At 44.5% G+C, this 144179-nt stretch overlaps 1 protein-coding gene across 2 annotated transcripts; it reads left to right on the top strand.

The window, feature by feature from the left end:
* Positions 1-38463: 38463 nt before the first annotated feature.
* Positions 38464-107133, top strand: LOC147698900 (uncharacterized). 2 transcript variants are annotated; one of them, XM_086935520.1, is made up of 4 exons: positions 38464-38600; positions 48568-48664; positions 84970-85129; positions 106665-107133. In XM_086935520.1, the coding sequence occupies exons 2-4, from the start codon at positions 48607-48609 to the stop codon at positions 106810-106812; spliced, it is 366 nt and encodes a 121-aa protein (XP_086791646.1). In that variant the 5' UTR covers positions 38464-38600; positions 48568-48606; the 3' UTR covers positions 106813-107133. The 2 variants fall into 2 exon arrangements, with proteins under 2 accessions (XP_086791646.1, XP_086791647.1); XM_086935521.1 differs by having other exon boundaries at positions 38506-38607.
* Positions 107134-144179: the final 37046 nt, after the last annotated feature.

Raw genomic sequence — 144179 nt, 5'->3', positions numbered from 1 at the left:
CATCCTTTTTCAGCATTTCTTTTTCCAGATCTAAGTTTCCCGCTCTGACTTCTTTTAAGGATTTAACCCAGCTAGATAGCTGGTAGTACTTGAATTTACCTACAGAGGAATTCGTTGTTAAAGATAGGGTCTCCCAATCCAGTAGGTTATTCTGAGACATAAGATGTCCCCACTTTGTTATTCCTGCTGATTTTATCGGGAGTGCTAGTTTGTCTTTAAGACACTCCGGAGTGCCAGGCGAGTCCCATATAGGGGCCAAGTCACTATAGTAGGGAATGTTTAACGTACATCTAATGCCAAACCAAGATTTGGCCGCAGACTTCAACATCTTAAGTTTAATTTATTTTTTTTAATTTGGGGTGTCCAAATTTGTATAGGAAATGGCTGGTTTTATTAGTCATTGTTTGGAGATACTGCGGATAGTTTTCGAATGTATTTAACAGCTTCCTGCTTTATTTAAATTGGAATGCTCTACAATACTCAAAGAGGTCGGGACTAGCGATTCCCCCCTGGTCTTTTTTCCTTCTTAGCTTGCTCCAGGCGATTCTAGGGTTTTTTGAAGACCAGATAAAACTTGAGATTTCACCCTGGATTTTTCTTATTGTTTCTCTTTTAGATTCCAGAGGAATGGCACCAAAGGCAAAAGTAAATTTCGGTATAATTGACATTTTTATTATGTTGGATTTGCCTAGTAGAGTCAGAGGTAGTCCTCCCCACACTTTCAGTAACTTCTTAACTTCCTTTTCAATTCTTTGAATATTGATATGTGTTACTTTATCCAATTCTTTGACTAGGTCTATACCAAGATATCTGATTTTATCCTTATTATAGGGACTGATAGAATTGTCCTTCCAGCTCATTGTTTCTGTCTTGTCTTGATTAATTTGGTAGCCAGAGAAACCTCCGAAACTGGTCAGGGTCTCTTCTATTGTTGTTAGAGATCTGCTTAAGTTGTCTGTGAAGATCATCAGATCGTCTGCATAAAGGGATATCTTCTTCGACCAGTCTTGGAAGGAGAAGGGGGATATTAATGGATCTATTCTAAGACGCTCTGCCATTGGTTCAATATAGAAATTGAAAAGCAAGGGGGAGAGGGGACATCCTTGCCTTGTTCCTCTCTTTATCTGTATATTTGTAGTGAGGTTAACGTTAATTAGGATTTGTGCTCTAGGGGAAGTATACATTTTTGCCACCATATTCAAGATATTTGTCCCCAGGTCGAATTTTTTCAGGACTTTACTCAGATATACCCAGTTAACTCTATCGAACGCTTTAGCAGCGTCAATCATAATTATTGATAGTGGAAGTTTCTCGTTGGTGGCTATGTCTATGGCGGCAAACAGTTCTTGTGTTAGAGCTTGTAATTGTCTTCCAGGAATAAAGCCCTTCTGGTTATTATTTATTAGTAGCCCTGCTATTTTCCCCAATCTCTTAGCCATAATCTGTGTGAAGATCTTATAGTCACAGTTCAGGATAGAGATTGGGCAGTATGATTCACATTTTGTTGGGCTTTTACCTTGTTTTAGAAGGATGGAGATTGTGGCTTCGTTCCAGGAATCTGGGAGGTCACATTTTTCTAAGAAGATTTTATTCAGCAGAGTTGTTAAGGGGGAAAGCAATGACTCTCTTAGTTTTGTATAAAATTCGTTTGGCAGAGCACCCGGACCAGCTGCTTTGCCTTTCTTGAGGTTTTTTAATACTTCTTCTACTTCCTGAGTTGAAATTTCTGCGTTTAGTTCCTCTCTCAATTCTGGTGTTAAGGTTGCAAGACTTAGGGGATCTAAGAAATGTTTTATTTCTCCAATTTCGGATTTACAATCTTCCTTATACAGATCTGAGAAAAAAGCGAGAAATTCTTGTTTTATTATAGCTTCTTCTGATCCATTCTCGGCTGGATTTCGAGGGTCAATACAAGCAACTTTATTCCTGGCTTGATCTGTCTTGACTTTCCAAGCAAGCATCTTGCCACAGCCCTCTCCATATTCGTAATGGGCGAGTTTGCTAGCTTCCCATTTTTCTCTAACTTTGTTTTCCAAGATTTCTACTATACTTTCTTTTTGACATAATATATCCACCTCCATTTGGTCTTTATGAGAAGGAGATGTTGCTGCAGCTATTTGTAGGTCCAGATTTTTGATCTTGTCTTCCAATGTTTGGATCGATTGTTTTATTCCCTTTGATCTGTGAGCCGCTAGGCTAAGGATATTTCCCCTGATCACCGCTTTTTGGGATGGTTGTTTGTCTTCTGCTGGGGAGGCGGTCCGTTTTTGGATCGAGTATGATATTAAAGTCACCTCCGAGAATGATGGGTGACGAGACTGAGAGTAATTGCGAATACAGTGTTTGCAACGGAACCGGGTCGTCCATGTTTGGACCATAATAGCCTGCCACAGTTAGGACATTATTACATATCCTCACTTTGGCCAGTGCCCATCTCCCCTTTGGACCGGTTTCTATAGCTTCCACTTTCGCGTTTAGAGACTTTTTGAAAAGAATGGCAACGCCCTTAACAACACACTCCTGGTCAGTGCAGATATACGAGTCTACCCAATGTAATTTTTTCACGATGTCTTCCCACTCTTTTTTTAGCAGATGTGATTCCTGGAAGATTATAATCTCACTGTCTGCTGTTTTAAAAGTATTCTAATATTCTCCTTCTCTTACTCATGATTCTTAAACCATTAACGTTCCAGGAGATTATTTTCACATGTGTTTTGTCTTTTTTCATTTTTTTCTATATATTTTCTTTTTGTTTTTGCGGGCCCCCGAGTACCCCTTCTCTTTTTTCTGATTGTTGTGAGGAAATTTTTTCTGCTTTTTTCCCTAACTTGCTCCCAACTCCTGTGCATGATTTTTTCTGTTTTTTGTTTTTGTTTTTATTTCGAAGTGTACATGTTAAGAAGGAAAAATTTAAAAGTCCCCCCCTCCCTGGAGAAACCTCCCTTTTTCTTCTTTGGGCTTTGTTAATAGCCCGCTTTGAGCTCCGTGCCTTAATTTCTTTTAAACTAAGAATACTCTGGTGCAATTTTCCTACAATTATACCGTGTGAATTATTTCCGCGTCTGGTCACGTAACTGTTCTAGAAAAGATTCGACTTCCTTAGGGTCTCTGATATTGTGCATTTTATTTCTCCACATAATCCGGAGGGAGGCCGGGAATTTCATCTGGACTGTAGCGCCAAGTGCTTTCAGCTCAGGAATCATCTGACCCAACTCCCACTGCCTGTCTTGTGTAGCTTTTGATATATCAGAGCGGATCCTGAAGGACCAGTCGTCTTTGTTGTATGATCCAGTTTTCAAAGCTTCACTCAGGAGTCTTTCCTTGAGAGAGTATGTTCGAAAATTCACCAAGATTTTCCTTGGATTTTTCCTTTCTTTACTTTTTCCGAATGGGTCCATGTGTACCCTCTGTATGTCATCTTCTAGTCCGAGGTCTTTGCTCCATGGGAAGAATTCCTCTAAAAGAGAGACAATGAATTTCTTAATGTCTGTGCCTTCCCTACCTTCCGGTACATTTAGGACCCTCAGATTACTTCGTCTGGAATGGTTTTCCAACGTTTCCAGCTTGTCGGTGATAATTTTGTCTGTTTCTCTCAACGTTCTAATTTCTCTCTGATCAGACTCCACTCTTCTACTTAGTAAGACTACTTCTGCCTCTACAGCTGTTACTCTTTCCCCTAAGGCATTTAGTTTTGTATCTAGAAGTTCGCATGCCTCCTGGATCTTGCTTTAGTTACCTTCTGATATCTCAAATCTCGACTTGATTTCTTCCATCATTTTCTCTAGGAGTATGTCGTTGGAGGTTCTCGTCTGACTTGGGGTTTGAACTACAAAAGGGGTTGGAGTCTTGGTTTGGTTTAGGCAATGGGCTTGAGAGGTTAATTCTGCTTCCCCTGTTACTGACATAGCCAAGCCAGTTGTGGATCTGGGTGGAGTATGTGATGAGATAAGGGGGTCACGTGACCTCTTCTGCTCAGGACCAGGTAATTCTGGTTTTGATTGTAAGTCTTGCACTCGTTTCTTTTCCTGGCCTTGCTCTTGTAATTTAAAGAAGGATCTTAACGAGGGAGTTATTTTAATCCTCGCACTGTCTGCCCCCTCCCGCACATCTACTATGCCCCCCGTTTTTTTTAGTGATTTTCCTACCTTCGCTTGAACTTTAGGGGGTTTCTTAGATTTTCTTTTAGTGCTTAGGGGTGGAACAGGATGTTTGGTGACTGGAGGCTGGTTTGTCTTAAAGAACTGTCTATTTCTTAAACAGTATGTGGATCTCCCCTTGGACTCTGGGGTCTGACCTGACTCCTCCATTTTTTTGGGCTCCCCAGCTGCTGTCTCCCCCTCCTTTTCGCAGGGATCAGTTCTAAAGTGGCTGTTTTGTTGTTGTTGCCTTTGTTGTTGCCCTTTAACCTTCTCCCCCACGACTTCAGCCCTTACTCCACCCTCCACCTCCTCCACCTCCAGGCTTTGTCCCGGCTTACCCGATTCATGTACCGATCTTTAGGACCTCCAGAGTTTTTCTTTTTCGTGACCGTTGTTTGGGAAATTTGGATGGGCTCCTTCACTGTCCACAAGCTTTCAATCCGACCCCTCTAGTCAGCTTTGCCCTTCTTCGAACCCACACAGGGTTCTGATCCCGGTATACACTCTCCTCTCATTCCGCCGTCAGTGCTGTGTATGCTGTCACCACCTCCTTTGCCCCGGAAGAAGACGGAGATTCTTTGTGCGACCCTCCGGCAGTTCCTGTTTGCCTGAGAAGCCGCCTCCCACCGGCCAGCAAGCGCCCGATACACGGGACCCAGCGCCTGATGTTCCCGATGAAAAACGGGGACTTCAGGTAAATCCAAAGTTCTTTTTGGCATTCCCTTTGCTTTCCCTTTGAGCGTGATTCTCCGGGCGATGCGTGTTATTAGGAAATGGAGACGGAGGGTCCAAGTGGTTTACTGCACTCCGGGTTAGTTTTCTCCTGAATTCCGGCAGTCAGTCATTCGCTGTAGGGAGGAAGAGAAATCAATAGGTTTCTGTCAAGCTTCGTGACTCCTGCTGCTTGTAGTCACTTGAGAAAGTCTTCCTGCATGCTTTCGTGCTGTTCTTGCTGTTCTCTCGCAGAGTATTAGGTCATTTTTAACATAGACGGCAAGGAGCTCCCGACCGGGCTCACTGACCGGCCGCCATCTTTTCTACCCTCACCTACCTTCTGGAGTAGTTGCTTTACTAGCGTTGTGAGGCCACCTATCATTATTCTCATAATCTCTACTTCAGCCCTAAGATCATTAATGAGCTGATAAGTGCTCAAGTTCTGGAGATCTGTGTTGGGTGCAGGTGTCGTTTCTCCTAGGGGCCTATTAGGATGACGGGCGGACTTTGTCCGCCCGTCATCCTAGCAGGGAATGGGACCGCCCGCCATAAGGGCGGGGGTCCCGGGGGTGGCATTAGGATGTGCCCGCCACTGTGGCGGGCACATCCTGCATTTCTAGCATTGTGGCGGGCGGAGCGATCAGCACCGCCCGCCACAATGCTAGAAATGCTTGTCAGGTTCTGAGCTGGGATGGTGCATTGAGATAAATAACGGTGATGGATCAAGCCGTGATCTTTGGACTGGATAAGAGTGGTCTGCTTAATTCAGACACTCTGTTCATCACCACCCTCTTTTCTGAATCGTTTTTGGCCACTATAGGTGTGGCAGGGTATACTCAGACATGAGTCCCTTTCTCACTGCACCATCAGGATTCAAGCAAGCCGGGCCGAAGAAGGCTGAAATGCCAGAAACCGGTCCCCGGTAGCTTGTCTCCTTTCTGGTGAAGAATTGGCTTGGTAGTTTAGTCTGCCCTGTTCCCATGATGCACTGGGCCAGGGACAGACTGATTTGCATATAGCCAGGTTCTGAGCTGGGATGCTGCAGTGAGATAAATAACGGTGATGGATAAAGCCCTGATCTTTGGACTGGGTAAGAGTGGTCTGCTTAATTCAGACACTCTGTTCATCACCACCCCCTTTTCTGAATCGTTTTTGGCCACTATAGGTGTGGCAGGGTATACTCAGACATGAGTCCCTTTCTCACTGCACCATCAGGATTCAAGCAAGCCGGGCCGAAGAAGGCTGAAATGCCAGAAACCGGTCCCCGGTAGCTTGTCTCCTTTCTGGTGAAGAATTGGCTTGGTAGTTTAGTCTGCCCTGTTCCCATGATGCACTGGGCCAGGGACAGACTGATTTGCATATAGCCAGGTTCTGAGCTGGGATGGTGCAGTGAGATAAATAACGGTGATGGATCAAGCCCTGATCTTTGGACTGGGTAAGAGTGGTCTGCTTAATTCAGACACTCTGTTCATCACCACCCCCTTTTCTGAATCGTTTTTGGCCACTATAGGTGTGGCAGGGTATACTCAGACATGAGTCCCTTTCTCACTGCACCATCAGGATTCAAGCAAGCCGGGCCGAAGAAGGCTGAAATGCCAGAAACCGGTCCCCGGTAGCTTGTCTCCTTTCTGGTGAAGAATTGGCTTGGTAGCTTAGTCTGCCCTGTTCCCATGATGCACTGGGCCAGGGACAGACTGATTTGCATATAGCCAGGTTCTGAGCTGGGATGGTGCAGTGAGATAAATAACGGTGATGGATCAAGCCCTGATCTTTGGACTGGGTAAGAGTGGTCTGCTTAATTCAGACACTCTGTTCATCACCACCCCCTTTTCTGAATCAGAAATGCTTGTCAGCATTTGCATATACAAAGCGGCAGGCACCGCGCGGTGCCTGCCGCTTTGTATATGCAAATGAAGGGGGTACCATAGGTACCCCCCATGTGCACCCCCCACCTGTACTTCACTCTGTGGGCCCACATGGGGCCCCCAGAGTGAACACCGCATGCCTTTCCGTGGCGGCATTGCCGCCACGGAAAGGCATTGAGACCAGACCATTGCAATATGGCGCGCGGTGTCTAACAGACACCGCCACCATGTTACTGGTTTTCCGCCCCGGCCGCGAGGCGACCGGGGCGGAAAACATGCGGGCGGTGTTTGTCACCGCTGCGGTCCCCTCCGCCATCGCAATATGGCGGGGGGGAATGCAGGGAAGGATGGCGGGCGGATTGCCTCCGCCAGGGTGGCGGTGGCCACCGCTACCCTGGCGGAGGCAATCCGCCCCCCATCCTAATGGGACCCCTAGTGTTTTAGGGGACTGAAGGATAGTATCGTCCCTGGCATCATTAGTCAAATTCAGAAGCGCGTAAACCTGTTAGCACATTGGAGGGCGTGTTCTAGCTGTGTTGTCGGGCTGCAGGGGATGTTAGAAGGAGGCGGGAGGACCCTCACAATATGGGATGCAACCCCCAGTTTGCTTGGGGGGGCTTTTGGAAAGTGATCTCTTAAACATATCTGGGATAGCTGGTGAGCCTCTAGGGCTGATGGTACTAGCAGACGTGCATGGGGCGGTAACTGGCTCAGCATCTAGAATGCCTTTGCATCCTTTTCACAGGTAGTCAATGTGATCTAAGACGAAATTGCTGCCTGAATGTTTGGATGATTTCCTAACCTTTTTCCCCTTCCTGGCTGGCCCACTTCCTGAATCCTCCGCAGCTTTTCTCTTCCCTATCTCTCAACCCTCAGGGGGCAAAACCCAAGGCAAATTCAAAACAACAAAGGTCTAGGGGGCATATTAACAACAAGTAGCGATATTTATCGCTAAATAGGCTTAGCAATGATTTTTTTATCGCTGCCTATCGTTGGATATGTTAGCAGAGAAAACATGCTATTAGCAACGTTTTTCTCCATTGTGCTAAAATATCCATCGATAGTGGGAAAATGCGTGAATATCGCTTAGAATACAGCGATATTCACGCATTAGCGACAAACTGCTCTTAGCTCTGTATCCACCTTCCATTGGATAACATGGCTAAGAACTGGTCTGGGCAGGTGTTAGTATTTGGAGATATTCGCGCTAAGCGCGAATATCTCCAACGCTACGCCTGCCTTGCTAATAGGCCATAGCGACGTTAGCGACTGCTTTCAGTCACTAACTGGCGGAGCAGTCTGGGTGCTGTGGTTTCCTTCTGCCCGGCCCTGCTTGTGAATTATGCGTGTCCCGTGCCACGGGTAAAAGCGGCTTCCTTTATGCGCCTTCTCGTGCAGTATCATGATCTTGCGATACTGAAGAGTAGAGGTGCAGTCTTGGGGAATGTGGTTTTCTTCTGACCGGGCTGTGAATTTTGTATGGCCCGTGCCGTGGGCAATAGTGGCTTAAATGCTATATGTATTGTTGTGTCTTGTATGTTGTAAAAAACAGAGGGCAGCACAAATCACATGTATTCTTTTACACGATATCGTGCATGAAGTGAAAAATATTTCACGAAAATATATATCACAATTCTTTCCTCACACGATTACGGTAAAAATATGTAATGAGAACAATCGTAGTACGTCAAGACTACTAATTCTTTTTCCTCTATCCTTCCAAGTTTTCAATTAAGAAATTGCTTATTCGTTCTGTTAAGAATATTACCAAGTAGGTATCAAACAAATGTTTTGCACAGACGTCTATTAATTCAAAACACCTAACAGGCTAACAGCACTGGGCACCAGTCAGAGTGGTAACAGGGATCATTGTATTCGGTCCTGAAGAAGAAGCTTAGGGGTAGGCTTTGAAACATGTCGACCAGTGAGGGAGATGCTCACTAAAGCTATTTCCCTCCTCTTTCCCCACTTAAAAAAAAATACCAGCTATAGGGACCATTAAAGTTTAGTTTTTCCATAAAGCCCCTTAGAAGTCTGTGCGCTTGCTTGATTAAGGCATTATTTAGCATTTTTACACTGATATTCTGCTTCTTGTTTTATTGTATATACACTTTTTTTAATTGTATTTATTACTCTGTACTTTGGTTGTATGTATAATAGTAACTGGGCATAATATCGACTTCAAAATATCGAATGGACTAAATATCGAGTCAAAAATATCGATGGTAGAGAAATATCGAATGAAATTATATCGAGGTAAAAAATATCGTTATAGTTTTCATTAAGTAAATATCAAAGTAAAAATATTGAATCAAAAATATTGTGTAGTGTTAATATCGAATTGTCAGTGTATAAAAATATCAAAATAATATATATAGAATATAAATAATATCGAAAAAAATATATAGACAGTAAAAAATATCAAAAAATGTATATATGTTAATATTATTTAAAAAAAACTGCTAATATTGTAGAATGTGTAACATATGTATAATATGTTAAAAGTAATTATTATTTTAGTTGTGTATTTTATGTTTATTTTTAGTGACGGGATGTTGGGTTAATAGGGGATAAGGGTGGGGAGTGTTTTAAAATAATAATAATATTTAAAAAAAAATAGAATTCTTTTTATAAAATTAAAGAATTCAATTTTTTATTTTATTTTTAAATTTCTAAAAGTATTTTACATTTTAGGAGCGGGATGTTGGGTTATTAGGGGATAAGGGTGGGGAGTGTTTTAAAAAAAGTTTATTAAAAAATATGAAAAAATTAGTATTTTTACAAATTTAGAATGTTATTTTAGGAGCGGGATGTTGGGTTATTAGGGGATAAGGGTGGGGAGTGTTTTAAAAAAAGTTTTTTAAAAACATTCTATAAAATATAATATTTTATTATGTTATTTTAAGAGCAAGATGTTGGGTTAATAAGGGATAAGGGTGGGGATCATTTCAAACTATGTATATAATTTTTGAATATTATGTACAAAATATATTTTTTAATTATATGCAAAACAAAATTTTTTAATTTACATTTTGAAAAATTAAAAAAAATATATTTTTATTATGTTATTTTAGGAGCAAGATGTTGGGTTAATAAGGAATAAGGTTGGGGATCATTTCAAACTATGTATATAATTTTGGAATATTATGTACAAAATATATTTTTTAATTATATGCAAAACAAAAATTTTAAATTTACATTTTGAAAAATTAAAAAATATATATATATATATGGGGTTAATTGTGTTTAATGGTGATTATTCACCTTCAAAATATATATTTTATAGTGAAATCATTGAAATTTATTGAGAATTTAATAAAATTAAAAATTTGACAAAAATATTTAAAATTTTATAAATAATTATTTTTTTAAATAATCTAAAAAAAATGTTGAAACAAAATTTAGAAATTATTTTAGGAATTTTAAAACGTTATTACAAATTTCAAATAAAAATACAAAAAAATATTTTTAATAATTTATAATAATATAGAAAATATTTAGGAAGGTTAAACATTTTTATAACATTTTATAATACAGTTATATAATATATCATTGGGAGGTTTGTTTATTATGTGTTATGAGATATAGAGTGAGACGTAAATACTTTATTTTTAATTTAAAAATATGGTATTAGGATTATTAAAGTTCATATGATTATTATCCAGCACCTTCTCGGAATGTATTCTTACTGGAGTTGGAATAGTAAATTGTATATGGTCAGTGTCCACTACCTTCCCTGTTTTTCATCTGACTTGAGTTGGAATAGTAAATTGGATATGGTTAATGTCCAGCACCTTCCCTTTTTTTCACCTGACTGGAGTTGGAATAGTAAATTATATTAGGTCACTGTCCAACACCTTCCCTGAGTTTCATCTGACTGGAGTTGGAAAAGTAAATTGTATATGGTCAGTGTCCACCACAATCCCTATTTTTCACCTGACTTGAGTTGGAATAGTAAATTATACTGGGTCACTGTCCAGCTTCTTCCCTGAGTTTCATCTGACTGGAGTTGGAATAGTAAATTGTATATGGTCACTGTCCAGCATCTTCCCTGAGTTTCTTCTGACTGGAGTTGGAATAGTAAATTGTATGTGGTCAGTGTCCACCACCTTCCCTGTTTTTCACCTGACTGGAGTTGGAATAGTAAATTATATTGGGTCGCTGGCCAGCACCTTCCCTGTTTTTCATCTGACTGGAGTTGGAATAGTAAATTGTATATGGTTAGTGTCCACCACCTCCCCTATTTTTCACCTGACTGGATTAGTAGTAGTACATTATATTGGGTCACTGTCCAGCACCTTCCCTGAGTTTCATCTGACTGGAGTTGGAATAGTAAATTGTAAATGGTCAGTGTCCACCACCTTCCCTGTTTTTCATCTGACTGGAGTTGGAATAGTAAATTTTATAGGGTCAGTGTCCAGCACCTTCCCTGAGTTTCATCTGACTGGAGTTGGAATAGTAAATTGTATATGGTCAGTGTCCACCACCTTCCTTGTTTTTCACCTGATTGGAGTTGGAATAGTAAATTATATTGGGTCACTGTCCAGCATCTTCCCTGACTTTAATCTGACTGGAGTTGGAATAGTAAATTGTATATGGTCAGTGTCCAGCACCTTCCCTGTTTTTCACCTGACTGGAGTTTGAATAGTAAATTATATTGGGTCAATGTCCAGCACCTTCCCTGAGTTTCTTCTGACTGGAGTTGGAATAGTAAATTGTATATGGTCAGTGTCCACCACCTTCCCTGTTTTTCACCTGACTGGAGTTGGAATAGTAAATTATATTGCGTCGCTGTCCAGCACCTTCCCTGAGTTTCATCTGACTGGAGTTGGAATTGTAAATTGTATATGGTTAGTGTCCACCACCTCCCCTGTTTTTCACCTGACTGGAGTTGGAATAGTAAATTTTATAGGGTCAGTGTCCAGCACCTTCCCTGAGTTTCATCTGACTGGAGTTGGAATAGTAAATTGTATATGGTCAGTGTCCAGCACCTTCCCTGTTTTTCACCTGACTGGAGTTGGAATAGTAAATTTTATATGGTTAGTGTCCAGCGCCTTCCCTGTTTTTCACCTGACTGGAGTTGGAATAGTAATTTATATTGGGTCACTGTCCAGCACTTTTTCTAAGTTTAATATTATTGGAGTTGGAATAGTAAATTAAATTGGGCTAGTGTCCAGCAACTTTCCAGACTTTTATCTGACTGGAGTGGTAATAGTAAATTAAATAGGATCATTGTCCAGCACCTTCCCAGACTTGTATCTGACTGGATTTGGAATAGTAAATTATATTAGGTCAGTGTACAGAACCTTACTTCACTGTTATTTGAATGGAGTGGGAATAGTAAGTTATATATGTTAGAAAATTAAATCAGAAAAGTAATGTAAAAAATATCTGATGTAGTATTATAATTGTAGAATAAATATTACTAACAGAAAAAGGTAGATGTAAGTATATAAATAATATTATAATAATCACAATTTAAATATAACATTTTAATCTTATTTGTAAAATAAGTAGATATGCAGCCTTTCAAATTTTTTATTGACAGATTGTATTTATAATATGTACAGTACAGTATAAACATTAAGTACTCTTTTTTTATAAACAATTAGGTAAATTGAATGTATTACATTACATTTATTTATATTCATAAATGTTTTACATTTCTAAATAAAATTCTTTGTAGCAGTTTTATTGAAAAATTATATTCAGTGTTGTTTCAGATTTGTTATAAAGTTTATCAACAGTTTTAAACTTTTTATTCTTTTTTAATAAACATTTTTCTTACATTTTCATTAAATATTTAATTAATAATGTTAATATATAATATATTAAATGTATTAATTAAATATTTCGAATATTTACATGAACAGAAAATAATAAACAGGTAAGTATATATTTGCTACATTTACATGCTAAATATATTTTGTATATTATTTATACATATTATATACAATGTTGTTAATAATAATTAATAGTTGTAATTAATTATTATTAAGTATATACTAAGCTTTTAAATAAAAAAATGTTAATACAATATAACATAGTAAATTATTTATACAGTTGAATACAATGTTTGATATGTATTTTTTTAAATATTTACATACATATATACAATTATTATTAATAATAATTAATATATTATAATAATTATTATTATTAATTTACAAATGTTGTGCGTTTTAGGGAGTCAATTGAGGGGAGTTGGCCAGAAGCATGTTGAGGAACTTTTAAGAGTTCCTCTTTTAGTATTTGGGTTGTTGGTTTGTCAGTCCCTGTACTTGCTTCTTTTATGCTTTCAAGGGCATCCCTGACCTCAATTCCAGTTATATCAGGGGGTGATTGTGTTCTTTGGTAGATAGTCCATTAGCTTCTTCTGTTGTAGCCCTACCATAACATTTATTCGAGTAATATTTGCTACACTTCCAAAATACTTTGCGTCCTGAATGTTTTTCTTGGGTATAAACATACCCCATATAACATAGTAAAAGCTTGTTTTTCTGCGACATAACAAACTCTGCACCTTCAGTCAAGTTTTTATTTTTAGTGCTAGGAAAGGTTAGAAAGAAATATATTTTAAGTTTAAATACTACTATACATGTTTTATATGCATTCATATTTCAATGATTATACTTACATTTGTTCTTTGTTGTAATTCGAAATGTTGAGAAGGTGTTTTCAAGCTTTTTCTTGTATTTCCTTGTTATATTTGTTGGTAGAAAATGAAAATAATTAGTTAATCTATTATTTTATTACATTTTGAGCGGTTTCTAGGGGGAAGCTGTCTTGTAGTTAGCATTTTAGGGTTTTTAACTAATTAACAAAATATACTTACTCTTTTATTTTGTGGAGTCTTTAGCTTTATTGGAGTAATTTTTTGGATGTCTTCGAAAATTCTGTTAAGAAGATAGAATAAAGATAAAATGTGTATTAGAAATTTGGGTTCAATTAATGCAGTTGGTGTGTTACCGAACATTTTAAAATACTTACAATAAGGATTTAGTAGTTTATAATCAGTTCAACTTTTATTGCTGTGTTTTGGAGATGTCTGTAGCAGAAATGTAAAAGGAAAAAAAAAATTATTTAAACTTTTCAGAGAAATAGTAACACTTTTAGCCTACTACTTTACTTTTATTTAAAAATTAGTTTAACTTACTTTAATTATTTCTGTAGGAGTCTTGTCTGGAAAAGTAGTTTTCTCGGGAAACAGTTGGTCAGAGTGTCACCTTCTTCTTTCTTTAGAGTTAGAAGCTGGAAATAGCAGTAGCAAAGTAATCTTTTTATAGTGTGTATTTGATTAGTTACTTCATTTGATTGGATGATTTAAGAATGGGAGCTTTTCATTGGTTGTTTTGAATATTTTTAGGTCTCGCGGCCTATCGATGTGCGCAAGTGATGGAGAGGTAATTTCTTCTGGTAATTTCTCAATGCAAAACCCTCATGCTACCTCTAATTTACCGCTCAAAAGGTGTTGGGCCCTTCACACCATGTAATACCTTCAGGAGACTTTAAATAAAGATGAACAGTCAAAAATGCAATTATTAATTTAAGCCAATAAAGAGAGTTGTTGAGTGTTTAAAGGGTTTTATTTTCTAGTAAAAAGTTAATTTTCTCTGACCCTTTATTCATTAATAAAATATCAATCAGGTTACAGAATTTGAAAACCAGGAAAAATAGCATTAATACAGAACACATTACAGTCTGCATATAGGCATAACATGTAGGAATGTGGCGCAAAATGTCATTCAAGACTCAAAGAGTTTCTAAGAAAAATATAGTCTTGCAAGGCTAATCAAAAATCAAATAGTTTGCAAAAATCTCCCATTAAGAAAAATAAATGCATAAGTCAAATAAATCTTTTCAGACCTAATTAATTTGTCTAAGCATAACTTGAAGTTTAGCATCTAATTCTATTTAATCAGCTGTTCTTCTGCATCTGTCTGTGTCTAAAGAGCAAGCAGGGAGGGAGACAGCCCGCCCTTCACGAGACCTCAAAGGAATGTGGCCAAGATATGACGTGGAAGCAAGAAACCTCCCCCTGATACTCCTCGGACGCAAATCCTCAGCAATCTCCCGGGACGTTTCTCGTACCTAACCCATAGAAGCCTAAGCCAAAATGAGCAAGAAGCCAGCTGAGCTGAGAAAGCCCGCCCCTGTCAGTTTTTATACACAAAATTTTGGCAGACTACACAAAATGTTGCATTTCAGGAAAACCTGTATGTTGATTGGTTAGTCATTGTGGCGTGAGTTCTCATCACCCTGACGCATTCTAAAAACCTGACCATGCCAGTTTTTAACAAATGAAGTATACATAATAAATACATTTTATAAGTTTGCAACAATTGCTAGGGAAAATTTTCAATAGTCTTCCTTCCTTTTCTCAGCGCAGTAGGACGGATACTTTAGTTAGCTGGCACATTGGCACAATCAGAAGAATGTACAGTTCAAGCTGTCCTTCACTTCTTGGCATGAGGAAAGCTGCCACAGTCTGCGCATGCTCCCTTCTCATTCAAAGCAAGCCATAGCTTTTGATGGTTTCACAGGCATCCATTTAATGGTAGGCCCGAAAATAAAACAAACAAAAAGATAATATTAATGTCATGTGAATCAGCACATTATGTTTCCAAACTCCATTATTTATGTACAACATGTAAAATAAATGTGCAATGTGCAACAAAGTAAAAGAGGTGTTATTAACTGAAAATATTTATCAAAATATGCAACAAGTCAAAGTCTGTTAAGACAGGAATAGTGGATTTAGATTACATGGGATGCGCTGGGAAGAGAGAAACACATTCTATTAATCTTCAAAGCTAAAAAGGCCACTTTTCTCTACATTGCAAAAACACATGTTAATTCAGCAAAAGCATGTCAGACTGAATTGGCCTTACTTTCATATTTTTTTTTTTTTTTTTTTGTGCCATATTTTTAACTTGCACCAAAATGTGCGTGGCAATTTAAATGCAGTCTGTCTGAAGCACAAAAAATAAAACAATGCCTGACTGCAGAGGAAATCTGCTCCATCAATCCACCCTTCTGATAATTCAAATCATAATAAAATGATTTATAATTAATCACACATTTCATTTTCAAAAGTGACATTTTTTTTTTTTATTGCAAAAGCTGAGCATATAACAATTTCACTTTTATTTCTAAGGCAAACACAAGTCTATCTGTAATCAGATCATATATAGCCAAGCTCAAATGTTTTAGTGCAGAGTTCTGTAAGTAGCTTCTTGGAACAGTTAGTCTTCTTTAAAATAAATAACTAAAATAATAAAAAAAAGAATTCAACAGGACAGTTTCAGCATTCCTTTTCTCTTTGTCATCAGCTTGCCATCAGAATGGTCCATTGGCATTCTGTACCTTTTTCAATGCAAATTAGACTACTTAGGTGCTGAGAAACTCGGACAGAGCACCATCAATCCTTGGCACTTTTTCAACCAATGCCTTTCACTCTTATTTTCACTTTGATCAGATTCAGATGATTCACCACTTCATCTCTCAGACCAAAGCCGTTGCACCATCCATTATGCAGATCTTGTGTAGCAGCTGCAATCTGGTGAGAAACTGCACACTGTACATCAACCTGACCTACACAGCAATGGCTAGTGTTCTCCTCAGTGTTTTCCACAAGTGCATTTGCATATGCATTTTCAAGCCACTTTGGTGTTGGTGAGACACCGTCTTTGGCAAAAGGTAACTCAGTGCTGCCATTGTGTTGCTTTATTATGCTTGGCATTTCAGGCAGATGGCTACAATCCATTCCTTGTCCAATCTGTTGTTCTGCACTCATTATCTTTGTGACCACATTATAATCTGATTTCAGAGAAACTGGCAATCTATACCTGTGCATCAGTCTTTGCAATAACACTTTTGCCACTATGCAGTTGTCACTTTTCTCAAAAACAGTTCTGATACAACCCTGTTGTGCTGCTTCAAAAACATTTTCTTGAGCCTCTTTTAATTCACCTGTGAAGATTCCATAGAATGTACATGCTAACAGAACACAAATGTGTGCAACTGAATTAGCATTTCTCTCTCCCATGAAAACAGTGACTCTCATTTGAGCAGATATACTGCATGTTATGGTAAGGGCAATCAATTTCGAATTTTGGGCTGGGGTCATTACTAAAAGCCATGAAGCTTTGACAACATCATGTATAAGGAGCACAGCATGTGCTGCTTTTGATGTGCCACCTTTCAAACATGGGCCATCTACAAAATGGACATTGTTGGGCTGACTCAGACATTCATCATTAAAGTCTGATTTTGGCTTTATGCATATCTTCATGATATTTAGACACTCATTTTCAGTTTCATCACAAACCAAATCATTTGCTGACATTTCTGTGAAGCTAGGGTCAAAGGTCATTGGGCAATACATCACAGACCCTTGAACACAGTCATCTTTTTGAATAGGCAATGAGAGAGTGCAGCCCTCCCTCTCACTGCAAATTGGTATATTTTCTTTTAAATAAACTTTCATTCCTAGTGCTGGGGCGCAACATTCTTTCTCTTTCAACTCTAGGAATGCTTTTGTGCAATTGGTGTCCAATTGGAAGCGGATCAGACACACCTTTGTGTGTCAGCCTCAGTAAAGGCTTAGCCACTAGGGAAAGGTTTAGTAACCACTCTCTACAGCAGCTAACCATTCCCAAAAATGTCCTGACTTCTTTCTGAATTTGAAGTGGATTTTTCTTGGAAAACATTTCCACCCTTTCTGGTGACACCTTTCTACCTCCCTTTCCAATTTTGTGTCCCAGGTATTCATCTTCTTTTTGACAGTACTCCTGACTATTCTCATGCATTGGCACTGTGACATGGACTTTGCAAAAATCAATAAAAGTAAGCCATTCTTCAGCACATGGAATGTGAAAAAATATATTGGCTGGATTCGGTACCACGGGACAACATGGAAAAAATATGCTTTTAATCTCCTGCACTATTCTGTTCTTTTCATTTATCTTCTGTGAACCTGTGATCAGAAAGTTACACAAACTTCCAATCAATTCCATCAAAAATCCTTTTATTGGTAAAATTTCTGCAACTGATGGTGTACCTGAATACATGTCATCTGGTTCTAATTTTAATAAGACATGTTCTGCACATTTTATTAATCTGGCATCCTTCTCCGTGAACTCTCTAATTTCTGTTTTTTCCAAAGCAGAAGGTAATTTTTCAACTGTCTTTTCTAAAAATAATGCTACAGCTGTTTCTTGTTGGGCCATTTTAAAATGTACATCCTCATCAGGAATCTGAAAAATAACATTATCTGATGTACAGTATTCTGTGCTGTTTAATTTGCAAAACAATTGTTTTTCTAATAGGTCAGAGTCACAGACAACAGTTTTGCAGTTTTCCTCAAATGGGCCTAATTTTGGTTCAAATTCTTCTAAAACTGGGTTTGTAATTTCTTTGTTTAAAACTCCTGCATTTAAATCTGGACTTTCCACTGCCTTCACAAAGCACTTGGTAAATTCTGAATTGTGAGGGTTAAAACTCTCATTTTCAAACACAGCAACCTGTTGGACTGGGTTCTGATTTTGTCTCTGGAAATAATTCACATTTGCTCTGGACATCTTATTTAAATTAATTTTAGCATTTTCCATATTTTGTGGGACCATCTTTGCTTGGAAAATTCCTGCCATAGGTACCTGTCTCTGAACTGACATTTGCATTTGCTTAGCTGGTATATTTTGCATCTGCATTTCTCCATGTTTTTGTGCATCATGTTTAAATTTATTTTTCTTCTTCCAATGCTCAAATCTGCTATAAAGATGGCAAAAGGACACATTTTCCAGCAGTACAACATCCATACCTGAATTTGCACAAACCAAAACACCTTTATTTCCATTCTGTGTTCTTTTAATCTGTACCCAATCAACACCCTTTGCTGGCACTCCACCCTTCATGAAAATAATCACTGCTTTATTTTCCTCCATAACAACAGAAAATGATGGTGCATTCATGCAAACCCTTTTCATTGTCTCTTCACCTGGCCTCTGCAAAACTTTAGATTCAAACCACAATTCAGTCTGCATGACAATGTAAAAGAACATTTCCAAATTAATGCACAACTCTTTTAAAATTTCAACAAATCCCTCAACATTTGGGTACCACAGCATAATTCTGTCTCTCAATTGTGGGATTGTGTTCAGAAATGCTGCAAGTTCACTTTTATTCTGTGGCATATGAAAATGCACTTCTCCCACTATTTCTCTCAATGAGTAAGCAAAAGCTTCTCCCTCATTCTGATTATTATTTTTCTCAACTATATCTGGTGGCTTCTTTTCCTTATCCAGTTTCCTAGCTAGGTCTGGTGGTTTCTTTTTCTTCTCATGTTTTCGTGCCCATTTGTCTCCTAATTTCTCAAACCCATTGCATTTAAAAACATACTTTATTTCTGCAATGTGCAATTTCATTTCTGAAGAACATATTTTCTCATTTGCTTCATCATCCATATGTACCCTAAAACTTTTCTGAGATGTAAAACTTCCTGAAACATCAATTTCATATTTTTGAGACAAATCTGTCAGGTCATTATGGGTAGTTAATGCACATGCAACTGTTTCCTTACTCAGGGAAATTAATTCTTTTTCCTGACACTTGTTCACATTTTCATTATTTACACAGCATGGACTGTTATTTTTTCCATGTTCTAGTGCTGAATTTAAAACACTAAGCTGTCTCTCTTTTTCGGTGCCTGTGTTAATATGTTCTCCCATGTTTTCAATATTTTTAATCACTGCTGCTTCCTCTAAGCAGGTTTGAAAAATAACATTTTCAATTACATTTATTTTATTTGGGGCTGCAGATGTTGTAAATACCATGTTTCCCTCACCTTTCAGTGCTTGGGGTAATTTCTGTTCAATAATCTGTGTATTCTGAGTTTCTGAAATAAACTCTGCCATAATCACTCCTTCTGCAGCTCTTTTAACCTTTTCAGTAGGGGCCATATTAATTGGGACAGTCATAATTTTTCTATGCATTATCTGTGCATCTGCAGTCAGCAATTCTTGGACTGAATCAGGCACATTTGAAGCAGTAACACCTGGAGGTATCACTGTCAGTGCTGAATCAACAGGTAATGGGTCAATATAAAATGTTTGCACAGTTTTCTCAATCTGTGTTTTTCTCTGCTCAACAGAAGCAGTAGCCACTGTAGTGCTTACTAGTACACTATTTTCAGTATTTTTAATAGGAACCACATAAAGTGGTGGACACTCAGTTAACAATGCATCCATTATTTTATCCCCTGAATCATTATTTATTTGAAGCACTTTATCATCATTAATTCTCTTCTCCTGCATTTGGTGCTTTACCTTTTTATCCTCACTTGCTTTCTCTCTTGCTACCTTTTCCCACAGGCTTAAGGCCTCAAATTGTGCAGCTTTAGATGGTTTCTTTATTTCACATAAGACTTCCCTCAATTTGTCAATAATTTGCAATTCAAAAGTACCATCTTTTGGAAACCTCAAAACACCCTCTTTTTCAGTAATCTTGCACCATTGTTGAACCCACATACATGTATTTTGTCCCAAATTGGTAGACATAAAATGCACAGGTGTTCCTTCAGGAGCATCACCAATAAAAAACGAATTTTTCACTTTACCTCCTAACAGCTTCTTTAAGCCTTCAAACAATTTCATTTTTGCAATAGTTCAATGCAATTTCTTTTTCCCAAAGCTGTCAGTCTCAATTTTAGTCAGTTTCACTCCTACCACTGACCCTCCACAAAACCTTACTGCAATATTTTCTTAATCAATAACTCTATTAGTAACAACATAAATACATTCGCTACTCTGTCTGTTGTGCTAAATAAAGGATAGATTTATATTCATTGCGAGTAACACATTCCGCTTACCCTTCACAAAGTAAGACTTTCCGTTTACTCTTCAAACACTACAGGTAAATCCCTTCTGCTTACCTTTCACACAAGCTCAGAAGAACCTGCTACTACTTTGGCCTTATCCTTCAGGATATATCTTAGGCCAAAGTTTCACCAGCGAACCCTTTTGCTGTCAATCAAGCTCAGAAGAACCTGCTACTCCTTTAGTGTGACCCTTCCTAGGTGATATCAGACCAAAGTTTCACCAGCGAACTCTTTGCTATAAATCACTCACACAGAAAATAGTCCCTAATTTAACACTGCCAGCCCTACCTAGCTTCTCAGTGCTATTCCAACAGACGAGTAACCTCAGTGCAGAGTGGCTTCCATTTACCACCCGCTATTCCTTCCCGGGATTCCACAGGTGTGCATACCTGTGTGTTCCAGACAACATAGAACAAGGCACTTACTTAACATAAAGAGTTAAAACATGTAATCAATAACCCAAAAAATTATATCCTATGAAATTACCAATATAATCAATAACACCATCAATTCAAAATGAGCAAAATGTCACCAACAGTAAAAAAAAATCCTTACTATTTTCAACACTTCAAAAATACATACATGCTAGCATATTAACAACATTTCACAACCCTGTTCATACTCACACCACTTCTTGCATCACCTGCCAGTACTGCTTTGCCAATCTTCAGGTTCCGAGCATTGGAGTCAGGAATCAGGACTTGGACATTTATCTAACTTGGGCAATTATTTTATTTCCCTTCTAAGGTCAATGATCCATTAGTTGAGTAGTTGATGGTGAAATCAATAATCATTAATCACCAAACTAATCAATAATGACCATCCTCTGCCTACCAAAAACTGATGGAGCGGTAATTTCTTCTGGTAATTTCTCAATGCAAAACCCTCATGCTACCTCTAATTTACCGCTCAAAAGGTGTTGGGCCCTTCACACCATGTAATACCTTCAGGAGACTTTAAATAAAGATGAACAGTCAAAAATGCAATTATTAATTTAAGCCAATAAAGAGAGTTGTTGAGTGTTTAAAGGGTTTTATTTTCTAGTAAAAAGTTAATTTTCTCTGACCCTTTATTCATTAATAAAATATCAATCAGGTTACAGAATTTGAAAACCAGGAAAAATAGCATTAATACAGAACACATTACAGTCTGCATATAGGCATAACATGTAGGAATGTGGCGCAAAATGTCATTCAAGACTCAAATAGTTTCTAAGAAAAATATAGTCTTGCAAGGCTAATCAAAAATCAAATAGTTTGCAAAAATCTCCCATTAAGAAAAATAAATGCATAAGTCAAATAAATCTTTTCAGACCTAATTAATTTGTCTAAGCATAACTTGAAGTTTAGCATCTAATTCTATTTAATCAGCTGTTCTTCTGCATCTGTCTGTGTCTAAAGAGCAAGCAGGGAGGGAGACAGCCCGCCCTTCACGAGACCTCAAAGGAATGTGGCCAAGATATGACGTGGAAGCAAGAAACCTCCCCCTGATACTCCTCGGACGCAAATCCTCAGCAATCTCCCGGGACGTTTCTCGTACCTAACCCATAGAAGCCTAAGCCAAAATGAGCAAGAAGCCAGCTGAGCTGAGAAAGCCCGCCCCTGTCAGTTTTTATACACAAAATTTTGGCAGACTACACAAAATGTTGCATTTCAGGAAAACCTGTATGTTGATTGGTTAGTCATTGTGGCGTGAGTTCTCATCACCCTGACGCATTCTAAAAACCTGACCATGCCAGTTTTTAACAAATGAAGCATACATAATAAATACATTTTATAAGTTTGCAACAATTGCTAGGGAAAATTTTCAATAGTCTTCCTTCCTTTTCTCAGCGCAGTAGGACGGATACTTTAGTTAGCTGGCACATTGGCACAATCAGAAGAATGTACAGTTCAAGCTGTCCTTCACTTCTTGGCATGAGGAAAGCTGCCACAGTCTGCGCATGCTCCCTTCTCATTCAAAGCAAGCCATAGCTTTTGATGGTTTCACAGGCAGCCATTTAATGGTAGGCCCGAAAATAAAACAAACAAAAAGATAATATTAATGTCATGTGAATAAGCACATTATGTTTCCAAACTCCATTATTTATGTACAACATGTAAAATAAATGTGCAATGTGCAACAAAGTAAAAGAGGTGTTATTAACTGAAAATATTTATCAAAATATGCAACAAGTCAAAGTCTTTTAAGACAGGAATAGTGGATTTAGATTACATGGGATGCGCTGGGAAGAGAGAAACACATTCTATTAATCTTCAAAGCTAAAAAGGCCACTTTTCTCTACATTGCAAAAACACATGTTAATTCAGCAAAAGCATGTCAGACTGAATTGGCCTCACTTTCATATTTTTTTTTTTTTTTTTTGTGCCATATTTTTAACTTGCACCAAAATGTGCGTGGCAATTTAAATGCAGTCTGTCTGAAGCACAAAAAATAAAACAATGCCTGACTGCAGAGGAAATCTGCTCCATCACAAGCACATCGAGCGGAGCGAGAATTCAAGTGGCGAAAACATCGTCAAACCAAAGGGCTTTCAGCCCCGCGGTTTTCATGCAGTTCACGTGAACCACGTGATTAAACATGCACGCGCATCGGCAACATTTCTCAATCACCCTCCCACAGGCACGCCCCCCCACCAGGCTCTCCCGCCCCCATCGGCAACATTTCTCAATCACCCTCCCACAGGCACGCCCCCCACCAGGCTCTCCCGCCCCCATTGGCAACATTTCTCAATCACCCTCCCACAGGCATGCCCCCCCCACCAGGCTCTCCCGCCCCCATCAGCAACATTTCTCAATCACCCTCCCACAGGCACGCCCCCCCACCAGGCTCTCCCGCCCCCATCAGGCTTCCCTCCTAATCCGCCTGCCTCCCCTCACGCATTCACGCCCCCCCACCAGGCTCTCCCGCCCCCATCCGGCTTCCCTCCTAATCCGTCTCCCCTCGCTCGCATTCCCGCCCCAGGCTCTCCCGCCCCCATCCGGCTTCCCTCCGCGCATCTGACTGCCACACTAGAGCTGCGGACGCATACAATAAAAGATAACTAGCCGTCATTCCGAACCAGGGTCAACCTCGCTACACCTCGCCCTCTAAATAACTTACTATAGCTGTCCCTCTCGCCTATATAGAACCACTAGCCAGACTGTGCAGGAGCGCTATCAATGCGCTATAATCAAAGGATATAATTGTATTTTCACGCGCCCAGTTTGTGCTTTTTTGTCGGAAGACAAGGGCAGCGCGTTCATCTTCATTACAGTGTTTCACGCCTGTGTTCCAGTGTTTGGTTAAGGTTATGTTGAGAAAAGCACACAAATCCCCTCTGGAGCCCTCGTTTTTGTCCCTACGCCACCACCATAAACAAACAGTAAAACACATAATGGCAAATCGATGGGCCCTGCCTGGGGGATGCGTTTTACCCAGCGATGTTCATTTACACTCACCCACTCAATAGAATAATCTCTCTGAAATCAGACGTTGCGTAGACAGCAGCGTTCACAACCCACTTTCGAAAATGAAGAAAACCATATCATTTGTTATTTTCAGCTCCCCCGAAAGTGTGAAAATGTCCCGGAAGTGTCAGCGCTGGCGCATCAGAAAATAACAGAAAATAACGAGGGCTGGGAAAATCCAGCTCTCCGAGGGCCCACATTTCCATGTGTCCTGTCGAGAAGCCTTCATGGTGGAGTCCAGATTTCTATACTGCAAAGCTAGATGTATCCAACGTGTAACAAGCCTTGGTACAGCCAAGAGGTCTGGCTTGTTATATTTCATTAGCAGCAGCACCATTTCTCCTCCGCCACGCCACATCAAAGGCTCTGTGCCACTTTCACCCACACAGCAACACTTACAGACACGCAACGCCACTCACACCCACGCAAGCCCACTATCACCCAAGCAACACCACACTCACCCACGCAACGCCACTCACCCAAGCAACACCACTCACACACGCAACGCAACTCATCCACGCAACCCCACTCATCTACGCAACCCCACTCATCTATGCAACCCCACTCATCTACGCAACCCCACTCATCCACGGAACCCCACTCATCCACGTAACCCCACTCATCCACGCAACGCCACTCACACATGCAACGCCACTCACACATGCAACGCCACTCACACACGCAACGCCACTCACACACGCAACGCCACTCACCCACACAACGCCACTCACCCACGCAACGCCATTCACCCACGCAACGCCACTCACCCACGCAGCTTCACTCACCCACGCAGCGTCACTCACCCACACAGCTCCACTCACCCACGCAGCTCCACTCACCCACGCAGCTCCACTCACCCACGCAGCGCCACTCACCCCCACGCAACGCCACTCACCCCCACGCAACGCCACTCACACCCACGCAACGCCACTCACATATGCAACGCCACTCACCCACGCAACGCCACTCACAGCCACTCACACCCACGCAGTGCCACTTTCACCCACACTGTAATGTGCACAATAGGTCTTGCAGTAGGAACGTTGGAGCCATTACAATTGCAAATAACAATGCCTTTTATTTTTGTTTTCATTTAAAAAACATAAAGGGCTTTGTCATTTACAAAACCAATAGCTCCAACTTTCCTACTGCGAGACCTATTGGCAACGCCAGTGCTTGTTAAATTTAATTGATATGTTTGGTGTTGTGGAAATGCTATTTACTTAATACTTTTGCAGTAAACCAGGTTTGTTTTTCTTATTTATTAAATGTATGTGATAATAATTTTCAAATATTTGTTATAAGTATCCTGTTTATTTATAAATTCACTGAAATGTTAGGATGATAAATGTAAAAATTTTATAATTTTTTTGTATGTGTTGTAAAAAATATTTATTCTTTGTGTTATATCTATTGTGGAGTGTATTATATATTTAAAATATATAGTTGGATTGTATTTAACTCCAGGCGCGCTAGCGGAATTCCGCTCGCACGCTGAGATTTGCGAAAACGCATGTTACGTGACGAGCTGGGCTCGTCATCAGCGTGCGAGGAGGCTACGCCATGACGAGCCCAGCTCGTCATCAGCGTCGAAGGGGTTAAAACGTTTTAGCTATTTTTTATTGAGTCGATATTCCATTATTTTCGTTATTAGTGTTATCTATATATTTTGTGTCGATATTTTTGTTGTCTACTGTTTAATTTTATAATACACAATATTTGTTTATTCTATATTTTGTCTTTCGATATTATTGTTGTCGATAATTATTATATTCGATAATTAGTAGTCTATATTTTTGTAGGTTCTTCAAAAAGTATTGGATGTCGATATAATGGTAGTCGATATTATATCGCCGATATTTTAGCAACTCGATATTGTGCTCGACGATATTATGTCAGTGATCCATATATAATGGATTGTTGGACCTTTTCTTTTTAATGTATAAAGATGTACATATTTTTATGGTAAATCTCCTATCGAATAAAGTACATAACAACAACATAAAGCTCATTACTGACCCTTCCACTCTCACACCAATACACATACCTTCACTTCACTTCAAAGCACTCCCACATACCCATCAATCATAGCACGCCCATCCCGACAGCGGTTTTATTTATTTTATGCAATTTATTGAGCGCACGATTACCCAAGGGCGTCTTGGCGCTTTGATAGACAGAAATCGAGGTTGGGCCCGGGAGTCAGGGAGATTAATAATTGAACAACCATGTCTTCAGTTGCTTCATGAAAGATAGTAATGTAAGAGCATTTTTTAGGTGTCTTGGCATGGAGTTCCATAATTTAGCTGTAGCTACTGCAAAAGATCTATCTCCCCAAGTTGCTTTCCTAGTTTTAATTACTTCCAGGAGATTAGCATCAGCAGATCTAAGATTGCGTGAAGGTCGGTAGGGATGGAGAGCGTCTTTAAGAAAGGCAGGGGATTTTTCATGAATGCTCTTGAAGGCAATGCAGAGGGCTTTGATTTTAATACGTTGTCTGATTGGCAACCAGTGGAGATTACGGATGGTATTGGAAATTGGCTTAAATTTTGGTATACCTGTGACAAGTCGAGCGGCTGCATTTTGAACTAGTTGAAGTTTGTTGACTACTTGTTCTTGGGCGTTAAGCATGAGTGCATTGCAGTAGTCAACTCGGGACATTAGTAAGGTAGAGATCAAGGTATTTATGGTGTTTAATGGAAGATAGGGCTGAATTTTTTTAATCATTTTAAGTATGAAAAATGAAGCCGAAACTATAGAGTTGGCATGTTGATTAAATGAGAGTTTGTTATCAAAGATAACACCAAGATTTCTAACCTTAGTAACCGGATTGGGCGGGGGGCCAAGATCTTGTGGCCACCATATAGAAGACCATGCAGGAGTGAGTTTCCCAAACACCATCACCTCGGTTTTGTCCGAGTTGAGTTTCAGACAATTCGAGTTCATCCAACTACATATGGCACTCATTCCTTTTTGGAAGTTATTGGCAACCTCCATTCCATTGTTATTGATGGCCAGGACAAGTTGTGTATCGTCTGCGTACGATGTAACTGCTAGACGATGAGCTTTGATGATCCTCGCTAAGTCCGTCACATAAATGTTAAAAAGCGTTGGGCTTAGCGAGGATTCCTGGGGGACTCCACAAGGTAGTGTAAAGGAGTCAGAAGAGAATGAGCCCATAGAGACTGATTGCTCTCGGTCTGTCAGGAAGGATGCCAGGATCGAGAGAGCATCAGATGATATTCCAGCTTTTCCGACACGGTCGATCAGAATAGCCTGATCGACCGTGTCGAAAGCCGCGGACAGATCTAGTAGTATGAGCACCGCGGCGCCTCCTTTGTCAAGGATCATTCGTATCTCGTCTGAGGCTTTTATTAATGCTGTCTTGGTGCCATGTCCCCTCCTGAAGCCTAATTGGGAGGCATCCAGACAGTTGTTGGAGTCTATATATTCGGATAGTTGAATGTTCATGATTTTCTCAATGATCTTGGATGGATAGGGAATACATGCTATCGGTCTGTAACTGGTTACTTTGGAAGGATCCAGCGTAGTTTTCTTGAGAAGAGGCTTAGTAACGTTTTTTTTCCATATAGTAGGATAGATGCAAGATGAAATCATAGCTTTAAAGATGTTTGCGAGAGCAATAGAAATCTTCTCTGGAGCTATTTGAAAGACTTAAGGTGGGCAAGGATCATCAGGTGAGCCAGAATTGATCGACATCATTAGTTTGTGGATCATCTCAGGCGAAATGTGACTAAATGAAAAATTGGAATGATTGGGAGTTGCAGAGGGATTAAGGGGAGTAGAATTGAACGTGATGTGGGAATTGGTCTGGTGTGCATGGTTAGTGGACTTGTTAAAATTGGAATAGATATCGCACACTTTTTCTTGAAAGTAGGTAGAGAGTGAGTTGCACATAGATTGGGAGGCTTCTGCAGTGGAAGGTTTATCATGGCCAGAAAGATGAGAAACGACCTGAAAAAGTTGTTTAGTTGAATCTTGAGCTGATTCGATTTGATTATTAAAGAAGATCCTTTTCTGACTAATGATTGATAATTTGTAATTTTTTAGTTTCTCTTTATAACAGCTTTTCTCATGAGGGTCGTAATTAGAACGCCACTTGCGTTCCTGGCGTCTACAGCTTTGCTTTTCTAACCTAAGCGCTTCAGTGAACCATGGGGCAGAATTTGACAGCCTGTTAGAAGAACGTTTTTTAATGGGAACAGAGGAGTCAATTGCGGTCTTAATACACCTGGTATAGTAAATAGCTGCGGCTTCTGTATCAGCAGTGTCAATTTCTTTCAAGGCGTCTAAGTTGTTGGTGTATTCAGGAACATTGATATTTTTCCAGGATTTAAAAATGCCTGGTTTACAGGATTTTGTGAGAATCGGTGTCGGAGGAAGAATATTAAAACAGACAGCAGAATGGTCTGTCCATGTGAGAGGTAATATATGCTCTATGGTTAAGGAGTCAAGGTTGGGAAAGACTCCGTCCAATGTATGTCTCGCTAAATGTGTAGGTGAGTGAACCAGTTGCGTAAGACCTGCTGCATTAATTTCCGTAAGGAGGGAATGAGTATCAGGATCTTCCTTCTTCTCCAAGTGGAAATTAAAATCACCCAGAATTGTAAAATTGTTTTCTCCAGCAATTGGTTCTAAAATGTGGCTCAAGGAGGACAGAAAAGCGGAACGGAGGCCAGGGGGATGATAAAGCAAAATACCTCGAAAGGAGGTAGAATAAGGAGTAACAAAGGTGAAGTTCAAAGCTTCACATGTATTAATTTTTAGGGGTTCCGTACGTAGACGAAAAGTGTCGCGATAAATAATCGCCACTCCCCCACATTTTTTATTTAGTGACCTATCAAGCCTGATATTGGAAAATCCTTCTGGAGTAGCTGAAGTGAAGTCAGGGTCCGAGGCTTGGTCTCCCCAAGTTTCAGTGAGTAATAAAATGTCTAACTGCCAACTGCCAATGAATTGAGCGATTTCATACCTGTGTTTAGGGAGTGATCGAGCGTTTAAAAGGGCTAGTTTGATAATAGGAGAGGATTTGTTGTGAGAGGTGACAACAGGATTTTGTAAGTGAGGATGTTCCATAATGTGAAGAGAGCAAAAAGGACAGGTATAGGGAGCATAGTCTAAAGTAGGTAAGTTAATCAGGGAACAGGGAGCTTTATTGATATTAAACGATGTTAAATAATTGCTATCGTAGCGGATCCTTGAGTGTGGAGAGTCAGAGGTATTTAGTCCAGGGGGGGTGGCCCTAGGCTCGGAACAGGCTCGGACCGGCACAGACAGGCTTGCTTTTGGCGAGCCTTCGGCGCGCCGCCGGCGCGCCCGCTGCGCCCGTCCGCTGCGCCTCCGAGGAAAGGGTCCCATTTTATATTGGTCAGGGTGGGAGGGTGGGAGGGCCGAGCAAGTAGTCTGCTCGCCCTATGACTGACCTAAGATGGCGGCCGAGTTTCCAATGCAGCGTTTTTCCTGCTGCTATGGTCCCAGCTTGAAGCGCGATGACAGTATGCGTGCGCCAGTCAGTTAAATAAGGTGACAAATGCCCTGGGAGTATTATAGCATCAACAGCACATAAATGAATTTTTAAAATAATGCGTTTAAATTCGCAATTTCGCTAAAACACTGTTCCCGGCTCAAGCCTCAGGAACCTCACAAAAGGTCTATCGATGGTGAAACTGCCCGGTAATGGTCTTTTTATATTGGTCAGGGTGGGAGGGTGGGAGGGCCAAGCAAGTAGTCTGCTCGCCCTGTGACTGACCTAAGATGGCGGCCGAGTTTCCAATGCAGCGTTTTTCCTGCTGCTATGGTCCCAGCTTGAAGCGCGATGACAGTATGCGTGTGCCAGTCAGTTAAATAAGGTGACAAATGGTGGGAAGAACCCGATGACGGAGCATGCCACCAAGGGACCTTTTGGTGGGTGAAGGTTATTTTAAGATTGTACTCCTGAGGCACAGCCGGGAGCATTGTTTTTAACAAATTGCGCTGTATGTTAACCTTGTGTGTGATATCTTGCCACTGAAAAAACCTTTCTTTTCACCCCGACTGCTTCAGACAGGGGGCTTAATTTCCCACCGTCACCGCCAAGCAGCAGAGCTAAACCTTGCAGAGGGAAACACCATAATTATCGCTGCCATCAGCGAGTGAGCTGGTCCTGTGGCCATGCCCACTCGCTCGAGGCCACGCCCACTCCGCCTATAAAAACCAAGCTGATTGAAAGCTCTGGTCAGATTGTACTCCTGAGGCACAGCCGGGAGCATTGTTTTTAACAAATTGCGCTGTATTTTAACCTTGTGTGTGATATTTTGCCACTGAAAAAACCTTTCTTTTCACCCCGACTGCTTCAGACAGGGGGCTTAATTTCCCACCGTCACCGCCAAGCAGCAGAGCTAAACGCTGCAGCGGGAAACGCCCTAATTATCGCTGCCATCAGCGAGTGAGCCGGTCCTGTGGCCACGCCCACTCGCTCGAGGCCACGCCCACTCCGCCTATAAAAACCAAGCTGATTGAAAGCTCTGGTCAGATTGTACTCCTGAGGCACAGCCGGGAGCATTGTTTTTAACAAATTGCGCTGTATTTTAACCTTGTGTGTGATATTTTGCCACTGAAAAAACCTTTCTTTTCACCCCGACTGCTTCAGACAGGGGGCTTAATTTCCCACCGTCACCGCCAAGCAGCAGAGCTAAACGCTGCAGCGGGAAACGCCCTAATTATCGCTGCCATCAGAAAGTGAGCCGGTCCTGTGGCCACGCCCACTCGCTCGAGGCCACGCCCACTCCGCCTATAAAAACATGTGCACCTCACGTACGCGTAGCGGACGGGCACGCCGTCAGCGCGCCGAAGGCGCGCCTAAGGCAAGCCTGTCTGCGCCCGTCCGGGCCCAGCCGGACCCAGGCCCAGGAACTCTTCCAGTTTTGCAGCATGATCGACTGGTGTACACAAGTGACATGCTTCGGGCCCTTCACCAGGAAAAACATCAGGAGTGCCGTTATATTCACGCTGAAGGTAAACCCTTTGCCAACTGCGCACTCTGTAACCCAGTCTAACAGATCTCGGGAAAGCCGGGACTGCAGATTAGCCTCCTTAACTGCCGCTCCCTCCCTAAGCACGCGCATGAAATCAACCTGCTGATACAGGATCATGGCCTGGACGCTCTGTTTCTCACAGAAACCTGGCTCTCTGCTAGCACGGACTCTGATATTGTCAATGCCCTACCCCCAGGTTATCTTATTCAAACCCTGCATAGACCTAAAGGGAGAGGAGGGGGGCTGGCAATAATCCACAGAGAACACCTTGCCTGTAGGACCAGTAGTGCCAACATTGAAGATTGTCCCCGGCACACTCCCTCTCAGGACTGTTGATCTACCGCCCTCCGGGTGCACCAGGGAAATTCCTTAACGCCCTCAGTGAGACGGTATCACAATTAGCTTCCTCCACCCCGAACTTTCTCCTTATGGGCGACCTCAATCTTCACCTTACTGACCCCAAAGATTCCACAGCATCGGATCTCCTTCAGGACCTTAGGTCATTTAACATCCTGCTGGTCAATAACGAACCCACCCACGACAAGGGACACCTTTTGGATCCCGTCCTGACCAACATCATGGATATCACCTCGGGCCCCCCCCCCCTCCCTCTCCCCTGGACAGATCACTTCCTAATCCCCATCTCCTGGCACCTATCCATAGCACCCCCCAACCCTCCAAAATCCGGGTGACAGACCGACGTTGGCACAAGCTTGTACCGGCGGAATGGGCCAGTATGCTCTCAGATTCTACACCCTCCCTCTCCACTGACCCTGTCACTGCCGATGAACAATTCAATTCATGGCTCACATCCTCACTGGATAAACTCCTCCCTAGGACCACCACTCTCAAACAAACTAAAAGAGTGAACCCCGCTCCCTGGTACACCCCGGTGCTCAAATCTCTGCGACAAGAATGCAAGAGAACAGAACGCTCTTGGAGGAATGATAAATCTGATGAAAAGAAGGACACCTACCATACCGCATTACAAACCTATAAAACCGCCCTTCGCAACACCAAAAGCTTATTCTTCCAAGAAAGAATAGAAAATTCCGCCTGCTCCAGTAAGGAATCTTTTACTATTTTTAAAAGAACTCCTCAAAGTCCCAGACCCCGGACCTAGAAACCCACCAGACCCCAAGGCAGATGAGGAAAAATGCCACAATTTAGCTAATTTCTTCAAGGAGAAAATCCAGAAAATCCTCGACTCTATTCCACCCACAAACTCGAGCGAGGAAAAAGAAACCAACAACTCTCCTACCCCCCCCGTCTCACCTCTTGGGGACAAGTGACTGCCGAAGAGGTCGAAAGCATGCTGAACATCATCAAAAGCGGATCTCCCAGGGACCCGGCCCCCGCTACGCATTCTCAAAAGAGTAGCACCCACGATCCTTCCCCCCCTTACCCACCTCATCAACGCCTCTCTTCAACAGGGAGTCGTCCCTTCTAGCTGGAAGGCGGCAGTCGTCAAGGCACTACTAAAAAAACCTTCCCTTCACCCTGCTGACCTGGCAAACTACAGGCCAATCTCTCTCCTCCCGGGAACTAGCAAGATCGCCGAAAAACTTGTGAACAGAAAACTTTCACAATTTTTGGAGAGCAATAATCGTCTTAAAAGCTCGCAGACAGGATTCCGCCCCGGGCAGGGCACCAACATCGCCCTCCTTGTGGCGGTGGAGGAGGCCAGAGCACTGTTAGACGAGGGAGGATCGGTGGCAGTGATCCTCCTTGACCTCAGTGCGGCCTTCGACACCGTCAACCACCAGCTCCTTATCCATCGACTCAGGAGTGTCGGTGTTGAAGGGACCGCACTGTCCTGGCTATCGTCCTTTCTGAGTCAACGCTCCTTCCAGATCTAGGAGAACAACACCCGCTCCTCCAAAACACCCCTCCAATGTGGTGTGCTTCAGGGCTCCTCCCTGAGCCCCACATTATTTAATATCTACATGTCCCCATTGGAGGAGGTTGTCACTCCGTTCGGAGTGAGTATCGTCAGCTACGCTGATGATACACAATTAGTGGTGTCCCTTTCTCACCCAAGCCAACAACCTGCGGACCTTTACAACTGTCTGACGCAGATACAAGGTTGGATGAACAGCTCATCTTTGAAACTCAACGGTTCAAAGACTGACATTCTCCTCCTTGGTCAGAAGGGTCTCTCTTTTTCTCAGAACATCTGGCCACCTTGTCTAGGCTCGCCCCCAGACCCGAAACCAGAGGTGAAAAGCCTGGGTGTATGGCTCGAAAAGGATCTATCATTCACAACTCAAGCAAAAAAAGTAGCCGGGACATGCTTTGGGCTCCTCAGGTCGATTTGAAAGATCCTACCCCTACTCCCCCCCAACTCTCAAAAACTGTTGATCCAAGGCCTGATACTATCTAGGCTCGATTATAGTAATTCCATCTACTTAGGCGGTCCTGAGGCAACCTTGAACAAACTGCAAAGGATCCAAAATGCAGCCGCCCGGATCCTCACCAACACTCCCGCCAGAGCCTCAGCCAAACCAGCCTTGAAGCTTCTCCATTGGCTCCCGGTAAGAGAACGTATGAAGTTCAAGGCCCTTTGCTTGGCCCACAGACTGCTTCAAAACAAAGGCCCCACAATTTTAAGAAAATTCATCAAACCATATAAAGCCATAAGATCCCTCCGATCCGATCAGGAACATCTCATCATCATTCCCAGAGTCAAGAAGGCCCGAACAGGTGGAAGGCGCTTCTCGGTCCACACTGCACGCCTTTGGAACGCCTTACCCCGCGACCTGTGAACTGAACCCAACTATCTACGGTTCAGAAAGCTATTGAAAACCCACCTCTTTCCTTAAATCCTGCCCCCCTCCCTGCCCTCGCTGACCCGCAGTTGTACTGATCTTAGCGCTGGGATACTTACGGGTGACTACGCGCTTTTTAAATTTTTTTAATAATAATAATAATAATAAGATGCTCTATTGTTTTCCCATGCTAGTAACCAAACGGTTCGCTTGGGTTTAGTCACTTTTTGGCAGGATAGCACTTAAGTTTGCAACTCAGAGTGGACACTTTTTGTTTTTTCAAAGCTTACAGAGGAGATTGAATCCTTGACTGATATATCTCTTCACTCCCTTCTTTGTTTCTTGACGCACCGCCAGCCCTGCATTACTATTGTAATCCGGCGGGTGGGAGACCGCAGGCTTGTCTGTCTTCCTTGGACCACTGCTGCTGGAATGGGAAGAATAACAAACTCATAATTGGGCCCTATGTGTGCCTCTAGCCAGTGGTAGATTTAAAAATGCTCCCACCTGCTGGTAGCAGACTTCTGTTCTGTTTCCATGCCCACACTGATGCGGGCAGGTGAAACAGAACTCATTTTGCTCTCATCGGGAGGGAGCATACAAAAGCAGCTGCTCTCTCTGGGCAGGAGCAATGCCAGCTTCTGCACCATGCCACAGGTCAGATCTGTGCCCAATGCACAACCAAAGGCTAAAGACAGAGCGCTATGCAAGGCAGGGGTGTGGCCACCAGTGGGAGGGTATTTATCATAAAAATATCTTACTTTATACTGAAAAAAATGAAATTCTCTTGTATAACCAAAGGCTAAAGTAACATTATAATTAGATATGGTAAAATCTTACTTTTTACTTTTTTTAAAACCTCAGAAATTCACAGAAAAATACAAAGATTTTAGTGACGTTATAGTTTGGTAAAAATATCAGGTAAACCATAACATTTCCACCTAAAAAAACACTGAAATTCACTAGTTATAGTCAACAAAAGTATTTATAACTTGACCCTTCCACCATGCACTGCTTAGGGCCTTACATATTACATCACTCATGACAGATTCAATTACATTCTTTCTCTCAAGGTAAGTCAACAATAAGAACACATCTATGCTGTCTGATAACATAACAACATGGGTACAGGCTCCCCATCCGTTCCGAAGTGCCACAAACATCCGAAAGCCCTGTGCCACCCAGGCACAGAGGATCGGTCATTTACCATCTTAAAGCTCAGCGGCAGCAAAGGAGCACCATCTAATGAGACCGGACCCGGCAGGCCTCCCGAGGCTGATTGAGAAGGCCAGGGACATTGTGGTTTTTGGCACTCTGGTGATCTAGTCAACAGTGGGCAACAGAATGTGTTAAAAAGATATATGGGAACTGCAATTCTGGGTGCAATGGGGCAGGGGCAGTGAGTAATGGTGTGGAGGGGGGGTCAAAAACGTGACAAAAAAAAATATTCTGTTACTATTTTGTTGGTTTTCACCTTCAGGTAACTGTACAAAGAGAAAGTGTGAAAGAAAAGGCACAGCTGAGAGCTCTGGAGCTGACCTTGAAGATAGTGAGAGTTTCTCACAGTGTCTGTCACGAGTGATAGGAATGCTCATAAAGGTGCTCATATCATGTTCATCCATTCCTTAGCCTCTCAGCAGGGAAGACTAAGGATTTGTCAGAGAAATTACCATTTTATGGACGTGTGTGAAAGAGATGTATAGCTATTGAATTATTGACAGTGTCAAATAAAAAGAAAATGGTTTGTTTATAGGAGAGGGGAGAGAAAGTGGGTGGGTTCTTGGTGAAGTGGGGGGCAAAAAGAAAGTACATGCTGAAGGACATAGTGAAACAAGTATCTGCAATGCAATAGGTCTCGCATTTATGCGAGTCTGTACGATTGCCATAGTAAATGACAAAGCCTTTTATTTATGTTTTGGTTTTTAAAACATAAAAAAAGGAATTGTCATTTACAATGCCATTAGCTTAAACTCTCGCGAAAGTGATACCTATTGCATTCCAAATGCTTGACCCTCCTGCCCTCCTGCAGTTAGAGAAACTCATTAAAGAAAATACTGCTTACAGATGTACCGTGTAACAACCGAAGTAAAAGGGCCAGTCCTCATGGGAGGTTACAAATGAAGACAAGGAGATACTAAGGAGGGACTAACAAGCCTAATAACGAATCAGAAGCCTGGATGGACTAAGGACAATGGCACAAGCCAATGACAATTATGGGCGGAGAGTGGGCGGGGCTTCAAGTACATGCTTCAATACAGCATGGCTCACAGAGCAGCGCGTGCTCTTCCCAGACTTAACCTAAAAAGGAAGGTGACTGTGTATGAGACATGCAGATGGAAGATTTCAGAAAGATGTAGGAGCGAAAGGGGCGTAAGTGCAACAGTGAGGGGCTGCAAAGGTATAAAATGGTATGAAGGGGAGAACGTGAGTGATTGAGACTCTCCGAAGATCAGTAGTGCTCCTTCCATAGACCTTAGCAACTCACAGCGTGGTACCCAAATACTGGTGGTTGATTTGTGTTTTTTAGGAAGACAATGCAACTTGAAGTGTCATACATTTGTCAGTAGATTGCTATTCATACGCACGCTGAATATATAAAAATGTCACCATCTGAAAATTTGGCAGCTGTGGTCATGGGGACACTTAATAGAAGCCTGTAATGTTTGTGGTCCGGCCCAGCCAGATAATGCTCGTGTTCATCTCTGAAAAATTATTTTTTATTTTATTTTCCCTTAACTGTTTCATCCATGTAAAGGAAGATGTGGGTTCATTTGGAAGATTTTGTCTGCATGTATATAAAGCTAGAACTGTTATGTCCCCCTAAATGTTGAACCAGAAAATGTTTTTTCTGTCATTTGTTTCTTTAGCATTACAAATGGGAACAGTACAGAAGCGTCATAAAATGAGTTTCTAAGTTCTTTTTAATGAACACTCCCTAGTACATGTAAAGCATACTTGCTTTCATTCATCAGTTTTCTTCCATATTTAACAAGAAGGGAGAGAGGGGCATATTATCAACAAATAGTGATATTTATCGCTAAGTAGGGTTAGCGGCAATTTTTTTATCGCCGCGCATCACCGGATTTTATCGCTGAGATAACGTGCTATTAGCAACGTTTATCTCAAAAGCGATAAAATTTCCGGCGACCCGTGAATATCGCTGAGAATACAGCGATATCACGCATTATCGCTAACAGCGTCATAGCCATTATATCCACCTCCCATTGGATATAATGGCTAAGAACTGGTCTGAGCAGGCGTTAGTTTTTGGGGATATCCGCGCTTAGCGCAAATATTTCCATCGCTACGCCTGTATTGGTAATAGGCGATAGAGATGTTAGCGACTGCTTTCAGTCGCTAACAGGTTGGGTACGCCCACTTTGCATGTCATTAGCGATAAATATCGCTGACAAGCAAAGCGGGCCCCAAACCGCTCGCTATTTTGAGTTATGTTTGCTTTACAAAAGTGATGCAAACTGATGCAAAATGGTTATTTGGGATTTACTTTCAAGGATAACCCTTGATTTGCCATAAACGTTGACTCAAAGTAATGCATAGCAACTCTATGTACTCCAGCCCCCCCCTCCGCAAGTCGTTGTTCCGACTTGCGGAGTAATGGTATGCTGAATCACAACGCGGTCGTTGTAACGACCGCGTTGTGATTCCCTGTGGGGGGAAAAGGCTGCGGAATAACGTCATAGATTCCTAAGAAACGGTGCTAAATTCCTCTTCTCTCGTGCTGTCACATTTTAAGCTGCTATGCACCAGCACAGACCCTTGCACCATAGTGTGTTCTTTGTAGCCTACATTTTGTACTGATAAAGGATCGTTCCAGTACAAAAGCTATGTTTTAATACTTTCCCAACTTCTCCATGTGCTGTACAACGCAGCACATATGCAACGTTTGGAGTACATGGAGAAAGTAAATCATTTCTCCTCCATTACGCCTACCTTGAGGTGGTGTAAGGTTTTTGAGCAAATTCCTGGTCACAGTTGTTAGTATCTAGGGATTTACATCAAATCCCATGGGTGGGTGCATGATAACGCATGTGTGTCATTGGTGTCTGAGCATAGAACAGTAGGTTCCCTTGAAAACAAGCATTAGCAAAGCTCCCCTGAGGTGGCTGCAGAAATCCTCTTTGCACTTCGCTGGCTTGTCTACAACATCCCAATAGAATCATCCAACCTATCGACTTTGCCAATGCTTGTTACTGTTGTTTGCCTGTACTTCGTCTTAAATTGTGCAGGCAAGTAACTGAGCATTTAAGTAACATATTTTCTTATATGGTTCTACATACAGAGAGATAACTTGGCATTTTAGTAACATTACCTTAAATAACAATTGCAATCACTTGAATTAACATAGAAAGATAAATGACTTAGTCAATCCACCAAGATTTTTATACACTGATCACTGCTGCAAGATAATTACCCGACTGAGCTATCTTGCATGCTACCGAATCTTATCTTAAAGGCCCATTATATTGTGTCTAGTACTCGACTTTGAAATTAGCATGGATTGGTTTGGACAAACACAACCTTCAGACGTGCTGCATGTTGAGTTTGGACACTGCCCACTTGCTGTGCTGTCAGTGAATTGCAACATAGATTAGTTTCACTAGAACAGGCTGAGTTGGACAATATTTCACAATGTTCAATTGGCTCCTCAAACACGACCTATGCCCCTGGATGTCTATTTATGCCTTCTCTGGTGAGCCCTTTGCAAGTGTGCAGCAACCAGACTCCAGAGCTGAGGTAAGGGGTAAATAGTGCTTATTATACTATATTTATTTGGAAAGGATATGCACAGGAAAGCGTCTAGGCGCTGTAGAACATAACAGATGACCCTTACCAAATAAAAAGAAGAAAGGGTAAAGGTAAAATGGGAGGGACGTCATCTAGGGTAGAGTGAAGGGCTATTTCTTAAATCTCTAGCCCTTGCAGAATTTTTCCAGCCTAGCTTCTGTATGGTGTTCCACAGAAGGTCATACCAAGGTCTTGGTTCAGCCACCAAAAAAGCTGTGCTACTGTATGCCACCATTTTTTTTGTTTTGGGCTTATCTGAGGGAACTGACTTGTAAGAACATAGTAGGATTCTTACTTTGGGCCATTTCAGCTTGGGAGCCCAAGATTTGAGCGTAGATTAGTATAAGGTTCAGTGGGAAAGCAACATTTCCTTGAACAAAACTGTGCTCCATACAGACAGCAACTGTCTGTATAGTATAAAGGGAATGATTGAGTCTCTCCAAGACAACCCTGATGAAAGGCAAAAAGCTGCATTCTGGTCAAACAGAAGCCAATAGAGTACTTTGATGAGTAGTTCCTTAATTGGTATTACCATATTCTAGACTTGACCCCATGAGGGCATTGTGCCCTTTGAAAACCTGGAGGTACTGTTTTCAATGTTTTACTTGTGAGAAACATGTTACTAAGACTCTGGTCATGTTGGGCTCCAGAGACAGGTTGATGTCAATAATGATGCCTATATTTCGAACTTTTTTGAATGAGCCTGGAAAGGGGGGGGGGGGCTGTACTCCTATGCTAGATGGACGGGTCCTGGGTGCCCTTTTGCCCTTGGTAACAATAAGTTTTATTAAGGACAGACTACGGTTAAGGACGTTCGTTGACATCCATAATTGGATGTAAGGAAGGAAATTTGAGAGGGATGGCAAGGTCGGTGGCTTTTTCGGTGGGTGAGACAGGCAAACGTGGAAATATCAACTGTGTGTCATCAACATAGATTAGAAATTGGACCCCAGCCATGTGGATCACTTTAGCCAATACTTTCATGGATACATATTATGGAAAACGGAGATAGTATGGTGCCCTGGGGGACCACCTACTTAACTTTTCTAGATCTTACTAAGTATGGTGGTAGAGCTACCTTTCCAATCTTTCACTTAAAAGGATTTTAGCCATATTAGCACAGTGCCTTAGAAGCTGCCATCTAGCATTCTGGATCCTAAGATCGTGTGCTCAATGGTATCAAAGAAGGGTGACAGATCTAACAGTATTCAGAACAACCGGTAGGATGATCACACTAATAGGGATCAATGCTCCAATGCCAGCATTTATTGCCAAACTACTGAGGTCATTCATTACTACTGATAGAATTTTATTGCTACTAGCCCCCTATGGCATCTTGGGCAGAAGCTAGTTTGGAAAACATCTAGAAAAGTACTTTCTGTTATGATGATATTTAGTTGGAAATAGGGTATTTGGACAAAATACTGAGTAAAAAGTATCTAGATGCAGAAATATCGAGTATGTAATATTATGATCCACAAATATTGTGATGCAGGAAGATCGTTGACAAGAATATCGATTTTCTAAGGTGTGTAATATTGATGTCAAAAATGTCTATGTTGGTAATATTGCTTACAAAAATATCTGTCTTTAATATCGATGTTAAAATGTCTATGTCAATAATACGGTTATATAATTACTTTTATGTATTTTAGTATACGTTTTAATTGTATATGTTATACATTGATTGTTGGTAATGTTTTTTAACATAGTTCGGAAATGTTTAGTTGGTTTTTAATTTAATTTAGTTGTTTATTTCTAATTTTAGTGTCATACCAGGTTGTGGGTTTTGTAGCTGTATAGAGTGGGTAGTGCTTTAATTATAATTAATTGACAATTAATTTAAAATTCTTAATAAATAATTATGTAACTTGAGTAATTAATTTATTTTTGGAGTTATGTTTTAGGTGTGGTTTTTGAGTTTTGTAGGTGTACAGGGTGGGAATTAAATTAATTGTAATTAATAACACATGTTTAATTATTAATTATTTCATGCTACTTAATTAGGGATGTGTGGGTTGTGTTTACATGGGTACAGGGTGGGAAGTATTATAGTTAATTATTAATTATTTAAATTATTATTCATTATGTAATTGATAATTAATTATGTAAATTGTGTAATTAAGAGTTTTTTTATGTGTCAGGTGTGGGTTGTGTTTTTTGGGTTACCGGGTGGGAAGTTACTTAAGAAATAATTTATTGATAATTAATTATTATTTTATTAATAATTATTTAATTGATAATTACGTTCATTGTGAATGTATTATATTTGTTACGTTTGTCGAGAAATTTGGTGGAAGCTATTAAGCAATCATAAATTTCAAAATATTCATTTATTTAAAAAACAAATATATTAATATTTAATATGTTAATTGTGTTATACTTTGTTTATTTACGTTACATTTTAATTGCTTGTGGGAATATAGGGGCCTGATTAGGATGTCGGGTGAACCGACAGGCCGTCAGTGGTAGTCGGCTCGACATCCATGCCATCGGTCCCACCACTGCATTTCAATGCAGGCTGTTGGGCCGCAGAGGTCGGGGAGAAAGACCACTTACTCCACCTGGATCCAGGATCCCGTTGATGCGGTGGTCAGAATTGTATCCCTACCATAGGGCGAGGCCTGCGCAGGCACTGTGGTAAGGATTACCTTTTCATGGCAGTCCAACCATCATGAAAAAGCAGCCGGAAAGGGACTTTGGGGGCCCCAAACAGGGCCTCTATCACCTAGGGGCCCTGAAGGCACATGTAGTGTCCCCCCACATCCATGAATTGTGTGCCACAAAGAGCATGGATATGTACAAAGTGGTTTTTCCACTGCCGCTTGTGCTGCACCCCTTATCCTGGGCTACAGCACAAACCCCAGTGGAAAAAAGAACTTTCCGACTGCCACCCCATTGGTCATATTGTATTAGGGTGGTCAGACCACCAACAACTTGTTTGGTGGTCTCCTGACCGCTGCAACAACGGTCAGCGTTCTGACTGCCCGTTATAGGAATAGGAGTTCAGGTGTTAATTATATCAATAATATTTGTGTTAATTGATTGGTAATAATTATTACAAATTGTAATATTTATGGTTTTTTAATTTTTTTGTTAAAGTTAAGACATTTAATATTGATATATTGAATTTGAGATTTTTGATATTTAATAGAGTTGTTTAAATACGTTATTTGTTTGAAGTGAAGTACTCTCTATGTACTGCACCAGTGAATGCAGTGGGAATAGTAAATTTTACCCCCACGTTTATTTATTTTTATTCATTTGAAAGATTTCTAATGTGCACAGCTACCCCAGACAATAGAATAACCAGATCTTCAGGTTCTTACGGAAAGCAAGTAAGGAGTTGCTAATTTACAGTGTGGTTTGTGTCCGAGGGCTGCACCAGTAGGGGCGGGGTCAGTAGGAGAGGGGCGGCCCAAGAGCTACAAAAAAACTGTGACCATGAGGTTGAACACAAGTCCCTGCAGCGGACACCTTCGTTCACTGAGCCACCAGACCCGGTATACACACCTCTCTCTCTCTCTCTCTCTCTCTCTCTCTCTCTCTCTCGCTCTCTCTCTCTCTCCCTCTATCTCCTTCTCTATCCCTCTCTCAACCTCTCTCTCCCTCTCTCCCTCCCTCTCCCCATCTCTTCCTATTTTTCCCTCCGTCTCACTCAGACCGTCTCACTCCCTCTCACTCCCTCTCACTCCCTCTCTCTCCCGCTCTCTCTCCCTGACTCCCTCTGTCTCAGTCACTCTGACTATCTCACTCTCTCTCTCTCTCTGTCTCCCTCTTTCTCTCTCTCTCTCTCTCTCTCTCTCTCTGTCTGTCTCCCTCTCTCTCTCTCTCTCTTTGTCTCCCTCTCTCTCTGTCTCCCTCTCGCTCTCTGTCTCCCTCTCTCTCCTTCTCTCTCCCTCTCTGTCTCCCTCACTTTGTCTGTCTCCCTTACTCAGTCTGACTCCGTCTGTCTGCCTCCCTCAGTCTGTTTCCGTCTGTCTCCCTCCCTCTCCCTTTGTCTGTCTCCCTTTCTCTGTCTCCCTCTCTCTGTTTCCCTCTCTCTGTCTCCCTTTCCCTCCCTCCCTCCCTCGCTCTCCCTCTGTCTGCCTACCTTTCTCCTTTCCCTCCCTCCCTCACTCTCCCTCTGTCTGCCTCCCTCTCCCTCCCTCCCTCGCTCCTCTCTGTCTGCCTCCCTTTCCCTCCCTCCCTCGTTCTCCCTCTGTCTGCCTCCCTTTCCCTCCCTCCTTTCATTCCCTCCCTCGCTCTCCCTCTGTCCGCCTCCCTTTCCCTCCCTCCTTTCCCTCACTCCCTCGCTCTCCCTCTGTATACCTCCCTTTTCCTCCCTCCCTCTCGCTCCCTTTCCCCCCTCGCTCTCTCTCCCCTTCCCTCCCTCCCTCGCTCCCCCTCTGTCTGCCTCCCTTTTCCTCCCTCGCTGTCTCTCCTGTTCCCTCCCTTGCTCTCCCTCCCTTTCCATCCCTTGCTCTCCCTCCCCCTCCCTTTACCTCCTTCCTTGTCTCCCTCCTTCCAGCTCCCTCCCTCCCTCCCTCGCTCTCCCTCGCTCTCCTTCCCTTTCCCTCCCTCCCTTGCTCTCCCTCTCTCTGCCTCCCTTTCCCTCCCTCCCTGGCTCTCCCTCTCCCTGCCTCCCTTTCCCTCCCACCCTCTCCCTCCCTTTCCTCTGTCCCTCACTCTCCCTCTGTCTGTGTCTGCCTCCCTTTTCCTCCCTCCCTCGCTCTCCCTCTGTCTGCCTCCCTTTCCCCTCCCTCGCTCTCCCTTGCTCTCCCTCCCTTTCCCTCCCTCCCTCGCTCTCCTTCTGTCTGCCTTCTTTTCCCTCCCTCCCTCGCTCTCCCTCTCTGCCTCCCTTTCCCTCCCTTCCTCGCTCTCCCTCCCTTTCCCCTCCCTCCCTCGCTCTCCCTCTGTCTCCCTCTGTCTCCCTCCCTTTCCCTCCCCCCATCTGTCTCCCTCCCTCTACCTCCCTCTGTCACCCTCTTCATCGCACCCTGCCTGTGTGTGCCTGGGCTGAGACAGCTTACGGGCACACACACATAGAGCCGAGAGAACTTCACAGGTCTTTAAAAGACCATTTGTATGTTAATGAGGCTTTCGTATTTCACCTCTTAGCGCCCCTGCAGCTTCACTCTGACTATCACTGGAATGCCCGGGCCCCTACAGAGCAGTAGAGTCTCGGCGCGCAGTGTTTGCGGACACACTTTAATAATTTTTTTTTAAACACGGGTAAATTGTCTGAAAGGTACGCGGGCAGCCAGGGAAGGCTTGCTGGGCCGCTGGCGGCCCGCAAGTCGTACTATGAGTACTCGTGCTCCACACCTACACAGTGTTCCTTCACAGACCAGCACCTCGAACGCCCACAAGGTCTGCAGCACTCAGGAACAGTTGCAGTGGTCCCCTCAATGCCTGCAGTGCCATCTAGTGGCCAGTATAAGTTGCCACGTCTAAAAAAATATACATATATCTAAACGCTTTTGCAAAAGACTGTCCAGCAGCACTGATAAGGCTGCAGCGGCCCAGAGTGACAGCCAACTCAACACTGAAAAACCAAAGGGGATGATGGACGGAGCATTGACAATACAAACACTCACCCCAGTCAACTGATCTGGGTTTAATCCATCACTGTTCTTTAGCTCACTCCGCCACCCCAGGTCAGACATGGCCATATGCAAATCCGTCTGACCCTGTGCCTCATGGGAACAGTCCAGCCCAAACTGCCAAGCCATGTTTTCCCTAGACCGGAATCAAGCTTCCCAGGACCACTTTCTGGCATTACAGCCGTCTTCAAACGGGCTTGCTTGAATCCAGTGGCAAAGTGAGCAAGGGACTCACGTCTGAGCATACCGTGCCAACTTAGGGCGAACAAAGAAAAACCAAAGAGGATGATGGCCGGAGCGTTGACAATACAAACACTCACCCCCAGTCAACCGATCTAGGTTTAATCCCTCACCGTTCTTTAGCTCACTCCGCCACCCCAGTTCAGACATGGGCATATGCAAATCAGTCTGACCCTGTGCCTCATGGGAACAGTCCAGCCCGAACTGCCAAGCCATGCCTTCCCTGGACCGGAAACAAGCTACCGAGGGCCGGTTTCTGGCATTTCAGCCGTCTTCAGACCGACTTGCTTGAATCCAGTGGCAAAGTGAGCAAGGGACTCACGTATGAGCATACCCTGCCAACTTATGGCGAACAAAGAAAAACCAAAGGAAATGATGGACGGAGCGTTGACAATACAAGCACTCACCCCCAGTCAACTGATCTGGGTTTACTCCATCACCGTTCTTTAGCCCACTCTGCCACCCCAGTTCAGACATGGCCATATGCAAATCAGTCTGACCCTGTGCCTCATGGGAACAGTCCAGTCCAAACTGCCAAGCCATGCCTTCCCTGGACTGGAAACAAGCTACCGAGGACCGGTAGATCCCATACATCTCCACAACAGCAACGGAGCACAAAGGGGACAAAGGCACCACAGTGTCCTCCCTCACACTGCCTGAAGAAGGAGTTGTCAGTGACCCAAGGCTGACAAGAGGAGAGTCGCACACCACAAGTGGCCCGCCGCCATTTCAGCTCTCTACTACTCGTGGAAGCCAGTCCCTGAAGAGGGCACACACAGAGTAGGAGCTTCAAGAAGCTGCCTGAAGAAGGAGCACCCAAAGTGAATGGCTGCTCACCACGCAGCCAAGAAGAGTGACAGCCTGCATGGTCCAGAGACCATTGAAATTAAAAGGACCTGTTGGCCTTGTTGGAACTTGGTGCCTGTCACTGCACCCGGAGAAGAAGCAAAAAGAAAAGTGACAATCCTGTCACCTGGAAGAGCTGGACATACACAGGCGCGCCCAGGAAACAAGAGGAGAAGCATGAGGACTTGTAGCGCCACCAGTCAATAGCATTCTCCAAAGACACCAGACAGCCACCAAGGCAGACCAATGGCCCTGGAGACAGCACCAAGGGAGAACCAAGTGTAATCCGTAGCAAGCGCAAACCGCGTTGCTCCCATTGTTTCACAGTGCGACCGTCCAGCCCTGAGCGTCGGCAGTCAGAGTCGAACAGCATCCCTGCTCCTGACCGCAAATGCCAGAGGTGAAAGAACAGATTCAGAAGAGGCAAAGTCACACTGCTACGATGTCCCTCCAGACACCTCCTCTCCTAGCTGATCATCGCCACCTGTTGTCCAGGTCCAATGGCAGCTACGTCATCAGTGTCATGTGCATGACACCGCACTCAGCAAGAAATGTTGAAGTGTGACCGGAAGGTCTACACCAAGAATCGGACAACCAACTGAGTTCAGAAGGGGAAGTTGTGAGTGGCATGGCCGGACAGTGAAGAGAACCTGAGCTACAAAAGGAGTGGGTCCTGACCCAGCGACAGCAAGGGAAGAGGGTGATAACCTGAGAAGGAACTGGCAACCGCACTGCAGAGTCTGAGAGTAAGATGCACAGCCTGCACAAACCATTTCTCAGCGTGTCTATCACTCCCCTGTCATCAACGTCTCAACAGCCCAAGAAGTTCAAGTGATCGGATGCAAGTGCCTCCTCTAAAGGACATTGAGGTACCTGGCCACTCCCTGCCTCAGGTGACTGACTCCAGAATGAATGTCTTCAGCCATTAAGACAAGTCATCACCCACCATCGTCCAGATTCACCACAATGCTGGCAATGCCACCATTCCAGACCTCATCAAGTGTGTCCACCGACACCATCTCGAATAAAAATGGATTGGAGCTCTACACTGTTGCCAAACCTGCTGATAAGCAAAACCCTGCGGCAGCGAGAGCATGTCCTGACCAAGACCCATACACCCTTGAGGTTTGTGCAAGAGACTGGCTCCTCAGCGGTTTTGCAGCCCCCTCCCCAGTCGGCACACATGCAGCCCCAGCGCACCCTACCAGCAGTCCTGTGGTAGGCCTGACCCAATGGCCTCCCCAGGCAGGAGAAGTGGTAGAGACAATGCCCACCGACAGGTCACCAGACCCAGCAAGACAGTCTAACAAAGCCTTCAGTCGACCCTGCAACGATTCAGTGAACTTTCACCAACGGACTCCAATCATAATCTTGACGCACCCAGCCAATGAACTGTTGTTATCCACCACATACCATCCTCCATGTCAGCGAAAGGAAGATACTTGGGACTAAAGGACATGCTAACACCGGCACGTTAATAGTGCGTAGCTGACATCTCCAAGCAAGCGTTCGTGTCCTGAACTGCTCAGGTTAAATAATGAGTACCTGCTGAGATTGTCCCACAACAGTCTAACTCACCAGTTCTTGTCTGGTGCCTTTCCTGATGCCGGACCCGAGGAAATGATGGACCCTGTGGTGTATATTTCATTGTTTCTCCCTACAAGTTGGACTAAGGAGCCATTGTTTTTATTAAAATTTGGAAGGAATGTTGTGTCCTGCGAGACACGTTCTAGTAACAGATTTAGTAGCCACTCACTTGCACCCCCACATGCATCCCTCACAGGTGTCACGAGTGACGTAAACCTCTCAATAAAAGGGCACGTGCTCGTGGCCAGTTCCAGTACCTAACCACTGTGTGTCCATGTACCATTATTCCTCAGCATGTGGGCCTAGGGCCCACGCCAACACAACACCAAGAAATATGACCACACACTATGTGAGTATCATATTTACTAAGAGACTGCTGTCATTTGCAGTTTCCGTAGTCCAAAAAAGCCCCAAACAAAATAATCCAAAATATATAAAAGAGAAGTTACAACTCTTAGAGGATGAGCAAAGATGAATTTTACCTGGTAATTTGACTAATTACAAAGAAATATGGAATTCCACCCGATTCCTTGCCTTCTAAGTCATCGTGCTAGAAATTAGGAATAGTTTAACAGCTAAATTTGAAAGGAATCAACATTTCACTCGTTCAAAAAGAATCTGAAAGATATTCTAGTAATGAATACATATAAAGAATATTTATGTATCAATACCACAGAGGTGGCGATAGCAACTCAGCATATTTCGATAATTCCAAATTTGTATTGAATTTTTTTTTTCTTACTATCTTTGGCACTGTTCGACGAATGTGCATGAAACATCCATTACGTTTCTTCATCAAGCATGGCCTAAAAATAAAGGGCAGGAGTTCCACGAGTGATATTTGTCATTTTAACTCACGTAAAATTATTTTTCTCCTTATAGAAAGAACAGCTCAGTGGAATTTCACCAGACTTGACATGTAACTAATACTTTACTCAAGGAAGTGAAGAGAAATTATTGTTTAAAAAATGTTCAGGCTTGGACATGAATGGTTACATTTGAGAGATATTTTGTCTTATTATCATGCCGATCCCATGTGAATGCGTGAAACCACGGCGACGCCACTGCAACAAGTGAAAGCACAACATTGGATTTGGGAGCTTTTCTCCCGTCGTCCATCGCAAATTCAAGAATTAAGCTGTGGGTGCAAATCCATTGTGCTCTAATTAGTAGGCCATCAGAGAAAATGTTCTGTTGCAGCTGACATTACCCAACAAAGTGCATTGCTGAAGGCCATGAAGGGGTTGGCCACCCCGTTGACTGCAGGATGGGGCCCTGTGTCAAACCAAAGGGGATGATGGACGGAGTGTTGAACATGGCAAGCACTCACCCCCAGTCAACTGAACTGGGTTAAATCCATCATCATTCTTTAGCTCACTCACTCCGCCACCCCAGTTCAGACATGGCCATATGCAAATTAGACTGACTCTGTGCCTCATGGGAACACTCCAGCCCGAACTGCCAAGCCATGTCTTCCCTGGACCGGAAACCCCTGCAACTTAAATCTCTCTTTCTTTGTTGTATATTACAGACTTGCTGTCCGCAGAGCTCCGACAACACTTAACTCACTCTCTCTTTGTTTTACGTTACTGTCATAATTGCTAAAGTCACCTATACGAGCGACCCTAACTTGCACTCTCTTTTGTTTTAAATTACAGTATAGTCGTGAGCGCTCTCTACCGGCCAGTGACTGAACTATGTATTCCCGGGCTTTGGCTGTGGCTCTAGTCCTGATTCTTGGGACAACGCTCTCAGGTGAGTTCCGATGTTCTAAATGACTGAACTGATGGAGGCGCAGAAGCCTGGAATTGGCCAAACACTACCAATTCGGAGACGACCCAATAAATAAGTACTAATGTCCTGGTTTGCAAAAGTTTTTTTTCTGGCTTAATGTGCTAAACCAGGAAAAAATGTCAGTCATTAGTCTTAAGACCCTCTGATATCTGAACAGGGAGGCCTGTGTGGTGAAGAGGTTTGCCCTGCCTTCAAATGGTCTTAAGACTGCTCCTCCAAGCCTAAAACAGTCTTAATCTGACATTTGAGGCAAAAGAAGGTTTGAAGATTGTCTTAATTTAGGAAGTCGTTTTGGTGCATTAATCCCTAATAGCTGTATGATGTATTATCAATAACAAAATATTTTGGTACAACTATGTCTTTGTAAAAATAGGGGGCAAGGTTTTGGCGCTGCCCCATGTTTATGTGATATTTTAAATCTGGGGCTGCACCAAAGTCCATGGGTGTTGTGGGGAAACTCCCACCGCCATGGCCATTTAACCCCTCTTTGAGGCAGATTAAGGGAAGGCATTGACTTGCGCTGCTTTGCTTACTCCATATCGACAAAGCCACGAAAAGTGATGCAAAGTGACTTTTCGTGGCCTCGTAGATATGGGTAAGCCCAGTGTGCTGCCTGAACGTCAAGTAAAGTGACGTTCCGGCAGTCCTAAATAAGCCCCAGAGTGTCCAGATTTTCTAAAGATGTTAGGGTAGAAAGACAGTTGCATATCTTTATTTTAAACTACAAGAAGTGACCAGGGGCCCCATGAACAAAGGGTTTTAGACGTTCGCAAACCCTTTAATTTGGTAAATTAGAGGGTTTGTGAACCCTAAATTCCTTTTTTAAATGTACTAAACCCATTTAGCAATTTGGAACAGGTTTACTGAATTGCTAAATGGGTTTACGAATCCATACTGAATAAGGCGTGTCTAGGACGTCCCTTCAGAAGACCGATTTCCTATGCTCGCAAAACATTTAAGGGCCTAATTTATGAGGAATTGGAGTAGGGCAGAGCAACAAGACTTCTTGCTGAGCTGCACTATGCCAATTTGAAAGGGTAGGAATTCACCCTATTTCTGAAATACAGTGCATTCCTGTCCTTTCTGCCTGTGCTGGTGCACAATTCGCTGCCTAGCACAAACGTAGGCAGCCTTGCGCCATGGTGCAAGGGTGCCTCTTTTGCAGGCAGGATTGTATTGTGCAGAAAGGGGCATTTTCCTCTTGCTATGTGGGCTGTAGAATGCAGCACACATGGAAAGAGGAAAAAACTAGCAGAAATAAAAATATGTCCTCTCATTACGCCTGCTCTGCGGAGGTGTAAGGTTTTGGCGCTACCCCAGGTTTACGTGATGAAGTAAATCTGGGGCAGTGTGTGAAAACCTGGTGCAACGCCCACGGAATGCCTCTCAGATGCAGAGTATATGGACAGTTTTTTATTTCAGTTTCAGAATTTGAAAAGTTGTTTTAGTAAGTTAAATATTGTTTCATTTCAAGAGTGTATGTTTGTAATTAACCCCTTCCATGCTGATGACGAATCCCAGCCGTCATGCACTACGGTGCTCGTGTGCTGATGATGGCTGTGGTTCGTCACGGCCCGCCCCTGTTCGTGTTGTTTACAGCACACCAGGGGAATCGCGGCCGCATGGAAAGGGTTAAATCAGAAAAGGATTATTTATCAACAGAAGTGTTAATTGCGAAACTTCACTAAAAACTTCATACGGTTGGTATTTCACCCTTAATATAATAGGAAAACATAACAGTAATACGTGTTTATTAATAATGCTGGATTACTTAATTGTACTCTTCACTAACCTTATTTCTAGGCCTCCCATCCAATTAGCAATGAGGTGAATCTTCACTCAGTTGTATCTGCTGTTTTTGCCTGTACATATCTTCGCATGTGTTTGTGAAAAATTACAGAGGCTCCATTTTTTTATCAGAAAGGGATTTGAGAACTTCCTGTTTCTCCCCTCTTAAGTTCCTGATAGATAAGCAGGATGTAATTCAATCTCTGATTGCTGCGATCCGTTAGGGAGGTGGGGGAATCAGTGCTTAATCTGTAAAAGAATAAGGTCCACATGTATGAAACAATTTTGCATTCGCAAACGGTTCAAATCGCAAAATTCTGCTGTTTGCGAATGCAAAATAGCCTTTCATAACGTATGTAAGGCTCTGTAGTTGAAATTGCAATTACCCAAAATTGCGACTACAAATAGGAATCGCAAATTGCGTTACCCTAAGCACATGTACCAAGCATTTTCTAAATGCAAACAAGCGTTTATGAAATACTTTTACCATCGACTTGATGATAACCATGTGCAATTTTAAAAAATGCACCCAAAAAGCATTTTTTAAAGAGCCATGTAATGCACACATGCGCTCGGGCATGTCTGTGCTTTATATGTGCACATTTGTTTTTTGGATTGCTTCAGGGGGGCCTGGGTCCCTGGGCACCCTTGGGTTGGCAGCACCTAATTTGCTTGATAACGCATAGGTAATTGCAAATTTGATAATGCAAAACCATTCGCATCTGTGGGCCTTTAGGCGCATAGGAACTAACGGAGTAGTACTACCTATAAGTGATTACCTATTTGCGACTGCGCATCCTAAAGAATTGCTATTGGGTGATCACTACTTTCTCACATACCATTTTGCATTCCTTAAATAGCAATTTCTTAAAATTTGCTAGTTAGGGAACGTGTCCCTAAGTGCTGGGGTCCAACAGTTTGCTCAGAAGCCTGACGCCAGTCCTTTGAAGGTCAGGGTGACGAATACCAAGCCTGCATCGTCATGATTGCATGTCATGCTTCTTTTATCCAACACCAGACACTCCCCGCCAATTTATCTGACTGTTTCAAGTTCTTGTTCATCACTGATTTCTTTCTTTGTTACTGTTTTACTGTCTGTTTCTCCCACCTCCTCCTTCCCCTCTCTTATGTTTTCTCTCTGTCATTTTTTTTTCATTTAAAATCTTTATTTGATCTATTAAAAAAAGATCGTAAAAGCACAAATGCATTATATCAAACTGTTAAAAAGACCGTAACACAATTTACAATGATAACATTTTAGGTAAGCTTTACAGTAATTTAAGTTAGCGTGCTGTAGTAAAGAATGTCCACACGTGGATTAATTTCCAGAACATTTATTCGGTATCAATCACAAAAGGTGCTCCCAGCTTGACAGGACCGAAACTCACAACATTCTAATGCTGCCTCCAGAGACAGCTACAGGTCATACCAAGTGGGCAGGAGAGGGGAGGGGGGAAACAAGGGAGAGTGGAAGATACCAAGTGCCAAGTTGCAACACATCATCCTCCCTAGGGAGACAAAGGGGGGAAAGCATAGGAAAGCAAGGAGAGCGGGTGGGTGAAGAGGAGAGAAGGGTGAAGAGTGAGGCAAAAAGGAAATAAAAAGAGGAAGATGGGAGAGAGAGAGAGAGAGAGTCGGAGTGAGTGGGAAAGAATGGTGAGGCCAGAGGGGGCGAGGAAACAGTAATGGAGAGGGAAAAGAGGTCGATGAGAGGAACAACAAAAGAGAAGAAACCGAGAAAAGAGAAAGAGGGAAAGGGGAGGCACCTCAAACCCGGAGCCTGCGAAGGCTATCCCAACGGGGTGAAACTGTATCAAGGTAACTGTAAAGGAAAACTTATAACGTCCTCTATAAGGAACTAGCGGAAGAGGGGGGGGGCAAGGTCGGAGCAGGGGATCCTGTTCCACTAGGTCCCACACTATATACTGGCTTGTGACGCAATGGGATAAGCAGTTAGGTGTCACAGTGGGAGTTGCAGGAACTTCCCCTCCCTAAAGCGCGTCCACAGCCACCCCACCTGCTCTTATGCAGTCTAATTGATGGACATCATGAAGTGGAGTTCTGCACTACTCCTACTAGTCCTTCCATCCCCCTCTGGAGGGATGATCCTGGAGGTGACGCTCATATTTACTTCTTCATGCAGAAACTTGGGCCAGGACAATGCCCGGCAACTCCTTCTGGCACACTATGTCTCTATTGCAGTGTCATCAACGGTGACTGGTCTCAGCGATCTTTTGTCCTTCCTCCCTTGGCCATTACCAGCAACCAATACTCTCTTGATTTCCTTATCAAATAGCTCGCGCTGAACTACCTGATCCACTACTGCCCTAATTCCGTCCTCCTGTTTCATCCCGCATCTTCCCTTGGAGAACTCAGAGGTGTTTTCTGGGTCCTGAAACTTATGCTTGCTCCTATAATCATGGCGTGACTGGACATTTGGCAGGAAATCTTTTAGTATTATTCTTTGCATTTCCTTGCTCTCTCTCTCCACCTTCCCACTGTAGGGCCTTTGAAGGTATTCACCTTTCTTCTCACTCTTCAAACTTGAGTCCACTTCTCTTTCTTTTTGACTATTGACCTCATGCTCCTCCCTCACTTTAGTCTCGAGCTCAGATGGCATGGTCATTTGCCCCATCTCTTTGCAATTGAATAGATTACCCTTACATTTTATCTTTTTCCGCTCATTTACTGTTGCCCTTATGCGTTCTCCCTTCCTTTCGAATTCTTCTTCTTCTCCAACTGAACCTTCTCTGCTTTTACTCTCTTGTTTCTTACGTATTTCTCTCTCATCCACCATATATCGGTAACATTCTCGTTTTCCTTTCAGGTTGCCTTTAGCTGTAATGTCCCCTTGTACTTTAATACTGGCAGCCCCTTCAAAAACTTCTGCACCCTTGGAGGGAGACGTGGGGATCTTCGATGCACCTCCCTTTGTTATACTCATGCTTTGTTTCAGTGCCTGCTCCCTCATTTGTTCTCTTCTTCTTCCTTTGAGTGATATTCTCAGTTAAATTTGATCCTTCCACCCTAGCATGGTGGGTCCACTTTCTGTTATGTATATGGTACTCCTGGAATGATTTCCCTTGTACATTAAATCCATGACTTGGTATTCTATTACTCTAATGTCCTCCCCTGTATACGACTTCGGGGATATGTTTGCCTCTTTCAATACGTTTCCATATTTTTTTTACTAATTTACAGTTCCATTCCCTCTTGCTTATCATACTATGACGGGAACCTGAATCTGTTATCACTTCTGTCATCACTCCGCCTATACAGATAGTACACCCCGGGTTTATTTTACTTAGATTGACTTCCTCGTGGCCACCCCTCCTTTCCTTTTTCACTTCATCCCTTTGTACTTTTTCCAACGAGACATGTACATAATATTCATCCAATACACTCAAGATGTCCTCATAAATATTCCTGATCGTTCCTATCATGAATGCCTTTTCCGTTTCGCGGTAATTTTTCCGTCCCCCAGTTCCTAAACTGTGAAGCAATATTTCAGCCTTTTCCTTAGGTACCAAGGATACTGCCTCTTCCTCAAAAACTGAAATGTAATTTTCGAAATACTCTTTCCATACACTCCATTCTGCAACATTTTGCTCATCCTCCTCCATAAACGGTACGGGTGGCGGAAAATTGTACTTCTGGCCCCACTCCATGTTGCCCGTGCTGTTGTATCTATGAATGCCTGTGAAGATGTAATGTTCACCTCCCGCCAAAAGATGTCGGAACGAGAGCGCCTCGTTGTACTCTCTCTTGCCCCAGATGGTTAAAAGTAATGTGCAGATAGGGTAAGCCACACTCGGTAAAATCGCACCTTCTGGCCTGCGTGTAGCGGGTTCCTCCTCCTCCTCTGTTCCAAATGACCCAGAAACAGGAACGCAGTCTTCCCAGGCCAGCTCTTTCAGCCACGCCGAATTTCCTCAAAGAATAATACTCTCCACAAACATGCTCATGGAATTATAAGTAAACCCCTTTATTTATTTATGATTTTTAGTACTCCTCACGTCTTTTAAATGTCTCAGACCTTATTCTTTATTCCCTCAATACAGGTTTGTAAACAAGGGTGCATTGAACAGAATAGCCCACAGGGTGGCAGTACAATGTGGCGTCAGTACCATTTACGAGCTGTGGGGGTGACACTGGCACCTGTAAAGCTTCACGACTTTACTCTACTGAGAAGGAGAATTGTTATTCTAAAACCCACTCTCAAATTCTCCTCACAATCAATTTCCTAGGTGCACACCTCAGGGAGTCAGGGAAAAGTCACAGTGCCCAGTTGAGCAATCCTTCTATCTCACACTTCACCCCCGAGAACTCCACCGATTCCTCAGTAAATCCCTTGACAAGCAACGTTATTTTATACTTCAAGGACGTTTGTCAATAACTCACTCAAACTTCACCTTTACGACTTTTCTTTTCTTAACACATATCTTCCTCTTGTGAAAACCAAGCGCTTCACGATATCGTACCTCAACTTCATCGGGGGGAACAGTGCCGCCGACAGCTGCTAAACTTGGGACGTTTTCTGCCTGAATATGTCTCTAGGTGAAACGCCGAACAATCTGTCTCCTCAGTGCAGCTCTCGGCTGGAGACGTGTGACAGCTTGCCTTTGGCGCTTCTTCACTTATCGCCTCTCACCTCTTCTTCACGCCTCCTCCCGCGATGACAAATCTCCTTTGCCTTAATTTTTCTTTTCACACACCCAGGAATACCCCGTACCTGCGCCTGCTCGGGCTCCGCCTGCGGCACCCTCCGGGGTGTTTATCAAAGTCGCTTCTTCCTCCTCAACTCAGATCAGCTTCACGCTGCATTGTGGTGACGCAATGCCAGGGAGAATAGCGACGTGCTGACAAGCAGGGGTTTCTCACCTCAGGTAAGGACTTTCACTTTTACCGGGGTTAAATTACCTTCCTTTCCTCCTAGGCTCATGAGATTAACTTCACAATGCGGTGAGAACGATTTTATAATACTTCCGTTCCTCCTCCGCTAGCTCTCTTAATGGATTCCAGCTGCTCACTTTACTGACTTCCGCCTCCTTCAAAACTCACAACTCGGATCAGAAAAGAGAGCCTCTCCTCACAGTAAGTCCGTTGCTCTCTTTATCTAGCTCTGGGGCGTGAATGGTGTCAGGCTGTGTGTTGCTCGATGCAAGACGACCTCAAGGCAAACACGCCGCCTAACGCCGTTGACCTGACAGAAAGTCAATCTTTACTTTCGCCTTCGCGCCATCAGTTTCGTGTTCCTCAAAGCGCAGAGCGCGGCGCGTATCCTTTACTGTTTTTTTTTCTTTATCTCTCGCCGCTTGTAAAGATGCTAGCGATTCCTTTCAGAAGCCGTCCTCGCCTTCGAGCTCAGCCTACGCGCCCCCCTGTGCCCGAAATGACACACGACTTTTAACAAGCGCGCTGATACCAAAAGCTTTACTTTGACTGGGTGATAGGAATTCACGGTGCCCGGCCCGACACCCGATTATCGTTCCCCACCACCCTTGGGAATCTATCAAGGGCTGATGCACAGGGAGGTGGTGGCTGTAAAGGTTCAGCCTCTTACTAGAAGATCATTGGGGTCAGCTCCCTTCTCACCTCGCGCTGCTTTATTTTCCGATGCTTCAATCCGTCTTGTTTTCTTTTCCCCTTCTTTAACCGGTTTTTTTCTTCATCAGTTACAACTGCTCACCACACGAGCTTTCGTCTCTGTCAAAACTCTTCAACTCGGGTCTTACTCCTCCTCACAAACTCACTTTTCATAAGAACGCCCGAGGTAGATCATCTCTCCATATGCTTCAGCTGCTTATTTCACGGATCTTCTCCTACAGAGCACATTTCTCAACTTCTTCACCAAGGCTTTTAATATCACTTCAAAACGCGGTGGGAACAATTAACTGCAATTTCGTCTCCCACTCCGCTCAGCCTTCCTCATTAGCTTCAGCTGCTCACCTGATGAACTTTTGCTTCGTTCAAAGATCATCCACTCGGGACTTACTCCTCTTCTGCTTCTCAATCACACAAGAACGCCCGACGCAGCTCATTAACTCATTTCTTCATCAAGTTATCCATGTCCAAGCTTAACTTATTCCAGGGGAGAGCACCCCACTGACCCTGGCTCAGCTCCGTTTCCCTCGTCGCCACAAATGTAGTAAAGAATGTCCACACGTGGATTAATTTCCAGAACATTTATTCGGTATCAATCACAAAAGGTGCTCCCAGCTTGACAGGACCGAAACTCACAACATTCTAATGCTGCCTCCAGAGACAGCTACAGGTCATACCAAGTGGGCAGGAGAGAGGAGGGGGGAAACAAGGGAGAGTGGAAGATACCAAGTGCCAAGTTGCAACACGTGCCTATTCACTTTTTTTTCTCATACAAGCCCACAGAAAAGATGCTACTGAGAACCAAAGTTTAGAATTAGGGAGACACTGCCAACATGCGATCAAAGTTTAGAATTAGGGAGACACTGCCAAGAGCTCAGGGTTGAGAATTGCTTGCGCTTCTCAGTTAGGACTGATGCCTCAACTTGGCCTTGCCAAAAATACCCTAGGAACAGACATGATCCTCAGCAGACCCACAGGTAGATAAGAGTATATTTATTTTCAGGGTGGCAGGCTAGAAGATGTCGGGTTTCAGTGGCCAGCCCTCCTAGGAAATATTCACCTAGCTCGGTCATTTTATCTTTTTAAGTTAGAGATATTTTATTTGATTTTGAAAGCGAAATGAGGAAACATGTCTTATCAAAGATTACAGCAACAATAAATTGATAGATTTGCACATTTCTAAAATAGTAGTAAAAAAATAATTAATGTAAAACCCTTTTATGAATCTTGACTTAAAACTGTCAAAGATGTCAGGTTTTTACCTAATCTGTGCCAGATCCAAGGGAAGTGATGCACTTTTTCTATCGCCACCAAATACAGTAGAGCATGAGAGCTGGTGGTTGAAGCAGGGATCGGAGAAAGAATTAGAGAGAAATAAGAGACACAGGCTGCCACATTTTGTCTAGTCACTTCCGGTGTCAAGGAAGGCTGCAGGCTGCAGGCTGCAGTGGATCTCTATAAAATAAAGAGATATCTTAAGTCATTCCTCAACAAAACACTGAATATACGTGTAATGTTGAAATTATATTGTGGTATGGGGTTATGCTGTGAGAACTGACTGTTTCTTGCCATAAAAGTTTCTTTAATGTAGATGGTAGACATATAAATATGAACCCACGGCAACACAGCAAGCTGGCAGACAAGCGGAGAACTGACTCTCACTCGTCAACCAGAGCTCCAAATTCTATCAACCAGAACGCTGAGGCATAACGGTTCTGACAGAATTCAAAGATACAGAAACAATAAACACATATACATGACCTACATACCACATCACCCCGCTTTACCCGCAAACAAAAAAAACCAATTAGCCCAGAATATAATTCATCAATTTAGATGGCAGCCTGATGGTGCGATGGCTGCGAGAAAGCCGTCCCTCAACACCAACTTGTGAATTTGGTGTAGAGGGCGAGCCTCCAACAACACGTGCAACAGGAGCACAAACAGACTCAGAAGCAGCAGGTACAATGGAATCATTTCCAGAACCAGAAGACTCATATGGGATGCCAGGATGAATACCAATTGTTGAAGAATATTCATTGTTTTCCTCTCTATCATCATAAACTTGTTTACAAATCTCAGCTTGTTCATTTGTGAGTTTCACCACTCGATCTTATTCCACCATCCCCTCCCATCCAACTGAAGGGAAGGTTTACTTATCTCATTATGCGTACAGGAAGAGGAAAGGTAGATTGACCTTTAGACACTAAAGGTTTCTAAATGAGAACCTAATCATTAACTGAAAAGTTGTCAGGTTTGACTCTAGAGTTGCTGTCATATTACTTTTTTTGCTTAACTTGTTTAGACAAAACTCTACTTCTACTGACATCACGATCATCACTCTCAAATCTCTTACCAATCAAATACGGACCAGCACTAAGATTAGAAAACCAATCACGGATCAATTTTGAGTTTGCTTCCCTACCTCTGAGAACTTTGAAAGGAGTGACTCCAGTGGTGCAATGATGTGAAGTGAGATAAGCTCAAACTTTCTCTTGCAAGAAATCAGCAACTTCAACATTAGCTGCAACAGCAATCTGAATACCTTCCATAAGAATGCAATTTGCCCTCTCAACAAATCCATTAGCGGAAGAATTGTACAATGCAACTTGGTAGTGTTTAATATCAGATGTATTCAAGAAATCCGTCATATCCTCAGAGACAAAAGAAACACCATTGTCCGTAACAATGGAACTAGGTGCACCTTCAATTTTGAAAATGTTCTCTAAAAAAGAAATGACAGAAGCGGAGTTAGCCACCTGAACAAAAGAGTAATATAACCAGTAGAGAAAAATAGTCTATACCAACAAACAAATATCTAATTCAAGACGGAGGAAGATTGAAAGGCCCAGAAAAATCAAGACCAATTTTCTCTCAATGCATCTCAGGGAAAGGAACCGGAAACTACGGGTTTTTGTAGAGTTTCCAGTGTTTATCTGAGACAACACACTAGGGACATTTCGAAACAAAATTGACAACCATAAAATCCAAACCTGGCCACAAGTAAACCTGTTTGATTTTCTTTGTAGTAGCAGACATACCCATGTGCCCCTCATGAGCAATGGCAGCAATCTTGACCCTTAATAACTGAGGAGGCACAAATAATCTGTTGCGAATGGAAAATTCCATTTTCAGAAGATAGCTCCTCGCTTACCTGTGCAAAAGACCTCAACTCACTAGATAAGGTTTTACTAGTGGGCCACTTGTTTCTAACAAATAACTTGACTTTCTTCAAAATGTCATCTTGCTAGGACCCAATCTTCATGTGAAAATGTACTACCACTTGCAGGTACTACATCAATGACACCAACAACACAGTAATCATCAAGGTCATCTAAAACACTGAAATTACAAGGTAAAGGGATATGAGATAAACAGTCAGCACAAACATTCCTTCCACCTTGGATATACTTGACATCTAGATCGTATTTTTGTAATTTGGAAAGAAGCCTGACCAGGGATTGCAGGCGCCTTACCCAAACCATTACCAGCTAAGAGAAACACCAAAGGTGTGTGATCAGTACAAATATCACATTTCGTCCCCCAAATGTAGTTTTGGAATTTTTGCTCAGCCCAAACAACACCCAGGGCTTCCCTCTCAATGGTGCTCTAGTGGCACTCAACTTCAGAAAGAAATTTAGAAACAAAAACAATGGTATTCTCTTGCTCATCTGTCCACTGCCCAAAAACAGCTCCTAATCCTTTAAGACTAGCATCAACAGTGATAAATGAATCACCAGAAGGATCAAATGAGCATAAAGCACAGGCATTGATGACAAAAGATTTGAGCTTCTCAAACGCTGTAGACATGGAGTCACTCCAGACAAATTTCACACCTTTTTTAAGTAAATCTCTCAAAGGTTGCCCAGCAAGAGAGTAACCAGGAACAAACCTGGTGTAGTATTTGCAAAGGCAAAGAGAAGAACGTAAAGTATTCTTATCAATACGCGCAGGAGTATTTTTAATGGCCTAAATGTTACAGAATTTAGGCTCAATCCCTTCTGCAGAGATAAGATGTTCCAACCTTATTACCCAAATGTTTGCACTTGTTGGATTTGACTGTCATGCCAGTGGAATTAAGTACATTAAGTACCTTACATAACGGTTGAACATGTTCATCTTTGGACTCGGTAAAAACAAGAATGTCATCTTGAAATGCCTGAACATGCGGCCTATCACCAAATAACCCATCCATGAGCTTTTGGAAGACACTTGCCGCGGATGCAAGTCCAAATGGAAGTCTGAGATATTTAAAATCACCACATGGAGTTACAAGCACTGAAAGAGGTTGAGATTCTTCAGAGAGTAAAATCTGGTGATATGTCGAATGTAGGTCAATGGTGGAGAAGAATTTGGCATTACCAATATTGGCCAACATCTCCTAGATGTGTGGAAGAGGATGGCAATCCACAAGAATGTTGTGATTAAGAGATCTGAAATCAACACACAATCTGAGATCCCCAGTCTTGTTTTGCCTAAATAACCAGAGAAATTCTTTCTGAGGCATCAATGGGTGCAATGGTGCACTCCGATTTGAGTTTATTCAACAAAAGTTTGAGGTCCTCTCTAATACTATGGGGAACAGGTCTCACTTTGTGGACAACAGGGACAGCACCACTGTTAAGTTTGATGCAGTGCTCAAACCCCTTAACAGAACCCACAGCATCTTTGAATACACCAGGGAAAGAGTCAACAAGGTGTGAAACAATATCATCTTCTGAGTCTAGGAGCAGAATGTCCTTAGTAAGAGGACCTAGAGTGATAGGAGGATCTTGCCCAGGATACAAAATAATTCCTAAACATGCAAGATCTTTCCACCCAACAATATCCCTGACAATAACAGCTACGATGGGCGGGAGGGCGTTCTCCTACAACGCAGCCAAGACCTGGACCCCCTGTCAACCTCAGACGCTCCCCAACATTGCACACATTTTTTCGACTGATCCAGAGCAGATTTCCCCCCCAGCGCCTTGCGACCCTCGCGGGTGAGTAGCTTGCTTTATAAAACAACGGACTGATTGATAACAGCTACATAGATTTTGGTTTTGGTGGATCTGTCCAAACATTCCACCAGCCCCCAAAAGAAACCTAATAAGTTAATATCCTGCTCACTAAAAGCCTTAGGATTGATGTCAGGGGACAACAGAGAAGTACCAGGTGACAATGATTCATAAAATGTACGGTCAGCAAGAATAGTAATCGGGGCACCAGAATCAGCCATGACAGAGATATATCTCTCATCAACAATTGCATCAACAATGGGTCCCTTAACGGAGGTGACATTGGAACAATCAGTGATATCCACAGTGAATAAGACATTTGTAAATTTCTTCTCACATTGTTGTACTTCAAAGTCAGAATCATCCACAGAAACATTTGAAATTTTTACTTTGCTTAAGGAAGAGCTAGCTCCACCTCTACATACACTTTGGAAGTGACTAAACTTGTTGCAACACTAGCACTGCTTACCAATAGCAGGACATGTTGGATTGTTTCCAATGTGGTTCTTAGAACCACAGCAAAAACAAACAAGCTGTTTGCGAGGAGGTTGTCCCCTACGACTAGTTTTGTCATAGACTTGTTTGATGCTAACTGCACAAACAACATCATCGTCAGACACAACATTGACAGAAGAAGGAGAGGGAGCAGAGTGGCTGGGTAGAACTTTGGAGGTGACAATGGACCTTTCTGTGCTCAAGGCAATATCCAATACTTCAGTAAGGGTAGGATTACGACAAGAAAGTAAACGCTCTTGAATTTTTTTAGAAGACTAGTAAAAAACAAATTGGTCTCTAATATGAGTGTCAATGTTAGCACCAAATTTGCACTTTTCAGCTTGAAATCTGAGAGAAGCAACATTGTCTTCTATGGATTCATAGGAGGATTGTTTGCACATAGCAAAGTTGAAATCTTTCTAATAAAACATTTGACACATCAAGATATTGTTTCCTTGTGTGTTCTTTTGGTTCCAAATAAACGTTCCAGCAGAGTCTTCAGAGGTTGGAGTTGGAGAACGAGGAAGATTAGGAAAAATTCTTTGACTAGCAATTCCTAAATGGTTGAACAGCATAGCCATGTTCCTCATCAATGGCTGCTAAATAGTTTTCAAAAATGCGAAGCCATTCTAGCAATTTAATATCTGGTTTACCCGCTTTTTGTAATAAAGGTGGTGGTTAAATGAGACCGTGATTACTAGCCATGAAGCAGAGAATACGAACAAAAATGAGAAAATTGGCACAACAGATGTGATAAAGATGAAAAGAAAAACGTGTAGATAAGTATGCAAATTACCAGAAAGTTAGTGTAAAATATGTGCCAATTAGGCGTAAAATAATGTCCCACACAACAGGTGTGCGGATCACCGAAGTAGTAATCAAACAACTATGAGCACCAATAATGTGCCACACAGCAGTTATGCCGATCACCGACGTTGTAATGTAGCAGAAATTAATACCTGCACGTAAGGTGTACAGATCATTGAAGTGTAATAAATGCCATTGGAAATTTTAAGGAATAATGAAAGGAAGAAAGAAATGCCAAAACAGATGTGTGGATCACCGATGTCACAACTAGGGTGTAGACGCCAAGAAATCAACAGGTATCGCACAGCAGGTGTGCGAATCACAGAAGAAACTGAGGGGCATATTACCAAAGGCCTCATCGCTGCTTTAGCGGGAATTTTTCCCGCTAAAGTGGCGATAATTTAATCGCCCTATTACCTAGCTGTCGCTAACACCAGTTAGCCAGAGCTAATAGGCGATAGCGGGCATTTAGGGGCCCACTTTGCATGTCAGCGATAATTATCGCTAATGACATGCAAAGTGGGCGTGCCAAGATGTTAGCGACTGGAAACAGTCGCTAGCATCGCTATCCCCTATTACCAACTTTTGAAAATAATCGCGCTAAGCGCAATTATCTCCAAAAGATAACGCCTGCCCAGAGCAGTTCTTAGCCATGTTATCCAATGGTAGGTGGATAACATGACTAAGAGCATTAGCTCGGTAATGCATGAATATCGCTGACTTTTCAGCGATATTCATGCATTTCGGCCGATTTTTATCGCTTAGGAGATAAACCTTGATAATATCAAGGCTCCTAAGCAATAAAAATAGGCGAGGCTCAGAGATATAATTTTGGCCGCTAATCAAGCTTAGCGATATTTTTCGCTTATGCTTGGTAATATGCCCCTGAGTGAGAATAACACCAACAGGCTCATGAAGCTTAACAGCTTAAGCGATCCTTACTCAAGATGGCCCCCAACGTGCTGCGACAGCACGCACAGTCAATCAGCCAATGAATTCTCAGAAGCGTAGTGTGCTGGTTCCCACAGCAGTGTGACAAATAGCTGAAGTGAAGAGAGTGGCTGGAATGATGGCAATGCTGTCACAGGAGCGCGAGGAAGCAGTTTGAGGCAGAAAAATACAGAGCAAGGCCAAGGAAGCAGATTGAGGCACAACAATGCCAAGCAAGGCCAAGTAAGGAGCCCGAGGGCTGGCGTGTGTAGGCGGCGGTTAGAAGTAAGAAGGACGAAAATATTCCTTGAAATAACAAAACTATACCACCTTGTTTCTTGAGACACACAAAACGATTCCGGGACACCAAGCACAGCCGGCGAGTTCAGTCAACAGGTCCCAGAGGAAGAACGGAACGATGTCGGTGTGGTCAGAGTCAGGAACAGCCTACCCCATTCCTGGTACCAAAATGTGAAACAGGGTTATGCTGTAAGAATTGACCAAGGCAGTTTCTTGCCATAAAAGTTTCTTTATTGTGGATGGTAGGCATATAAGTACAAATCCACGGCCACGCAGCAAGCAGGCAGACGAGGGGACAGTAACTGACTCTCCCTCGTCAACCCGAGCTCCAAGTTCCATCAACCAGAACCCTGAGACATAAGGGTTCTGACAGAATTAAAGATACATAAACAATAAACTCATATACATAACCTACATACCACAACAGGTAAACCTTATAAATGTCTCTGCATAACCAACTCTACATGCTTTGACACAGTAATGGGAATTCCTGAAAGTTAAACATAAAGGGGCATATTTACAAGCCCCATGCTCCACGTTTGCGCCGCCGTTGCGTCACTTCTGTGACGCAGCGGCGGCGTAAAGCCAGCCCCATGCTGCAGTGTATTTCCAACGTGAAGCATCTAGAGAGATGCGTCACGTTGTAAAGCCCCGCACCACATGAAACCTGTGCCAGGTTTCATGTGGGCGTTCCGGAGCAGGGGGGCGTGCTGGCACAGAAACGCCTCGCAAAAGTGGCTGAGTGACATCTACAAGATCTCACTCAGTCACTTTACCGACCCCACTGCGTCAAAACCTTGCGCCTGCTTGAAGAAGGCGGAAGGCTTGATGCACCATGTTGGACAGTGCTGGAGTTGCGTTGTGCCCACGACGCAACTCCAGCACTGCGCCAACCTTACTCCGGCAGATGCAACACGCATCTATTTATGCTTTTGCATTTACAATACGGCGCATCTGTGGTAGCGCAAGGGTAAACTTGCGTGAGGCATCTTTCCTGGCGCATCCCTGCTGATTTGCAGGGATGCGCCAGGAATCGTAAATCTGCCCCAAAGAGTATTGAATATCTTGCAAATCATACATACAGTTGCTCTTCTCCCTATGTTAGAATAACTACCTCAAGCTGTTTCACTATACACCATCTTTCGAAAGATGTATATAGTTGATACTTGATTACTTTAAACTGAAAACATAAGAAACATCATTAACATTCTGCGATTCCCTTCACTTTGTAATGCATTTGTATACTGGAACTCTAATAGGTTATAAACTGTCTGTGTTAATATTTGTATACATACGAAATGTTCTGTTCCATAACAGGAATTTTAACTAAACAAAAAACCCCAGTCTCTACACAGAACTTCAGGATGTTTCTCTGAGAATCAAATTGCCCGTTATCCAATTCTTAGGGGAAAAAAGGCCATGACTCTTGAAAACCAGCATCGATTTTGTGATGTCTGGCAACTGCACCATTGTAGCACAAATTGAGTAGAAAGGACACAAGCAACACAAGGAAAGCTATACCTGCAAATTCAAGATAGCTGCATCGCTCTAGATAAGGGAGAGACTGTGGTCTAGTGGGAAATGTAGTTCACTGCGATACACTGTAGCTTGCACGTTCCCAACACACAAGCAGGATCAAATCAGTCAGTGAACATACTCTGTAATGGCTAGAATCTTTGGGGTATATTCACAAGAACGTGTGCTAAACATCACCATAAAATGCTAATGCACCTTTACACATAGCAGCCAATCGCGTGAAAGTAACCCTGTGTTAATGTGGAATTCAAAACAAGGCGGTAGCATGCGATAGTCTGCCGAGACCGTGGTTAATGTCCGCGATACAACCACCTCGACGGAGATAAAAGCACAAACCCCAACGTGTAAAAAAACTCGATATGCCCAAACGCGATAAGAAAACAGTGACAACCAGCGACACGCCAGCAATACCCATGAGTAATGCGGGAAAAAGCACAAGTACAACCTGTAACCTGCAAATATGTTTTATTTAATGTTTTATTCACACATGCTGTGTTTTGGAACAGTTTGTACTGTCCCATGATTGCCAGGGACGGTCACAATGCCACGTGCTCATGAGAAGTATTTGTCAATGATGGTGTACCTACGGGCCATTCCTGCTGCAGCTGCAGTGGGATGTGAGCCACCTGTCCCATTGTCCCCATCATCGTCCGGTACTTCTGGAACTGGGATCCATGGGGCATTGGTGCGTTCACAGATGTTGTGCAACACACAACATGCAAAGATCATCTTGCAAGCGATTTCCGGGCTGTACAGGAGCTTTCCACCTGTGCCGTCCAGGCACCTGAAACGTGACTTCAACACGCCAAATGTGCGTTCAACGATGGCCATGGTGCGTATGTGGGCTGCATTGTACTGCCTCTGGGCGGGTGTGTTCGGGTCTCAGAGGGGTGTCATCATCCAAGGGCAGAGTCAATATCCTTGATCGCCTGTGAAAGTGCAGGGAGAAAAGAATCAATACTTGGTTCAGCAGGATCGGATGGCAGGTCCACTAATCAAGTGACACCTGTGCTGGCTGTGTGTGGGGTGAGTGTAAGCCAGCCATCAGGGAGTAGCTGGTGCTGGCAACAACTCCAACAGTCATCAGGCACTCAGACAAGCAATGGCAGAACAACAACAAGCATTTGCAATGCAATAGGTCTCGCATTTACTCGAGTTTGAGCTATTGGCATTGTAAATGTCAATGCCTTTTACTTGTTTTGGCTTTTAAACAAAAATAAAAGGCATAATCATTTACAATGCCAATAGCGTAAGCTCTCCTTTTAAATTTGGGTTGCACTTGGCCAAGTTCTGTTATGGTGCATAAAGATAGTAGGATTCCCATTGCAAAATAGGTTTAGAAGAAGAAATGTGCAGAGACCTAGGACCATTAGCAAACCAAACAGTACCCTACATTGTTTATTCACTCCGCATGTTTTTATTGAGATATTTGGACAAGTCTTTGCATATTATAAGGTTTGGCAAATTTGTGCACCATGTAGGGCCGCCTTTCTATATAATTATGTTTCATCATTTTAAAACTTGGTAACACAATCCACACAAATACACTCAATCAATCAATCAGGGGGTTTGTGAAGCGCGCTACTCACCCATGAGGGTCTCAAGGTGACTCAACACCATGCAGCATAATTCCAATCAGCATAATTTCACTGAACGCCACTCGCTTCCATGCCACACAATTCAACTCTACACATTTCCATTCCTCGTGACGTAATTCATCAACTAACCACATATTTCAACTCAACAATACAATTACAAAACACACCCCATGCATCCAAACCACACAACAGAATTCTACATCATGCCACAAAATTCAACAGCACACCACATTCCAGTCCACAACACAAAATGTAATTCCACATAATTACACTCTATGACACACGATCACACTCCTCATAATTCCAGTACACTCAATGCCACATAATTACTATCCACATATTTCAACTGCACACCATTCCATATAATTCCACTACTCAAATCCACTCCACACCACACACTACTCTACAAATACCAATCCCAATCCAACCCACATAATTCAACTCCACGCCACATATATCCAATCCACTCCAAACCACAAGGGTAAAAGGCATTGTCACTTACAATGCCAATAAACAAATGCGATACCAATTTGCATTGCAAATGCTTGCTTATTTCTTTCTCAAGAAGATGTGCACCTGCCAACTGAGTTTCTGTCACGTATACATTAGCTTGAAGTATCCATTAAGAAAAACTATCTATAAAAGTCACATACATAGGAGGGGGTTAGCATTAGATGCTAACTGGTAAAGGAGGAGAAATGCTGAATAAACTTGGGCAGTCTACACGTAGGTACACGAGCAGCCCGTCTTACTTTTGACACTCCTTCAGTTGCAGATGTTAGAACTTGGGCATTTAAAAAATCTTTGGATTTCCTCTAGTCGAGACTGACACCTTCTTTTGGGAAGCCATATCTGAACAAGGGTGTGTTCTGTCCAGGTCATAAGAGTTGGCTTGTTGACTGTGATGTTGCTGATTGAAGAGGAAATTGGGCCCCATATGTGTCCAATGGTGTGGGTCGATTTGGTAATGTCCTGGGTGAGGCCATGATTTCTGAGGTTTTCTAGAAGGGCCATAGAGGTTAGGTTGGTGCGGTCTTCTAGGTGAAAGTTAAAGTCTCCATGGAGGTTGAAGGTGCTGGTTTTCATGATGTGGGATTTCCATATATCTGATGTAATCATCATAGCAAATAACATATGACGCAAAATCTCACTAATGTTAGCTCAGTACGAGTTATTGTGGTTAAGTACATCACCCTTGGCTAAATACATAAGCCTTCAATGAACTTCTCTGAAAACTATACCAAAACTCAACAAAATGCATGACACAAACTGGAGTAAACATTAACCCACGTTTTAAAAATTGTCAATAGTAAATTGGGGGTGGGGAGGTTGTTAGCAACTAACCTACTGATTTCTTTTTGAAATGTTCAAGTACAGAAACCAATTCACCCAGACTTGGTATAGATGTGTTTATGTATCTACTTATTCATGTACGTACGAACCAAGCTGCATAGCAAGGGAGCGCAGAGCGTGGGAGGGATGCCTTGGACCTTGGTGCAAGGAAGGAACATTGTAACTTTGACTGCTACTGGTGTAGCAAAATACAGCAATTACCAGATATCAATGGGGCCTTCTGAGCCTTGGGGCCAGTGTCACTGCGACTGCTGCAAGAATGCCACCTATGACGCCAAGGGAGTGCTGTAAAAAAGGTGGGTAGTGGGTAGGACTGCAGAGGGTGAGGGTGTGTATGTATGTCATTAAAAAAATTCAGCTCTCTAGGTTAAAATGTCAGTTTCCTGTTGTTGCACTGCATTATGTTAGTCAGATTAATGTATCTTCCTTGTGTGAGAGTAAACTGGAATCTACTGAACTTTACTTAAGTGTGTAGTTTTACCAGCCACGGCCCGTGGAGGGAGTTTCGGTTGGGCGGGGGAGAGGCAGGGTGGGGGGGTGCTAAAAACCAGAGTATGGATAATTGAAGGTAAGTAAACAATTTAATAAATAAAATGAATTTCGTAGTGACCCTGCATCACATTGTGTGATGCAGGGCGCGCTACGAAATTTGTTTTCTTAATTAAATTGTTTACTTACCTTCAATTATCCATACTCCGGTTTTTAGCACCCCCCGCCCCACCTCTCCGCCCCACCGAAACTCTCTCCACGGGCCGCGGCTGAGTTTTACTCAATCGTGGTCTGTATGACTTGGGGTTGTGGGGAGGGGTCGCGGCAGGGGGGTGGTTAAATTATATAAAAAATAGATATACCTTCTTGGGTCCTACGAGGTTGCATCTCCTGGCCGGGTCCCGTTTTCCTGGTCTTCTTCTGAACAGGAACACAGGTTGCCTCCCTCCTCTGTCCCTAAGCCAATCACAACGCTGTAAAGGCAACGTTGTGAATGGTGGGGAAGGCACCCAGCCAAGCGCCTATATGGAGAGACCATTTTCTCCATGTAGGCTGCCTACATGGAGAAAAGGGAGAGTGTGCATGACTGGTTTGGTCGGCCGCTGGGGCTAACCAAACAGTCAGGTCCCGTAACATTGGACAAGCCACTCCGACCTGCCCGCCCGCCCCCAACCAGGCATACCCTTTTGCTTTCTCGCAGTGTGAGAAGCAGCTGCGTCCGGTGGTTGGAATACCTGCGTGCGGTGACATGGGGAGGGGGAGGGGCAGGATGGGGGTTAGTAATGTATGGAATACGGAGTTTAACAGGTAAGTAAACATATAAATAAACAAAAACGAAATTTGTTGCGCGCACTGCATCGCATTTGGTGATGCAGTGCAAGCAACGAAATTCGTTTTATTTATATATATGTTAACTTACCTGTTAAAGTCCGTAATCCATACATTATTACCCCCCACCCTGCCCCTCCGCCACGTCACCGCCCGCAGGTACTCCCACCACCAGCCGTGGCTAGTGAGAATCAGAAACATAAAATGGTTGTTTTACCAATTTATGTTTCTGCTTCTCGCACTGCAAGAAATCAGTAGGGCGACCCTCCTCCGCCCTAAAGGAAGAGCCGCCCCGTTTTACCCCTAGAAGTACTTAAAAACGTAATGTATCCATATCTTAGAGCTCAGTACCTGTCTTGTAAACGTGGAACTGTGTGCATCAGGCCCTCAGAGTCACGGTGTACACGCTACAAAAACCACAGCTAAATTAATGAATGAATAAATGCACGCGACGGTTTTCATCACATCTGTCAATACGCATCAGAGATAAATGACCTTAAATAACGTGGGGTCACGCTCTACGTGGCAAATAATACCAGCCACGCTTTCAAGACGGCCATGTGTGGAAAGAGACTGTGTCACGCTTGGTGAAGAATTACCCATAATCCGCGAGCAATGGTCTTGTGACAACAAAGTATCAGTCAAAATACAGGTCCGGTGCTAGGGAGTAAATAAATTACATGCAAACACCCCACCGACGGTGTATGTTGACAATAATCTAAATTGATCACACCAGCGATTGCATTGATTATGTTTCACGAACTCGCAATACATTAAAACAAGGCCAATTTGTTTCCACAGGAGTTCTGAGCGGGTGGTGGTGGCTAAAAAGAGAGCACCAATCGGGCCGCTTGGCCGATGTTTGTGGCGGTTATCTGCAATAATCTAATGCTGACAGGAAGCAGTGTTTTATTTGGTAACTAGCAGCCCGTCCCGACCTTGTCCAGGAACATTTAGGCTTCCCTTCCCCCGCCTGCCCCGACATTGCCCAGCAGCCCGTGCCCCCGCCGGCCCCGTCCCCCGCCTGCCCCGACCCCGATCATTGTTTTAGTAATTTCCCGTCCCCTGCCTGGCCCGACACCCGCCTGCCCTGACATTGTCCCCGGAGCCTTACCTGAGCCGCAGGTCCTCATTTCACCGCTCCTCGCGCCTCAGCCGCCGGTCCTCATTTCTCCGCTCCGCCGCTCTGCTCCTCACCGCCTGTCCGCCACCGCTCCTCCCCCGCGCCATGTCCGCCTCTCCGCTGCTCCCACCGCGCTGGCCTCATGTCGCCGCTCCTCCCCCGCGTCATCTCCGCTGCTCCTGAAATGTCAGCATTATGAAAGCTCAGCTCTGCTTTTGATATGAGAAAACCCTTCAAAGCTACCCTTTCTCCCCCACCCTCTCATTCCCCTATCAGTATAAAGCTTCTTTTTTTCTCTCCCTCTCCAGCTCGCTTGCTTTTTTTTTATTCACCCTGTTTTGTCAGCTGGCAGAAATATAATTTTTTCCCCTCTTTCTTTCCCATTACAAGCCTCCGTTTTTTTTTTGTTTTATTGTGTTTCACGGCCCCTAATGCCCTTAGGGAAATTGCCTTGTTTAAATGACAGTGTCTCCGAGGCATGAATCCTTTCCACTCTCGCCCTACGAGGGTTGAAACAGCCAACAGACTGTAAAGAATAAATAATAAAAAAGTATTGATTATTATGATGACTGTAAGATTCAATTAAGTATTAATGTTGCCCTCCAGTGGACCTATAAAGGCATTCAAACAGGGGCAGGCTCGGCTGAGCTAAATACGTGCTGAGTGCCTCGGCCCTTAAATAGGGAGAACATGTATTTACGTACAGTATTTGAAGCCGAGTGCACTGAGGCACAGAGTCCAACACTTAAGTGCTGTGCAAATTAAGCCCCGGATGACAGGGACATTGTTTGCAGCGATAGAAGTATTGACTGCAGAAGTGCCTTTCATGACGGTTTAAACTATTTGTACTGATTAACATTTTCATAGATTATCATGTGTCATATCAAATTCACTTTTCAGGCATGAATACATACAAAAAAGCCCCCGGGCGGCCATCGACCAATGTGGTGATGGTACACACAGCAGAGCGCGCCAGCAGCCAGCCTACTCGCAGGCTGGTCACCTGCTCTGTGCACAGGAACCACTTAGGCATGAATTTAGCAATAAATAGCTGACACACAGTACAGCGGGGTCACTCGTTTCTTTTCGAGGGATTTCATGGTTTCCTTTTCTCTTCCTACCTGTCTCCCTGCTTGGAGAGCGAGTTGTGCAGGTGTGAGCAGCGACACCGTGCTTGACTCTCTGCCCCCAAAACGACCCCTCGCTGACTGAGGGGAGGCCAGATCGCGTCAGACAGTCGGAGGACCTTTTTGTCATATTATTTCGAGGTTGCTCAATGCCCCGGGGAACTTTTAAAATACGTGTGTAAGTATCCACAGTGCGCTGATTTTTTTTTTAATTTGGCACGCACAAGGTGCTTGTGGTAGGAAAAAAAATAACAATTAAGTAGTTTGCTAGGGATTCGAGTTTTGTTGACTGGCAGTATGGGAAACCATAGGTTTTCGTTTATTTTTGTGAATACCCGTGTTTTGGACCGGATCCTCTTTTTGTTAATGTTCCCAGAATACATGTCGGTGCTGCATGCCGATAGTTTCAAGTGTGCGCCTTGACAAGCGAGCGTGGGGCGGAATACGGAGAAAGGGGCAGGTGTGGGAAAGGTGCAAACCACGATCAGATGAAGCATTGGTAGTTCCAATGGTATTTTTGAAGAAGTTACCTCCCCTCCAACATCCCGAATCCCCGCATGCCGGCTGAGCTTTAACAGGGTGGGGGTAAATGAAAAAGCCACCGGAACAGTTATAGCTCTTCACTTGACTGCAGCCGGCAGTAACAGCGGGAGCAGCCGCAAATAAGAGTGCCTCTGCGTGTGTGCCTGAGAGGAGCAGAGAGCGCCCCCCCGACAGCGCTCTGACACTTTTTCCCCCCTCTCCCGGCTCCCTTTTCTCTCCCCCACCAACCCCTAGGATCCAATGATAGCTGGACAAGTTAGCAAGCCCGCGCTGCTGTCGCTGCGGAGTGAGATGAAGGCAGAGGCGAGAAGCGAGGAGGCGGAAGCGGCCACTTCAGACGGAGAGCTAAGCGAGCCCCCGAGCGAGCCCCTGCCCGAGTCCGCAAACCCCGTTGACAGCCAGGAGGCCCCCGGCAAGCTCTTTGATAAGTCCGCTTGAGTGTTTGCATGTTTTGCATCACAGGGCTGTGGCATCGGTCCCGCGGTGCACCCCCTCCTATTACTCCTGCCAGGGTCATTTATTGTGTGCCGACAGCGCGCTAGTTTACAGTACAATGTGACCATGTCATACCTAGTCAGACACATACTGCAAAGGTAGATAGGGAAACATATGGTACGATTACACTTTTCCGCTCCTCCTTTCAATATGGGTTTAGCGCTTGGAGCCTGTCGGTGTGAAAGCAACTGCCCATAATATATTACAGGCGGAAACGGGCACATTGCATTTGAAAACAAGGAAGGTCCATCAAATGCCTCGAGAGAACAAGCCGTGAGCGTGCACTCTCCCGAACTTCCGGTCTCGGGATGTGCACGCTCACGGCAGTCGTGGGGCGGGACTTCCGTCTTTTGGAGAAGCCCACTCTCACAAAGTGGATGGCAGCAGAAGTCAGGAGAGGCGGCTGAGGCGGTAAGTGGGGCTTGGCACCTGTGTGTCAGCGTGTGTGTATGCAGTGTGTGTGTGTGCGCGTGCGTGTATGCAGTGTGTGTGCGCGTGTGACTGGAGAGGCATGGCTGACCCTGGCAATCGGCTTCTGGAGATGTGCACGGCTCCGGGGGCGGGGCATGCGCGTCCACGCTGTGAAATCGCCGTGCGTGCCCCCGTCTACGTCCCTTGAGAGCCGACTTAATCACAATAGGTCTCCAGCGAGACCTAAAAAGGGATGACTTGAGTCGCATAGGGTTAGTGGCCCGGGATGCACAGCGGCCGACACTGGGCCACGGGACGCTGACTTGCGGGACCCTGGGGCAGGGTTACAAGTGCAGAGCAGGTTTCCGTAGATCTAAAAGAAGCTTGTCGCGAAGTGTCTCGGTGAACAGTGGAAGGTGTACCCCCAGGTCATGATGCAGAGGGCACATGCCAGCTGAGTCCGGCAACATGGCTGATATGAAGGCCACAGATTCATGCCGGACACCAAGTCTGTACCTGCCTGTGGCTGATGACAACCCCCAGGGCACAGGCTCAGACACCAACGATGTTCCGCCGGAGGCCGACGGTCACTCACGGCGCACAGGGTTAGTGTCACCACTTGTCGCCGGCTTGCGTTGAACAGGGCTAGTGGCACAACATGTCGACAGCTTGCATTGAACAGGGTTAGTGGCACCACATGTCGCCGGCCTGCCATATGGAATTATGCCTCACTGATCGAAGGGAGTCTGGAACTGTGGCCACTGCCACGGACTTGGGGTCACTGCCATTCAGGACTCAGGACACAGTTCCACCTGTGGGACCTACTGTGACGAAGGGGACGCCGGTGGAGTATGTCAATGAGAAAGGAGTATTGTGGACCAGCAGTGGTCTGCGGAGGCTGCAGAGGTTGTGGGACCGGGGCTTGGAGCTTGCCCCAGCACATGGTGGAACCTCTTTGACACACAATGGTGTCGGCAGGTGAGCAGTGCGGCCTTGGGGCGCAGTCGCGGGAAGGCCTGGTCTGGGTATCAGCGTCCTGGGGTGCAGCAGGCGCACAGGGTCAGAGGCTTGCTGCTCACGACGTTGGCCTCATTGCAGACTGCGAGGTGCCGCCCTGTTAGTGACATTGTCCTTTACGGGAAACGCCACAGGGTTTTTGTCCACACCCCTGTGCAGCCATGACGTACTTAGGGCCCACCCACTATGCTCACGCACACAGTGGTTTGGTCACATGTGCATTCAGACGGTTGTGCGCTGTGTGATGGTGGCTTTGAGGTATGTGGTATGTTGCTTTGGCACTTACCAACGAGCAGTCCAGTTCCATATGTTCCCTCCTGGAAGCGCTGGTTGATGATGGACTGTCGGAAGATGTAGGAATCGTGCACACCGCCGGGGTAGTTTGCGACAACATTGGTGGAGAGTCCCCGGGGACTATTGCCTGCACATTGATGGGATGCGTGTGCTTTCTGTTGCGGTATTGGTGTGCTGTATCCGCAGGGGGCACAAGTTGGACATGTGTGCACTCTATTACCCCCAACACGGGAATCCAGCTATGGCGTAGAAGCCTTGTCTCCTGCTGTTCCTGCGCAGTGTGGGGGAAGTGAAGGTACTGGGTTTTGAAGCTGAGGAAGGCATCCAGGACAGGTGTGATGAACTTTGATAGGGCTGGCTGTAATACCCCTCCGACTCTGGCAATTGTTGGTTGGAAGGTACTAGAGGCCAACAGGTGCATCACAGCCAGCAGCTTTGTATGCGGAAGGATGCTAGTTCTACCCTGTGTTGGGACCGTCAACCCGTGGGCGATGAGGGTCATGATACGGATGATGGTTGTCCTTTTTAGCCTGTAGTGGGCAGTTACTTCCTCGGCGTTAGGTCTGTGAGACTGGTGCGTTTTCAGTAGGTCCGCTGTCTTACTTTGCACTGCCTTTGAGGTGGTCCGGGGGGGAGGAGGGGGGGGGGGAAGGATCTGGGTCCTGGGTGTGGTGGCGGTCCTGGGGGTTGGTAGCGGTGGGTGTTGTGGCCCTGTTGGGGCTCCGAGCTGCATGATGAGTAGCTCTATGGCATCGCTTGTTGTTCGGGTGTGGCTGTGTGCGGGGCTCTGTTGTCTACTGCAGGTAGTCATCCGGCTTTACACCTGCAGGAGGCAGGTGTTAAATACCTGCTGCTACCGCGGCTTATCACGTTGTTTTGACTCGCATCGCGGATCTGGCATTTTGTTATGAAAGTGGTGTTGTGGTTTTTTGTGTGTTTGTGTGTTTAGTTGGTGTTGTCCACCATGGAGATACATTTTGGGGCAGTTATCGCGGGAATACAGGCGATGTCTGCAGTTTGCACCAGCTTGTGAATGGGGTGTTAAATCTATCTCCACTTTTGATGCGTTAAGGTGGGGATAAATCAGAGATAAGTACTTGTGAATACCCCCCTTTATCTTTGCTGGCAGGACCTCAGTGTAGATAGTTTTAAGGGACTGCTTTCTCGCACATGAACCTGACATGATGGTAAGCACACATCCTGACAAAAGATAAAACCAGCTAGTAGTGGAACACTGTGACCAGAAACACTGAGGCTCACACTAACACACACACACACAGTCTTTCTCACATGCACACAAGATCATTGTGTGGTGGGCCCTGAGATTAACAGCACTATTCATTGGAAGACCCAGAGGGAGAATGAGAGTTGCACTGTCGAGAGACCACTGAGAGAAATTCGACCCGATCGAGGACCTGAGAAAGACAGTGCTGTTACACAGACAACAGAGGAACTGAATTGGGGGGGGGGGGTTAAAAGCTATATAGGAGCCATGGGTGTAACTACCAGTGGTGCAGCCCGCGCAGTGCCACCGGGCCCCAGAGGTGGTTATTGGTCCAGTCTGCCCTGCACTTATTGCAGTCAGTTTAGAGCTTTCACTTTCAGATTTTTTGAAACACAAAGCGTGCCTGGGCCTGGTTATTTGTTTACTCTTTTGAGAGGAATGAGTGAGGGATACAGAGGGATTATAAAATAAGGTAGAAATGTAAAAGAGGAAAGGGATGAAAGAAAATGAGAGGGTGAAAGTGAAGAGGGAAAATGTAACAGAATGGGAGAAGATGCTAAGGATCAGACTGAAAGAAGAGCGAAGGAGGCAAGGAAGGGAACCAGAAATAAGTGTGTTTGAAGAGAATTAAGCAGATAAGGAAGATTTGTAGACAGAAGTGAGGGAAGAGAGTGACAGAAAGAGAGAGGGAGAGAGAGAGAGAGAAAGAGAGGAATAGCATTGGGTAGAGTTCATGAATCGTACAAAAGAGATGAGAAAGGAATGGCAAGAGGGAGGAGAGAAGGAAAGACAGGTATAATGGAGAACCTGGAGACCGGTAAGCAGGCCTATAGCTATCATTATTGCAGCAAGTGAAGTAACACCAAGGTCAAGGAATGTGATGGGCCCCCTGCACTCCAAATATCATTTTTTAATACTTGCTTGCTTTACACAGTCTGCGCCACTCAGAGGGACAAAACTAGCAACACTGAAGCAGGTAAAGTGGTAGCAGTGCATTGAGGCCCCAATCTCCCTTTCTACCTCAGTAAAGCTATATGAGCTTCTTCAGTTTTTAAAAACTACAAGGCAACAGTGGCAGATTTACGAATAAATGACTAAATGCAGCCCAGCAACCAAAGCTGCTACACTGCATTGCATGAGAGGGAGAGAGAAGGGCAGTGTGCCACTCCTCTCTTCCCAAGCACTGCCACACGTTCCCGCTTCCTAGCACCATACACACACATTTGCGTCATGATATTCTTAAGTCCAAAGACACATTAGAAGAGATAACTGAGGGGCAAATTACCAACAACTAGCGATAATTACCGCTATGTTGGTTTAGCGGCGATATTTTTATCGCCGAGCTGCGGCGATTTTTATCGCTTAGGAACCTTGCTATTATCAAGGTTTATCTCCTAAGCGATAAAAATCGGCCGAAATGCATGAATAGCGCTGAAAAGTCAGCGATATTCATGCATTTCTGAGCTAATGCTCTTAGTCATGTTATCCACCTACCATTGAATAACATGGCTAAGAACTGCTCAGGGGCAGGTGTTAGCTTTTGGAGATATTCGCGCTTGGCGCGAATATCTCCAAAAGTTGGTAATAGGAGATAGCGATGTTAGCGATTGTTTCCAGTCGCTAACATCTTGGCACGCCCACTTTGCATGTCATTAGCGATAAATATCACTGACATGCAAAGCGGGCCCAAGATGGTCGCTATCTCCTACTAGCTGTCGCTAACTGGTGTTAGCGACAGCTTGGTAATAGGGAGATCATTTTATCTCCGCTTTCTTGGCTTTTAAAGCCAAAAAAGCGGAGATAAACCCCCTTGATAATATGCCCCTGAGTATATTAGTGTTCTCTAGCTCCGTTCCAGTGTCAGCAATAATCATAGCAGCAACATTCGAATTAAACTCCCAAACATAATTCCGTCACCAAAATTTGAATTGCCCTCCCAAAGGGGCAAATCGTTGAAGAGGGTTGAGGAGGGGGCACAAAGAGGAAGAGAATGATCCATCTTACTGAGTACATGAATACAAGACACCTCTCTGCAATAAATGGAAGAGGAAGAATTAGAAGTCAGAAAACCTAATATACAGGTAAAGGCAAAATTGGACAGTTAAGCAATAAGATGAAATAATGCAGTCTCAGTAAATAAAACAAAGAGGTCTACAAATCCAATTTGATAACGGAGATACAAAATGTAATTAGATATCCTATCAAAGTATAAAGACAACATTTAAGGACAAAGTATTCAAAATTCAATAAAGTCTTTGAGCAATCCTGGCTTCTTTTTGGCTCAATGGTTTTCAATCTTCCTGTTTGTTCTATTCATGGTGTTTATATGGTCTATTGATATACCATTGTCTGAACTAGGTATCATAGGACATTTGACCGATCTCTCCATACTTCAAGTACGACCATCCTCCTAATCTCTATAGCTATAAGTGGTTTGGGAAACACAGAACTTTTTCCCTTACAGACTTCAGGCTGATTGGTTGCCACCATGCCTCCAACCTGCCACTCTTGCTCTTTTTCAACACGATCAATATAATAACTATACTTATATTTGTTTTGATGTCCCTTAATTCTCTCATTAACAATGTTATGTTGTAAACAAATTAGATCAACACCTTTTAGCCAGTTAGGAGTCGATTTCATACCTGGTTCCCTTCCTCGTGATAGAAATAATTGGAGAAATATCAGTAACAGAACTGGGCATGATATGATATGACCATAACATGTCCCACAAAGATTTTCAACATAATTGTGAGATGCATTAGCTAGTTGGATATATTCCTTCATCATCTTATTGACCCTTTCCACCAACCCATTAGCCCTTGGGCAATATAATGCTGTTCTCTGGTGACATTTAGACATGTTTTCCAGGAAATCTTTCATGGAGTCAGAGGTAAATTGATTACCAGTATCAGCACCAGTAATGTGCTAGAAATGCTTTTAGTAGACAAACATTTCAACAAATCCATGATAGTAATATTGTTCACCATTTTGTATGTGATGTACTGAAAGTAATAATGCACTAAAACAAATATGATTGTGTCTGTATATTGGTCCAATTATGTCCAAACCTACATTGTCCCGCGGTTCAAATTGGACCACCAATGGGGATGAAGCAGGATTTTGAATGGATTTAAATTCATCACTCAACCCACAAGCATAGCAGTCTCTTACTTTATACTCCAACATCACATCCATGTTTGGAAACCAATAGGCAGCACTCACTCTAGCCTTGGTGAGACTTCATGTACCAAGTATCTCAATATTAAGTCACCTTTTAAAGAAAGCTCAGTTCTGACTTCCCAGAAAGCTTATTAACTTCAAGTAATTCATTCATTCTGTTAGGCCACCGATTCCAAACAAATTCACTCATTCTATTGGGCCACCCATTACAAACAAATTATTTGAGAAGAGAAATTTTGATGTCTTTATCCAGGCTGTCTTTCCACATGGCTTGCATAATAGTTGGAATGTCTATGGACATGACAGACAGATTAGGTGGGGAGATAGTTTCACAGGCCCCACCAATAAGAATTGAAGAGGGCCAGGGAGGGGGGCACAACAGGGGCGAGAATGAACCCTCTTACTGAGTACATGAACACAACACATCACAGTCACCACTGCTTGTAGTCAGAGCCATGTGTCAAACACCTGTGGGTTGGAGCATGGGAACACCCATGTCCCACTCATGGAACACTTCTTGATATAAAGTAATGCAAAGTGGCTATTTGTGTTACCTTCATCAACCTGTGACCACAACATTTGTTTTCTGCCCCGGAAAGTACATAGGGGCATATTAACAAGGAACAGGGAAAATTAACGCTAAGGGCCCTTAGCGTTAATTTTTTTAACGCCCGCTATCGCTAGATAATATCGCCTGGTTATCGCGTTATTAACAACGCTAATGGCCTAGGCGATAAAAAATCCAGCGATAGCGGCATTTTGGGAGGTTATTGCTGGTAATGCAGCGATAAAACTACAAGGATAGGGATATACTTGTTGATAGCCCATGGTGGACTTAGCCATGTAATCCACCTCCCATTGGATTACATGGCTAAATCTGAAAATTAGCAGACGTAAAAAAGCAGCGTTAACCGTGGTTAGCGCTGCTTTTTTTTGTCTCTAACAGGGTTAGCGTGACGCTTGATAATAGGAGAAATGTCTATTATTTTGCTCTGGAACGCCCACCTTGCATCTCATTAGAGATGCACAGGAAAGCAAAGTGAAAAAGGGTGCTAACATGCGATTTTGCATGTTAGCACCCTTTTGTTGAGCGGGCGATATATTTTTATCTCCGCTTCTTTGGCTTTTAAAGGCAAAAAAAGTGGAGATAAAGCCCTTGTTAATATGCCCCATAGTTTATCAAGACTTTCCACTGGTTTGCATCACTGTTTCTGACCTTTCACTGGCACAAAGCCTTGATAAATGTGCCCCAATGTTTTGTTTATCTCACACAAAGTTGTGGAGATGTGTATAGATGAAATGAAGTGGATTGATGTCATTGAAGAATGACCTTGATGTAAGTGCACTCTATTTCCTCGATCTTTACCTCATAACAGCACTCACAACGTTATATTTTACTGCCATATTTCCCAACTGTAAATTGTGAAATGACATGTTTATCTGCAATAAATAAGGTTTTTATTTATGACACTCTTGATCATTTCTAAATTATACTGACCATGTTATCACCCTGTCTTATTTTCTTCCCAATTCCCTCTTTGTATCTATCTCTCTCTCTTCACCTGTCACTCTTTAACTCGCTTTTCATCCCTATCTCATTCTCTGTCTCTTTCTCTTTTCTGTGTATCCCATTCCATCTCATTCAAGTGTTTCCTTCTTCCTCTCATATACTCTCATCTTTCTAAGTCTCTTTTTGTTCCTTGCAGTCTCACTGTCACATGCCCTGTTTTCCATTCCTCACTTTGTTTCTCACTCTTCCTTTGTCGCACATTCTTTCTTCGTTCCCTTTATGCCCCTCATAATATTTATTTGATAGCCATAAACAAACCAGGATAACAAAGCCATTACAAGTACTATAAACCAAAGGTGCATTAAAGTTGTTGTAAGGAAGCATAGAGAGCAAAAGCATCAACTGCATATCTAACTTACTGGAGTATCCCAGCCACAGTACACATATTTTCATATGTTTTTGGGGAATCTCTCACATTCTTCATCTCACACGTGTCCCCTCAATCTCATTTTTCTCTTCCTTTTACTTTCTGTTTTCCATTCTTCTTTCTACAATTTTTTCTTCCTCTCACCATATCCCTCTGAGAGTTTCTCTTTCCTTCTCTCTCTCTCTCTTTGACTCTGCAACATTTGCTCTGTTTATTTAATTAAAAACGTTGTATGGCACGAGCATGACCCTAGAGGGTATCAGAGGGCTTAACAGAGAATTGCGACACATGTAAGGGGAGACATTTGCGGAAAAACAGCAAGACTGGACAAGATAAAAACAGGTACCTAAACTCATAATAGTGGAGGGGACCAGTATAGCAACAATACAAGGCATCATAAGTAAGCAGAATAGCATGACAAGGTAGGCAAAAGAACACGTATGTCGAATACAGCAGGAACAGTCATTGTTACAATAGATGAGGTGGATAGCTGACCGTTGGGCTAGGAGGACCTCAGCGAGCTACGCTGACACGACAATAGGCCGTGGCTAAAATTCTAATTCAGAAAAGTACTCATCAGTAAAGCTTTCACCTTTCAGAAGGACACTGTTGATGGATTCAGTTTCGTTTCGGTAGACAGGGAGTTCCAGATTCTTGGGGCAAGACCGAGAAGGATCGATTATAAGTTTTCATTTTTTTTCAAAAGAATTGGGCTTAAGCAACAGGGTACTGGAGCTCCTGGAGGATCGAGCACCGCCCGAAAGATCTAGCTTTTTTGCAAGGTACAGAGGAGTGTTGAAATGAAGGGCTTTATGGGTCATGCAGGCAATTGTATCCTTGCCTCGAAAGGTAACCAATTAAGAGAATTCAGATCCGGTGATAGCGGACTTGAAGTCAGCGGGGGGACGGAAGGGTTTTAATTTCCTTAGGATGCTCAATTGGAAGTTTGCTCCTTTGGTAGATGCGCTTATGTGATCCTGCATGTTCAAGTTCTTATCCAGCACTATTCCCAGAGATCTCATAGAGACTATGATTTGTGGTGTGCAGTTGAGAGAGGATAGATTTTTCGCCAAGATGGGGGCTTGCTTGGGTGGGGAGATAAGGAGGAATTCAGTTTTGAGGGTGTTAGGTTTGAGATGGTTGGAGGTTAGCCAGTTTTGGGTTTTGTGCAGGCAGTGCTTAATTTGTGAAATAATAAGCTTGGGGCTCAAAGTTTTCTTCAGAAGCTACCGCCAGCACTGCAGAAGGTTGTGGTGCCAAAACCCAAGGCTGGGTAGGCTTGAGCGCCCTTCCTGCATCTTTAACCTACCACCAGACACTCCTTGTCCCTCTACCTTACTAATGCACATTCTTTGTCATCTCTGCTTTATCCCTTTGTCACTGTATTTCATTCTTTCTTTTCGTCCTCCTTTCTCCCTTTTGTGCTTTCTCTCTTTTGTTCTTGGTCAAAGTGTGATGAGGAAAAATACGTGCTAGTGCCCACCCCTACCTCAGAGGCGTCTCCCATTGCCCATGAAATCCTATCCTACAGCCCGCAGCAAGAGCCCTGTTTCTCTTATAAACGTTAATTTATTTATTTAGCCCTAGTTGGACTTAGAGAATGTGGGGGCATATTACCAAGCAATAGCGATAATTATCGCTGTTGCTTGGTTAGCGGGAAAAAAATATTGCCTAGCACCGAGCATTTTTACCGCTGAGATACCTTGATATTATCAAGGATTATCTCAAAAGCGGTAAAAATCCTGCGAAATGCATGAATATCGCTGAAAAATCATCGATATTCATGCATTATCGTGACAATGGTCTTAGCCATGTTATCCACCTTCCACTGGATAAAATGGCTAAGAACTGCTTTTAGCAGGCGTTAGCTTTTGGAGATATTCGCGCTTAGCGCGCATATTTCCAAAAGTTGTTAATAGGAGTTCGATATGTTAGCGACTGTTTTCAATCGCTAACATCTTGGCACACCCACTTTGCATGTCATTAGCGATAATTATCGCTGACATGCAGAGTGGGCCCCTAAATGCCCGCTATCGCCTACAAGCTGTCGCTAACTGGTGTTAGCGACAGCTTGGTAATAGGGCGATAAAATTATCGCCGCATTAGCGGGAAAAAGTCCCGCTAGTAGGTATTTCCTCTGCTACTGACTGACTATCCTTGTAACTCTTAATATTAGCACAGTGACAGGACGGTTCTTCTAAGTGGATGAAGGCAGTGTCGGTACAAAATATGAGCTCCCACCAACGTAAGATATGCAAATAGGGCCCCCCACACTCACATCAGTAGTAGCTCAGGGGCCCACTTCAGTATGAGTGAACCTGGGAGTTCCACAAGCTCGCTGGGTCCTCTCTTATGCCCCTGGCTGATGGAACATCCTCCCATTTCGATCAATATGCATTTTTTTTTTAAAACTTTGTCTGTCAGCAGCTTGGAACACGTCTATTGCACACAGCACTGTCAGTTAAAGATACAGTGTCAGACAGCCTTGCAGCAACTACACACACAACCCGAAGGGCCCCCCTCAGGATTACAAGGCTCACCACCTACTGCCCCTCACCCCCACAGTGTGTGGGCTGCGGGGCGCACTTTACATCCCTGACATCGAACATCATCGAGGCTTACAACTGTTCCATAAGCTTCCAGTCCTGTACACTCTTCCTCACCTTTAATTTCTCCAGTAAAAGGCACAGACAGTTGTGTTGCACTCCGTCAGGTCTGCATATCACAGGCCTTCATTTTGAGCAACATGTTCTTTCTTTCTGGCCATACCAGTCATTAATATTAGATTGACTCCTTTACCACTACCACCAGAGGACTTCCCTGGTCTTCCAATCACACAAGATTAAACAGTGATTCTACCCCGCCAGCGGTCAGGCATTCACCCACCTAGTTATATTTATTTTTAACCGTTATCAGGATACCAACTGCAGGTGAAGACATTTGTTTTCCCGGCCCTGTGAAATAAGTGCCAGTCCTCAGAATCGGAAACCATAGCACAAATTAAGCACTGTGTGCAGGGTTCCGTTGAGATCCTTGATATCATCAGAAGAAGATATTTTCATGTACAACTGGGTGCCATCCACATACATGTGGTACTGGATGTTAGATGCTTTGAGGATTTCAGTAAGAGGTTCAAGGAATAGGTTGAAAAGTGTATGTGAGAGAGAGATCCCCTGGGGAACCCCCAAAGTGCAAGGACTGTAATTGGAGAGGGTTTGAGTGATTTTAAATTCTTGTGATCTGTTATAGAGAACGAGGCAACCCCATTTTAGTACTGAGCCATGTTTGACAGTGTCAAAAGCTGATGGGAGGTCGAGTAGAATTAATAGGCAGGATTTGTTCCTATCAAGCATTGTGAGCGTGTCATCGACTATATGAGCGATAGCTGTTTCGGTGCTGTGACCCTGACGGAAGCCAGATTGGAATTGATCAAGAAGCTGGAATTCCTCAATGTGATTACACAGTTGTACATGAACACATTTCTCAAGGAACTTTGCCAGAGTTGGGATGTTTGTAATTGGTTGGAAGTTATTGAGGTTCTCTGGACAGCCATAGGTTTTTTGAGAATAGGCAAAACCTGACCAGACTTTGAGCAGATCTCACCTTGAAGCAGGAAGGCAATAACGATCTTGGTCCAGAGTTGAACTAGGGACCTTTATCATCTCTTTAAAGAACTTGGGGGCAAGGGGACCGTTGAAGTGATTTGAGGGTTTCAGGGTAGAAGGAATGTTGAGAATTGATGTATTGTTGAAGGTTGAAAATTGACTCCAATAAGCACTGTTTGTAGGGGCATGACATACTGTAAGATGGGACTGGGGGAGCAGGTGGGAGGCTGGTAGGAATGATAGATTGATTATGGCAGACCTTAGATCAGATTCAATCTTGTTAGACTTTTCAAGGAAGAAGGCTGGAAAGTCCTCACAGTTTGGTTGTGGACTGGACAGGAATGGGGATTGAATGGTAGTGTTATTGGATTAAAGTTTAATCAGATCAAACAGCATTTTGGGCGATTTCTTTTCCTCTCACTCTCTCACTCTCAATCACAAATCTTTCCTTCCTGGCCTCTATCACCTTCTCCTTTCTCACTCTTTCTGTTCTGTTCATTGCTTTCTGTTTTTTCTCTCTGTAACTACCTACATTGCTTCTCACCCTACCTTGTCTTACTTTTATTCCCGTTCTGCAGAAGTGGATGCGAGGGCCATTTCCGACGAAAGTAAAAACTTGCCTTACCCCTTCCCAGACAACATAGCAGCCTGTATTAATGACTATTTTAAAAGCTTCGCCCCAACAATGGCAAAAATGATTGAGGAAATCGGTCACTCGTATTACATTGAAAAATTAAGGTAAAGTATGGAAAAAACTGCAACCTTGATACTTCATTGTGCCTGATACTTTAAAATGTGTGTTATGTGGTGTACTTAGTAGAGCTATAAGATACTTGTTTCACTTTGCTTAGTCACAATGTGTGCTCCCAAGCTATGACACACCCATTGCAATGACCACCTTTACTGAATAGTACCTACATGCGAAAGTACAGCGGAGAAACAGCCTACACATCTAAAGGGGATACCAACTACAGAACTGCTGCAATTAATTGCTTTACACCGAATATGTGTTTCAACCACCCTTTTTGACCTCTCTTTACATTAAAACTAGACTCTATCATTAACTCTGAACTCTACCATACTGAGTGTAAAAGCCAACCGTAACATTCTTTCCACGGCTGACCTGTACTAAAAACCATAACCTTTCCCTTTCCATTTTACCCTCTCTATTATTCTTAATCCCATGAAAGTTTTCGACTAAAATGCACTTCGTTTGGAACAATCTTTCTCTGTGGAGTATTCATGTGTTTCGCTAACTGTTGGATATTGTTACCTTATCGTGTGCTTGGAGCCCACCTATTTCTTACCACTGGGTTGGTTTATTATCAATCTCATTTGCTTACTTCTTATTCATCAGCTTCCATGGGCTTTATTTCCTCTTCTTGTGTATGTTCCTACCCTGGCCTAAGGACCCATTATTTCTGTCTGCACACTGCTCCATTTTCAGGCACTACGTTTTTGTTTTTGGTTAAGCATTTTGGTTAGGCATCTCGCAAGAGTGCATGCGTTGTCCAGCCATCCCCCATGTGTACTTCCTGTTCCACTTTTTCAACCTTGTGCTTCTTGGCGTATCTTTTCTCAGTTACCATTGTTGCTTGCTCCCAACCTGCCCACCTCCTGTTGCCATTCCTGCTTCTCCACCCACCGTCCATTGTCTGTGTGCTTCCCCCCCTGCCATGCTCTGTTGTCTGTTTGCACCACTATCCCTTCCCCCATCCATTGTTTGCATGCTTCCTCCTCTCTGCCAGCCCTCTGTTGTCCGTATGCTTCCCCATCCCTACCCTCTGTTGCCTGTGTGCTTCCCCCCTCTATTGTTCATGCACTTCCTAACCCCATCCTTCATCGCTTGGGTGCTTCCTATCCCCCACTCTCCGTTGTCGGTGTGCTTCCCCATTGCTATCTTTTGCTTCTCCGTACTGCCCTCACCGCAATCCATCTCTCCTGCCCTTCTTCTGTGTTTCTTTGTCCTTTGCCTGCTCTTCTCACTCTCAACCCACTCCCGTTTTTTTTTTAGTGTGTTAGAGCTACATAAAACAAAACGCATTAGCGCTATATAAAAAAACCACATTTCAGGCAACTTTTTCTGTACAAATCCATCTCGAATCGGTAGATGTAAAGAAGAAAATTACCCAACGGCCACGTCATAGTGCCTTTTTAGGTTTCACCTGGGCCGGAGCACTAGCTACGCCCAGGAGAAATCTTATGTTCCTACAGTGTGGGGCTTAGTCCCGCCTCTGCTTCCATTGGCTAGCTCCATAAATGGAGGCTAGCCATTGGAAACCGGATCTGTCCATCAAGGCCGGACCAGATTCGGGGGCGTTCCCATGATTTTTTCCCTCTCCACCCTTTTTGCATCGTCATCGGGCGGTGGGCGGAGTTTCATTTTTTTTTCTTAGGTGTTTGTTTTCGTCATTCCATGCCGACCACAGCCGCCGGAAGAAGACCAGGTGAGTGTCCATTCCCGCCCCCTCCCGCTGACCGTGTGCTGTGCCAGCCCCCCCTGTCTGTGTCCGCCCCCTCCCGCTGTCCGTCCCCCCTCCCGCTGTCCGTGTGCCCGTAGGGGCTTGTTTTTATTTCATTTCGCCACCGCCAATGCTTGTTTCCAGAGCTGCCCACGCTGAAGCCCGGCCCTGCCCTTCCCACACGTTTCCCTAAAAGTACTCGCTGTTCCCGCCCCTCCCCTCCCCTGTCCGTGTCCGCCCCCCCTCCCGCTGTCCGTACCCCTTCCCGCTGTCCGTGTGCCCATAGGTGCTTGTTTTTATTTCATTTCGCCACCGCCAATGCTTGTTTTCAGAGCTGCCCACGCTGAAGCCCGGCCCTGCCCTTCCCACACGTTTCCCTTTAAGTACTCGCTGTTCCCGCCCCCCCTGTCCGTGTCCGCCCCCCCCTCCCGCTGTCCGTGTCCGCCCCCCCTCCCGCTGTCCGTCCCCACTCCCGCTGTCTGTGTGCCTGTAGGTGCTTGTTTTTATTTCATTTCGCCACCGCCAATGCTTGTTTCCAGAGCTGCCCACGCTGAAGCCCGGCCCTGCCCTTCCCACACGTTTCCCTTTAAGTACTCGTTTTGTTTTTCGTTTTAGCTGAACTGACGACTGGCGCTTACCACAATCTGATTACAGGGCCTGGCATCGGGGTCTGGCAGAGAGGATGGCTGCGGGGCTCTGCTACTGTTCCCATGCTCCCCTGCTGCCCGCTACCTGGTGCAGCACAGAAGGCCACCTTATTTTCTGAAGTGCAGTCACAACACACACGGATTGCAGTCTCTGCTTTGGGTAGCCTGCAGGGGAAACAGCACCTCGCAGCACAGGTACTGAAGTATTCGGATAACACTCTAACACTCTGATAAGCTCCGTATATTGGGAGAGATATTTGAAGTTACCACACGAACAACTGCAATGCTTTGTGAAGTTAGCAGATTAACATCGACATTACTGGCCTGGCAAACATGTAATTCAGTTCATTCGAGTGCAGCCTGAAGCACAAAGGTCTGGAGTATGAGGACAGTCAAATCCAGACCACCACCCCTTGACCATCGCATACAGGAGAGTCACTTGAGTGTTCTTCAGTCCTTGCCGGTGCCTAATATTTTATGAAAAGGTGAATTGCCCACTTACTGTTTTCACTCATACTAAAAGTCGGGGGTCCTCGCCGTTAGATTCCTCTCTGTGCGCACCCCAAGAGATCCCTGTGAGTCTCTGCTGTAGTGGTCCCCATACTGGGGGCCGTGGCCACTCTAGGGGTCTCAGTCCATGACAAGAACCCGTGCAGCATGGGCAGCCCGTCTGCTGATGAACCAAACCCCTGCTGCGCTTTACACTGCGAGTGGTATAGTTGAACCCTACTTTTAGACAAATGGTCATTTACTGGAGGCCCCACGTCCCAAATACATGCATTTTATATTTGTTTAGTTAATACCTTATGCTGGTGCAGCTCTCCATGTAGAATATTTAAGATAGTCACAATACAATGACTTTACCCCAAGCAATAATGGACAACAAAGAAATTAACAGGTATTTAAAAACGGATATCAATTTCATCAAACGGGAAGCTGCCAACAAATTCCAGCATGGCTTCACTTGTTGGGTAGAAAGTCTCTTCCCTTAAAACAACTAGTAGAAGCAGTTGTTCCTTCTTTACGAAAGTACAAACATAATCACTTCAGCAGTCTCTCTATAGAAATAAAATTTACGAATCTCAGGGACAGCATAGGTCTATGTTCGTTTATTTACGTTCTTTTTTCGGAATCTGTGTTTCCGAGGTTATTAGCCTTTCCTGTACTCTTCCCCCGCCCTTGTGCTCCGCCCGGCGGCCGGGCTTTGCTCCGTCGTCCGGCTGGACACCGGCTGGTGTTTTTACCTCCTTGATTCACGGACCGGAGCTGTCTCCCGTTTGGTGAATCCTTTCCCATTGGCAGTGGTACAGATCCAGAGGTGATCTTGCGTGGACCAGAGGTGGTGTGTTATCCGGACGCTACTACATAGAATCACGGTAACAGTGTATTACGCTGCCTTAACTTACCTTATGTTGGGGAGATTATTGGGACGTATGACTAATATTACCAATTATATGTAGATGACCAGAGCAGACAGCAAGATAGAGACTCGCACTTCTCTGCCCTCTGTCTCTACAATCGCAATCTGCCCGCTTTCCCTCTCTCACCCTCTTTGGTTATTTTACTTCGTCCTTGCCTTCTCTTTATTGCCTTTTTCTCTCCCACTCCTTCTTTTCCCTCTTTGTTTGCCTGCAGTCATTCTGTTCTCTTCTCTCTCCTGCCTCCCCTCTCGTGCTTTTCTTTGCCTCCTACTTTATTCCTCTCTTTCTCCCTCTCTCACTGCCACATGGGCCTGTGCCTCCTTGAAGGGCCCTACTTGACAGACGGCTTTGACGGTTGCAACACACAAAACCTCCCCCTTTCAGTGGAAAAGACTAAGGTTTTGTTCCTGAAGCAGAAGGGGGGTCTCAAATCTATGATTTCGCTTTTATTTTTTGCAAGCTTAAGATAGTCAGCGGGGTGGGGTGACGCCGGCCTCCTAAAAACGGGCCCTGAAATGATAGCTCTGTTCTGTGGTCGAGGCCTCCTGATTTGCAGGAAAACGCCTTGTGGGTTTTAATGAGTGTCTGGGCTCGCGGGCCTCAGCCCTGGAAACCCCACAGTGCACATACATCTTGTAAGGAGAGATTAAGCTAATGGCAATGTAAATGACAATGCCATGTATTTATCTGTTTTCAAAACCAACACATAAATACAAATTTTGCCATTTACAATGCCAATAGCTCAAACTTTTCCAAAGGCGAAACCATTGCATTGTAAATGCTTGTTTTACTTTATTATCATCCATGCTGTACAGTAGCTCCACTGCTGTACAGCATGGCCATGAAGTTATTGCTAAAGCCGATAGATCTTATAGGCCTGGCAGTTTGGCCTGGTCTGTTCCCACTGAAGCAGGGTCAGGACTGACTTTCATATATTTGGGTCCTAACTGAGGTGTCATGGTGTGCAAAATATAAATGGATTGGGATATAGCCTCGAGTAATCAGCAGTGACTGAAATCAATATAAGCCTTCCATCCTTCATCACTTTTGTGTATACTTTAGTGTGCCTCATTATGCAGCCAGGTGAGTCTGTTTTGGTGTGCACATACAAAATGTTGCGATGCAACGTCATAGTGCTCTTATTTTTTTACATTATCTTCAGCTATAGGTGAGCCCCGACTGAGAGGCAAAGGGAGCTGGCATTAAAACGAACAATATAATCCTTGTGTAACCCATTTGGCCACACAATAAGAACTAGGATTGAAATCTAAAGTTAAGTGGGTTTATTATAAATTAGTAATCAACCCAATAGTTGTAAAAATCAAGAACATGCTGTAAATGTAAAGAAACACGACCAGCAAATCAAGCCGTTGAAGCAGATTCCGTCTTGTCAGTGTGAAACATAAAGTAATGACAGTCAAAACAATACACCAAGAATATAGACTTGGAGGGCTCTCCATTTACTACGCTCCTCCCTCCAAGACATGAAGAGATTCTAAAACCATCTAATTTGGCTCTAAGTCTAAATAAGGATTGTTTAAAAAGGGAAAGGGCTACGGGGAATTTAGAAAGGCAGGAAGGTGTCAGCAGTGTGAAAACTCCAGTAGAACTCTTCTAAACAGGAAAATAAGTGTTAGCACAAAGCCACAGTTATGCAAGAACAAGGGGAAGCAGAGAGGTATGTACCTCTCAAAGTCCAAAGGATTGCTCCTGCTGCAACACCTAACAGAAGACTACTAAGCACTAATTAAAACACACATATACTTCATCAGTCCCACAGTCTCACCACCCCTCAAAGGACCAATGGTGTTGCACTTCACAGGCACAATTGCAATATCTTCAACTTTTCTCATCCCATAAAACCTGTACATTCACACGACCTTGGGTAGTACACAATTGTTTAACTCAGGAAGAGACTACAGTTTATACAGAACTCAGCGGATAGACTCATCCTCAACCTGCCCAAACTGACCCACATCACCCCACACCTCAGGAACCTCCACTGGCTCCCCACTCAGAAACATGCCAATTTAAGATACTGACACATGCCTGCAAAGCCATCCACTACCTATGACCAGCATACATCAACCACTGCATGAACCTTCACCAACTACCCAGACACCTTCGCTCAGCCACCACCACCCTGGCACAGATACTGAGCATCCACCAAAACCGCACCAGAGGCTGTTCCTTCTCCTACCTCACTGCCAAGTCCTGGAACATCCTTCCCCTCCTCCTCCGGACATCACCCTCAGTGGCGTAGTTCAGGAAGAGACTCAAGACCTGACTTTTCAACTGAGCCCTGCAACCTAGCACCTGGAGGCCCTCACTGCTGATTAGCTGTGCTATACAAATAAGTTGATTGATTTATTGATAAATAGGATGCTTCTTCTGTCCGTTAGCTTAACAAACTCTGCCAAGATTTTCTTCTCAGTCCTCTCTGTCGCTAATAGACTATTCTCCATTTTCTAACTAAGGAAATCTTGAAATAATGCCTGAAAAGGAGAGAACGTGCAAGGCCAGCACAAAAATATGTTTCAAAATTCAGGCCTAGTTGAATTCGTTTGGTTAAACACTAGATTGTGCACTTTGGTTACATGAATATTTGTGCATGTATAGCTTAAAAATACCAACAGCAATATAGATGTACTTAAGTAAATGAATCATGAACAATGCACTTTCAAATACATTTAGCATAACTTGAATCATAAATGTAAATGTATGTGAGAACAACATTTCTTCATGGCTAGGTTAAACGATAATATGCACACATTTATGAATGTCTGATGTTCTACAGTGAAAACATCACAACAGTACAGGTGAATACTTCACTGCATAGTAAGAAAGTTGAGGCACGCATAGTGCTAAGTGCAGGTAAAGATTGCATATCTGTGACGTGTAAGGATGGAGTTAATGTTACGCTGGTCCAGTGTGCTTCCTGAGTGCTGTCTCTTGCTTGTCTGTCCTGCCCCCACCCCATCCTTATCTCCTCCCTTCTTCTGTGTTTCCTTGTCCCTGCCTGCACCCCACTCTCAACCTACTCCCCTGTTTGTTTGTTTACTTAAAAAGTACTTTAGCGCTAAATACTCAAATATGCTTTAGCGCTATATCAAATAAGCACATTTCGGGCCATTTTTTCAGTACTAATCCATCTCGGAGTGATAAATGTAAAGAAAAAAATGACCCGACGCCACATCATCCAGCTTTTTTTTTTACATTATTATCAGCCATGTTGCCTAGCAGCTCCACTGCTGAACAGCATGGCTAAAAAGTAAATGCCAAAGCCAATAGATATCATGGGCCTGGCAGTTTGGCTGGGACTGTTCCCACGGGAGTAGGGTCAGGGCTGATTTGCTTATAGCTAGGTCGTAACTGAGGTGTCATGGGGGATCTGCCATGTAAGCGAACTGCTGCTGGAAAACCCTTTGCTGTTTAGAGGAGAACAAATACCTCAGTAACCTGTGCCCTCGCCCACCCGCCTCCCGCCGCCTGACCCCTGCTCCATCTTCGGGTCTGGCCGCCGAGCGGAGCACGGTGCTGGGTCAAGAAAAAACTACACTACCCAGCATTCCCCGCGACGCATTCCGCGTCAATCGCGCGCCAGGAGGCGCATACATTTGCTGTCACCCCGGTCGAGGGGGGGGATCTGCCATGTAAGCGAACTGCTGCTGGAAAACCCTTTGCTGCTTAGAGGAGAACAAATACCTCAGTAACCTGTGCCCTCGCCCACCCGCCTCCCGCCGCCTGACCCCTGCTCCATCTTCGGGTCTGGCCGCCGAGCGGAGCGCGGTGCTGGGTCAAGAAAAAACTACACTACCCAGCATTCCCGGCGACGCATTTCGCGTCAATCGCGCACCAGGAGGCGCATAAATTTGCTGTCACCCCCGTCTCGCGGGACGCCGGGCGAAGCCCGGACCAAGGGCGGGCCCGTTTAAGACCGGGTAAGACTGGACTGGGCCACCCCATTGACTCTTCATTTTTACTGTCTCTCACATTTAATCTCAACATCAAGCAATATAAACTGGCTAACCCGGACTCAGTGTATTTTACCTTGCAACTGTGTTTATTGAATCTGATAACATGTCACCCAGAATCACCAGAAATAGCAAACTCTCGCATGCTGCCCAGGTCATAGGCCCAATAGACCAATTTATTGCTAAAGCAAATGACGCCATAAACCAAGGTGGCCTGCTACTAGAAAGGAGGGTCTCTCAGGACCTAGCTGCAGCCAAGCGCTCCTCTTTGGGTCTATTGGCAGCAGCCAAAACTCCACAACGTAATTTAGACCCTGACCTACAACAAGAGATCCTAACGGTTCCAGGCACCGTGGATTTATCAGTGTCGATAGACCTTTCAACAACACAAATTTCACATTCTCCCACTTCCCATCTCTCCCCATCTATTGAGAGAACCCCGACTCTCTTTATAAATCCACCAGAGGAGAATTTTTCTTCTCCCAACACGAGGGGTCAGAGGGAAGGTGCTATCCCAAAAAAGAGGAAGGGAAAAAAAGGAAACAAGAAATCTCCCCAAAATAATCCTGACATTCGCCAGGACTCCTTGACACAATTTACTGTTCAATCTCCTATTTCCCAACCGATCATGCCTCAACAGCAGAATACCATTACAACGTCAGATATAATAAATCTTTCATCTGACATATTTAATCCTATTTCGAGTGGTAACACATGTAGTGGGCGGGATCCTACTACTCTCGATACTCCCACACTGGCCTCCATAGAGGCATTAATTAAATTGCACCTGAAGCCTATCGAGTTATCACTGTCTAACATCGAAAAATCACTAGCATCATTAACATCTGACCTAAAAGCTAAGAAAAGTTTGATCCCTACACCCTCACTTCCCGTGATTCAGTCACATAATCCAAAACCAAAAAATGTGGGGGGAACAATGCCCCATCAAACACCCCAAGTTCACAAAACGGTGACGACTACAGCCGTAGTCCACCAAAAACCAGCTAGTAAAACTGTGCAAAAATCAGCACCTAACACTGCTGCGAATAAGTCTGCCACTTCCTCCCTTCGTGTCCCTCCCCTATCAACGGCCCAACCCACCATTCTACCTATTGCATCGACCACAGCATAAACACCAGCATCTAAAAATGCAGCTTACAACACGAGACAAAATGTAGCTTATAACACGAGACGTAATGGAGCTCGCTCTGCACATCTCCCCCCTGAAACCACTCCATTTGTCATCATTATGACTGGGGTCCCAGCGCTGCACATTAATTCCGATGAACCTGGATGGTCCCTAAAAAACAAGGTACTCCACTGGTTATCAACGAATCGGCCACTTCCTCCTTACGCTAATAATAGAGATGTCTCAGTCCGCAGAGTCCCCTGGGTTGGGAAGGAGCCAAAAACGATCCCAGGAGACTGTATAATAATACACTTTGAAGACCCTCAAACAGTTGAACACATCTCCTCATGGGGCTCCCAAACATCTCCAGAAGGAATTGGTACGAGAAGACTAGCCTTTTTCTATCCTCCAGCCAAATCCCTGCCACCAGGCCCTGAGTGGAACTGGACCCAGGTAGGAAGCTGGAATAGAAATCCGGACTGGTCAAACTGGACAGGTCAAGGAGGTAGAGACACTACGCCATTTCTTGATTGGAGGGGTGTTCCTACATACAACAGGTTTGACTGCTTGGAGATGGTGGATTGACCATCATCGTCCACCGTCCTGGACGACAGGAACCCACCCCTAGTTGGTTTACCAACATCAACGCCACCAAGTTCTTCCCAATCTCCAATTTTATTATCCATAATGGCGTCTTTACCAACTTCAGTAGTCTCAACTGAGTCAGTGGACGTACACTCCCAACAATGTGCTGATATGCAGCCCTGTCTTCCCACTACACGTGACAGTCGAGGTGATACCATGCCCTGTTCTCTTAATAAAGATCATTGTTTATCCTTAAAAATCCCATCCCAAAAAGGAAGTTCAGCGCTTACCAATAAAACCTTGTCGACCCTGCTAGTACCTATACTATTCTGGAACGTAGCAGGTCTTCGAACAAAGATCCTACTGAAACCCTGGTTGGAATTTGTAACCACACACCAGATAATTTGTCTACAAGAGACCTGGACAATTGACCCACTGCACATACAGGGCTATAAAACTTTCCATTCTCCAGCTTGCCCATCAATACACGGCAGACCTATGGGGGGTCTCGCAATATACATTTCCAATACCCTCGTAGTAAAGGAAATCTCTATCCTCTGTTCCACCTTAAACTATCAAATTCTACTGATAACTTTTAAAAATGGTACGGCATATAGTCTCATTAATTTTAATAACAATTTATCTCCAGTAGATTGTGTAAAAACTGTGTCTGCAATTTCTCTGTCTATAAATGAACAGCGTACTAAGCATTTACCAGCTTTGTGTAACGTAATATGGGGAGGGGACTTTAATGTTCAACTGTGTCCAAATTATAAGAAAACTAACTGTGGCCTCATAGATGAAAATGATTGCCCGCTGACACATTTTACCCACTCCCTTGTAGGAGACTCCCTCAATGATAGCTTAATGTCTCTAGAATTGACATATGCCAACGAACTTGCAAACCATCCTGTGGAGTTTAAACCTACCTTTCATGGTAGGGGTTGTTTTAGCACTATAGATTTTATATTGTGTTCTTATTCTTTAAAGGGTACTCTCTCTCAGTTTTCTACAGGATCAGAAATCTCTGGTGATCATTTCCCCAATAGTATTGTCCTTAACCTACCCACGAAGGTTCCCCTTATTAACAAGAAGAGCTTACTGACCCAAAAAACACTGAGCATGGATAGAACCAACGGTTATTCCGTGAAATGGTCAAGGATAGATCCTTTAGTAACAACGAGAAAGGTCATATCCAAGGCACTCCCTTGGATAAATATTTGCCTCGAGGGGGATTCTCCCCCCGAGCAAATTATTTCCAGTTTCGGGGAAATCCTGAAAGTTATCCAGAATGAATTATTTCGAACCCACAAATTAGGTAACCAATCTGAGCCAAGATGGTTCAACACGGCGTGCCGGAAAGCTCTAACCGCTTTAAAAAAAGAACTACACAATCCAGCTAGAGACAAAATTAAAGTAGCCAAACTAAGATCCGAGTACAAACAAGCCCAAATTAGTTGTAAAAGAGACCATAAGAACAAGTTGTGGGCCCAATTACATGAAAGCTGCTACAGTAAGGACAGCTCCCAATTCTGGCAGGTAGTTAAATCTCCTTTCCTACTGGAGGCAAATTCCCATCAACACCTGGACGTAGCAGTGACCGCGGACGAGTGGGTGACTCACTTCTCCAAAATCTTCAGTGACTCCCACCAGGTAACCGCAGTACAGCCTAACTTAACAACCACGTCCTCTAAAAGAGGGGTTTATCCCATAGACCTTCATTTTACACACGGGGAGGTCATTAGTGCACTATCCTCCTCAAAAACCGGAAAGGCTCCCGGCCCAGATGGTGCCCCACTTGATATATTTGTCTCTAACATTGATTTATGGTCCCCAATTGTCACCCAGCTAATGGCGGCAGTTTTAAATACTGGCCTTTTGGAATCCTGGTCCTCCTCCATACTTCTTCCAATTTTTAAAAAGGGGGAAAGAAACAACCCCGCCTGCTACAGGCCCATCTCCCTCCTGGATTCACTGGGGAAAGTCGCAGGTTGCCTAATCCTGGATCGTCTCCAGGACTGGGCGGCAGAAAATAACATCATCACCGACCTCCAGTACGGATTCCGGGAGGGACTGGGTACTGTCGAACAGGCCCTAAACCTGACACTTTTAGTTGGAAAGTATGTGGGAGCAAAACAGGGCAACTTATTTATGGTCTACGTCGACCTCAGCGCGGCGTTTGACTGTGTAATCCACGCCAAGCTGTGGCTCATTTTGGAGGAGTTGGGTGTCGATCCTCCCCTCATCAAATTCCTACGCGAGCTTTACTCCGACGCCTCGGCATGCGTAAGGTATGGCGTGGGTGGAGAATTAACATCCTCCTTTCCAATAACTCGTGGAGTTAGACAGGGCTGTGTCCTGGCTCCCTTCCTGTTTAACCTTTACACCAACGGCCTGGAAGCAGCCATGTTAGAAGGGAGCCAGGATTTACCTACCATCAATCATCGCCCTATTCCAGCATTACTCTACGCTGACGATTCCGTAATTTTTGCAAGGACCTTAGTACAGCTCCAAAAACAGTTGGATAAATATTGTAATTTCATGCTCTCACTTGGGTTAAAAGTGAACAAGACCAAGACCTTCATCATGCAAACAGGGCCCAAGGTAAAAAGTTCCAAAAACCTTTACATTGAGCAATCCAAATTGGAACGTGTCAGAGAATACCCCTACTTGGGTATTCTAATAGATGATCAGTTAACTTGGAAAAGGGCCAGTGGCGTCACTAGGGGGGTGCGGGGGGTGCAGACCGCACCAGGTGTCACCCCATCTGGGGGTGACACCAATCTTAGTTACCTGCTGCAGCAGCTTTAGACAGCGCGCCACTCACACACCGCACCGCAGCGCACCACCAGACCACCTCCCCGATCATACTGTGTATGCGTGGGTGATGATCGTCACTGGGTCTGGCGTGGTGGTGCGATGCCTGCGGATGCGCGCAGCGTACCCACTGGACAAGCTGGCACTGGCAGTCACTGTCTGGCAGAAGCAGTGGGCAGAAGAACTGAATTTAGTGTAGTGTGAATTATTGCACGCACTGCCGGCTACCGCTATTCTAAACAGTACGACCCAGCAGCAGCAGTTTGGGTCCCAGCTGGCCTAAACACTCTCATTGTCTCTTTTACTATGCCACACTGATTTTCTTCACAATTGCCCAGCACGCATCATGTAACATTTAAGAAAAAAAACGTGCCTTTAATTCACGGTTTGGGCAGCAGCGGCCGTGCACGCGATCTCTACAGGTCTTCACAACAACTGAGACCTTCGCCCTGCTTCAACCCCCCTCCCCCGCACATGTCCAGGATAGGCTGAGTTATATATGCATTTGGGTGGCACTTAATTTGTTGGAAGAGAGTTGACAAAAACTGCGTCGCTAGCTTAAAGCTGCAGTAGAGTCTTTTCAAAACATACCTTTGGAAAAGAAAACTGACTATTACACGCTCTGTTCATATACTTTTTTCCAATTAGCATAAGCCCAACCCAATGAAGACACGCTGGCACTCATTCTGGCAGTGAGTTACTGAGGCAGCACTTGTCACAGGTGAGGTGTGATGTGAATGAGATAAGATGGTGAGGGATAGGCCAGTGCGGCTGTCACCTTACCCAGGGAATATTACCGGCACTTTCTCATGTTTGAAGATTCTTCAAAAGCCGAGACATGATAAACAGGACTTTATACAAATAGTCCTTATACCTTTTTAACACCGACTTTCAGACTTTTATTACGTTATCAGTCATGGACCATCGAGGCAGCCCCTCCACACTTGTTAAAGAGCATTTGCTCTTATGTTTGCTGTTTTAAATGTGTGCTGGTAAGAGGGAAACAGTGCCAGCTTTGGGTCATTTTTGTGCTGAGACATTAAAATAGTAGTCAAGCAGATTAAAAAACAGCCACGTGCCAACTCTATAGGCTTGTTCTGCTTTGCGTATCTGGGGCCAGATTGGCTTGGACTGACTGGTTTGCAAAGATATGGTGTTAGCATGCACCAACTGGGCAGGGACAGGATGTTTCTATTGAGGGTTAAACGATTTAAAATGGACTGGGCAGGGTCACACTGGTTCTGGTGGATACGAGTGGAACTAGAATTACATTCAGCTGACTGGGATGGTTTGGATGGAAGTAGGGGGGGTTAGAGTGCATTGAGCCAAGGTAGATTTGCTGGAAATGTGCAGGGTTCTAACACGCTGGACTGGCCTGGCTGTTGCTGATCCTGTCAATGGAGTTAGGATGCACTGAGTGGGTCAGGCTACTTCTGATTGGCTGTTAATGGTGTTAAAATGGACAATATTGTCTGGTTAGTTCTCCTCATTGCTCAAAATATGGTAATTTGTGATATTTAACTCTCAATATGGACTTCATTGCTTATTTCTTCTGGTGAGAAAGTGCCACTCATTTTACCACACATTAGGCAGTAGAATGTCACTCAAAAGTACACTAAAACCATGGACATCTTACACATAAGCAATCCGAAAATTTTGTATGCTATAAAATCAGCTTTTTATGCTAGCGTATGGTCCTGAATGATCAGATCAATGAGATAATCTTGTGAGCACTGTAGTGCCTTCCTGCCCTCTGTTATTGCGAACAGCAGTCACGCAGTCTGTCTCCCAGTTAGTGCTCTTCCATTTCTGGTGCGGATCATTATATGTCTCCCTCATCTTCATTGCTTGATTTTGCTTGCGATAAAGTGTCACTCATATTCGTTGAAATGTCACTCATAATCACACCGATTTTAAGAAAATGTCACACATAAGCAATCTGAAACCTTGGCAGCAATGACTGTGAAGATCTCTAGCATGGCAGGTGCTTAGGACCCCTGCAGCTCCACTCTGCTTTTTGCTTGAAGAATCAGCCACCCCCCCCCCCCAATGTTTTCTTGGGACCCCCCCCCCCCTCCCGGTTGAGACAGTCCACTTCATCACTTCATGCTTGCTACAAAGGATGGTGTACTGGGAAGACCTCTAGCATACTAATAAAGCAAAAGGGAACCCCTGAGGAAACTATAACTAGGCAGAGTAGCAGGGAATAAAAAACACTTAAGACAGACGAGAGATCTGCCTAGGTGGGATAAATCTATGGGCTCATATAGAGTCCCACATTTGTACACACAGTCCGAAGCCCAGTATATTCACCAGTGTCATAACATCAGATGGTGCAGGCGGAGGGGAGATGGTGCAGGCAGAAGGGAGATGGTGCAGGCAGAGGGGGAGAAGATGCAGGCAGAGGGGAGATGGTGCATGGAGAGGGTGAGATGATGCAGGCATAGGGGAGATGGTGCCGGCAGGGGGAGATGGTGCAGGCAGAGGGAGAGATGGCGCAGGCGGAGGGAGAGATGGTGGATGCAGAGGGAGAGATGGTGCAGGCAGAGGGAGAGTTGGTGCAGGCAGAGGGAGAGATGGTGCAGGCAGAGGGAGAGATGATGGATGCAGTGGGGAGAGAGGGTGCAGGCGGAGGGGAGATGGTGCAGGCAGAAGGGAGATGGTGCAGGCAGAGGGGGAGAGGATGCAGGCAGAGGGGAGATGGTGCAGGCAGAGGGGAGAAGGTGTAGGCAAAGGGAGAGATGGCGCAGGCAGAGGGAGAGATGGTGCAGGCGGAGGGAGAGATGGCGGATGCAGAGGGAGAGATGGTGCAGGCAGAGGGAGAGATGGAGCAGGTTGAGGGGAGATGGTGTAGGCAGAGGGAGAGATGGTGCAGGCGAAGGTAGAGATGGTGCAGGCGGAGGGGAGATGGTGCAGACAAAGGGAGAGATGGTGCAGGCAGAGGGGAGATGGTGCAGGCAGAGGGGAGATGGTGCAGGCAGGGGGTGAGATGGGGCAGGCGGACGGGAGATGGTGCAGGCAGAGGGGACATGGTGCAGGCAGAGGGTGAGATGGTCCATCTGGTAAGTTGTGAGGGGGTGACACCATGAGTTACCCGCACCGGGTGACACCAGCCCTAGTGACGCCACTGAAAAGGGCGTTGGTAACTAGAAAACTGCTTTACCAGCGAGCAACATCTGCCCTTGTCTCATTTTCTAGAAAAACGGGCAAGCCCTCCCCACCTGTATTGCTTAAAATCCATCAAGCCAAATGCCAGAGCATCGCCACACACGGAGACGGTGTATGGGGCTATGTAAATACGGCGGATTTGCAAAAAATTCAAAATGGCTTTGCTAAATATTTGTTGGCACTCCCACAGAGTGCCCCCACTTACGGCTGCCATATCGAGCTTGGGATTGACTATCTGGCAGATTACATTAAATGTCAACCAATACTGCTATGGCACCGTATCTGGACTAAACGACAATGCCATCTTACACGTGCCCTGATTTTAGAATGCCTAGATCTGACTTCCTGGAAAAACATCCCATGGTTGGTGTATGTGACCAACGTCCTGAAAGACCTGGACCTCACTCAGTATGTTATTGAGCCATCATCCATCAATGAGATAAGCAGGAAAGCCCTGAAACATCAATGTCTCAACCATCTAAGGGAATTGCGTTTGTCTGGCGAAATATCCAAGCAATCAAACGCTCATATTTTGATGGCCCAAGTGTCTCCGGTATACAGCCTTATCTCACATTCTATTTATCTAATTACGAAAAATACCTATTAATCAGGTTCCGTTTTAATTTGTTTTTTCGACTGGTCACCTTTCCAAACACGTCAAACTGGTCACACGAATTGGTTAAATGTCCATGCGATAAGGTATCCCCTCAAACGACTATGCATGTGGTATTCTTTTGTCATTATTATGTCGAACCGCGGAAACGCTGGGTTATACCAGTGTTGCGCCAGATGGGGTTGAGGACCTGTCGCCCGGCATTTCTAGCACTACAACAGCTAGAAACACAATACGTGGCAAAGAATGTAGCTTTGTTCCTGAAATCATGCTTAACAATTCGTAAAGCCATTGAAGTGATGCCTAGCTGAATTTTTTTGATCTTCTGTATTAAGCCTGCTAATGTACCAAAGAGTATTCCTTTTTTTATAACTTTTTTAACTTGTAATGTAATAATGTAATATTAATAATGTGTTTTTTTTATGATGATGTATTTAATTATATGATGTACTTTTTATGATTATCAACACGATTAATCGAATAAAAGATTTTGAAGTGAACTGAGGTGTCATGGTGTGCAAAATATCAGTGGATTGGGATGTAGCCTAGAATAATCTGTGAATGAGATTAATATAAACCTTCCAACCATCCATCACTTTTTTGTAGACTTTAGTGTGCCTCATTATGTAGCCAGGTGCATCTGCTTTGGCCCACACCTACAATATGACGTGATGGCAAAGTAATAGCGTTCTTTTTTTTACATTAATTTCAGGTATAGATGAGCCCTATTATCTTGCCAATGCTAGTCTGGTTCGACATTTCTATGCAATAGCTTTTCTCCATCATGGTTTCTTTGGACTAAGCACCTTGGTGCACACATCTATATGTGAAGTCACAGCCAAATGGAATTAAGAGACATCATATTCCTGTCCTTGCTATCTGTTGGAAATGTGCCAAGATGGCAGACCCTGTCTCTTTAAGTATTACAAATTCTGGTTGCATTGCTGAAAAGGCACTGTAAGAAATGCTCAGCTATGCCTCAAATAAGAGAAGCTGCCCACCGTGGACTTTGTGAACAATTACCTCTTTCCCTTAACAGTTGGTAGTCATTCAATGCTCTGCTACCAGAACTGCAGTCAAAAAACATTGCTATATTCAAATGTGAGTTTTGAGGAATGGTAAAAGCCCCATTACTACCACCCACTGCTCCTTGCAGAGAACGCACTGAATGCATTCTCATTGCAGTATTAATTGATCATAATGATGTGCATAATCGAATCTTGCATTTTCTTGCTTTGAATCTGCTTTCTTGATAACTCCATAAGTTCGCTCAAGGAAGGCAGATAGCTCAGCACGAAACACGGGGGCTTATTTACAAGCCACTTGCGCCAATTGCTGCATCACTTTTTTTGATGCAGCGCACTTAGTGTGCCACATTGCGCCATATCTACAAACTGACACATTATATCAAATGCATCCGTTTCTAGAGCCCTGCACCAGGTGTATTGTACGCATGGTAGGGGTTCCATGCAAAAAGCCACATAGAAGTGGCACACTGAAATGTACAACCTTTCACTGTGTCACCCTGCGACCTGACTGCGTCAAAAAATCTCTGCTTCTGTTCAGACCCGGTGTAAGGATTGAAGCAGGGCTTTTACAATGGGACTCATCTATGTGTTCTGACGCATTGCTGGAGTTGCGTCAGTTTTACAACCAACTCCAGCAATTTGTCACTTTTGCGCCAATATATGGGTCAGAATTTCTGATGAGTCTGTGGTACCCTGTATTGTAAATACAGCGCAAGACATTTGACGCTGGTGCAAGGAACTGACGCATCAATGCTGAAGCTTGAGTCTCTTGTGAATGAGTTCCATGGAGCGGTGGATATGTGGAATTTTCAAATAAAGTAATAGTGGATGCTTAATATAAACTTTATGTGAGAATTCTTAGGGGCAGATTTACAAGCCCCTTGCGCCCCTTTTACGCCGCTGTTGCGTCATTTTTGTGACGCAGCGGCGGCGCAAAAAAGCGCCATGGTGCGGGATACTTACAATGTGACGCATCTGGGAGATACGTCAAGTTGTAAAGCCCTGCGTCAGAAGGAGGCGTTCCTGCGCAGGGGGGCGTCCTGGCGCAGGAACGCCTCCTAAAAGTGGCTGAGCGAAATCTACAAGATTTCACTCAGTCACTTTGGGGCCCATGCTGCGTCAAAACCATGCGCCTGCTTGAAGCAGGCGTAAGGATTGACACAGCATTAACAAGATAGGGCACCCCCGAGCCTTGCTGGAGCTGCATCGCAATTGCGACGCACCTCCAGCAATGCGTCGCTTTTACGACACAGATGCGTCACGCATCTGTGCCGTTTTTGCCCATTGGTGCGCCGCATTGTAAATGCGGCGCATCAATGGTGGCGGAGGCATGGCGCACAATAAGTGGCGCATCCCTGCATATCAGCACGGATGCGCCACTTATTGTAAATCTGCCCCTTAGTCTTCTCCCTATGCAAAGACAGACAATTTTTTCAACTTTTCTCGAGGTGAAGTAAACTTCATCTGTTCCCTACTCCCCAAAGCAAAATGTCGTAGAACTTTTTGAGTGGACATCAAGCTCCAGGTAACTGGCTGGTGGTGGGGTGGGTGGGTGGAGGGAGGGAGGGAGGTGGAGGTGTTCCCTGATGTCTCTCAAGACTTTTCTGACCCCTCAATGGCAGTCGTGAAGCATAATAACCACTTCACTGTGTACCTTCCTACTCTCAGAAGCCCCACTCAGCATTCAGCACCAGCAGGGTCAGACTGGGGCAGAAAATTGGCCTGGGCACCAAAATTACAGCGGTCCCATTACTGAAATAGAAAGCTAAAACAACTTGTAAAGACATAGTAGACTGCATGGATGCCAGCAACGTTTGTTTTATTATCAGGGAAATCAGCAGTAAAAGATGGCCCTCCGGACCATACATCGGACACAGAAAAAGACATTTGCAATGCAATAGGTCCCGCATTCATGCAAGTTTGAGCTATTGGCATTGTAAATGACAATGTCTTTTATTTATGTTTCGTGTTTTAAAACATAAATAAAAGGCATTGTCATTTACATTACTAATAGCTTAAACTCTCGCAAATGCGAGACCTACTGCATTGTAAATGCTTGTTCTTTTTCTGTGTCTGTTTTATGGTCTGGAGGGCCGGTTTTTACTGCTGATTTCCTGATAATAAAAAAACATTGCTGGCATCCATGCTGACTACCATGTCTTTACAAGTTTTTTTAGCTTTCTAATTGGTGGTGGGGATATTGGAATTGGTGGTGGTATGGGTATTAGTGGTGGTGGTTGGATTGGATTAGTGATGGTGGTATTGGATCGGTGGTGGTATTTGTGGTGGTGGTTGTATTGGTGGTGGTGGTGGTATGTGTGTTGGTGGTAGTATTGGTAGTGGTGGTATTGGTGGTGGTATTATTGGTGGTGGTATTGGTGGTGGTGTTGGTGGTTATGGTGGTGGTATTGGTGGTGGTGGTATTGGTTGTGGTGGTATTCGCTGTGATGGTGTTTTTGTTGTTAATAAAACAGGCTTTTGAAATCCATCCTATATAGAGTTATTTTTTACATAATCTGTTAAGAGGTCTATAGGTCAAAAGGTCTTTCTTATAATCTAATACACACCATAGTAGTTGGTTGTTCAATTAGACCCGTGGATACTGTGGTTTGTATACAGCTTTAGTACAGATGACATGTAACACAGATGTGCTGTTGTCAGCGTCAGTGGATTAGCACAAGATTATATGCTACTTGGAATTCACATGGCGTAATACGCTAATCATTTCTAAATCCATTTTACTTGAGGGGGAGTTGAAACAGACATGAGACAATAACGGGTTGAAGTGATTGAAAGCGGGCGCCATTGTTCTGGGGCCGCCGCACTGGTTAAAAAACACAAGCCGTTTCAGATGAATCAGCACATGTCTGGTCTGCAGTAAGAAAAACTCAATAAAGTAAATAGTGCTTACAGACCAAATAACAGGTCCCGTGTAACAACCAAAGTAAAAGTGCCAGTAGCCATGGGAGGTTACAAATGAAGACAAGGCCATACTAAGGAGGGACTAACAAGCCTATTAACAAATCCGAAGGCAGCATTTACGAAATACAATGACCCAAGCCAATGAAAAATATGGGCGGAGAGTGGGTGCCGCTTCTCTCCCATAGTCTACTACAGCAGTCTCGCCGAGCGAGCAGTGTATGCGGCCTGCTGCTAGGCTCGACCTTAAAAACCAGCCCTCACACTGATCTGTCAGACCAGCACATCGTGCACTGCCTGATTGCCCTATAATCCAGTCCGTCTCTAGAAGCCAGTTACTGGATTGAAAGTATCAAGTGACATCTCTCTACTATGGTGCAGGGGTGTGTGTATTGGCGCAAAGTAGGCTTGTCAAATGGCCGATAGGGACATAGTCGACATTGCTAAGTTAGCATGAGCTCTGCTGCCATGATGCCGCGTTTGCCCACTTTACCACATGACTTTATTTTTGCAAGACTCTGTTTGTAACTTTCACATGAGAACCGTCTACTTTGTGCATTCTCTGTCTGTTCCTGGGATTTAGTCTGAAGACGGTGAGCAAGGTCGATAAACACTGCCCTTGTTATTCTGTTCTGGTCAGTCCCTACGACCTAGACAAAACACGCTAACAAAGCTGCGGCTGCTGAAGACTTGTGCTTTGATATTATGGGAATGCATGTTTGATGAACAGGCCCTTAGAGAGAGATCTTTCCAGGGAGAAGAGACATGCTGTTCCTATAATGTAGATATTCCATCTAGTCACTAAGGTATGGGGTCTGCTGGCAAACCCCATTTATATTTCTATTATATATTAAAACTTCTTCCAACCAAGGGAAGGGGGGTTAGGCCTTATAGCCCTTTATCCACTGTCTATATAAGAAGACATTTCCCTTTATAATACATGGACTTGCTACAATGCTACCTGTTTTAGGTTTCTGCGTTTTGCTGCTGGAAGTGGCTCCTATACTGCATTATAGAGCACGATAGTTAAAATTAACATTTTAAACTATAACAGAGTCTCTGTCAATACTTATTGTGGACAAGCACGAGTGAGTAAGTGAAAGGGTACGTCTTGTAACAGCGATTCCTGAGAGAGTTGGGAGTGTTGTGTTCTGGGGTGTGTAATCATTTGCATCTCCGTGATTGTTTAGGAGAGCTAGCGAGACACTATAGCTAGTCAGTCCTGGGATTGTGCGTACTGAGGCGGTAGGAAGGCTTAGCCCTTATACACCGAGGTCCCGTATTCCTTCGCATAGTTCTGTGTTTGTGCAGAATCCCTGCAACAGCCTTAAGTGGGACGTTGCAGGGCACAAGAGAAATAGCATCAGACCTTAATAGCTTTGGTTCTGTTCTGCTTTCTCCCTTTCACACAGCACAGCAGGGCAATTTTGTGTACTGCATTGCGTGAAAACATAAATCTGCTCATAAGCCTCTATCTTCATGCCGGCTCTAACTACTGCCTCTTTTCCAGATCTGAGCTGTATGGCCTGGCCAAACCTGTCATTAGTGCTCTATCAGAAGTTGATAAAGAACTAGCTAAGGAGATGGAGAAGGATGAGCAGAAGAAGAAGAAGAAGAAGCAACAGCATCATAAGGAGTTGCAGCAGGAGGCGCAGTAGAGTTTATCCAGTGACCCTTCCCAAGTGTTGTTTTGTCGTCCTAGTCACCAAAGAGGGCTCAAGTCCTTTGCCATTCAACAGGCATAGATGGCCTAGCTTTACACAATACAAGCACAGAAAGTGAAAGCTCAGAACATCTGACACAGGCCTTCACAGAGGCTGACAAGCGAAAGCTGATGAACTTATTAATGTTGCTGATTGATGATTGTAGTGCACACCTCTTCCATATGAGGCTTCAATGCAGTACCCGAACACTAATTACAAGTGAAAATATTAAAGTTTGCAGAAAATAAGCCATTAAATAAAAATGATACAAATTTTTGTACCTCTCTATGAATCTTGAAAATAATGTACCTTATATTTATTTATTTATTCGTTATTTTCAGTGCTTACATAGTGCAACCCTAGCCACACGGGCAAAAGATCACTTTATAGGTAAGTAGAAATACAATGTAGAGAGGGAAAATAACATGTTTGGCCATACTAGGTAATCAGAAAAGCAAAGAAGAGAAAGCACATTACAAGGGTAGGGAATAGGGTAACATTCATTCCATGTGTTATGCATAGTTGAGCCTAGATGTGGCCTCATAACAAATTATGTTAATCAGAGAAAAGTTTAGGAGATATTGTAAAGGAAAATGTCTGTCTTGTATTTGATGCCAGGATTACCATTCATTACTCTGAAGCTTCCTCTCCACACTTGTACTTTGCGAAGAATTACAAAGTTCTCTGACTTTTCCGATCCTATTCTCTGCATTGTAGACTCCTCAATAAAAGTGCTAAAATTAGTCAATCCATATGAGAATACAGCCAGAGCCGAAGGTACAGCACTATTGCCACTCAGGTTTGTTGACGAGCTTAACTGACAGATAGATAAAACTGCATGAGCTTGGATCTCACAAATTAGCCTTACCATACTCTGAACATTGAATTTTTGATATGTAATGCAGTGACTAGTAAATTGCTCCCCAAAAGTAAGTTTAACTGCTTCAGCGCTGTGCAAATTTTCACGCAGTGCTGAAGATTCGAAAACGGGCGTGGTCATGAAGAAACGGTTCCGTCACCAGCACAGCCCAACCGACGCTCGTGACTGAACCGTTTCGTCACGAGCGTCGAAGGGGTTAAGGTCACCCACCTGAGGGAGGAGGTGTAGGAAGCTGGCTCGCTATACAGTGTACTAAAACAAAGTACACTGAGCAGAGAGTCCACTGGGTCTCAGATTGGTATACAGAGCAAAAGTAGATAATACAAACACTTGATTATTGGTGCTGTGGATGAGCAGTTAGGCTAATCAGAGGGTAGTGCTAACCATTTGTTGTACTCACAGAGGCAATGCATGAGACACACACTTATAAAATAAATCTGAGACCTCATTAGAACAAAATACTTCTTTATATATATTTTGTAAAACCAATAACTTCACTCAAAGGTAATTATTGTTTAAAATAGCAACTTTGAAGTAAACATTTGTTTGATACTTTCATTTATTATTAAAAACACATTCGCAGTGATGTTAAGCTATGGAGAAATCATATGCTGCATACGGTAATTTAACAGCGACTTACGGGACCCTTCCCCCACACTTGAGATAAATATTGGGCAAGGCCCAAGGGCGCACCAACATGTCACCTAGGGAGAAACTGGGGTGTCCAGGTGCAGAGGTGTGTTTTTCAGCATAGGGAGAGTTTGAGTGAGTTTTGGTAATTTAAATTGGAATTGAAAGTCTTCTGCATAATGTTAAACTATGCAGGAAAAACACACGCAGCATACAGGTACTTAGGAGTGACTTAAGGGACCAATCTTCTGGACCTTATGGTGAGTATGCGGCATGGTCCAAGGCAGCACCAACAGTTCACTTTGGTAGGCTCTGGGGCATCTGGGTGCGGAGATGCATTACCAGGTCAGGTGCCCACTTCACTTCAAAAGACGAATGAACCAGTTACAAAGAGACTTCAGGCTTGAACTTGGGGACCGGTTGAGATGAACTAGCAAGGGGGCACAACTCTTGCAATGCCCAGGGACGTGGGGTGAACCTTTGGTTCTCTTTTGCAGAGCCCTTGGGCAGCGGTGCAGAGGAGTCCTTAGGCTTCAGGTTTTTGTCACCCGGAGCAGTCGTGGTTAAGGGGGCCTGCACAAAGAGGCTGCAGGCAGCGTTGGGAAGTCCACAGTGGGCAAGCACAAGGTGAGATTTGTCTCTGCTGGGCTGGGGGACCACGCTGGCAGTGTTGGCCCACTTTAATTTGGGCTGGGAATGACAAGGGCACAGAAGACTCTTGGTTCTTTTTCAAAGGCATGCAGTTCTACCATGCTTTTGAAGTCACAGCTACATGACATGTCAACTTTGGTGCATTTCTCGATGAGGGATGCAGACAGGACGGAGGGGCTGGGGCGAGGTCAGCTGCTTCTTCTCCTCTTCTCTGCTTTTGCAGCTCTTCAGCCCTTCTTCTTAGGTTGGCAGGAATTTAACGTTCAGGGTCCAGTGGTGCCACCTACATGCTAAATTTAGGGGCACTACAGGGGGAGACAGGTAGTAGCCAATAGGCTACATACCTTTAGGGTGTCTACGCCCTCTATGTGACCACTTCCTTTGGGGAGTGGACACAGCCCTGACCCTAGTTGGCTAATTCCCTCTCAAACAAGATGAAGGAAACTGAAAAGTTGGGTCTGCATCACCTGCCCCACCACAGGGGTGGTGCCGGCTAAATGTGGACACACCTCTGATCTGACCTGTTTACCCTCCTGTCTACCTGTCGAAAGTGGGGTCAAGCTAGGGGCGTTGGCATCTCACTCACAGGAGAGGCATGGGTTGCATTTCAAAGGTGGCAAAAAGTGTGTGGGGGATAGTGCAACCAAAGTCCAGCTTCCCACAGAAGAAGATATGGCCTAACAACCAAAGCTGCCAATTTTGAAACCAAGGAACCCATTTTCGGACATGGTTTAAGCTCAGCATCCTGTGGGTGTGGGTAAATCACTTTGGCCCAGATTTACAAAGACTTTGGGCCTGATGTAGGTTATCCCAGATTACCGATTCTTAAATACCAAATCATACCGATTCGGTATTTAAGAACAGGCAAATGGGATGTAGGTAATTTTACTGAAAAAATGACCGAATCTGTAAGTTTCGGTAATTACCGAATCGGTAAATACAAATTTGGTAATTGCCATTTATTCCTATGGGCCTGGAGGCCCATAGGAATGAATGCCAATACCGAATCGGTATTTACCGATTCGGTAAAAGGGGGAAACATTGAAGGGTGGCAGGGTGTCACTTTGACACCCTGTTGCACCCTTCAATTGTGTATGGGTGCACATGTTGCAAACATACAAGCCCTAAGGGCATGTATGTCTGCAACATGGCACTGTTGGAAAAGCAAAAAAAAATGCTTTTTCCAAGGTTTTCATTATTTACCACCAACTTGTAGTTGGTGGTAAATAACAAATCCTAAAATGGGAAAAAAAACTAATTTGAGTGCTCTCTACATAGCAAAATCGGTAATTTGCCGATTCGGTATTTTAAGGAACCGGTAATTTACCGATTCGGTATTTTAAGGAATCGGTAAATGCCCACCTACATCTCATTTTCCAAATACCGAATTTCGGCCGTTACCGACCGGTATTTGCCTACCTACATCTGGCCCTTAGTGTCAGGTTTGTATGACTTTTTAAACACAGACATGACGTAAAGCCTACTGTTGGGATTTACAATCCACCACAAATTATGATTTGCACTGAATTGTAACCCAATGCAATGCAGCACAATGCGCTGCCTTTCATTAAATTAGGGGGTGTTCCATGTGTGGTGCATGGGTGTTTCCATGCAACCACACATGGGTTTTGGTGCAAATACTTATATACAAAGAATTGTAGACACGGATATGCACCAATATTCTGAGCCTCTATGAGGCAGGCATACCTAGGAGAAATGTTTTCATTTCTCACAGTTTTTCCTCTTTGTAAGCCTGCATTATTTTACAGCACACATGCAAAGTGGAAAATGTCTTAGAAAACAGTTTTTTTTGTCGTGGAAGGGCTTACTGCAATGTAGACACCCTTGTACGATGCCACAAGGGTACCTCCGCTTGGCGCATGTCATTCAAAGTTGTGATAGTGTAGGGAGAAACCAGTACTATGCCATTTCATAGTAGTTATAGTGTAGCTCTGGTCTCTGTACACGTAACACAGCACTGCAATTATTCTTGCTGTGCTTCATTGCATGAACTGTTTGTAAATGTGGCCCTTAATCTCCTAGTGCTTAACCCTTTCGATGCTGATGACGAGCTCAGCTCGTCATCAGCCATGGGTGGCGTGTGCTGATGACGAGCTGAGCTCGTTATGTATTGCGGTAATTACAAAAATGCAGCACAGCACAAAAATCACCGCAGCAGCGATGCGGTTAAAAAACAATCTGACCTTGTGTAATATCATGCTTATGTAAAGCAGTCCAGTGCTGTTTGCCCAAGTTTGCAATATATAAAACTGCAAAACAATTATACATATGAGGTGCCATAATATTCTCAGCACTTTTTATATATATTTCATTATATGAACATATTATTTTTCTTATTTTTTTTTAAAGAAACATTGTACAGAAATATCTTGATACTTGAGCTGCCACTGGTAATTAGGAAATGCTGTGTCAATTAGTAGACTGTTGTCATATCTGAATGCCAACCAGATCCCAGTACATGGACAAGAGTTAACCCAGTCTGTTGTTCACATGGTTAGCTGCCTTACTGACCCGTTTTTGTTGACAAAACCTGTTGTACCCTATTCCGTAACCCATAACTAGAGGCGGGCATAACTTGCATAATTCCATGCAGCGAATGCAAGCAGCCTACCACACTTACTAACTGTGCACCTGGTTTAGGGTTAAAATATAATGGGCAGATTTTCAATAACGGGTGCATCCCTGCATAGCAGCAGGGATGCGCCAGTTATTGTGCGTCACAGCTCCGCCACCGTGGATGCGGCTCATTTACAATGCGCCGCACCATGGGGCAAAAAAGGACAGATGTGTGACGCATCTGTGCCATAAAGACGGCACATTGCTGGAGTTGCATCGCAAGCGCAACGTAGCTCCAGCAAGGCTCTGGGGTGCCCTATCTTTGCAATGCTGCGTCAATCCTTACGCCTGCTTCAAGCAGGCGCAGGGTTTTGACGCAGCATGGGCTGAAAAGTGACTGAGTGAAATCTTGTAGATTTCACTCAGCCACTTTAAGGAGGCGTTCCTGTGCCGGAATGCCACCCCCCACGCAGGAACGCATACTTCTGGCGCAGGGCTTTACAACATGACGCATCTCCCAGATGTGTCATGTTGTAAATCCCCCTCAGCCTGGCGCTGGTTTTGCGCCTCTGCTGCATCACAAAAGTGACGCAACGGCGCTGTAAAAGAGGCGCAAGGGGCTTATAAATCTGTGCCTAAGTTTATTAGGACATTAGTCCTTAAAACTAAGACAGATCAACACACATTCATGAATCGCATACGTTAAAATATCTATTTACTGTCTTGAGGCTATAATTCATGACTAGCCACATTTCTCATAAAACATAGAAAGCATCCTAAACTCACTAATTCCTTAAAAAAACGAACACTAGTTAAAATATCAATTAAAAAAAACAGAATTAAATCCATTAAAAATATTAATTCACGACAATCAATTTTTCTCAATAAATGTAAAAAATGCCCAAATCCCACAATCACATCTAAAAAGTGAATACTCACTAGAGCATCAATTGCAAAAAGGTCAGACACGCACTATGTTTAAAAAAAAGGTTCTTTCTTAAAAATGTCTGATGCCTAACGAAAACAAGAGGGCAATGCTTTAGTACATTAGTAGTACATTTTATTTATAAAGTGCATATACAATATACTTAGGGGAATTTTCACAATGAGCTATCGTGAAATTAACTGCACTTTATCGATAGCAGCCGCAAAAAACATCGCCAGAGAGTTCCCCCATAACTATTGTTAATGAGAAGCAGAGTAGACGTTCCTGTGCAAAAACCCGCGACAACACCACACCTCAACATTCACAACAACAAGACAGCAATAAGAACACAAAACACGCGCTAAGGCGCGTTAGCTGCAGGAATTTTATACCTGCTCTGACCTGGTGTAAAGTTGGACGGCAGTCTGCACCAGAAAAAGGAAGTCCTGCCCAGTGCGTCATCGGAAGGGCAACAGATGCCATGGAGCAACTGAAGATGCAGCACGGACACCCAAGAGGGCCACAACACCCACCCAGCACCACCCCCGGACCACCACATGGGCAGCGCAGACAATTACAGCAGCCCCCCAGAAAACGCACCTGCCTCACAGGCCCAACATCTGACAATATCACTGTCCACTACAGCCTGAAAGGGACAACCATCCTACGCATCCTGGCCATCATCGCCTAACAGGCCTTCAGCACCAACACAGTGGACAACCAACATCCCACCCTACACCAAGCTGCTGGCTGTGCACCACCTGTTGGCCCTGGCAACACCCGCCAGAGTCGGCGGAGTCTTACAGCCAGCCACATCCAAGTCCCCCACACCTGTCCCAGACATCACCATCAGCCTGGCACCCCAGTCCCTGTACGGCCAACACAATGCTCAGGACCCACTGGTGACCAAGCAAGGACCATACGCCATAGCCGGATGCACGCATGTGTTGGGGGCAATCCACTGCACACATGTCCCACCTGTGCCCCCTGGTGACACAATACACAATTAGCGCAGCAGGAAGCACACATCACACATCAATGTGCAGGCAACATCTGAACACCGTGGGACCCTCACCAATGTCGCCTCCAAATACACAGCCAGTGTGTATGATACCTTCACCCTCCGGCAGTCCAACAGCAACCAGGCGTCCCAAGATCGCACAAAGGGAAATGCACAGCTTCTTGTCAACGTCCCAATTACCACCCCACTCACCTCTACTCCACAACCATGCAATCCTCAACTCTGGCAATGCACATGTCACAAAATCACATCCAACATGAACCATAACATGCCCACACACCAGACACGACAGAACAACTCACAATGGTAACATGAGCAAGCAGTGAACATGAGCCATCAACAGCAAGGCACCTCAGCCACACAATAGCCAAATGTGAGGAGAGGTGTCAACCAGGCATGTGTGAAGGCTGCAGTCGAAACATGATTGTGAGAGTACACAATGCCAAGAGTGGTGGCGAAATACTGAACAAACGCAGTATGCAGATCACACCCATATCCACGGCGACATGCACCTCTGGTGAATGGAGTGTAGTGGACAGTGGGCGCAACCATGTCCCCCCAGTCAGTGGGGGTCCATGCGGAAATGTTGCCTGTTACGCCCCACCCATAAGTGTGAGCAGAGTGGGATGGGCCGGCGTACGCCAGGCCAGCGTAGGGGTGTGAATAAAAAGCACGTAGCCCTGTGCATGTCCTCTTCTGGAAAGCCCAACGTCTCTGCCAGGGCGGCGCCTTCCACCAGGCCATGAGGCTGATGCCATTCTTGTAAGCCGAGTTGCCTGAGATCCCGTGCGCCTGACATACCTCGGCTCGCTGGACCACAAACCCGTCAGGCCCGTCCCTACGCAGCCAGGCCACACTGATCAGCATCCGACACTGGCGTGTGTCATGGAGGGCCCACCACATGCCAGTGTAAGCTACAAGCCTGAGACTCTCTTCGATCAGTGAGGCATAGTGCCATATGCGCTTCTTGCGACACAACCTGCCACACACCCTATCCAACCCCATCCGGCGAGCCTTGCTGCCACAAACCCTGTCTAACGCTATCCGACGAGCCGTGCTGCCACAAATCCTGCCCAATGACATCCGGCGAGCCGTGCTGCCACAAAGTCTGTCCAACGCCATCCGACAAACCGTGGATAAGGGACCAGGACAACCCTGCGGACCAGTAGGTCTCACATCCAGTACCTAGTCGCGAATCAAGATTGGCTGAGTCCACACCAGTAGACTCACAAAGAGGAATAAGAGGAAGATGCGGCTCAGTCCAGACAAAGGGCGGGTCACAGTCACGGAGGTGATCAAACACGTGATGCCACTGAACCTTAACCACGCAGACCGGTGGGGCCACCAACCTATGCCGGCGACAATCGGTGAATGACCTGTACTGTGTGCTGCCTCTGGCCTAACTGCTCTCGTCCTAGGCTGTGCTCGAGTAGGCCACAGATTTGAAACTGAACTTTGAGTGTGCTAAGGCTGATTACACATCGTTGCATGCAAGGGGAGGCCTAAGAGGATGTCGCCTTGCATCTTGTATCATCGTTACGAGGTGTTCGTACACTACCGACAACTGCCCTGGTGTCACTAGCGCTGTGCATCGTGAGGCAAAGACACATGGCTGTGGGCCACTGCTGACTACTGCCTATGGCCTACACTGCAGTCCAGTAGGTCACAGAGTCATGATTCAGCACTGGCGGAGTCCATATCAGTGTACCGGCATCATCGCAGTCTGCATCCCCACTCAGCCCCCGTGCCAATAGGTCTGTTCCCCGACATTCATGGACACTCTCTGGTCCAACAGTGGTGGTGTCTGAGCCTATGGACTAGGGGGCATGTAGCTGATACGGAATTGGTGGTGGCAACGGGCTGTCGCATTCCACTCCTCCATTTGCTGCTTACAGAGAAAATCAAACCTTTCTGCATCCTGACCTGGAGGACTCCTTCCACTGTCCCCCGAAACATACACCTTGGACAATGATAGTTACTCGCTCAGGTCGCATGGCCCATCTGACTGCACCGCAAGTCACCGTCCCGTGGCTGGGTGCCTGTGCTGGCCGCAGGGCATTGGGGGCCACTAACTCTCTGCTGGTCAAGTCCGGAACCGAGTGGATGACGAACAACCGCCTGCAACTGAATTCAGACAAGACGGAAGTACTCATCCTGGGATCATCACCCTCCACCTGGGACGACTCCTGGTGGCCTCCTGCCCGGGGCAGCGCACCCAAACCGACGGACCACACACGTAACCTGGGCTTCATCCTAGACTCCTCCCTCTCGATGTCCAGACAAGTCAACGCCGTCTCCTTGTCATGCTTCAACATCCTACGCATGCTACAGAAGATCTTCCAGTGGATCCCCACCGAAACCAGGAAGATGGTCACCCAGTCCCTCGTCACCAGCCGTCTGGACTACGGCAACACCCTCTACACCGGAACCACAACCAAACTTCAGGAAAGGCTCCAGCGCATTCAGAAATCCTCTGCATGACTCATCCTGGACATCCCCCGAAACAGCCACATCTCCGGACACCTGAGAGACCTGCACTGGCTCCCCGTCAGCAAAAGAATCATGTTCCGACTCCTCACACATGCACACAAAGCTCTCCACAACCAAGGCCCAAGATACCTCAACGACCGCGTGACCTTCTACGCTCCCTCCCGCCAGCTACCCTCCACCAGCCACGCCCTCGCCGCCGTTCCCCGCATCCAAGAGCCACCATGGGAGGAAGATCCTTCTCCTACCTGGCTGCCAAGACGTGAAACTCCCTTCCCATCCACCTCCGCCTGACCCAAGACCACCTCTCCTTCAGGAAGCAACTCAAGACCTGGCTTTTCGAGCAGTAACGGACCCCCTCCCCCAAGCGCCTTGAGACCCTCCGGGTGAGTAGCGCGCTATACAAATGCTTGATTGATTGAACTCCTTCTCTGGAGACATAGGCTGGGCCCTGGGCTAATCAACACCATGACTCTGTGGCCTTGCACTGTACGCAGCATTTGGGCCCACATGCTTCCCACCAGGGCTCACACACCAAAACGAGTCCAGCCCTGCTTGGACAACGCATTACCGCATGAGGCACACGCCACCACCGTAAGTACCACCTTCAAACACAATCTGCCAGAGTTGAAACAGTGGTCCTGACAGACTTCGTGGTTGCTCAGGCCTGTCGCGGCTGCCATCACTGGCCTGTTACCCTGCTCAGCACTCCAGGTGCCAGTGACTCAGTGCACCTCAGGCCATTGTCCGTAGCTGATTGTGTTTTGTGCTGTGGAGTGGTTAAACAGGTATGTCACCTCATAAAAGTGTGGTGACCCTGAGACTTTGATGGTGAAGATGATGCAGGTCTGACACACCCCACTGCATCTGCATCAGGAATATATCGTAGGGACACAATCCAAGACTTTTTCTGCACGTGAGCGTGCTCATCTCTAGTATCCACAGTCCAGTGCACTGCGAATCATGGACACTTTTGTTTGCATGTTGACTGTCCTCTGGACTTTATCCGGATCACCCCATGTTGCTCATCAGTTGACTCTGTATTGCAGGTGTTTTCTGTTTGCATTGCACTGGTGTTCAATGTCCAAGTAGTTGCCAACACCAGACATTCCGTGCGGAATGGCTTACACTCACCGCACACACAACCAGCACAGGCATCACATTACATGTGGCCCTGCCCAATAAAGGGGCCGGGCGCACATGCCGGTAGCCAGTTCAACATGATCTCTGTGTGTGTCCCTGTGGTCTTGTAGTATGCATGTGGTCCCTGGGTCCTATGACTTTGCATTGTGCAGTGTACCACAGATGCAGACATGTCACCGGAGGCAGCAGTTTGGGACCTGGACATGTAGCTTTGTTGTTGCCCACTCCATTTGTGAGGGGAGTGGCCAGGGCATCGTACGCACAGCCAACCTGGGTGTGTGACTGCTAATTGTGCTCCCCTGGGCATGGCTCTGCGCTGTGCATGTGCATCTGCATATGTCTCGATGGTAGCGTAGGTCTCCTTAGTGGGGTGTGGGTGGGCCCTGTAGGGTGATAGACCCCCACGTATGGGTCTTGGTTCGCATTCCATAGGTTCGGTCCCCTCTGACACCTGTTGGGCCATTTCCTTTTGGTGTGCTGACACATGCTATTGGGGTGCCATGTGTGGGTGGGTGAAGTGTTGTGAGCCATCTGTGCCTGCTGGTGCTTCCTGATGTGTGATCTGTTGCAGGCTCGGTGTTCTCCTCAGGGTCTCTTGGCTTGTTCTCCTCTGGGTCTCCTGGTGGGGGATTGCGTGGTATGTTCATGGGCTGTTGTAGGGCGTTGGTGTCGATTGTGTGGTGGTCCTCTCTGGCATCACTGATGCGTTGTACTATGTGCTCTGCTGCAGGTGTTGTGTGCCCCTCTGCGATGTGTGTGTTACCTTTGTTTTGGCATATATGTTGGAGCATTGTGCTAGTTTGCATGCAGACTGTATGGCGGTGTACATTGTGTCTGTTTGGGGGGTGCTGGATTCCTCTGCTTGTGGTTCAAGTGCTGGTAGTGTTCTGTCACATCCGTGACGCTGATCTTATTTTCCGGCAGTCTACGCCCCGTCTTCCTCTCCCTCTTCTCCTTGGCCTTCCTCAACCCCGTTGTTCCTTGCTAGTAGTCTGTGGGGTTCGAGTTGGGTTCTGCGCTGGGTCAGGGTACATCCATGTTGCTCCGTGCTTTGGCTTGTCTCTGGTGTGTTTTTCCCGGGGTTTTTATGGTGCACTGTCCTGCCAGACATGTGGGATTTGCAGGCCTGTGGCCGGTTTTCGCTACTTTTTTTACCGCAGTTGGCCTCCTCGCATGTTTTTTTGCGTTCGCGCATCGTATTTTTGCGGCGTGGCGTTGATTTTCATGCGGACATTTGCTGCGTTGTCTGGTGTCTATCGCATACTACCACCGTGTTGTGAATTCCACGTTGCCACTGGGTTATTTTCCCGTGATGGGCTGCGATGTTGAAAGTTGCGTTACACTACTCTTGCGGTAGTTATCACACATTCTTGTGAATATACCCTTTTAGTTTACCTTAATGTTTTTCAGACAAAATCGAAATAGCCTTAAAAGGATTGAGACCTGTTCTAATTCTTTTAATTCCTAAATGAACTAGAGAATCCAGCAGGTAATAAATATATGGGTACATACCTGAAACACTCAATGAAGACACTGTCATTTGGAGTAAGGGTTGTTGGGGTTGGTACTCGTTATCTTGTTGATAGCTCAAAATCCAGTCGGCTTCCTGAAGTGTCTTCCTATGCAGGAGGGGCTCACAAGTAGTAAAAACCTCTGTGGATAAAATATTATCTTTAACACCTTGGCTGCTTGAGTTGTTGTTCTGCTGTGCTGAAAGTCAATAGAAACGGGTGTGGTCATGACGAGCTCAGCTCGTCATCAGCACACGAGCACTGTGCTGCATGACGAGCTGAGCTCGTCATGAGCATGGAAGGGGTTAATTTTTTGTACATTTCTCTTGAGAGGCCGAGCCCATTTTACCTCACTGGGTTGTGCTTCCATCCAACATACCTGTGATATCCTTTCAAGGCTATCCTCCCAAATAAGATTGTTGAAATATTTAAAAAACTGTACAAGAGTTCAACTTTGATTTACATCTAACACTTTTGGGGAGATTTAAAAACTTTTTTCATACACATATTTTCAATGGTTCTAAAATTTCCCCTTAATCTATACATAATGTGTCTGAGCTGTAATGTGCTAGATGAGATATTTTGTGCAAAACAACCTTTAAAAGTGGTGATAGTGACAAACCCTCCATACGTACTGTTAAACTTCACCAGAGTGCACACCTGTAATAAGGCCCTATGGGCATATTATCAAGCAGGTTGTTAAAATTATCGATGTTTTAGCGGCAGAAAACTGCAGCTAAAGCGGCGATAATGGGCTTGATAATATGCGCTTGAGAATTCCAATAGCAGCCCATGTTCACACCAGAACATGGGTTTCTATTGGAATTCACAAGGCCATATTATCAAGCCCATTATCGCCGCTCGATAATCCCTGGTCTCCCGAGGTTCAGCTAAAGAAAACTGTGCCAGTGAAGTCCAAAAGAAAAAAAACTGAAAATAGACCCTCTCTGCTTACAGATGAGCGTCTCATGTGGTCTGGTTCTTTGGAGGCACAGAGCATGTTATGCTATGTTATGTTAGGTCATGGTATGTTATGTTATGAAGATTTGTAGAGCACACTATCACCCGGGAGGGTATCCTGGCACTGAGCAGGTGTGAGTCTAGCCAAAGCAAGGGCCTAGTGACCCATTATCCCCTTACTCTTGTGACTGAAGCAAAAATCTTGATTTTCTAAGAGATGCGTTTCTGCTGGTACTCGCTGTCTCACTGGTAAGAAGTCAATGGACCACTGTATTGGCTTTTCACAGTTTTGGCACATTACCTTCTGGTTTCTCGTCTTTTGGGACATTTTTCCTTCACCAGCCAGTATTTAATTGTCCAGCTTCTTCATCTACTTGCCCTTTCAACTCTCCTTTACATATCCACCCTCCACAGGATGCAGCATTGGCAATGGGTCAGCCCACTTCAGCCGTTAGCTCTCTTGCACAGTCAGTGATGGCATTTTGATTTATCACACATATACATCTGCCTAAGATGAAATGCATGTCAGTGCAGGTGTTTTGGAGCAACACTTCACTTAACAAAGTGTTTTCCATTCTTTATTCTTTTTTATTTTCTCAAGATATTTTTGTGTGTCTTACAATTACCACCATTTAAAATTATAGGAGGAAATTTACCAAGAATTTCCACTCTGGCAAAGTCTCCCAAAGTAGCGCAAGGTAGGGGTAGGCGGAGTCCCTCTCGGGGACTCGGCATCACTGGAGGCCCCACGGGCCTCTTTGCACTCAGGAGCTTGCTCTGGAGGGGAGGGGCGGGCACCAGCAATGTGCCCCGACGCCCCCCTCCCCTTCTATGCACTCACCGGGTCTGGCAGCGCTCGGCGGCGGCTCTCACTCCCGGGCGGCGGGGCTCTCGTCCAGACACGGAGCCCCGCCTGCACCTTCCGCCACTTCTCGTCATCGCACACCACGGGGCTCTCGCTCAGTCCCGGGAGCCCCGTGGAAGGCGCCAGACTTCTTCTCTTCTTGCTGCAGGGCTCCCTCAGCTCACGGGAGCCCTGTCGACCGGCCCCATGATTCCTCTTCCTCACAGGCAGACTCAACGCGCTGCCCAATCAGAGCGCGGGCCAAGGATGATGCTGCGGCTTGGGGAACCAATCCCAGCGCGGCGTGTACTGAGGGGGCTCATCTCTCTGAGCCAATCAGGGCTCTGCTCCTTCGGTTTCTCCTTCGGCAGTCCCTGGCAGCAGCAGTGAGAACACGGGGCCATGCCGGGTGGGCACCGGCTTCAATTAACTAAATAAAAATGGGGCAAATAAGCGGCAAGGTCCGCTGCAGTACGAAATGCAGGGTGGGCACCTGCCTGGATCATAAAAAGCGCCCCCAGGTGCTTAGGGGCAATATAAAGCGCTATCCAGCGCTATGGGAAAGGATAAAGCACTCCCAGCACTATAAATCCAGTTCAGGGAGAAGAGAGGTGGAGCACAGCAGCTCCCAACAAAGAAAAGTTCTCCAGCTCCCCCCAGGAAAGTCCATCAGGTGTCCAGGGGCTGGGCAGGGCTCAGGGAGGCAAGCCTTCCCCGGAGCCCAAGCAGCAGCACGCCCCTGGCAGGATTCAAGTCAGAAACAAGAACATTTTGGAAGGGGACACAGCCCCTTTTTATACAGAGAAATCCTTTGTCTAGCAGGGTGCAGGCAGTGTGAGAACCAGCTAGAAGTGGTTATAGGGAATTCCTTTCACTGGCCAGGCTAGGGACATCAGACGCACCCCAGGGGGTGGAGCCAGCATTGTGTGGGGAAAACCCAGCCTCACTAAGGACCCTCAGACCAGACAGTCAATCCACAAGCAGGCCCAGGCTCACTCCTCCCCTCACATCAGCATGCAAAACACTCCATTCACCACCGGGGCAGACCCTCCCAGACTCTTGGAGCCAGGCTCACCAGCCAGCCTCAGCCAATCACACGCCAGACACAAATTTATCAGATATGCCAACTTCTAAAGGTGGCACTTCTACACTAGACACAATCATGCCGCATATACCATTGCGCAGCATTCAATCTCACGAGTTCGCACATACCAAACTCGCCCTGCACTCCCCACATATCAGGAACTACCATGGGCATACATATTCCCCATTCATTCCTACGGGAGGGCAGGTCACTCACCACACATACACAGAGAGCTCACGCACTTTACACTGTACCACAGTGAAAAAGTGCGCAGAGGCCTAAAATCACCAACACCAGGTCACAGAAACAGGCTAGGAAAAAGCAAAAAGCCTTGGGGTGAACCTGCCAAAAAGGGCCAGGTCCAACAATGTCGTAATACTGGTATCCTTATTTCCAGGCAAAAAAACGCACTATTTTTGAAAGTAGAGAACGAGTCTCGGGTCGGTATTTGAGCAATCCCTCGCAGTCTCAAGTTGAGGAAAAAACTTTTTTTTCCTGGAAATAAGGATACTAGTATTACGACATCATTTAACCAGCTCCAATTGTTGATAAGAGCTGTGGCAGATCCTTCAGTTCAAACAAAATCCACTCTGAAGATCATCCCCATACACTAAGTATATCTAAGGGGTTTTACTTGATGAAACACTAGTCCTGATGATGGTCTTATAGATGTCAACAGACAAGACCGAAACGTCGACCCAAGTCATCAACTCCTCAGCTTTCATGCATTGAAGGACATCTTCATACATCCTTGATTTTGGTTCTCTTCTTCCAACTGTTTAGGAGCTGATGAAATGTTATGAACTGATTAGTTAATACAGATATACTGCTTTTCATGACTTTTACTCAAAGTTTTGTTCTATTATTTGTCCCCATGATTTGTTTTTTGTGATTTACTCGAATTCAATTTACTTTTTACATAACCTTTTTTGGCTGTGTGCTTCTTCTCTTTTTGCTCCATTTCTACTATATTGAATATATTCATTTCAAAAACTGTTCATTACTGTTAAAGTAATCCTGTGAATACAATGGGCCTAAATATTTAAGGAGCACACAATCTAAATGTACTGAAATCACTTTGATCAAGCTAAGAAACAAAATCCCTTGTAGTCACCCTTTACATAAACTAGCCATTGCCCAAGCCTACAAGGGTCTATTGGGTTTCCCACCTTCTTGATAAAAGCACAACAAGGAAAATATCTTTATTTCTCTTTGTTTTTTCCTCTTTCTAAGTGTGCTGCTGCTTTCTGAGGCCCACTTAGAGGAAAACAATCCTGCCTGAAATGTAGACACCCTTGCACCGTGGTGCAATGGTGCCTGCGTTGGTGCTGGACAGCACATAGTGCGCCAGCGCAGAAAAAGAGCAGGAATGCACCATATGTTAGTGAATATAGCGTATTCCAGCCCTCTCCATTTGATGCCGCGCTGCGCGTTGTCATGTTGTGTTGCGCCAAGTCAAAGATTGATAAATCTGGGCCCAAATGCGGGAAAGGTTTTAAAAAGAGTCTAGACATGGGGTTTTGCCCTGGAAGGGCATAGTTCCAATAACAAATACTATGCTAGACGTCACGCATACACCTCTATACCATGGTGCAAAGATGTGTGTTTGGTGCTAGGCAGCCTTTTTGTGTGCTGGTGCAGGGGAAGGGAGCAGCAGTAGGCCCTATTAGGAAGCATTCCTCTAAACCGCCTTTGGCCCCTTGTGCAAGGCTGCACAGCAACCTAGGTTGTTGCGTTGAGCAAAACGATTCGGCTCCGTATTTTGTGATGTGAATTAAAACTATAAGAGGTTTATAGGTCTATTCTACGTTTACCAGCGTACCAGGATGTATCTGTACTGTTTTATTATAATTATATGCGATGGTTGATTATTTTTTATTTAAAAAAACTGTATTTCAAGATTATGGCTGCCGCCTATCTGACAGCATGTTTTATTCCTCTTTTCCTATTTTTGGAGAAAGTGCTTAGAGTTTTGTTTTTTTAAAGAAGCCATTACAAGTTCAACTTCAGAACTATTACCTTTGCTGATTTCTTAGGTTTACATCTTGTTCTGTACTGCACCACTCATCAGTGGCGACAACCCGCCTACCCCCCCCCCCCCCCCCTCTTTAGCAGATACAGTGGAGGTGGGTTTCTAGATGAGCTTCTTCTGTCTGCAACTCGGCAGAGCAAAGTCTCAAAATTAATGTGAAAGGGTGGGAAGGTAAGTGGTTGGTGCTTCCTTCACCTGGTGAAACAATCTTCCACTCTCTATCAAATTCACTACAAATATTCTGACTTTGAGGAAATCCCTCAAGACCTGGCTATATAATAAAGCTTAATTCTTCATTTTTGCATTCTGTAGCTAATACCAAGACGCCCTCGGGCATTCGTGCACTAAATAAATGCAATTAACATAACATAACAAAGAATGGATGGATGGATGAGTGAAAAGATTTATGTAAGGATGGATTAGTGAAGGGAAATAAGGATGGATGGAAAAGTGAAAGGATGGATGAGTGAAAGGGTGGATGGACGGCTGATGAGAGAAAATATGGATTGATTGATGAGCGAGTGAAACAGTGGATCGATGGATGGGTGAAAGGAAGAATGGTTGGAGTGAAAGGCTGGATGGATGAACAGAGTGAAAGAGTGGATAAATGGATAAGTGAAAGTACGGATAGATGGATGGATGGATGGAGTGAAAGGGTGGATGAATGGATACGTGAAAGAATGGATAGATGGGTGGATGGATGGATGAAAGGGAGGGTGGATGGATTTTTAAATCAAAGGATGGTCAGAAGGATGAGTGGAAGGGTGAATGAATGGACAGATGAGTGATAGGGTGGATGAATGGATGAGTGAGTGAAAGGATGGATGGATGAGTGAAAGGGTAAATGAATGGATGTACCAGTGGATGGATGGCTGAGTCAAACAGTGGATGAATGAATAAAAGGATGGATGGATGAGTGAAAGGGTGAATGGATGAATGAAAGGGAGGATGAATGTATGGATGAAGTGAGAAGGCGGAAGGATCGAGTGAAAGGGTAGAATAATGAGCTAATGGGATGGATGAATGGATGTTTCAAAGGATGGATGATGAAAGGGGTGATGGATAAGTGAAAGGATGGATGACAGAGTGAAAGGGTGCATGAATAGATGGATGGATGGATGCATAAGTTTGAAGAATATATTTGAAGATGGATGGATAGGTTTGGATATGAGTGGGCAGATGGATGGCGCAATGAACCGAATGGTGACAGACTAAATGATGGATGAAAGATTGAATGGATGACAGAATGTAAAGATGAAATTGTGCATATCTGTGGGTGGATCGAAGAATAAAAGGATGAATGCATAGAGGCACGGATGGAAGAGACAAGCAATCTCTTCTTGGGAAGGTCGCCATGACTTGCTTCGCTTGCTTGGGCCACAAGAGCTTTGGTTCACAGTGGGGGATATTTACTTTTTCTGGCTACTTCCTTGCCACCCATACAATCTCTGCTCTATCAAAGTATTGCAAGCCTTAACCTATGGCTAGGTTTGGGAGCCCTCTTCATGATACCACATTAATAAACAATCTCATTTCATATATACGTCTTGGCAATACCTTCCAAAATCAACTCAGGCTCCCTCGGAGAATCACCCTACAATATCGAAATGATCTCATAGCTGAATTAACAAACTAGGGAAGTTCCCAGGACATGCACTTCCTCCAGATCTTCCACACAAAAGGTCATCCTCGTCACAGTGTTTACCGCAAGTTTAGCTCCGGCTGTCAGACGGGACACCCATCAATGCCATCAAACCAAAGAGGCTGTAACCACTTCTTTAAAGAACTATCTTTTCTCTGTTCCATTTCCCCTTTGGAATCCAACTCTCTCTCACCCACGTTACCAGTTTCGTGTATCTTGTTCCTAAAGAAATAGCGCCTTTCTGCATGAACACCATGGAGCTGAAGGGGTGGGCTGAAGCTAACTGAGGGGTTTGTAAATTACACGCACGATAAATAATTTAGGAGATAATATAAAAAGAAAATCAGGGTGTGGCATGTGGAATGGCTAGCGTGGCTGAGGGGGGGGGGGGGGGGGGGGGAAGCGTGTAAGCACCATGCTTCAGCGATGGAAGTTTGCTTTTACCACAATAATTCAGCAATTGGAGAGAGAGAGTTTGTGTGTATTTATGTGTGCTTGTATAACCCACGCTGTGAGGACCAGACCTCCCCTCATAGAGTAGGTAAACCCTGACAGAACCAGACAAATATTTTTGTGAAGACCAGTACGTAGAAAAGACAGGTCCCTGCTGAGTGATATTTACAAGAACAGTTAAAGCCACCCTGCGTGATTTAACCTGTGCTTGTAAATATCATCCCTGTTCACGCAACACTTTGACATGGGTGTTGCTGTGGGTGTTCCCACGCAACACCTATGTCCACTGATGCATTTCCAGATTTACGATTTCTCGTAAATCTGGAAATAAGTCAGAATGCTACGCCACCCTAGTTTTTTAGGTCTCGCCTACACAGCGCACAAGCGCTACTTTGGCGTGACCTCTTGGAATCACTACGGGCTTTTTGAAAACTCGTGCATGTTTTGCATTGTTTCCAATTAGTACTCGTGCATGTATGGCGTTTAACTTGTGGCAGCGAGCAGCGGCGCCATCTGTTTGCAATTATCCCGCCTGCCGCTGCTCGCTCCTGCAAGGTAAACGCTTCACATGCCCTCAGCAGCTACAGGCATCCAGTATCCTGTTACTAATGACTTTACAGCTTGCATCTGTTATCCGTTTTCCTTGGCGCACCTTCCCTTGGAAAATACCCAGAACCCCTATCCACAAGTCCCTGCTGAGGAAACACCCTACCCGACCCACAACTCTTCCTTTAATTCGAGATATTTGTACTTTTAGGTATCTAAACCTAGCCTCGCCAGGAGCCAGAGTTCATTAACCTTTCCCTGACGCTTCCTATTAAAAAGCAAATGTATTTCACAGACAAAAACAGTGTTTAACAGTCCCACGAGCTTTCAAGGCGATTAGCGTGCATTAAACGTGGCGCTCCAGCAGGAAGACAGTGATATTATCAAGATATTTCTCAGTAATGAGATGAAGGTGTGCTTGTATATAATCTTTAAAGGCAGGGGTTTGCAGGAGGACAGGAAAACATTTCCTCAACAGAACGAATATTACTTGAATTATTGAGAGAGGCACAAGTATGTGTATCCGGACGCCAGAGGTGTATACGAAAAGATTTTTGTGGAGCAAAAATAGATATATCTATATGTGCGGTGCTCTGAGATATGGACTTGCCAAGTTCTACAATGTGTACTTACGTGTAATTTAAAGTTATATATGATCTTCCTTTTCTGTCAGTGAAACTGAAAAAATGCATTGTTGAATTTTCCCCACTAATTAATAACGTCGGTGTGTGCCTCTGCTTGAACATGCTCGCTGCCGAAGGGGAAGAAAAGGCCTGTGTGCACCTTTTATTCATCTGGGTGCTGCAGGTGGATGTCAAGGTTTGAGTCCCTAGGAAACACACGGATTTAGGAATTGTGTCTGGGGCCAAGTCAAATATACAAACAAAATGACTTCAAGAGTTTGATGGAATCCCTTGGAAACAAACTGCACACTCTTTTATGCTGGGTGCCCTTTTGAGACAAAAGGCTTTAGAACAAAATTCTGTAAGATGTGCATGCAGTATTTCCATTAAGTTTCAACATCTGACGTATGTTTGAACAGATTTTATAACTTTGAAGTTTACCACATGCGGCCGTTTTCGGTGTTGCCTGTTTTGTCATGTGTGGTATGTGCGTGTGAATTTAAGGTACTGCACCTCTTAGTAAATGTGTTGTGTGGTTTTAAACAGTAACGGAACATTTTTACTGTATCCTTACATGTAAGTAATTACAGGCTACAGGGCGTGACATTTCTCACACGTCAGCGAGCCTGTGACCATTGTAAACGTGCAAGGAGGGCTTTGGAACTGAGGAACTGGGTTGTAGTCTCGGCGTCGGCTCACCACCCTGTGATTCTGGACAATTCACTTTATCTCCCCTTACCCAAAAACAAACTGAATGTGTCCTTGTGTAATTTTACCAGTGCTCGTCTAAAGAGTTCATGCTGTATAAAACTGCCCAATAAAACCCAGAAAAAAACACTGTCAAGTTGCCTCCTGGCACAGTGCCTGCTGTCATCAGTTTAAATATTTCAGCTCTAATTATAAGCTTTGCTGCATTCTGCAAACTAATGTACAGCACAGCTTAAAAACATAGTCAAAGTTAATATCTCTGGCTAAACACTTATAAGGTCCCAAAAGCTAGACCTATTGGCTATGCCAATGCTCGTTTCCTCTTTCAATGCGTGCTGCATTCTACAGCACACATTAGAAGAGGAAATCACCTCAATTGATTGTTTTTGTGTAGGAAGGTGACCCTTCCAGCACAAAAACAATCTCCCCACCACGCAGGCATCCTTGCATCATGGTGCAAGGGTGCCTGCGCCAGCGCCAGCGCATTGGAAGCAATTTGTTCACCAGCGCAGGGGGAAGCACAGAGATACGACATATTGTTGTAAATATGTTGCATCACTGTGCTTCAAAACTAATGCAGCGCGGCACAGCAAAATGACTTGCGGCACTGCTCTGCGTTAGTTTCTTGTACATCTGCCCCTAAAAGTGCAGTCATATTTGCCTTGGTCTGTGTTATAACTTATCCTACTATCAAAGCATGCTTGAAGTTAGAATAGTAAATGCACACTTCTTTATGGTCAATGCGCGTGTTTGAGTTTTGTGTATGTGTGTGTGTGCACACACCCCTACATGTAGTCTCTGTGAATGCATGTTGCCTGAACGCATGTGCTTCTCCATGTTTGGTGGTCTGTGAGTACATGGAAGCCTGCAAGTCTCGCTTTGCCTACATCTGAGTTTGTGTCTTTTTCTGTTGGTGACCTATACAAAATGTAGTGACATTGTCAAAGCTTGTCCTGCTTTTCAGTGTCTCTGCCTATCTTATGTCAACTAGACGGATAGAATTATCTGGTGCGAGTGCAGTGAGAGCAGATTCACTGCTGTGCTCTACTGTAGCATGGAGGCAGCAGATAAATGTCAGGCCTCCTTGTGCTGAGGTCGGTTGTGGTGGAGAAGACACTGAGGGCCTCATTTACTATATCTTGATGCAAGTCAGTGCAGCAAGTCTTCCTGCTGCGCTGCTGTGCATCAAAATAAAAGGTCAGCAATGTGCCGTATCTACAAGATACAGCACATTCCTGACTTTCTCCACCTCACCAGTGCACAAACAGCAGCTGTGCATCAATGCAGACACCCTTGCATCATGTTGCACGGGTGCCTATGTTGCTGGGATGATTGTTTTTGTACAGAAAGAGGTACCTTCCTGCACAAAAACAATAGTTGATGGCATTTTTCTCTTTCTATACGTGCTGCACAATGCAGCACGCATCAAAAGAGGAAAAACAAGAAATGAAAGTATTTCTCCTCGTTGCGCCACTCCTATGCCTTCCAGGGGGAGACTTAGGATTCTGTTGCATTCACAGTTCTACAAAACATTGTAAATCTGGGAATGTGTCTGGTTCAATGAATGGTGCATGGGAACACCCACAGCAACACCAAACACCCAACACAAAGCACTGCTTTGCTTTACTCTGCGTCGAGGAGGGGAAACAGCATTTACAACGCTGTCATACCATCGCAGTGCTTTTACAATGCTGTCATTACAACAACTGCATTGTTAGTACGAGATACCATCGCAAGTCATTAGAACCATGTTGTAAAAGCATGCGAAGTAATAGCATGCGTTGTAACATGCTATATTTGTCGTGGAGGCGTTCCATGTGCGTAGCGGTGGGTGTTCTCACGCAACACCCATGGATTTTGACGCTGCCCAATATTTACAAAATCATATAAACCTGGGGTAGCGCCTAAACCTTATGCGTCCCCTGAGCTGGTGTAACAAATAGAAATGTTTTCATTTCTCCTTCTTTTTTCCCCTTTCCATGTGTGCTGCATTGTGCAGCACACACAGAACGAGGAAAACATCTCTCTGGATTGTTTTTGTTCAGGAAGGGGCTCCTTCCTGCAAATAAAACAACCCTGCCAACCGTGCAGACACCCTTGCACCAAGGTGAAATGGTGCCTGCATTGGCGCTAGGTGCCAAACTGTGCGCCAGCGCTGGCTGAGATGACAGCAGTGCTCCGTATCTCATAAATACGGTGCATTCCTGCGCTTTCAAATTGGTGTAGGGCAGTGCAGTAAAAAAGACTTGCGGTGCTGTCCTACACTAATGTTTTGTAAACGAGGAGCAGGGTGTTACTACCTGGACTTCCCATGTACATGTTGTCTATTGATATAGGCAGAAGAAGTATCTTCATGTTTATTTTTTTTGTGTTTGAAACTTTGAGAACATTATGTGCATTTGGTTTACAATAGGGTTATGAACAACAAAATGTGTTCCCTAAAAGAGAAAGTTTGCATTCTCTATGGTGCATGGATGTCTGTGTTGTAGGGTTGATTGTTTTTGTGCAGGAAGGCACACCTTGTAGTGGTGTAGGCTGTTGACGCATTTCCAGGTTTACAACTTGTAAATCTGGGAATTTTTTAAATGCCATGGATGTTACGTGGGATAACCCGCTGTAATGCCAATGTCATACCTTCCCATCTTATGTGAGGCAACGCAGTGACTTGCGCTGTGTTGCCTCACTCCATATCTACATAGCCATGAAAAGCCAAGCAGGGTGTCATTACTTGGCCTTGTAGATATGAATAAGCCCTATGCACCACCGGAACGGCACAAGAAATGATGTTCTGGCGGCACACAGGGTTTGTAAATGAGTTCCTTAGTATTGAAAGGGATCACTTTCAAAGTGGCATAGTATTAGTAGCACTAATTGGTATTGCTGATTGCACCCCCGATGGACTAGGATCTGCATGCACATGAAAGTGAGAAAGTACTGGAAAGTAGCGAACCAGATGGTTAGAAAGTCATGATTAGAGGAGGGACACTGTAATGCTAGTATGAGTTCGAGGTGGGTATTGAGCGAGCACATCATGCAGGAAGGGAAACACAAGTGGCCTCATTTACAAACCAATTGCTCCGCCGGTGCATCAATTTTTTTAGAGCACCAGTGGTGCAAGGGGTTTGCCCGTATTTACAAGGCACGTAACGTCACCCTGCAATTACTTTTCATGGCCTTGTAAATATGGGCCCCTTCTACGCAATACTCTTTGTGAAAGGGGTGTTTCATGGGTGTTGCTGTGGGTTTCCCACGCAACATCCAGGGAACCTGACAGTCCCAGATTTACAACATTTTATAAAGCTGGGAACGCATCAGAATCCTACGTGTCACTAGGGGAGGAATTGGAGTGGTGCAACAAGGAGAAATACTTGTATTTCTCATAGTTTTTCCCTCTTTCTAAGCAAACTGCAGACAAAAAAGAGGAAAATGCCATCAATTATCGTTTTTGTGCAGGTAGGGGCCCTTTTTTGCACAACAACAATAATTTCTGCACCGCAGGCACCCTTGCAACATGACACAAGAGTGCCAGTGCTGGTGCATGGCAGCCAATTGTGCGCCAGTGCAGGGCTAAGCATAATGATGCGTCATATTGCTGTTAATACGACTCATACCTGCACTTTTAAAATGATGCAGCTTGGCGCAGCAAAATGGCTTGTGGCACCACACTGCGTCATTTTGTAGTAAATGAGGCCTAAGGTATTATTGAGCGAGCTCTATATTCTCCCTCTTCGATCCCTAAGATTTTATCCATGGACCAACTTCCTTTTTAATAAAAAAATATATATATATATATATATATTTTTTAAAAGGATTCAAACACTATATATACAGACAGAAAATCAACCATCATATCATTTTTCATATTCATTTCATTTTCCCTAGAAGGATGACATTATACATTTAAAGATAACAATAAAAAGTACTAACTAAATAAAAAAAATCCAAAGCAAACGGGGCAGGAAAATGAATTGACAACTTGATGCTGAATCATACCATGCCAGATAGCATTACATTTTCGTAATGCCTTAGAACCTCTGATTTTAGCCAAAGCTTTTTCTCGTGCAAAAATGTCACTAAAGATACTCCACCACTCCATTACATTGCACGGCTTCGGAGAAATCCATGCCCGGGCTATAGCCAACCTAGCAGAAACTACAGCTATAGCCATTAGAGCTTTCTTCGCCCTATTAACATTGTCTCTGTAGCCCAGCATTATCTCAGTTGTAGAGAAAGCCTCATCTAAGCTGTTGGACTTGGCCCTTTTTGCAGGGTCATCCCTGAACTTTTTGCCTTCCTCCTGTATTTTGTCTGACCTGTTTTTGTTGGTTTTACGACTCTGATCAGTGCTAAAGTGCGTATGCTCTCCCTATTGTAAATTGATGTATGAATTAGTGATTCCATGATGGGCTGATTTGGTTTACTGGTCAGACCCTAGTACAGTGCACTGAATATGCCCAGGGCTTGTAAACCAAACGCTGCTAGTGGGCTTGCAGCACTGATTGTGCCACCCACAGAAGCAACCTGTAAAAGTGTGTCTAAGGCCTGCCATTTCAGAGACTGTGTGCAGTCTGGTACTGCCATGCTGACTGGTTAAGTACACCCACTTGCCAGTCCCTAAACCTTACCTTTTCTTCATATCAGACACCCCTATGGTAGGCTTGGAACAGAGCTTGCCTCCTGCTGAAGTCTCAGGCAGGGCCGGACTGGCCATAGCGGGCACCGGCCGGTTTGGGCCCCTGGGGGGCCGTTTTGGTTACCGGGGGTCGGCAATGTCAGCCCTCTATAACAAAATCGGCCATCCCAAACTGCTCACCTGCGAACTCCATTGGCTCCCGGTGACCCAAAGAGTATGCTACAAAGCCTTGGTCTTGACTCATAAAGCCCTCCATGGCCTCTGCCCAGCCTACTTGAGGGCTAGGTTTTAGTTCTATCAGCCGGCGCGACAAGTACGCTCGGCAGCTCTTAGAAGCTTGGTTGTCCCTAGGTTTCGGAAAGCTCGCCTAGGGGGCAAATCCTTGGCGGTTAGTGCGGCCAATATGTGGAACACCCTGCCAAACCAACTACGACATACTATGGATCTGCCCACTTTTAAAAAACTATTAAAAACACATCTGTTTAAACAAGCCTTTTAGTTCCCTGATAATGCTGTCTTTGTTTCCTCTACGCTCCAGGACAGTCTCGACTAACAGTGCGCGATACAAATCAGCCTATAACATAACATAACATAAAACTCCCCCTGACCCCATGGGGGGCCAGCTGAGCAGTTGGCCAGGGCCGGTTATTGTTCTCAGTCCGGCCCTGGTCTCAGGGACAACTGACTTCAACCCAGCTCCACAGAGTCCTTTGGAAGTGCCTGCCGCTGTTTTGAGCAAGGAGCTGGAAGCGCGACTCAAGAGGAAGTAGCGTGTCGCCGCATCAATAAAAGCGCCTCGCATCCACAGAGAAGTGTACCGCCGTCGGAGTTGCTGCCGTCGTATCTTGAATGTCGCCACTGTAGTTGTCGCATTGTGCGGAAGCGACTCACAACGTCGAAGAAAAGTGTCGCAGCCGAAGCTGTTGTTGTCGCATCTTTTTATTTATTTTATTTATTTCAGTTTTTTATAGCGCTGGCTAGACCCTGAGGTATCAGAGCGCTTTACATAGGGTTCCACAAAGTTACAAAATTACATCAGTTGCTAGAAAAACATTTCAAGAACGTAAAGACGAGATTAATGGAATTTTATGAGGGAGAGGGGGTAGGGTAAAGGGGTAGTGGGAAATAGAGTGGAGAGACGAGGGAGAGTCTGCCCAAAGTCCGGCTGGGTAGGTGAGGGCCGAGGGGGAAGTCCACAGCCCATCTCCTCCATAGCTATCAGGTAGCTCCACTGGGAATCTGCCAAATAGCAAGGTCTCAACTGGAAAACATTTCAAAAGCATAGGGGACGAAAAAATGGAGCATAGAGGGAGAAAAGGGTAGGGTAAAGGTGTGGGAGGGAGAATGCGAAGGTGAGATGAAGGAAGGTCTGCCCAAAGTCCGGCTGGGTAGGTGACGGCCAAGGGGGCCTTCTCCTCTATAGCTATCAGGTAGCATCACTGGGCATTGGACAAAAGACTAGGTCTAGCGCTTAACAAAGGGAAACATTGTGTTACAAATTACAAAAATCATCACATTAATTACAGAGAGGTTACAAATTCAATACAGGAGTCATTAGCAACCATAAAAAACAAAATCCACAGAAAAGAGAGGGGAAAAAAGAAAAAGAGCAGGGAGTTCACGGGAGGGAGGCAGCTGCTGAGAAAGATATGAGACATAAGTCCGAGGTCCGGTTGGGTAGGTGACGGCCATAGCGGTGTGCCAGAGTGTCTCCCCTATAGCTGTCGGGGCAGCTCCACCGGGAATCGGTCATACATTTCTGATTCTGATGGATAAAAAAAGAGAATGAGGAAGGGACCAAGAGTCAGCAGCGGACAAAGAGATGAGACATAAGTCTGAGGTCCAGCTGGGTAGGTGACGGTCATAGTGTTGTGCCAGAGTCTGTTTTCCCTATAGCTGCCGGGGCAGCTCCACCGGGAACTGGTCTACATTTCGGACTCCGCCGGAAAAAGATAAGAATCAGGAAGGGACCAAAAGTCTAGAGTCCAGAGACGGGCTGGTGGATCTTATGAGGGTGGTAGAATACGAAGGGGAGTGCAGCTTGGCAACCATCTTAAGGTCAGGCAAATCGAGTCTATTGATCTCCAAAACTCAGTAGGTGGTGTAGTCTCTAGATCTTAGGATTGTTTCCTCAGCTAAGCCCATTGGACTCCCTTGTCAGATGGGACACCTTCCCATACTGGTGAAAATGCATTGGTGGGCACCATTTTATAGTCAGGCTCCAAGGGTTCCACTTAGAAAGTAAGTGCCAAGTTTACTGGGGGTTAAATTAGTCGGCAGCAAGATCTCAAAACCCGAGTTCAGGTCGTGAAAGGCTGTTTTAGGATTGTGAATGTGAGGAAGTCCTGTCTAACTTTTCTGGAAAGGGTTAAGGCACCATGAGTAGTCCTACTTTACTTTCCATGATCAGGTTCACTCCTGAAAAACAGTCACAAGGCTGGTCTTGCCTCTTCTTTTTGGACTTCTTATTGTAAACTAAAAGTCCAGGATTGTGTGCAAGATGGGATCTTAGTTGGGTAACACAGCACAGCCCGCAATAAGCCGCAATCCTGGAGGAGGGAGTATCAAAAACTCGCAAATAGACGCCATCTTGAAGTGGGGAGTCTCTCCATGGAAGCCCCCCAGACAGGAAAAGAGTCGGAAAGGCTCTGCTGGTTACCAGTCGCCGGAGCGGATCATCCAGCATTGCGAGCACCGCCCACAGGACTCACAAATATGGACACGTCTCTTCTTGGCTCAACTGCAGTGCGCAGTGAAGAACCTCTATCCAGAGACGACTCACGACCCCCCAGGTGGCTGAAAGGATATTCAGGGGTTCTTGGGAGGCAGGATTGGGCTGACCGACCGTTAAAATCACTATTGATATTCTGCAAGTCGTGACGTTCCGCCCGGTCACATCCAGGTGCTACCAACGGTACTACGGCATTGCGCTGTTTGGCCGCCTTCCGAGTGTCTGCCGCCGTGGCTCCTCTGCACCCCGCTGCTGCTCACAAAACAAGGGTGTTGCCACTACAGCTGACGTATCGAAAGGAGACTTCTCACATCATCGGAGAAGCGTGCTGCATCTGGAAGATCTTCACGTTTTTATTTCTTTGCACCGGAACTTTGCTGCATCTCCATCGCGGCAACACTTTGTTGTGGAAGCATAACGCATCGTAAGGTACATTGACTCAAAGTGTCGCATTTTAAGAACTGAACAGAACTAAGCTAAAACAACCATTTTAAGTACAGCATTGTGTATTTTTGTAATTTGTTGTCTTGTGATAAGTCTATATATAGAATACTTATTTTTTATATAAAACCTGTGTGGTGTCCATCTGTAGTGTAGTCACTTGATTCCTGTATATGCTCCCAAATGCTTTACACACTGCCTCTGAGATAAGCCTGTCTGCTCGTGCCAAGCTACCAAGGGGGTGAGCAGGGGTTATTTAAGGAGTGTACCCCCTTACCCTGACTAGAGGCAAGGGTCCCTATTGGTCACAAGTACCTACCTGTGCCAACTAGAGACCCCCAAATCTAACATAAGCCAAGCGGATTTCTTAATACATTCTGAACTCCTTGCCAAAAGGTTGTTAACTTAGGGCTCTTAGCAAACATGTGAGCAATATTTACTCCGTATCCCCCACATTTAGGACAGCACATCTTATTACTAGAATGCAGCGTGGTTACTTGTCCCCATCTAACAATTTTATCAGGCGTATAATACAACATACATCTAGTTTTAAATTGCTGGAGCTTTAAATTCATAGACCATACAGCGTCTTTTAATGTAATGAGTGCACCTCTATAGTTGTACCAGATGTTTCCTACCCCAGCGTTGCACTCCACTTCTCAGCTAAAAGGCAAGTAAGATCTGGTCGTTCCTGGCTAAATAATTGAAACACAATACCAATTGATTTTCCTTGGGAAGGTTCATGGAAAATAGTCAATATTTGATGTGGTTCCACTATCTTAAGTCCTTGTGATCTCAAGAAGTAATCCTTAAATTGGAAATATTTATAGTAGTGCTGTCATGGTTAAGAGAAGGAGTCTTTCAAGTCTTGAAAAGAACGAAAGCCCTCCATTTATTATAAATCTCCAGGTTTGTCTACCCCCAGGCTAGCCCATTGTGTGGCTTTATTATCCTGAAAAATGTCTGGGAGAAGTGGATTATCTCACAACGGGAACTTATTAAAATAAATTGGCAAAGAGAACATATTAGATATTTCTCGCCAAATTGTAGCTATGTCCCTTAAAGTCTTAAAGCGTACCCTTTTTTAATAGTTAGGATCATGTATATTGTAAAGAAATCCATTACTGTCCTGATTTAGCAACATCTTATGGCTAAAATCTTGGTCCTTACTAAGGGGCAGGCTCTGGAATCTGCTCGTGAATGAAGCCGAATATTATAATTTAAAGTCGGGCAATACTAGACCACCTTGACTAAAGGTTTTTTTTAGAAACTTAATAGCCCAACGTGCCCGCCTATACCCCAAAATAAAGATACCTATTATCCCGTCTAACTTTTAAAAAAATGAATTCGGCAATTTCAAAGGAATACATCTGAATAAATAAAGAAACCTAGGGAGAATTGTCATTTTAACCATTTTGCATCGTCCAATGATACTAATGGGAAGCTTATGCCAGTTCTTAAGTTTCCTAGTAGTATTAATCAAGAGTGCTTCATGACTTAATTTAATAATGTTTTGAATCTTTGGAGCAATATAAATGCCAAGATATATGGTTTCTGGACAATGTCCCATTATGGGCGCCTCTGGTGTGTAATTCAGCAGAATCTGAGTTTTGTCGATATTCAACTTATAGCCGGAAAAATTGCCAAATCTAATAGCCTCTTCATTAGCAATGCTACAGACTGAATTAGATCTATTGTAAAGATTGCAATATCCGCATAAGCGTTCCGTTTTAGGTCATCATTCGAAACCGGTCCCAGGATGCTTGTTTCCGGTCCAGGGAAGACATGACTTGGCAATTCGGGCTGGACTTTTCCCATGAGGCACAGGGTTAGACTGATTTGCATATGGCCATGTCTGAACTGGGGTGGCTGAGTGAGATAAAGAATGGTGATGGATTAAACCCAGATCAGTTGACTGGGGGTGAGTGTTTGATTTGCTCAAGCGCTCCGTCCATCATCCCCTTTTGTATCGCTTTGTTCGCCCTAAGTTGGCAGGGTATGCTAAGACGTGAGTCCCTTGCTCACTTGGCCACTGGATTCAAGATAGCCTGGCTGATGAGGATTATGTATCCGAAACCGGTCCCAGGATGCTTGTTTGCGGTCCAGGGAAGACATGACTTGGCAGTTCGGGCTGGACTGTTCCCATGAGGCACAGGGTCAGACTATTTGCATATGGCCATGTCTGAACTGGGGTAGCTGAGCGAGCTAAAGAATGGTGATGTATTAAACCCAGATCAGTTGACTGGGGGTGAGTGTTTGATTTGCTCAAGCGCTCCGTCCATCATCCCCTTTTGTATCGCTTTGTACGCCCTAAATTGGCAGGGTATGCTCAGACGTGAGTCCCTTGCTCACTTGGCCACTGGATTCAAGATAGCCTGGCTGATGAGGATTATGTATCCGAAACCGGTCCCAGGATGCTTGTTTGCGGTCCAGGGAAGACATGACTTGGCAGTTCGGACTGGATTGTTCCCATGAGGCACAGGGTCAGCCTATTTGCATATGGCCATGTCTGAACTGGGGTAGCTGAGCGAGCTAAAGAATGGTGATGTATTAAACCCAGATCAGTTGACTGGGGGTGAGTGTTTGATTTGCTCAAGCGCTCCGTCCATCATCCCCTTTTGTATCGCTTTGTACGCCCTAAATTGGCAGGGTATGCTCAGACGTGAGTCTCTTGCTCACTTGGCCACTGGATTCAAGATAGCCTCGCTGATGAGGATTATGAATCCGAAACCGGTCCCAGGATGCTTGTTTCCGGTCCAGGGAAGACATGGCTTGGCAGTTCGGGCTGGACTGTTCCCATAAGGCACAGGGTCAGACTGATTTGCATATGGACATGTCTGAACTGGCGTGGCTGAGTGAGCTAAAGAATGGTGATGGATTAAACCCAGATCAGTTGACTGGGGGTGAGTGTATGATTTGCTCAAGCGCTCCGTCCATCATCCCCTTTTGTATCGCTTTGTTCGCCCTAAGTTGGCAGGGTATGCTCAGACGTGAGTCCCTTGCTCACTTGGCCACTGGATTCAAGATAGCCTGGCTGATGAGGATTATGAATCTGAAACCGGTCCCAGGATGCTGGTTTCCGGTACAGGGAAGACATGGCTTGGCAGTTCGGGCTGGACTGTTCCCATGAGGCACATGTTCAGACTGACTTGCATATGGCCATGTCTGAACTTGGGTGGCTGAGTGAGCTAAAGAATGGTGATGGATTAAACCCAGATCAGTTGACTGGGGGTGAGTGTTTGATTTGATCAAGCGCTCCGTCCATCATCCCCTTTTGTATCGCTAAAATCTTGGTCTTACTAGGGAGCAGGCTCCGGAATCTGCTCGTGAATCAAGCCCAATAATATAATTTAAAGTCGGGCAATACTAGACCACCTTGACTAAAGGGTTATTTTAGAAACTTAATAGCCCAACGTGCCCGCCTATACCCCCAAATAAATATACCTATTATCCCATCTAACTTTTAAAAAAATGAATTCGGCAATTTCAAAGGAATAGATCTAAATAAATAAAGAAACCTAGGGAGAATTGTTATATTAACCATTTTGCATCGTCCAATGATACTAACGGGAAGCTTATGCCAGTTCTTAAGTTTCCTAGTAGTATCAATCAAGAGTGCTTCATAATTTAATTTGATAATGTTTTGAATCTTTGGAGCAATATAAACGCCAAGATGTATGGTTTCCGGACAATGTCCCATTATGGGTGCCTCCGGTGTGTTATTCAGCAGAATCTGAGTTTTGTCGATATTCAACTCCTAGCCGGAAAAATTGCCAAATCTGATAGCCTCTTCATTAGCAATTCTACCGACTGAATTAGATCTATCGTAAAGATTGCAATATCCGCTTAAGCATTACGTTTTAGGTCATCAGTTCCACTAGTTAATGGCCGAATACCCTTGTTCATCATAAGAGTTCGGATGAAAGGTTTGAGGTATAAGTCGAACAGCAGGGGGGACAAAGGACATCTCTGCTGTGTACCCCTGTTTATCCGAAAGCCCCTAGACTGTAACCCCTCGAAGCTTAGTTGAGCCTGGTGTAAACGATAAGGCGCCTTTACCCATATAAAATATCGATCTCAAATTCCCATTGCCGACAGGGTAGGCCACTAGTAAGCCCAAGCCACCCGGTCGAATACTTTTTCTGCGGCTCGTAATATCATCCCTAGTTTACTCTTGACTTGCTCGGCCAAATCAAATGCCATGATGGCAGTATTAATGTGAGTAGTCGTCTCTCTTACCTTAATAAAGCCATGTTTCTGCCCTGAAACCAATTTTACCATAGCTGGAGACAGGCGATTGGCCAAAATCTTATCAAACCACTTAGCGTCTGCATTAATAAGTGAAATTGGACGATACGATCCACAAGCTACTGTCGGTTTGTTCATGGAGCAACTTCCTAATATGCAGTCTAAAACCTTACTAGATACAGCTAATGCACTAAAGGTAATCAGCAGAAACCTCTCTTGCCCCATACACAAATCTAACACACTATCACACTTGTATCACTTTGGTATAACTAGAAAAAACCAAGAGTATGAATGCACTCTCTATTGGACAAATCTGGGACAACAAATATGTATATGCCCTATCAGAGACCTTTACCAAGGTCCTAAACCCTCCTCCTTTGCCTCACTACAATCATTCTTGCTTGCCAATTTAGATTCTAAGGCCCTCATTTTCGAAAAGTGATGCATCGCTGCGTGAAAACAGCGATGTGTCACTTTTCATTGCGCCCTCCTTGCGATAGCAATGATGGGTCATATTTACAGTATGACGCATCATGACGCAAGGAGTTACAGATATGTCAGTATTTCTGACGTATCTGTTGGCCCAAAAATGACACATTGCTGGAGTGTGTCGCAAAAGTGACGCAACTTCAGCAATGGGTCATTTACACATGGGTAAGTCCCATGTTAAATGTGCCTGCGTCATTTTTATGCCGGCCTTGAGGCAGGCGTATGATATTGATGCATTTGCATCCTAGAAGTGGCGCAGTGAAATCTCATAGATTTCACTGCGTCACTTCTACGACCCTTTATTGTGTCGGAAGGCCTCTCCCTGCATACATTATACCTGGCGCAGGTATAATGTATGCAGGCTGCTGCGTCACAAAAAGTGACACACCGATGGCGTAAAAGTGACGCAAGGGCCAATAAATAAGGCCCTAAGACTTTTTAAAAGTGAAAGGAAAACTATCCAAATTATATCATTTATGTGCCCCTTTTTTTCTGTCTCCGCTCGCACTATGGCTTTCAACATGTCACACAGCCTCAAATACCGATCACGTTTTATGGATAAGAACAGTGGCGGCTGGTGACATTTGAAAGAGGTGAGCCGTAAAATGACAATCATACTGCACCGTAGCGAGCGAATGTAGCGAGCGAGCCCGAATCCCCTAAGGAGGGTTCGGGGGGATTTCCCCCGCGAAACTTTTGAAAAAATAGTGGAAAAATTGTGCATTTTCAAGCAAATTTGAGAAAGCAGGAATTGTGCAGGATTTTCTGATACGCAAATAAAATCCAAGTTCTGTGGATATGTTATTACTGAAAAAGCAATCTCTCCCATTTCCTTCAATCTAACAGAAAGTAGAAATTGCAACCTGCTGATTCTATTCATGCACTTCCCGACCAATCGGTACAATGAGTAGGGCTGCACTCATTAAATAATCCCCTGGTCACTACTGCTATTTCTACACTTCTTGGACTATATTACATTGTTGCCCACGGGGCGCCATGGGCATGTGCTCTTTCTGCGCCCACGCCGGTCACTTGTGAGCCCTTCCGCAGGTATGGTGTGCAAGTATTTACAGCTATACAACACCTGCCTTCCTCCTCAAATTTTCCATAGACTTTGAAATGAAGCCAAATGGGATTTTAAATCGGCTTAAAGTTCTATGTGAAAATTCAAATCTTTAAAAAATAATTGCTACAGCCAAGATCTCCCAGTTAGTTCAGTTACTGATCATCACAATGTTTTGCAATATATTGCCTTGAGAATTGCTGTTAACAAGGGGAGACCTGTGCCGTGCGCAGATGAAGCGCATCAAAGGAAGGGCAGTTGGAGCACTTCAGAGTGTCAGACTAGCACTGCGCGCTCAGCTGCAGCGGTACTGCACAGTCACACTCTTCGTTAGTGGCATTCACAGATCTGTGATCAGCTGTATTATACCGTTCACATCATGATATACCACTTTATTTTTAAACCATAATCATTCATTACACGAATCTTGGCAAGTTGGCAGTGAGGTCGTCTAGCTAGTCGGACAACGCCCCAACGCCCCCAATGGACGCAACACCACTGGAAGAACTAGTAAAACGTTCACTGGTTAGAGGCGGCAGACCCGAGAGCAGAGGACGGCCCGGGACCAGGGTTCGATTCCCGACGCGGCAGGTTTCTGGACCAGGGTCAGCGGACTCGATAATTCTCTCGCCTCGGTGCCCACTCTGATCAGCGATCACACTCGGCAACTCTGGGCATAAGCTTGCCTCATCTGCACTAACGGCCCCACCAGACCGCCGGGGATGCCTGGTCTCACCCTGGAGATACCCATTAAGGGACCATCTCTCAGGGAAGCCAGGAAGGGTTTCGCAGCGGTCGAAGCGCGGAGATACTCCTCCGGGAGTCGATCCTAGCGCTATATAAACTTGCAATTAATTAATTAATTAGCACCATCCAAACTATAAGATCTGTCTATTTTCAGAAGATCGGGAAGGATCCGACAGCTGCAGAGACCAGGTGAGAGGATCTTTTCACAAGCCTCGGCTCATGAAATCGTCCCCTTGTGTAGTGAAAATAAACTATTCGCAGTGCACCTTGTGAATCGAACGCCAGACAAGCTAAACTAAAGTTTGGAAAACTCTGGTTGCTGTTATACAAGGTTCATATTCAATGCCATGATCACATGCTTTCATGGTCCCTTTCCCTATCTCCTCCATCGAAGACCCATCTTTTCCCACTCTATCTCTCTCTATCCCCCTTCTTTTCCATGTCTGGGGTACATACCCATTTTATCAATATTACTTACTACACAAGACTGTCTGTTATTATTGGTATACTTTAATAATTTGTCTGACTTAAGATGTCGTTGACAAATCATTTTCTTACTTGTTTTACTGATTCTCTTATCTCTTCATATGACGTTGCAATTCATGGTGTTGAATATTGCTTTCTAGTCATGTTCCACTTTATATGTGTACTGCATATCTTTTTTTATGTTAAAAAAAAACTCAACAAAATTTTACTGAACAAAAATACTGTTTGTGAACGGTAAAAGAGTAACTCAACATTGGCTGGGAATGTACGGCCCTTCATTTTTCTTGGTACACGTTTGCATGTTTGAGACCATTTCTTGAAGCATTAAAGTGTTACAGTAATTGCAGTGGTATTGTTTTAGAACAGTTTTTATTGTGTATTGCGATTTGTGTTCTCTTAACCGTTTGACTCCCATTTGCACTGGAAACCAATTTTGAGAGCGTTGTGTATTTACATTGTTTGTGTTTACAAAAACGTATAAGTCTGCCTGGACTTTCACATCATCATTGTTTCAACTGTGACAATTGTGTTGTGCTGTTCCCAGCCTCAGACGTACACCACACGGCCATTGAGCTGGGCTATTACTGTGTTTTGTCTTTGGTTCACTCAGACACACACAACATCTATGATACAACGCAGTGTTTGACTCGTGGCGTGTCTGTAATGCACGAAGACACAATTCTGTTTTGCAATTAAATGAGACCCGTGTTTAGTGTGTCTATCTACTGGGCCTCAAGGCACTTTATTACAGGGGACACTCGGAAAGTACATACTTTTTGCAAGGAGCAGTGTCATGGGTGGTGCACGCTTGTGTGTGTTTCTTTGTCTTCACTGCCCCCTTGTCCAGAACAAACAGTTTCCAAGGGTACAGAATTGCATCCTTGGGTACTTCCCAGTTCCTCACTAGGCCTCGCTTACTGTAGAAACAGAAGTAGAAGGCTGACAGACACAGGAGACACCACAAGCCACGTCACCGGTAAAACCGGAAGAACATCTTAGCAGCGGCCTCGGGGCGCGCGAGTACCTGGGCCTGCCATGGAACCCAAGCAGTCCACTTTTCTAAGCATAGAAAGTCTGCACTTTGTTATTTACTACACAGACGTCCTCCTTTCGTGTCCTTCTGTGAGTGCTAACAACGACTCTCTATTGCCATGTCTGTATTAGGAGAGTCTGAGGTTTTTTTTGCAGTTGTTTATAGCGGGAACTCGACCCAAAGGTATTGGAGCGCTTTACATGAACACCAGTTGCATTACACGAGGACACATTCATTTTTGGTTTTTTTTAGGCACAGGGAAATAAAGTGATGGGCCCAGAATCACAGGATGTTGAGCTGATGCCGACACTCGGACCTGGTGCCCCAGTTCCAAAGTCGGCAGTCCTGGCCGTTACACCATATACTCGAGCTTTTAGGATAAGAAATGATCTGCTTTGGAACCAGTGCGTAATTTGTAAAAAAAAACACGCAGTGCTAGTGTCTGACTTTTTAAGTTGAGCATTCGAGACCTCTTGTATATACTTTAGTATATACTTATTATATACTTATATGTGTATGTACTTTGTGGACTATGGAGATCAGCCCTAGGACTTGTCTGCTTCTGCTTAGGGACTTTTTTCTGTTCAATTGCCTCTATTTAACTGTCTTGATAGAAAACGACCAGCAGAGGTCAGTAAAATACCAGAATCACTTTAGCAGTCTCTAGATTCCAGTTCATGGAAATTATCTTCCACGAGTACCCGTAGACAATAATAATTTTTTCAAATCTTGTA

The sequence above is a fragment of the Lissotriton vulgaris genome, chromosome 8, assembly GCF_964263255.1.
Source record: "Lissotriton vulgaris chromosome 8, aLisVul1.2, whole genome shotgun sequence".
Lineage (NCBI taxonomy): Eukaryota > Metazoa > Chordata > Amphibia > Caudata > Salamandridae > Lissotriton > Lissotriton vulgaris.
This window is presented reverse-complemented; position numbering and strand designations above follow the sequence as displayed.

Bases quoted from the DNA above. Each gene is read 5' to 3' on its own strand.
- LOC147698900 (XM_086935520.1), top strand. From the start codon at position 48,607: ATGTATTCCCGGGCTTTGGCTGTGGCTCTAGTCCTGATTCTTGGGACA. The intron at 48,665-84,969 runs GTGAGTTCCGAT...CCCGTTCTGCAG, and splicing joins TCTTGGGACAACGCTCTCAG to AAGTGGATGCGAGGGCCATT. The intron at 85,130-106,664 runs GTAAAGTATGGA...CCTCTTTTCCAG, and splicing joins TATTACATTGAAAAATTAAG to ATCTGAGCTGTATGGCCTGG.